General features: G+C 37.0%; 4 protein-coding genes across 8 annotated transcripts in view; 1 reads left to right on the top strand and 3 right to left on the bottom strand.

The window, feature by feature from the left end:
- The window catches only part of RCOR3_1 (REST corepressor 3), a 19,211-nt gene extending 4,793 nt beyond the window's left edge, over nt 1–14,418 (bottom strand). Inside the window, exons 1-5 of one of the 2 annotated variants that reach the window (XM_051210281.1) lie at nt 14,294–14,418; nt 8,893–9,067; nt 6,415–6,592; nt 3,702–3,890; nt 524–1,110 (exon numbers count right to left, since the gene is read on the bottom strand). In XM_051210281.1, the coding sequence (XP_051070255.1) occupies nt 524–1,110; nt 3,702–3,890; nt 6,415–6,592; nt 8,893–9,067; nt 14,294–14,363 (1,199 nt within the window). In that variant the 5' untranslated portion in view covers nt 14,364–14,418. Of the gene's footprint in view, nt 6,593–8,892; nt 9,068–14,293 lie in introns of both variants that reach the window. The other variant, XM_051210280.1, reaches the window with a different exon arrangement.
- Nucleotides 14,419–23,414: 8,996 nt separating this feature from the next.
- On the bottom strand, nt 23,415–38,243 carry TRNAU1AP (tRNA selenocysteine 1-associated protein 1). Its single transcript, XM_035732207.2, has 8 exons — nt 38,067–38,243; nt 36,846–36,988; nt 36,613–36,807; nt 34,265–34,317; nt 34,130–34,230; nt 33,868–34,080; nt 27,052–27,363; nt 23,415–24,684 (listed from the first exon to the last, which is right to left on the bottom strand). The coding sequence occupies exons 2-8, from the start codon at nt 36,879–36,881 to the stop codon at nt 24,548–24,550; spliced, it is 1,047 nt and encodes a 348-aa protein (XP_035588342.1). The 5' UTR covers nt 36,882–36,988; nt 38,067–38,243; the 3' UTR covers nt 23,415–24,547.
- Nucleotides 38,244–46,304: 8,061 nt separating this feature from the next.
- MS3_00001060 (uncharacterized protein) lies at nt 46,305–49,674 on the bottom strand. The gene is made up of 2 exons (XM_051208573.1): nt 49,513–49,674; nt 46,305–47,068 (listed from the first exon to the last, which is right to left on the bottom strand). The coding sequence occupies exon 2, from the start codon at nt 47,049–47,051 to the stop codon at nt 46,422–46,424; it is 630 nt and encodes a 209-aa protein (XP_051070253.1). The 5' UTR covers nt 47,052–47,068; nt 49,513–49,674; the 3' UTR covers nt 46,305–46,421.
- Nucleotides 49,675–70,091: 20,417 nt separating this feature from the next.
- Nucleotides 70,092–136,173, top strand: GTPBP5_1 (Mitochondrial ribosome-associated GTPase 2; the record flags this gene model as incomplete). Of its 4 annotated transcripts, XM_012944557.3 has the most annotated exons (11): nt 70,092–71,920; nt 74,544–74,691; nt 76,325–76,440; nt 77,080–77,614; nt 79,781–80,278; nt 88,424–88,627; nt 95,136–95,271; nt 98,944–99,046; nt 118,010–118,137; nt 127,740–128,107; nt 134,833–135,269. In XM_012944557.3, exons 1-11 carry the CDS (start codon nt 71,786–71,788, stop codon nt 135,267–135,269), a joined length of 2,808 nt encoding a protein of 935 aa, XP_012800011.3. In that variant the 5' UTR covers nt 70,092–71,785. The 4 variants fall into 4 exon arrangements, with proteins under 4 accessions (XP_012800011.3, XP_051070251.1, XP_051070252.1 ...); XM_051210277.1 differs by lacking the exons at nt 70,092–71,920; nt 74,544–74,691; nt 76,325–76,440; nt 77,080–77,614; nt 79,781–80,278 and adding an exon at nt 86,662–86,905 and having other exon boundaries at nt 86,953–88,627; nt 127,740–136,173; XM_051210278.1 differs by lacking the exons at nt 88,424–88,627; nt 95,136–95,271; nt 98,944–99,046; ... (1 more) ...; nt 127,740–128,107; nt 134,833–135,269 and having other exon boundaries at nt 77,080–82,201.
- Nucleotides 136,174–144,179: the final 8,006 nt, after the last annotated feature.

Genomic DNA, 144,179 nt, shown 5'->3' with positions numbered 1-144,179 from the left:
AGAAATTAAAACACAGATTATCATTATTAGATTACTGTTACATAATAGAATAAAATCAATATTCTTGGGCTAATTATAAAATGTCTAAAAGTAGCCATACTCTGTAGTTAATCCCAAATTATTAGAGTATATTGATAACTATACATCCATAATACTCACAGTAATAAAAGCGTTAGCAAATGGGTTACTATAAAAAAGACGCGTATTTATAAAGCTAATCAGTGATAAAAATAAGAGAATAACCTTTTTCAATGGTGTGAAATATGTTCAATTTACTCACTGTTCCTTTGCCTTATAAACCAATCGAAAACATATTTTCCTAAGCATATGATGAGTCTACACTCTTAAACAAATATTGTAATTTTTCGAATTTAATAACAAATTGTTATTGTTATTACACTAGTTATGTTATTTTGTATGTCTATTACAAACAGTTAGGATATAATCTATTAAAAGAGGGAAAAATGAACTGAAAACCTAAAAAACTTTTTATTACTTTGTTTAAACATTATTCAAATAATACCTTATTGTATGTGGTGTGGTAGCAAACAATATACCTCTTCTGGAACTACGTACACCAGGATTAATGCCAGTATGTATTTCAACTAACTTTTTGTTGTTCTCACGTAACTGACCACTATTACTAGAAGTTATAGCGGCTGATGTTACAGCTGCAATCTCTTCTTCAAAACGCGCATGTTTACGTACAGATAATCGATTTGTTGGATTAAAATCATCCGGTAATAAATTTAATGATGATTGGGATAAAATAAATCCTGAAGTGGTAGATCGAGTTTTACCGCCAGCACCATATTGTTTTCGGTGTCTACGACCAGGTCCGTTGGAATCTTTTCTTACTTTATTCTGTTCATAGTCTAATACTTGTTCACTCCCTTCAATATTGGCAGCTACTGCGGAAGAAGATGGTGTACGCACTTCTGCCTCGGAATCCGATTGCATACTTGATGTGCCACCACCACCACCGCCAGTTTCGGTGTCTTGATTTGATTCTTCCGATTCCGGTAACAATACACAATCATGCAAAGTATCAAAATAACGCTTGATTTCTGCATCGACTGGATCATTCATATCTAAATCGATAGTATATTTCTATGTAGAATGAATATATATAAAGAAATGTGAGATGAATCCATTCAACTGAATTTTTTATCGAAATTCAAAGAATTCCTCTACCTATTGAGATGAAATATTCAAAACAAAAGGTAACTAATTATCTGTAGATCAAATGTGCTAAATAACGACGGTCACCTTTTCTAATGTTATGCCCAGACATCATGTAAACAATCCTGACCATAGCTGTTGCTCCGAAACGGTGATCAGGCTTGAATACTGTGATGACTAATCGAGCTACGGTGACTGTAAGACCTGTTTCTTTGGGTCCCTGTTATGACAGAGGGTGTCCAAAGTATGATATTGATGCACGGTGTGCTACGCGCTAACCTCCCAATGACTACTTGAGCAAGAACACAAGAGTGAGCTAGAAAGTTTATTGGGCTACCGAATAAAATGTGTACATACTCATCCACGTACATACCACTCAATCCTTAGGAAATTAACCCATTTCTTAGCCAATGAGATGCGCTTGTCCTTTAAGTCACTTCTAATTGCCATCGATTGACCTCCTCGTTAAAGTACTTCTGATCAGTCCTAATATGCTAGGTAAATCGGTTAGAGACAGGTAAAAGTGAAGGGAACAAACTCATAACCTGAGGGCGAAGTCATGCTCCTAACTGTGTAGAAGAGTGTGACGACAGTAGTGTTTCTTTCAGATAATCAACATCTACAACAATACTGCCTCCTTACAAAAGAAGAACGGGGTCAACCTTAAAAATAGCAAACTGTGATTAATGTGAACCATCTAATTGTTGAGTGTTGTTACATATGATTTCAGAAATTCCTTAAAGCTTGATATTCAAGTATGTGTTTTGAAGGTGAGGAGGATCCACACGAAAAAGACAACTAACAAGTGTGCTTAGCAAAGCTAGATTGTAGCTAGCAGTGCAGTCGTGAAAGCATATTTTGTCCTATTTCGCACTTGTCAGATGAGTGTATCTGGATTTCGGCGATGATGATCATACGGAGACTCAAACTTAATACATCCTGCTTCAAACTCCGACATTTTATCCGATGAGCTACTATGTCCAGATAGACACTAATTATTCAACGGAAATGAACTTATTTGCAAGCGTTTGTAGTTTTACATTATTTAAGTTAACATATGCAACTGACCAATCTCTGTTAGCATACAAAATGCGAAACAACACTGTTCGCATCATTTTGATTTACTGTAGGACAGTGAAAATTACTCATATTTTAAATAAAACAAAAATGGTTGAACAACTTTATTTAATATGAATCGATAATATCATTGACTAAAAATAAAGTATATGACAAAACTATAATATATTGAAATCTAAGCAACTTTTCGGTTTCTATTCATCTGCACTTACTAAGCGCATATTTTTCTACTCAGCTTCAAGCAATACATTTTGTATGAATGGTACATGATACTAGCTGACATCAATACTAAAGTAACCCCCAAATGCCCTGGTACGGTCAAGGGTAAAGAGAGTCAGCTCTCCTTCTCCAAATGCTCTGAAGTGGCTACGAGCATACAACCACTGCCAGGGAAGTCCTACTCACTGCCTTCTCACGGCGGGATCGTTGTGTACAAAGTCGGGAGGATGAGAAGCGAATGTTTGGCGCTTTAACCAGGTTGGTAGGTACGGAGGATTCATGTAAGGGAGTTGGAAAACCCTGACTATAAACCAATGGTTCATATTGGGCTCCAGGATCCCGAGGGGACAAAAGGCGTACGAACCGATTGTTGGTCACCGGTTACCATGGAAGTGCATCTCCTAAAGTTGCTCCACTGCCTTGTGGATTGGACCTCTAGGTCTAAGGCTCAGACAGTGGCCTTCTAAGAACACCACCTACTTCAGTTTCAGCGCCCGGGCAGTATCATATTCTTCACACAAATCGAATGAAATGGTATCTCCTTGTACCAATATTTATGTGTTTAAATAAATAAATAAATACCCTATATTGATATAATTATTCAGTGATCTACAATTTATCATATACAGATATAGGACTATACATTTTGAAAATAAACTCGCTGAAAATGATTCCTTCTGTGCATAAATTTCTTACTATTTATTATTTATTTATTTATTTGAACACATAAATATTGGTACAAAGGGGCACCGAATACATATGCGGCACACAAGTCATTTGATTCGTGTGTGGGCTATGATACTGCCTGAGTACCCAAACCGACTTAATAGGTATATTTAAATTTACATCCTTTTAAGTAACAACAATGAAAATATGCAACACATGTAAGCAAAACAAACAAAAATAAACTGCATAAGCAAGTGCCTGTCTGGATTCAATAGCTAAGTGGATAACGCAGTGGGTGTTTAATGTGAAATGTACTGGATTCGGGTCTCAGTGTGAACATAAACACTGAGGTGCATGTAAATCCTAGTTTCGACTGCTAGCCACCATCCAACTCTGTTTATAATGCTTGTAACCTAATGACATTATTGGGGTAATTCTCACAGGATGCACATACACCAAAAAGTGCTGATCATATAAACGGGAAGAATCAAGCAATCAATACAAATAGACATCGAAAACTAGAATAATTAACAACAACAAAACAGCACACAACTAACTTTATGATTATTTGTTAGTGTCTTTACAGGGACAGTATCCGGTGGTGGTAAAATGCCTGGGATTAAATAACCACGTTTATACAAACTAGACCATTTAGGTCCGTATAAACCCATTTCATGCAATGTTTGTTGATTGCGTTTATTAAGATAATAGAATAGAATTAATTCATTGACAGTACGATTAGGAAACTTTTAAAGGGAGAGAGAGTGACAACAGTGTAGAAATAGTCAAGTGATTACTGTTAAGTTTGTATTATTAAATAATTAGCGGAATAACAGGAATGAATTAATGCATAAATCATGTAAATAGATGGATTGTGGTTGGTAGTAATATTCAATTCCTCATTAAAATGATATAAACATTATACCGATTGTACAAGCCAGTAGATATCTGCACTCATTAGCTAGGTGGATAATCTATACGGTGTTTAATACGAAAAGTATTGAGTTGGAACCCTGATGTAAACATCACCACAGGGATGCAGGCACATTTAAACGACGAGCCCAAAAAAAGACGGAACGCATCCTGGATTCTATTACTAGCCACAAACCACATATTTTACAGGAACTTGAGACAAAATGATTGCACCAAGGGGTAAAGTTCTAGATGCACATGTCCCAAAAGAGACTGGTCAATATTCTGACCTGAACATCAACAACGGGATAATTCAAACCCTTACTAAATATGATATAGACAGATTTATGATTTAAATAAATTTAAGAGCTATTTAGATCATGAGTGGGTGTAACTTACCAAGTACAAGCTTATGCATTCAGCATTGTGCCTCATTGTTTACGTCAATGATAGTGATACTACCTCCTCCTATCAGCCTAAACTGAAGTAAGTAGAGTGAAGTTCTAACCTGTGACCTACTGGTTGAAATTTAGGTGCACCAATCACTAAGTGGCTTTTTTAAACCTACCTGACTAACAATATATGTACTGTAGTTTCATGTACAACACTTTGTAGTACATTATAATCTTTAAAATACTCACTTATCTAATTATAACGATAAAGGGTTTTACAGTTAAAAAGCACTTAAGTGTCAGATCATGTGAAAAAAACTCTATTGGTTAACTGTTTTAAAAAACCAACTAAATACTGTTTTTTTACCATAAAAAACAAGTAAGACTTTATTTCACTGAAAGGATATCTTTTGACTGAACCACTCTTTCTTGTTCTCTATCTCAATGAGTATCTTCCGTCTATGTAAAAATTCCAAATTACGGGGAAATATGTAATATAAGGACAAGTCTATCAGAATTGAAAACGTGACATTTAGGTGTTTGCGCCAAATTCAAACATTGCTTATAGCGAGCAGTAGAAATAATTTTGTATGGTGCTCAAAACCTTTAAAATGATTGCAAAAAAACTACACGTTTCTATCGCAGAGTAAAAATGATAGTGTCAGATGTACCAAACACTCAATTCAGTCTCTGTCGATTGTATATAATAGGTAAACCAACATTATGCTTAAATCACAATCTTGAACCCTCAATTTTAAAGTAGACGTTAACTTGGTGGGACTATATTTTGTGCGCAAATTAATTAGATAGAGTGTCTGACATTGTTTTAGCAAAATTCATTTAATCAGATGAGTGTAAACAAATTCTGTATCATACACATCAGTTCTTGATGAGAATCTTAATCCTAAAGATTTGGGAGGACAGATAATCTATAACCACAAGGACGAATTTTTTATGTCGTTGCTTTACCGATTTACAGGTAGATTAACTTGTAGAAAACTTCATAAATTCATTCAGTACATAGAACCTGTTTATACTTTGTGATATTGTTATTTTCTACTCCATAAACCAATCATTTACGAAGGCCAGCTGAAAATTTATCGCGCTTGTTTCAAGTTCTTCCTTATACTACATAATTTTGTCTAATTATACTTGTTTACTTCAATAAATAAACCATGACTCCTACCAATTCAGATTCGATATAATCAATAAAGACGAATTATTATCAGAAGGGATTTTGTGGGGATTTTAGTAATTTCAATAGTTGAAATCATGAGTCAGTTGAAGTTAGACCACCATGGAAAACCGTTTCGTCCTAGTATGGCACTCCTTAGCAATGCGCATCCACGATCCCACCCTCCGCGAGATTCGAACCCAGGACCTATCAGTCTCGCACCAGGCGCTTAACCAACTAAACCACTGAGCCGGCATCCAACGGTGTTAATATCTAAAATCTCCACAAAACCCCTTCTCATAATAATCACCTGCTCAATAGAGACTGACTTCAAGAGGCATTTCTTGGAGTTCTAGTGAGAAACCGCGACCAGTGGAGTTCAACCAGGTTTGTTGAGATATCAACTCGCTGAAGACAATGGTGTATGGCGACGTAACTTCTTAGATTGGTTAGATTTAGACATTAACAGCGCTGGATGACGGCCGGCTCAGTGGTCTAGTTGGTTAAGCGCGTGGCGCGAGACTGATAGGTCCTGGGTTCGAGTCTCGCGGGGGGGGCAGAATCGTGGATGCGCACCGCTGAGGAGTCTCGTACTAGGACAAAACGGCCTTCCAGTGCTTCCAGGTTTTCCATGGTGGTCTAGCTTCAATTTACTCATGATTTCAACTATTGGAATTATTATCAATCCATTTGTGACATTTTATGATTTATTAAAATATTAACAAATATATTACTGATTAATGTAGATAAAAATCTCCTTTAATTATGTTTATAAATTAAATAGATACTTACAAGTTTTTTTATTTGATGAAATTGTTTATTATAATAATCAACAGATATAAAAAATATTCTTCGTTCAGGTATTGTCCATTCATATTTGATTGGACTAAAATTGCATAAATCTGATAATGCATGATCAAAATCAGTTTTATGCCATGTAAGTAAAGCAAGAGCTTGTTCTTCTGAATAACTTGATAAAACAAAGTAATATTTCTCACTTTAATGTAAATATATATGTAAACAAATAAAGATTATATGATAATTTTTGGCATAGAATTGGGTTGAATTTCATTCAGTTAATAATTTTACAATTAATCAACCACTGAATAGTGATCAATAGTTGCTATGTGCAAAGAGATTACGAGATCAACTAAATCGGCGAACGGAAAGAAGACTCAGCGACACAATGACCGAATAAATTAACGATTCTGATACATCCCAGCCCCGCTAACTAGAGGGAGAAGTCCAGGTTCAGAAGAGAGAAAGTGCATTCCACAAGCAGCCAGAAGCATAAACAACAACAACAAGCACAACTCAAGCTTATATACACAGCATAAAAATAATCTTGAGGAACGTCACCAAATGACATATTAAAAGAGACAACGAACCAATGACATTTAAGGTCCTGCCAAGTGCGAAATACAATATGAAGGTGAAAATAGGGGCTTTTGGCTCGAATACAAGAAACTCGAGTTTCCAAAATAAAATCACAAAAATAAGATATTTACCAAGTAAGTTCTGGAAATCTAACATCCTCTACAATAGTCTGTTTGTTTAGTCATTTGATCCTGATCGAATTATTTTGATTAAGTTTTTGATTGAGATCATGAACCGATTGATGTTAGACCACCACCTTTGGAAACCTGGAAGCACTGGACGGCCGTTTCGTCCTATTGTGGGACTCCTAAGCAGTGCGCATCCACGGTCCCGCTCGTGGGGTTCGAACCCAGGGCCTTCGGTCTTGCGTGCGAACGCTTAACCAGCTGGACCACTGAACCGGCATCCAATGGTGATAGTGTCTAACATCAACCAATCCACGAAATTGCACGACCAACTTCCGTTGTACTGAGGTAGATACCTGTCTCTACCCGACATAGATCAGCTCCACTGGTCACGGCTTCTCACTAGAACTCCGAGAATTCCCTCACGAAGTTAGTCATTAGTGAGCACATGTTGATTACTAGTATAGGGTCTGTGGAGATTATTAAGTTTTTGATTGAGAGCATGAACCGATTGATCATTAGTCTAAATGACTCAATGTAGTATGCAATATCTATATATGTGGTGGATTGCAATGCCAGCCTAATAACTCAGTGATAAAGTCTTACAATGAGCAGATCAGGATGTTGCGACTTCTAATCCAGCAAGGACCATTAGATTTCTTAAGATTACTATTATTATTATTATTAATATTATTATTATTAATGGCTTTATTCAATATTATATTTTGGTACAATATAGAATTCTCAGCATCGTAGATAAGCCTTGATGATGAATGGCAACTACTTCCAACCACCTAACAGTTTATAGATTTTTTGTTCAAGAAAAACTTAACAAGCTTTATTACATGTCATCTGAAAGCATTAACTAAAATGGCTTTCATTAAGCATCAATATGAACAGTCAGAAACGATTGGAGACAGAATATTAAAGATTTATTTCATTCAATATAGTGTAAATTTTTACGATTGTCAGTAGATGCATGAATATGAAATTTTGTTAAATACATCACTTGTTAACTTATGCATATCATTATGTAAATTGATGTGATTTTTGACGGATCACCTAATGTACACTTGTGATGAAAACTATTTTAAGGGAATAAATGAACTATTAAAAGATTTAGGAAGGCATTTTGTAATTTGATACTGATTATTAAAATTTAAAAATAGGCTAAACTGCTATCAGACACAAGCTAGTGGCTTATAAGGTTACGTTTGAGGTTAAGTACTAACTAAGCTTAGATATTTAACTTTTATTCACAAACTTTAAGTTCAGGTTATTTACTACATTGTCATATGGTTACACATGTCATCATTTCATCAGAGTAAACAAAAAAGCAGGTCTTCTTAAGAGTTTTAATCCACTTACGTAACCATTTGTGGGTTTTTTTTTGTCATAAATCCATACTTATTGTAGAAAGCATAGAGATACTGTCAAGAATGTTACAACTAAAGCATTTTTGGCTCGAAACAAAAATTTCCATTGATCAATCTTTATTTTAAGCATGGTTTTATTTAAAACAAATCAAATGGTAAAGTAATTAACCTAAATTAACTGAGGTATAAGATATTAATCAATCCACAACACAAGATGATCATGAAACGATTCTATAAATGGTTAAATCACATAGCATACGTATATGTACTAAAATCTCAGTGTATAGTGGACATTTAGAATTATCTACTAGACAGAGAAGTTAAAATTTGATCTAAGTCAACCACAAAACAATTTAATACATAAATGGATATATTAAGGCTGGTTAGTTTACCCATATTTTTCAGTAGCTGTATTCAAGAATTCCTCTAACTGATTATGGAAACTAACAGGTATTGGAAGCCATAAAGCAACTCCCCGATCTGGTTGATTCAAAACGCTTGGAGGTGGTTCACCATTGAAAAGCGGAAGGTCAGCTTGAAAATCTGTGCCAACTCGAATAATTGCATCTACAAAGTAGAAAAAAGCACCTTCAGTGATGTAAAAATAAATTTGTCAGAGATTTCAATTGGAAATTTCTTACGGTTGTGAAACCAAACTGATGTTAAGTTATTTTGATATGATCTAAGCCGACAGAAAATAAGAGAAATGCTAGTTTGCAAACAAATAAGAGGACTAAGTTATATCTTCGTTTGAAGTGGCAGTCCCCCAATGTAATAGTAGCTAAGCTCAGAAAAACTCGGATAAAGAATACATTTAATTTCCATTAGACAATAATATTCCAGATGAAATGATCACACAGAAAGATACCGAAGATATTTTAAAATGAACACGTAGAAAACACGTGAAGGAGAAACAAACAAGTGGGGAGTGATAAGATATTGAATACTCTGAGTAAGATAAGTTAAGTATTGACAAATTGTAGTTGTAATTAGTTTTTGTGTTTATTCAGATATTCATAAATTGGACTGTCAATGGTTAAGAATGAAAATTTTAACATCCAAAACGCAAAACTTATGGGACAGTGTATTTCGTGAATTTTTAAGAGCATCAAATGTTGGAAAAAGGGTTTTCTCAGTAAGGTTCCACGTATCTGAATTATTTATTTATTTGGACATAAGGATTGGGACAAGAGAACAGCAAATATATGTGCGTCACACAACAAAAATGAGATTGTGAAGAGATAGAGAATGTGAAATGCGTATGACAAAAAGAGAAACAACAATGAACAGAAATTAGTGTGTGGGAGTGAAATATAATAATAATAATAACAATAATAATAATAACAATAATAACAATAATAATAACAATAACAATAATAATAACAATAATAATAACAATAACAATAATAATAACAATAATAATAATAATGATAATAATAATGATAATAATAATAATAATAATAATAATAATAATGGGAGAAACAATTCAGTTAGGAAAAATACAACCAGAAAGAATCTTTTCAGTTAAAGTAACGACTTCTTTTATGAAGAAACCAAAAATAAAGTTATAGAAGGATTGTCAGTGGCTTGCATTCTAAGCCATTTCTGATAACATCTCAAGCCACTGTATTGCACCATCGTTAAAACCCCAACCAGGACGTTGTGGAGGATCCACAAAAATCAACCATATACAATTCTTCCGTACCACGACACCATGTTGTGCACTAACCACCTCAGCTTTTTTCAACCGATCCTAGCGCCGGCAAATAATGAGCGATGTGACATCCACTGGGACGACTTTCGTAGGACATGTCTAAGCCACCTAAGTCAGTGTTTCAAGACGGTGACGCCAGTCGAGGTATCGCCACTGTGCCCAAACACACGTTGCCGGACCTCGAAACCACTAACTTGGTGTTGTCCATGGTTGTTAAAAATCATTCTGAGACAAGGATGGCCAAACACATAGCCGTCTGACATTCTTAAATCGGAAAGGCCGTGTTCCACAAACACAGCAAAACTACTCTCAACGATGAGTTTTAGATCCAACCTTTTATGGACATACTCGCGAAATTTAACAGAACGACTAAAAAATATGAAAACTCATAGGCGAACAAATTTGTCGAATAACCCGGTGGCTAAAATACAGTGTAGTAGGAGACGAAAATATCAAGTCAGACAGTGGAATTATAGTAAAACTTCGCTCAAAAAGCATTGACTTAAGTTGTAAGGCACTGTGATAACATGAAAGATCATTAAAATGATTAAAGAAAACAAATCACAATTAATAAACAGTTCAGAATTTCTACAGTTTCAAAGAGATTTGTGCAGTGAAGACTGAATTTACGAAGTCTACACTTCTGTAGGTTGATCTATTCATACCCAGACTTCCACAGACATAACCCTACTTCTTTTAGCGTCAAAATAAATCAACACAGGAAATCAGAAATGATCTGAAGATACCTAGGTTTAGAAACTTGTAACCTAGTTATAAGCTAACTCTTGAAGTCATGCTTTACAGCGACAGTATAAGCTGACCCATTGCTACACAGCTTACTCGGAAATCGATATAAAATCACATCTATAATGCCAGTAAGAGGTTTAGGAGAGACTTAATTTTAAATGTCAAGCAGAATTTTTACTTTCGTACTTTTATCACGCTAAAAACATATTTACCAATCTTGAACATGAACTAATGTAAAGTCCGGTTTTTCTTAGGTTTTGTCTATAATTTGGACTCTTGGTTTATAGATCTTTGATAGAATTTCAAGCATATTTCAGAGTATTTCTAACAATTTCTAAGGTATGAGATTACGTTTTTAGTTTTCTGCCGTTCTGATATAATTTTTAACTTTGTGGTTCTATGTTTTTCAGTCTATGATTACTAATTTTACTGCTATGGAGAGCGACAGCTTTGTTGGATATTATCACAGGATATGTAATAATTCTAAGATATATTGTACGAGGAACTGTTACTGGCTTAATCTTTCTCTGTTTCGCAAAGTCGTTCTTGATTCAGGAGGCTAACGACTTGTTTTTGATAAAAGAAACTTCTATGAATAATAAGATTGGTACTATGTCTCACAATTACTAATAGAAATTCTACCAAGGGTCACTAGAGGGTTGTTAGTGAACCTTGGTGGAATGCTTATAGACCACTAGGCTAGCTAAGAACTTAGATGTGATTATAATGAAGTTGCTACTTATTAGCCATTCTTGGGGAGCTGATTCGGAAGTGAAACCGTTCCTTTTGGATCAGAACCCGAAAGAACCCAACTTAAATCGTCACGTAATTTAAAGAGCAGTGAACGAGATGTAATCCTATGTATAGAAATGAAAAGTGGAAAACTATCACAATCAACCTTCAAATTATTATCGAAAAGTCTATGGTAGAAAAGTGGTCAGATAAAGACTCATTCTGGTGGAGGGGAATACCAGGATAATGGTCAAGTAAGTAAAAAACCAAATCGTGATTCAAAGGAAACAGAAGATCCAAAAGTGAAGGACACTCATAAGCACTGATGACCTACAAAATCACATAACCAACGGAATTCACATTTACAAGATAAACTAAACAAAATCTGAGTCTATCGGCTAAGATGAAAAAGCCATAACTAACTGAAAAGGATCAGCTTCTATGAACCTTAAAACCTTACAATCGCTTCATTAGGCATTAGAGTTTGAGTAAATATTATTTTACTCTACGTCTGGCAATGTAAACAAGATTCATAATATTGGATTCAATTTCCAAGTTAGGAATCAAAATATAGAGATTATACAAGCAGAAAGGTCCGAGGTTATGAATTCATAATGATATCAAAAGCACAGCACATCTACCACAAAGATCTACACATGTAATAGCCGTCTTAAAAACTTTTAGACAGTTTGATGACGAAATGCCCAAGACTTTAAAGCCATATAGATGAAATCACAGTGAGTATCGCTGTATAATGAACTTGTTTTAGAGAGTATGATATCGGTGAGTGAACCAAAGTCGACTTTATGTTAACTACAAGAATTCTCAAATGATTATACGTTCGACATCCAAACCTTGCCAATCTTTTCCTTAATATGGTATATATATACCATATCCGACCCCTTAGAACCAAAGTGGCGGCCATTCTGGATTACCCAGAACCGACTACCGTCAAGCAATTACGCACGTTTAACGGCCTCGTAAGTTTCTATAGACGTTTCATACCGAAATGCGCATTACTTATGAAACCTCTGACCGACCAACTTCGTGGAAATGCGAAATCCATTAATTTGGATGACACCGCACGAAAAGCATTCTCCACAGTTAAGGAACTGATTGCTAAAGCAACAATGCTCGCACATCAGGACACCGAAGCACCCATTAGTATCGCTGTAGACGCATCAGACTCGCAATGCGTTCAGTTAAACCTGCTTCCACTCGACCTCAATCAACTGATGTTTTCGTTCAACCTGACTTACGATATAGTACACACGTTTTCGTTCGTCGAGACTCGCATCGACGACCATTCGAATCAGCATACGAAGGACCCTTCAAAGTTCTTCAACGTGAATCTAAGTACTATATAGTCGATAAGAACGGAACCAACAATAGCATCAGCACCGATCGCTTAAAAGCAGCGTATTTAGAAGGAAATCCTATTCACGTCGACTTTCCTTCGGTACAATCGCACAACACGACTCCTACACTCATAATTCCTCAACCGACAACCAACACTAGCGATGATACTTCGAATGTATCTGAAAATATACCTAAAACGACGCGTTCTGGAAGAAGAGTAAGATTTCCAGAACATTTAAACGACTACTGCACGTAAGGCACTACTCGACATTTTATATTATCTCGATCTTTCTTTTTACGATATAAAATTTTTATTTTAAAAAAAACAAAACATAAAGAACATTTTTTTAACGCTATTACGTGTGCTTGAGTATATTTTCCATTTTTCGCCGACATTGTGTTTTTACGCACATACGAGTGTATTTCGACATGCACTTACACTTTCTCTTTTCTTTTCCAGGACGACTGGAAAAGAACGATGCAGTTTACGAGGAGTCGAAATTTTCGTTGTAACTCTTTCTTTTTTTCTATGTCGTACCTCGGTCCCATATAGTAAGGAAAGACGACCAGACGCTGCTACACTTAGTAAGCTATCAGAAGAGTGTTTACCAACGACAAACTCGTTGGGTTTAAACTTCTGGCTGGCCACGTCTTAGGATCGTCACTGCCCCACTAGGGGGGAGTGATCTGTAGCGGTAAATAAATCCCCAAAATAAATAGCTCTGTAAGTTTTCGACATTGGATGCTGACCATATGTTTTAGTGGACTCATCTAGCTGAAGGCGCTCGGTCAGGCATCCGCACCAGATCACGTGTGGTAACGCTGTGCTCAGCATCAACCGCAATCGCTAGCCAGATTAGATCAGAGAATTCCGATATATTGGTCATCGCCAAATATACTCTTCCGATCTCCTCGACTCTGTCTTCTGATTTCTCTAGGTGGGAACGAAATAAATTAGGTGTTACTGGTAGAAGCGTTGTCAAACACTGAATACCTGTGACATCATCAAGATCATAATGACAGAGCGATAACTGCTATGATTCCAGACAATATAATAATGATCTTCGAGACAATAGCATTGGTTAAAACAATGATTGAGTTATAACTAGTTTTTATTTTAGCTTTCTCGTCGACCAGTCAACGATTAGGACAAAAAATGTCAAACAAACGTACGGCGCCACACATATGCTACGGTTCACAAATATACGTATATGGACAAGGATGTAAAACAATAAATTTACTTTCGAAAGCATCTTGGTCAGAGTTCGAAAATGAATGTGAAAGGCGGCCACGAGTCAACACATTACTCATCTGTAGTGCTTGTCTTGAAGGATGACCTTGAAGTTTGTTATACGCGCGCTATTTCAATATTTAAACTCATTCGCAAATCAGCTAACAAATTGACTGGCTCTGAACACTATATAAATTTTATCTCATCCTGATAAGCATACAGCAAATTGACGATGTAGCATCTTCTTGTGTCCATGAGTTCATCACTTGCCGTGGTAAAAAAAAAATCAGAAACCTGAATTATTTCATCTTGATTTCTAGGTTTCTGACAGGATTTCTCCAAGTAGAAAATAGATGAATTGTCTTAAATAAAAAAATCTCTTAGTCTACAGGAATTTAAAATTTTGGTAAGAAAGGCCGTATAAGACCGGATGAATTACACACTGGTTTCACTTATGTAACCTCCCTTAATATCACCTATTAGTGTAAATCAGAGGTATGGAACAGTCATCTCTTTCCTAAAAACAGGTCCTAGAAAAAATTCATAATATTACAGATAAATTACTATTTTAATGTGGCTGTGAAACCTCACAAAGGATTGTTAGGAAGACCGCAATGAAAATGTACAGATTTATTACTGAGGATTTCCGCTTGAAAAGATTTGTATTTTGTACATTTGTAGTGTCTTACATAGACTTCTTTAGATGCCTACATGAATTAAGCCCAACATTTCAATAAGCAAATCAATATATTCTAAAGACAGAATGTGTAGAATAATGGTCTACTATGATATTAGTGCTGCTCTAATAATAGACCTAATCCTAAATTTGTAGATTTGTCATGATATAACTACCTAATCTATAAGATCTTACGTGGAAGTCACACCATCGACTACGCCAACTCACTGTATCGTATCAATTACCAATACATGATGTAGAACAAGGTTAGGCTAGAGAAAGAACAATATATTTAATATGAATAGAAGATATAAGGTAACATTCAGATGGACCACGCCTGCATGGTCGAGCCATGCCATCCGATCAACTCAGTCTATTCAATTCATTGTACGCGCTTTCTCCATTGTTAGGTATTTCTCCGCGTTAAATGTTGAATATCTATTTTCTGAGTAGTCTTGTGTTCACAGCTTTGTGGATTGTGTGGCTATTGTCCAATGCCACAACACTACTCTCCCACCAGAATCAACGTGATGTTGGTTCGATACCAAATTGGATGGGATCGTCGCGCGCCGGAGGTTACCAAGGATAATAAGAATCCTCCGGGTATTGGTAAGCTGAAAGATAAACCAAAAAGAAAGCGGCAGCATCTGGTCGGGAAATACATATAATAATTTTAAAATATCTGCCTTCATGCTTAAAACGCTTGACATGAGAATTTGGGTGAAGATTATTTGAACTATAAAGAATGGCATAACAATAATAATAATAATAAAACGATGCGTGCAAACAGCCGTTGGTTAATAACTTAACGTATAGGTAGTAAGTATTTTGTGTTTAGAAATATTAAAGTAATGAATATTGTAGAAATGTTAATATTCGTATTAGTTTTGGTTTAAATTATGAAATCAAATAACGATTATGCCGGTAAGTTGTCCATATGAATTGAATTCCAAATGCATCTGCATTAGTAGGCTAACTGAAGGAACAAAAGTATACCGTGGAGAAGAATTCCAACTAGTGTTCCAGTTAGTTTGATACGGTTTATTTAGTTACGGGGAGATTTTCTCAACCTCATTTTTACTTGACCGTGATAGAATTTAATAATACTACTAATACACATGAATGTTCATCAAAATAAAATTTAAATACATGAGTGATAATTATATGGATTTTAGACAGATAGCTAAGAACAAATCGTTAAACATGAGTGTATTCGTAAGAGACATGCTCTGGACTCAATGTTCTGATCTGCGGCAGACTATTTATTTATATTTATACTTGCTGGCTGATTGGGCATACAAGTTAGTTGCAAGTATGCAGTTTATCATAAGGCGGAATACGATTCAATTGAGATATAGTGGTTATAAGTTATTAAAATCAGTTAGGCCTGTGTCATATTACGAAGTGATGTGGTGCTGCAAGATGTATTTAGCTAAATAAGTTTTTACAAGATGATTAATAGTGAGTGATGCTCATGTGATTATCAGAGAGAACATAAGTTGTAACCAGGGGGAGTACACTCCCAACTTATGTCTATGATAATGGCTTGAACCTTAGTCAGTGTTGAGGTAAATCCGACATTGATGTTTTCAGTTTGCAGGAGATTTGCTCGACTGCTTATACTGATTATTTGCATGCATGATTGTGTCGCTAAACCATCAATTAGACTGACAAGGTTTTGAGATATTTACTGAATGAGCATCTGATAGAGAAACATACTGTAATCATCTGTAGTGAATGAAGATAAAAGAAAAACAACACTAGTGATAATTATAAGTCAATTTGCTGACCGATTTTGTTAATAGTTTCATTAATTTTATCAATCATATTACGTGATCGTCAAGTCATGACAATGCTTTATGACGATATCCTGAAACTACTATGTTTAACTAGTTATAGTGTTGATTGAGGATTAGTCAGTGGAAAAATAGGTATTGTTGCTTTAGGTGATTCGAAATCATCAGAAATTTATAACGTTAAAGAATCCGAGACGCCTAATTTAATTATAAATTTCAATTCAGAAATATTCGTTTAGTGTTAATCTTAGTAGGCTACGGAGTTTTGATTTTAAACGTTTGTTTAGCCAACAGCTACCTGGGGATTTAGTTATTTGACTAGTGCCATTGATAGTACCTAAATTTTTAATCTTATTATCTAAACGTTGTTTGCATTTTAGGCTGCTAATATGATAAACTAATCCATAAACCCAAATACGATTGGCAACAACGACTATTTTGGGTTTATTGATAAATGTTAAAGGCGATCCAGATTTCTAAATTTAGAAGACATGGAGATATAGTGTAACGTATGTATGGGCCAGGTTAACATGCAGGTTGTTGACGTATATGACAATTTGAAAATAATGAACATGATCAGAAAGATCATTTTAAAGTTAAGACTGCTTATGAAACTTCAGGCAAGAATATGACGCGTTATAAACATTCCGTATGAAGTTAATGTATTTAGTCTGTGGACACTTACAAATATATGGCAAAAGCAACTAGAAAACATATACATGTTAAGTACAAAAAGTCATTAAGTAAAATAGTTGAACTCGCCTGGGTTATTTTTGAAAATTAGATTATTCAGTGGACGACATATATAACGCCATTCGTGAGGAGTAGTAATGATCCAAAAGTATCCAGAATAAAACATGCAGTATGGCAATTAATTCCAGGGTGCTTGATGCTGTTAACGTTTTTGCCACTCTCTCGGATCAGAACAACCGAATGAATCCAGATAATTGTGTGGTCGCCATTGAACGAGCCATCTAAAATGACCTTATGATTGCAGAAAACTTGTGGCTGAAACTCACCGTATGTTTTTAGAGAAGTGTCATCCTTGTTGTTTGGCAATGGAACTCGAAAATTTGAAATTAGGCAGGCAGTGGTTAGAAGAAAAGATATTACACGATAGTGCATAGTTTAAAACAGGATGAAGTGTTAAGTGAAGGAACACTGAGAATTAGATCCAGGTAACTATTTAGTCCTTGCTGCATTGTTATTCAATGTATATTTGCGTTATTTACAGGTCATATTTGCTAGAGCTTGATGTTTAAACAAGACTATGTCGCTGAAGCATGTAAATGCTATTAAAGCTTGTTAACCAACCATCAAAGCTAATTACTTGATATAGACGACCAGTTTTTAATATCGATTGAGCTAGTATGTCATGAGAACTAATCAATATAACATTACGATAATACATGTGAGCATTAATCAGGACTGTTAGAATATTGGGTTAACATCAATACAAAATAATCAAGAAATTTAGAATGGAAATAAGATTAACAATAATAGGATGCGTTTCTCTAGTCGGGCTTACCAATATAGAACTATGGTCTACTATGATATTAGTGCTGCTCTAATAATAGACCTAATCCTAAATTTGTAGATTTGTCATGATATAACTACCTAATCTATAAGATCTTACGTGGAAGTCACACCATCGACTACGCCAACTCACTGTATCGTATCAATTACCAATACATGATGTAGAACAAGGTTAGGCTAGAGAAAGAACAATATATTTAATATGAATAGAAGATATAAGGTAACATTCAGATGGACCACGCCTGCATGGTCGAGCCATGCCATCCGATCAACTCAGTCTATTCAATTCATTGTACGCGCTTTCTCCATTGTTAGGTATTTCTCCGCGTTAAATGTTGAATATCTATTTTCTGAGTAGTCTTGTGTTCACAGCTTTGTGGATTGTGTGGCTATTGTCCAATGCCACTACAAATGTTCAATTTCGAATATGTAAGACTCCGGTTGTATCCCATAACTTACCTTCCTTACCCTCGTTAATTTCTCGTGTCGATCATTGCGAATCTTTCCCGTTTCCAGATCAGTATGTGAGGGTATTCACGTATGTCAATCTCCATCTGTACGTTGATTGAGCGCCTGTCTATTTGCTTGTATACGACGAAATATTTCCCTCATAGAAATGTTGGTTAACGCTCTACCAACTGTATTTTGGATAGAAAGTCGAAAATTAGATTGCGTTCATCAGTTTAATTCTACAGCTTGTTACCATGACTATGAATGCCTGGAGTAAATTCTTCCTAAATGTTTCGTATTTGATCTTTACCAACACACCTGATAAATGGATTAAGACAGCGTTGAATATAAAAAAGCTAGAGAGTCTCATTTTGTTGTATTTGAAGAAGATTAAATCATGGGTAACATTTGTAAACTATTTATGTACTGTAGTCACATATATTCTTATTGTTTAACTATTATGTAAGTAGACTGAATATATTTATACTTATCATAACCCTTCATTTGAATAATTCGCTACTATTATACGATTTACCTTTCTTATTCCCAATTTATCAGTTACAGTATCCCACACTCAAAACCACTTTTTGCTTGAACTTTTGAATCTGAGCTGAACGGGCTGAGCCAGGCGTGAAGCTACTATACATAGGACCAATAAGGACTCAGAGTTGACTCAAGGCTGGTCGCGCTGGAAAACGCGTTAGTGGGCACATTCGTCTGTGTCTTGATTGGTGATTTTGCCTCGTGATATTTGACCGGCCATAGAACATTACAGATTATATTCGCCATCAAGCAGTATTCAATATGCTCACCAAAAAACCTGTACAAGTAGATATTTTGTACCATGGATGACCTGTAGAATTCAAAAGTTTAGACTGTTCCAAACTGAATAGAGAGCGCCTGCGTCCAATTTTCAGAGTAGTTCTTGTGTTAATCATTCAGGGGCAAGAAAGAATATAACCCTATATGCACCAAAAACTAGAGTGCCATCGAAAACAAAAGTCTGAGATTCATAGAACACTTTTCTAAGCAAAATATATAATTTGTAAATGGTCGATTACATAGAAGACGATTACCTATAAATACTCTCCCTAGAAACTGGTGTCCACCTTGGTGCATAAAGACGCTGCACTAGGTTTGACAATATATGTATTACCTATGAACGGTCTGCTGACTGCCGTCATTTCTCATTGGCCACTTATTATGAACGACGTCAAAATTTATGAGATAGCACAAGCTTGTCTCAACAGTGCGTTAACTCACTCTATTACGTGGCTGATGTTTATTACTGTCTTTCACTTATCAATTTGAGCAAATGCATGCGACGAACTACGAAACAGATAATAAACCATTGCTGTCGATATGTAGTTTGATGGAATTGGAATAACATCGAACTCCAGTACCACGATGACTCAGGTTGGAACGCTCATCTCTGAACGTTGAATGTTGATAAAGAATGGTAATAGTTAATAAAGGAGCAACTCGAAGACCTGACATTCAAAATAATTATACCTTCTTATTTGCATGTGACTGAACTTTCCTACGGTTTGATAGTGAGGTCGAAACTTTATAACTTTACATTTAAATAACTAAACTCATACTTCAATTACTTATTACGATTTCCCACATTCAGTAGACAAATGTAATGAGCATACATTATCTGAACTTGTAATATTTAACCTTCACTTACTGAAACTCGTTGAAGCTATGTTTTAATTCTTCCCAGTCGTAGAGCATTTGCTAAAGCTACCGCTGTTGAAAAAAAACACCTAGGTTGGCAGACACCTTATTCGAACTACATGTTTTACTACTTCTATTACTATTACTGTCCATAGGTAGGAAATACCATTTATTCGACTGCAAAAAATATAAATCATGACAATTGTAGTGATCCATAAAGAAATGTTTTCCTTAAGAGATCACCCTAAAACAACAATTTGTTCAGGATCAGACGTCTAAATTGTTCATAAGAAATATCTCGGGAACTGGAAGCTTTGCCAATTGAGCTATATATTTCCCTGCCAAAGTAAACAAACAGGACCTACTATTGCATTTTATTGTTGTTACCGAGAATACGGCATTTTTTGAATATAAAACGCTCCCCAACAGAGTGGACAAAAAGGCAGCCCTCAGATGGACAATTACCCAGAAACAAATGAAATATCGGCACTAAAAAAGATAACAAACCTACAGTGAGTTAAAACGTGTTCTTTTAAATTTCCAGACCTCAACATACAACCCAGTTATGCCAACACTACGAACTCATTTAAACTAATACACGCTCAACAAACATCAAGCATTTGAAATGCAGAACCCCTGCCTGGACAAAGGCACTCAAGGTCGGCGAAGCAGATTTGACCTGGTCTCAGCTTTGCATCCACCTCCTCTTATGTAGCTTTTTAGTCAGTTAAAAAGCCACACGCAACTCTGAGCATTCTACACGACGTGTAGACTTGGAATTTTCAAATGTAATGACTGGTGGATATATATTGCATAAACCCAACTACACAAAATATAGCTTTAAAACCACCAAATGCCTTAAAAACAAAGAGGACCTCCGTAAATCACCATATTTACCACTCCTAGTCTATAAATAAATAAAACGTTTTTCATAGATATGTCCGTTATAGCGCAGTGTTAGGTAAATAACACGAATATCATGAACTTTGAGGCGTGAAATTAAAACCTCACAAAAATTCTTCAAAATACTTCCTGCACCCACTATACCACGAAAATTGTCACATAGTATTCTTAGTGGATGTGATGTAAATTAACTAAAACCAACACCACACCTACTTACTCAGGCCCCATATTTCAGACATATCTAGGTGAATCTCTAGACGTCGGGTCGAATTAAAATGCGTCATAAAAACTGCTATTGATGGAAAATGTCTTTGGAAAATCTTACGACTTCAGCATTTTGAGAGAATCTAGTGTTACTAACAGCACACTATCTTTGCATTCTCGTGTGGACTAACGAGGTATCGAAACGAATGATCTCGAAGATTCAGACGATGTAATTAATTCTTCTTGGAGAATGAAAACAATACTTGTAATAATAAGTGGTGACTACTGTATTTTCGAGATTATGGTTGTCGATAGCTAATCAAAACATTGGTGCAAAACTTATTTTAGGACTTGACAATACAGTAGGCTAGTTGTCGAAAAAGTTTCTGAGTATGACTCCTCCCATCAGCTCCCAGTCCAGACGTTTAGAACGATGGGCGGAACATTTCAGAGAACAGTCCAGCTGGCCTCCAGCTACTCTACAACTACCCTCCATTCCCAGACAGTGTGAATGGAAAATTGACGTAGGTCCCCCAACTCTAGCAGAAGTTGAAAAGGCTATAGTTAATCTGAAATGAGGAAGGGCAGCTAGTCCAGACGGATTGACTCCAGAGGTATTTAAGGATGGTGGTTCAATTTTAGCGATTAGGTTGACTAATATCATAAATAAGATCTGGGAGTTAGACGTTATCCCATCTGACTGGTCACAATCACTTATCGTCCCAATATATAAAAGAGGGTTAAAATCATCCTGTGACAACCATAGATGGATTAGTTTGACTGATATAGTATCTAAAATACTAGCCTCGATAATTATCAGACGCTTAACTAAGACTCGTGAACTGCAAACACGAGAGAATCAAGCTGGCTTCAGACCTGGTCGTGGCTGCATCGACCACATATTCACCATTCGTCAGGTTCTAGAACATAGGCATACTTATCGGCGTCCGACAATGGTGATCTTTCTCGACTTAAAGGCAGCATTTGACTCGGTAGACCGCGAGATTCTGTGGCAGTGTCTGTCATTGAAAGGCGTACCTCAGAAGTACATAAACCTTGTGAAGGCTCTTTACTCGAACACTACTACTCGAGTCAGAGCTTATGGCGAACTGCCATCTACATTTACAACCTCAAGTGGTGTCCGTCAAGGCTGTCTACTTTCCCCATTTTTGTTTAACTTCATCATAGACCTATTGGGGGAAATAACATTCTCGTCGACTGAATTCTCGGGTATTGATCTCCTTCCAGGGGGTCCACTTACCGACTTAGAATACGCAGATGATATAGTCCTGTTTGGCGAAGACGCTGACAAAATGCAGAGTCTTTTAGTAGCACTGAGCAACAATGCCAGAATGTTTGGAATGCGCTTCTCTCCCTCTAAATGCAAGCTGCTGCTTCAGGACTGGTCTGCGTCAACACCTGAACTAAGGATAGGGAGGGAAGTAGTCGAATGCGTCGACAACTTCACTTATCTTGGAAGTCTGATCAGCCCTAATGGGTTGGTGTCTGACGAAATCTCAGCACGGATTTGAAAAGCTCGCTTGGCTTTTGCCAACTTACGTCACCTATGGCGAAGGTAAGATATCCGTCTATCAATAAAAGGACGGGTATACTGCGCGGCAGTCCATTCTGTTTCAATTTACGGCAGCGAAACATGGCCATTAAGAGTAGAAGACACTCGTAAGCTATTAGTATTTGACCACAGATGCCTCAGAAATATTCCTGGGGTCACCGGGTAAGTAATAGTGAGGTTAGACACCAGGGTATTAGGGAATGACGGTAAATCAGTTGATGGGGTTGTGGATCTTCATCGACTGAGATGGTTGGGCCACGTATTACATATGCCTGAACACCGATTACCATGACGTGCAATGCTAACCGGTGTTGGAGATGGTTGGAAGAAAGTTAGGGGCGGCCAAACCAAAATGTGGCATCAGTGCTTGAAGTCACTAACTTCTAGTCTGAGCCATGTTGGTAGATGCAGATTACCTGGTTGGGGTCCGCGTGACTGTCGTAACCAATGGTTGGAGACTCTTGGTGACATGACTCAGAATCGGTCACAATGGCGTCGGTGTATTCACTTACTGTCTTCCCTTAAACTAAGAGATTAAAATTGCTTCATATCTTTCTACGAACTAATTCTTTCTTCGTGTACTATATAGTTATTGCAATCTTTCTTTTATATATTACCACCTCTGAATTAATTACTTTTATGAATCCGGTGTCCATCTTGTTGTGTTAATGAGGTATGGCAACTTGGACCGATGCATATATGTGCCTGGTCCTACGTTGTAGCTGACTGACTGACCTCAGTCAAAGGTGTCCTTTAAACGCAAAACACACTGGGTAACTGTAGTTCAGAAAGCAATCTGACGAGCATAACACACTAGTGATATTAACGTAAAGATATTTCACCTTCCGAGATGGACCTCAATAAGTTTACATACTTTTACATCTCCTAGGTTTTATTTATTATTCTGAATTAGATCGTAAGCTTGTCATTGTAGTCACCTCCTTGCGGTACTCAGAGACAACAAGACAGAGTGCAACTCAACATAGTTAATATAAGATTAGTAATTCATAACACAGCAACTAAGATATTTTTGAACTACATAATTAGAAACAACATCACTTGCCTAACATCTATGATCCGAACGAATCAGTTTGTACTTGAACATGTAGAAGATTTATTACTGGGATTTAGATCTATTTATCTATATCGTAATTTTTTAAAAAAATCCCAACACATTCTTATTTAACTACGGCTACTTCTAACCATAAAACTGGGAAAATATATTATTGAATATCCTAGATTATCGTTTCACAAAAGAACACATCAAAGTGATAATCAAATACTCATATGAAACAAAAATAAAAACATACATATACATGAAATGTATTTACATCACAATCCCAATACTTTTTTTTAAAAAAAAAGGAAACTCAATATACTTTGTTCAAGCTTATAAAAATACAACGTACTTTACTAAAAACAGGAACAATAAAGGTGAATAAATAGTTATGGTCTTATTTTAATAAATAATCCCAATGATGGATCAGTGACATGCCATCGTGATGCTTCTAGAAAATTGAACACTTCATCTAAATCATCTACATGTCGTGGACGATCACAAGCTGATGATAAAACGTGTGGCTCTACATAATAAATTTTGAAGAAAAAAGTTAAAGGAAAATTAAACATTACAAACTAGTAATGGTTAATTTAAAGCATTCTTCTTTGCTAATGACAAAATAATCTAATTAAAAACTGACTTGCCATAGTAAATACGGTCGACTGGTTTAGTCAGTTAGTCAGTCAGCAACAACGTAGAACTTCGTACGTACATACATCAGTTCCAGTTGCCATACCAAACTAGTACAGAGATGCAGTTGTCGATTCAAATCCCATAGTGGTAGAGTTAGTAAAAGTATAAGCAGTAATCGGAAACACTAGGGTTTGAAGACGTTATTCAAGGAGTATAATCCAGTGAAATAAATTTGGAAAAAAAGGGACATGAAGAATTCAGAAGATTAGAATTTGGGAGAACACAAAGAGTGGATGCACCTGCACCATTGCAAACGATTTTGAGCCATGTCATGACTGGTTAATTAAATCATAGTAATTTAAAAAAATAGTATTGAATAACTATTACTTAAAGCGTTATTTCATATTCCGTGACAAAGGAGTATAATAAGGCCTATAACTATGTATATTAGATTTGTCAGTATACGATTATTTGAACTGTAGTCAAGTGACCACTACCCCATAATATTTAAAATAATAATCTAGTGTTTAAGAGGAACAAATGTCAAGAGAAAGAAAAACCGGATTGCACGAAGTTATTTGTATTCAAAGTAATGAGTGAAACGAGAAGTTAACAGTAACACTTTATATCAACACTATTAGATCAATTCATCTAAGAGGAAGTACGTAACTATGTTTTTCAACGGTAAACCTGTTAAGCTGCAAATTGATACGAGGTCTGACATAACACTAATTTCTAGAGAGACTTGGATAAAACTTAGTTGACTTCGATATCAACCTACATATTAGAACGCTAAGAGTGAGACAGGAACTAACATTACTCTTCTTGGAGAAATGCGGATATCTCTCACGTTCAGTGACAAGACTATGACCGGAAAATGTTATGTATCTGGAACCTGTCATACCAACCTATTAGGTATTGACTGGATAGACAAATTTGGTTTATGGGACCGGCCGTTGAACATTGTCTGCAATATGATTAAATCACCAGCCGAAACAATATTTGGCCGACCAATTAAAACATCTTTTGGTGCTTTGAACCCCAAAGACAGAATGAATGGACTACAAAAAATAAGAAAGGGAATCGCCCGAAGATTCGAGAATTTAAAGCAGGTGACTTAGTCTATGCACGTGGTTTCCGGCCTGGAAAGCCAAAATGGATATTTGGATGTATTTTAAAAAAATGTGGGACGGTATTGTATGAAGTGGTCAAAAATACACTAATTATTAAACACATCAATCAACTGCGAGACAGAAAAAATGTTTATGAGTCACCTAAAGCCAAAACTTTACCAATGGAAGCATTATGTGATACATTTAATATTCCACCACCACCACAAGTTGGGATGAGAAAAAATGAGCTGGAATCAGAAGCTAGCCGAAGATCATTAAGGGGACGAAAACAAACGGGATTTTTTCAAATAGACCCAAAAGTGAAGTCATACGATCAAACTTTGCGAGGGAGGTGATGTGCGGACGAGAATGATTATGATTGGTTGTCTGCTTAGTCAGACATGTAGATAGTCTGACAGGTGTCAGATGGGTTATATATTCCTCTATCCTTATTATTATTGTGACTCTCATTATTGATTGTTCATTGTTGTTGGATTATGTCGGGTTGTGGTCAGGCTAATCACGTGTTCTTGATTTGAGTTGTGTTGACGTCCTGTAGTATAGACACTGGTAGGGAATCTAATGTAGATACTCGTTTAAGGTAAATTAACGTCCCATACGTGTAAACGTGGAAACCCATCCGTTACAACATTAGTCGAAGTAAAATCGAGCGTTACAACAATAAGTCATCCGGTTTTTTAGGATCCTGAAGTGCCGCTATCCCGATGGTACAGAATAAGGATTTGTCATCAATACGAGTAGCCAGTGCTGGGATAATTCACTTAGAAAATACGGTAACTAGAAACAAATAAATTCTTGTTAGATAAAAACTTGATGTCTATTTATGTTTCAACGATTTACTGAGAAACAGTGATCCTTAGATTTATCGAGCTACAGAGGGAAACATAATGATAATAATACTGTGAATGAAGTAAGGAAAGGAATTCAAAATCACTGACTAGATAGTAAAATGTGATTACTCAGAGGGATTACAGACACTAGTTCCGACCACACAGAGCGAACCTCTACGGCATTAAAATTGAATATTAAAAGTAAAGTGAGCCCTGAACTACAGTGATTCTTTGCTAGATTATAGTTTCACACAAAAATAAATTGCTGATTTATGGGATGGTGATATAAAATACCTGGGGCATATTCATGTGAGCCGGTGCCTTGCTGAAGTGCTCTAGCATATAAATGTGAGGCAGCAGCATCGACGAATGCATGCTGTTGAACTGTAGCATCGCCTACAAGCGTACCACCACCGGCAATCGATGTTATTCCAGAATTAGCTAAGTCGCCATTTGTAGATGATTCACTGGAATAAAACTGGGCTGCATATTGAGAAGCATAGTACTGTTGATAGTATTGTTGATAAGCTTGATAATATTCTGCTTGAGCTGCAGAATTCCCCGTTACAGCAGCCGCAACTGCAGCAGTGAATGGATCGGGCATACCTAAAAAATGGTAGCGAGCAGTGAAGTCATGATTAAAATGCATAATCCTTAGAAAACATAGTACAAAATCGAGATTTCACTACACCGAATGAAAAAATAAACTTGAAAAAGAACAGCTACGTCTGATTTATCCATATTTTTGAGTGATTTAACGTTCTAAAAACTTAAATTGCTGACAAGTATTATATGTGGAAATCTTATTTTAAAAATTTGTTAGGCAAACATAAAATTATCAGAAAGGGTCTTGTAGAGATTTTACAGATTTCACTGGTAGAAACCATGAGTCAATTGAAGTTAGACCACCATGGAAAACCTGGAAGCACTGGAAAACCGTTTCGTCCTAGTATGGCACTCCTCAGCAGTGCGCATCCACGATCCCACCCTCCGCGAGATTCGAACCCAGGACCTATCAGTCTCGCACCAGGCGCTTAACCAACTAAACCACTGAGCCGGCATCCAACGGTGTTAATATCTAAAATCTCCACAAAACCCCTTCTCATAATAATCACCTGCTCAATAGAGACTGACTTCAAGAGGCATTTCTTGGAGTTCTAGTGAGAAACCGCGACCAGTGGAGTTCAACCAGGTTTGTTGAGATATCAACTCGCTGAAGACAATGGTGTATGGCGACGTAACTTCTTAGATTGGTTAGATTTAGACATTAACAGCGCTGGATGACGGCCGGCTCAGTGGTCTAGTTGGTTAAGCGCGTGGCGCGAGACTGATAGGTCCTGGGTTCGAGTCTCGCGAAGGGCGGGATCGTGGATGCGCATTGCTGAGGAGTGCCATACTAGGACGAAACGGTTTTCCATGGTGGTCTAACTTCAATTGACTCATGATTTCAACCAGTGAAACATAAAATCAGTCAGTAACAACAGAGAACTTCGTACGTACGTACATCAGATAGAATTGCCACACCACATTAGCACAGAGATACGGTGGTCAATTCAAATCCCGTAGTGCTAGATGTAGTAAAACTATAAGCTGTAATCAGAAAAATTAGGGCTTGAAGATGTTATTCAGGGAGTATAATCCAGTGAAATAAATTTGGAAAAAAAGGGACATGAAGAATTCAGAAGATTAGAATTTGGGAGAACACAAAGAGTGGATGCACCTGCGCCATTGCAAACGATTTTCAGCCATGTCATTCAGGGTCTCTAACCATCGGTTGCTATCATCTCGCGGTTCCCAACCAGGTAGTCTACACCTACCAATATGACTCAGTCTACTTGTCAGTGACTTCATGGATTTGTGCCATGTTTTGGTCTGGCCGCCCCTAGCTTTTTCCCAATCTACTCCTGTACAACAAAACATCCTACATCGGTCAGTCGGTGGTTGGGCATACGTAATATATGTTCCAGTCATCTCAACTGATGAAGTTTCACTACGTCATCAATTGATTTGCCATCCTTACCTAGTACCCGTTTCCTAACAACTGCATTACTTACTCGATGGTCCCAGGATATACGAGCAATATTTCGAAGACACCTATGATCAAATACTAGTAACCTACGAATATCCTCTACTCTTACCGGCCATGTTTCACTGCCATAAAGTAGGACAGAACGAACTGCTGCGCAGTTAACACGTCCTTTGGTTGACAGACGGATATCTCGCCTACGCCATAAATGACGCAAGTTGGTAAAAGCTAGTCGAGCCTTCTGTATCCGTGCTGAGATTTCGTCACACACCAGACCACAAGGGCTGATGAGAATTCCAAGATAAGTGAAGCGGTCGACACGCTCAACTACTTCACTCCCTATCATTAGTTCGGGTGTCAACGCAACCAAATCCTGAAGCAACATTTTGCATTTCGAGGGGGAGAATCGCATCCCGAACATGCTTGCATTGTTGCTTAGAGTGGTCAGAAGACTCTGAATTTTGTCAGCGTCTTCACCAAATAAAGCTATGTCATCAGCATATTCTAAGTCAACAAGTGAACCTCCTGGTAGAAGTTCAACCCCTGTAAATTTAGATGAGGAAAGTGTTATCTCTAAAAGTACGTCAATGACAAAGTTGAACAAGAATGGGGAGAGTGGAGAGCCCTGACGAACACCATTTGAGGTAATCAATTCTGATAACAGTTCGCCATAAGCTCTCACTCGGCCAGTTGTGTTCGGGTAGAGAGCCTGTATAAGGTTAATGTACTTCTTTGGTACTCCTTTCAGTGACAAACACTGCCATAGAACCTTACGATCAGCAGAGTCGAATGCCGCCTTAAGGTCGAGAAATACTACCATTGTGGGGCGTCTGAACGTATGTCTGTGTTCTAGAACCTGACGTAGTGTGAATATCTGATCTATACAACCACGTCCAGGTCGAAAACCGGCCTGGTTTTCTCTAATCTGCTCTTCACGAGCTTTGATTAGGCGTCGAAGTATTATTGAAGCTAATATTTTAGACACTATATTAGTCAAACTGATTCCTCTGTGATTGTCGCAAGAGGACTTTTGTCCTTTCTTATAGACTGGCACAATCAGTGATTGAGACCAGTCAGATGGGATTGCATCCAATTCCCAAATTCTACCTAAGACCTCAGTTAATCTTACTGCTAATACTGAACCATCATCCTTAAAAATCTCAGGAGTGAACCTGTCAGGGCCTGCTGCTCTCCCTCGCTTCAGATTTCCTATGGCTTTTTCAACTTCGTAAAGAGACAGAGGACCTACATTAACTTGCCATTCAGGTTGACTAGAGATCGTGGGAAACTGAAGTGTGGCTGAAGGCCAGTTGAACTGATCCCTAAAGTGTTCTCCCCATCGATCCAATCTCCTGGATTGAGAATGTATAATATGTCCATCTTTCTCTGTGAGTGTTTCGCTAACAGTCGGGTTCCTAATACCGGTTTCCCTAACGAGTCTGAACAATTGTCTGCTATTACCTATTGCCACTGCCTTTTCCATCTCTTTTGTGTTAGGATGTGCAGAAAAATATACCAATAATTATCATGTTAAGTCTAATGGTGGCCTTGGACTTTAAATGTACACTCCCTATTGGTCAATATTTGTTTCACTTGTTAAATATTGTACAAATGTTGTTTTCTATTTTATGATACGATGTGCTTTGTTTGGTTGGCATATAAACAGAGTATGTCTGAAATATAATGATTCATATCTTAGAGGCTAAGACTTGCGTTCTGGACTCAACTGGCTGGGCTAGACAGCGAAGCAGGGCCAATAGGGACTCTAGGTCATTAATCTGATCGATAATATAAGCTGCTATCATAATCTGCAATCCACACGTTACAACATCTTGCTTTCGCTACCCACCACTGTTCACGATCATTGCGTAGACTTCTTGTCAGCTTGCGCTTAAGCTGACTCCGCTCTTTATTATGTTCAGAGCCAGGTGGAATGAGTTTTCGAGCATCTATCAATGCAGTAGATGCTGCTGAGATCCAGTGTTGCTCCCTAACCTTGTGGTTTACCTTACTAGCAGATATCACTGCTGTTTCCACAGCTTTTCGGATATCATTCCATGCTGCATCGGGGTGGGCATCACATACATGGCTGCCTAACTGTTTTCCTAGTTGTTCCTGAAATATACTCTTAGCTTGACTATCATTAAGTAGGACCCTAAGAGGTTTACTTGCAGCGTCTTTCCTACGTCCAGTAAGACGCAGGCAAATACGCGCTCGTACTAGAGCATGATCTGAATCTAAGCATGTGCTCCAGAATGAGCGACAGTCTTCTATCGAGCCCCTCTATCGGTGGCTGATAGCGATGTGATCTATTTGGGTCCAACGTTGGGACGAATTCGAGGGTCGCCATGTTAAAAGATGTTTTTCCTTATGCTTAAAGTTAGTATTTGCAAGGAACAGGCGGTTATCTGAGCATAGCTGCAACAGACGGTCGCCATTATCTGTTCTTTGAGTCATGATGCTATAAGATCCACCCAGGTGTCTTTCCCTATCGCTTAGTTTACCTACTTGAGCATTAAAGTCACCGGCCACTATTACTACATCCGAGCGTCTAGCTTTTCGGAGAAGGTCGAAGAGCTTTCTGTAAAACTCATCTTTTACATCATCTGAGCTGCAGTCAGTGGGAGAATAGGCAGAGACGACGAAGAGGCAACGACGAGTGTCCCTATCTTTCCGGATCCTTACTGTTCCATTCAGTCGGACAGCGCACAAACGACTGTCTACTGGGATCCACTCTAAGAGAGCTAGTTCTGCCCTAGGACTCAATGCTATACCTACGCCGGCGAGGCCACGGGAAGCAGAATCAGGGCTTCCAGATACATGAAGTGTGAATCAAGTCGGTTCTTTATTTTGGCATGGTGAGGTCAAATGAATGACGCTACTCAGATCCTGTATGCACGTTTCGGAGACGCAGCACACATCGATGGCGCGAGATTCTAAAGTCCTAGCTAAGGAAGCCTGTTGTCCTGTTTGGCATAATGTTCGGACGTTAAAAGCTCCTACGTGTAGTTTAGAGCGAGGTTTCAGGAGACCAGGAATAGCGTTCCGCGTACTCGAATCGTTTTCCCTAACGGTGCGAGGTGGTAAAGAGACGTGAGGAGGGTTAGTCATGGAGATAAGAGAGGTATTGGGAGGTGTAGGAAGGATTTGAATGTGACCAACTTGGTCTCGTGCGCTGTTACGGGTATGAGGGCTGATATCACTTCCCGTCTGCCCACACCATGGAAGGGTATTTATTGAGGAACCTGAAAAGGAAATTGGATTAGTGTTGGTCTTAATGACCTGGGAGCGTGACCGCAGAGCCCAAGGGACAACTGCTTGAGGCCGGTCGCGCACGGCCTTTTTGTGGGAGGTTTTTGACGTATTAGCTCCGTTCTTCAAAGGGTTTTACCGCCGGAGACGAAAATCCGTGAGGTAAGGTGAGGTGTGACATTTTTAGGGTCGACCTCTTCTAATCCTACCCGTCCTTGTGGGAAGGCAGCATCGCTGCAGATGCTAGTTGTCTGATGGAAACACCTTAATGATGTCACACCCCTCTATAGTCAGCAGTACGACTCCGCCCTCAGACCTTGAGTTGCTGCTTTTAGTCTTACCGTTCTCCAATCGACCTGCCTGGCATGGTAGAACCTACGGGAACATATGTCCCAGCCAATATAGCTCGGTTGGGTCATCACGATAGGCAACCCCGACCACCGCGTCAAGGTAGCAGCTTCGGTCGGGGAAACATAAAACTGTCAGAAATGACCAATTATGTACGTGAGAGTATAAGTTTACTCAGTTTAGGAAACTCAATGCAATCTTTGGAACCAACTCGACAATATTAGTTACTTAAATGAGTTGTAAGGGAAGACCTAAGTTTAAAAAAACTAAGCAAAATAACAATTAGCTGATCATCATTTCTCAAGTCAACCAGAAAGTTATCAAATTGGCTTCTATTTGTTCATACTATGATTGTTCATAACCGATGAAAACACCCCAAAATTCCTTATCTTATGTAGGGTATATGTTGTATAAATTCTTACTTCTGGGGTCACATCTTAGATCTATGTATCTGTTTTTTTTATTTCTAAACATAATCTGAGGGGTTGAAGAGTAATACGAGAGATGAAAATTAGAACTCCTGATGTCTTGTTTTAATTATTAATTACTTATTTAAACACATCAACATTGGTACGGAGGGGGATCAATATAAATATACTCCACACAAATCATCGAACTTTCGTGTTGTGGGATAACGCTCAGGCGCCCAAACCGAAACAGGTGATTTTCTTAGGAGACCACGCCCCGAGTATTTGACTTAAAGATCTGATTCATAAGGCAGTGAAGCAACTTTAGGAGTTGTAGTCCCATGGTAATCGGTGACCAAGAATAGGTTAATACGCCATTTGTCCCCTCAGGATCCTGGAGCCCATGTGCATCACTGATTTGGAATCAAGATTTTCCAACTCTACTAAATGGACCCTCCGTACCCACTAACCCGGTTAAAGAGCCGGACATTTGCTTTTCGTCCACTGGATTCTGTAAACAACATCCCCATCACGAGAAGGTAGAGGGTAAAACTTCTATTGCAGTGACTAGATGAGAGTATTTAAACAGGGAGAGCGAACTTTCCTCAACCTCGGCTGCACCAGGACATTTGGAGGCACGTTGGTAAAAAAAATAGATGTGATACAAAATTTTGAGAAGTTTACGATGAACTATCTATATATTTCCTTCGACCTTAAATCAAAGAAAACGACTCTCGTTGTGTAATTGAAGGGAGTTATGATTTAGTTCAACTGACTTCAAGTTTTCAAGCAAAATCATTTGAAGAATTGTTTCTCACTAAAATTGAAACCTTTGCCAAGAAAACATAAACAAGGAATGAAGCACACATAGGTTAATTAGATTTGAGTATTCTGACTGAGTCGGATTTTGTTCAACGGTTTGATGAATGTTTAGAAGACTGGTGATGCATAAAGACGTAGATTAGTAAGGGGTAGAAACTAATCTGATTACATGTAAAGAGTTAATAAACTTTATCGGATTAAAAACACTCATAACTGCTAATGACAAACCGTGTTTATTAAGTTTTAATTACTTACCACTTGGAACCACTGAACTCGTCTCAGATGCTGTTGTAGTAACAACCAGACTTCCATCTGCATTATAACGCTTCGGAATAGCAAGACTCACTCGAATCGGTTTATAGCCTAAACCACAATAATTTTGCATTTCAATCAACGCTTTATCCATATCAGATTCAGTGAGGAAACGAACAAAACCGTATCCACGAGACTTGCCATTTGTCATCACAACTATTAATTACAATGATTAATAAGAACACACTTCTACAATGATAGTTACCTTTAGCTGAACGGCATGTTGGGTATTTTTTAAAAGCATTGAATAAAGCAAGATCATCAACATCTTCTGTTAGTTCACCAACAAATAACGAACATTCATTACTAAAAGGATTAATATTATCCAATAGATCCATACCTAGAAGTGCTATCTTTCCCGTAACTAGCGTGATTAAGTTTAAATCTTCTGGTCTATAAAAAAATCAAAGTAATCAAATAAATTTAAAATGTTCTTATCCACAAAAAGCGGGTTACAACATGAAGTTAGTTTTCATTACAGAGTGACATCAAACCCAGATCAACAGTGAGAACTAGGAAAGACTGGGCAGTTGTATCGTCCTAGTTCGGGACTTCTTATTGACTTATACCACATCAAACCCACAGCTTTCAGGTTTTATCAGGAGTACAACAATTTTAGACCAGCAATGTGTAGGGATACAGTGGTTCACATTTGCAATTGAAATAAACTTAAGATACTGCGCGATTATAACTATTAATTGCAACGTGATATCTGTCACACCCGATAAGACTGAACTCAGTAAGTAACAAGTATATTATCGTAGACCACGGCCCAAAAATTAACGGATTCAACGCAAGGTATAGGCTGACAGTTTAAACCGAGTGGAGTAGTCGGCGAGCACTGCTGAATAATCTCAGTGTGAAATGCTACCTGGTTTTTAATGGTTCTCTAACCGATACCAAACTGTAGTAAAAGCTAGCTTCAAATTCAATAATCCACCATCCTAGTGAAACACAACGATTCTTCTAATAAGATAACAATTATATTGTGATTTTTAAAGGCGATGTAAATAAATCACTTTAATACAAATTATACTGACTTTACTAAACTTTCTTAGTTGTATTTTTGACTGAACGACATCTTACATATTTTTTTACTTATTTATCGATCTCTATTTTATTATTTTCATTGTGCTTCCATTCCTTCCTCTATTTCTTCAAACTCTATCATTTCTCCATTGTGGTGCCCGACAGTACAAGAATTTATATGTAGTAAGGATAAAACATTAACTTTACAAACATCTTAGAAATTCTTCAAATAACTATTATCTGCCGTTAAGATTAGCCAGAAGGATTTGATGTGACAGGTTTATGAAAAGACACCATGAAATTAAGGACAAATGTACGATGAAAATGTCCACTGATATATTACAACTAATTAGTAGTAGTTCCAATAATATTGAAACTTAGTGGTTGTTAAGAACAACTTGAAGTCTAACTCAGCATAATATATGCATTCATCCTTATTACTTTGGTCTAATAAATTAACAATTTATTATATGAACTTGATACATCTCATGATATTTCGTTGATCTATTCTGATTTTTTTTCTACATAAAATGATAGTGATTTCTAAATAGCTTGAAATAGTGCAATGCTATGCCTGATACTACTTGAGTGAAACGGTCGGTTTATAGGTGAGGTGAATTAAAATGAGCCTTAAGTATAACATTAGCAAAACAATGTACCCGGAGATTAAAAAAACGTCAACCCATTGAAATCCCAGGTAGCGAAGATGAAAAATTAATAGTTCTGCTTTATTCAGATCACCAGGGACATTTGTATAATGAGCAGAAACTAATATGATGACAATAGTGCTGAAGCTGGAAAAGCAAATGAATTACTTTTGGTCGTTCATCCATGTCACATCCTATGACAACCCTATTAGATTAATATCATCCACTCATTAGATCACGCAAAAACCAACGAAATAAAACCGAATGAAAATCCACTGTTGAAATTCCAAAGATGAATGACGATCCGCAGCATATTTGCGTGGGAACTTGGTTGAAGACCTATCTTAGCATACCCTACGGTTGTTTAACTTCATAAATGTTAGTATAGAGTCACTATTTCTTATCCTTAAACGATATCAAAGTGGATAACGACCTCATAAAATCATATTGGAAAGAGATAATTCAAGGCGCTTAGTGAAAAATTCAGTCAAAAACGTACAATTTTGCATGCATATAGTATAAATGTTTGATCATCATGGGGGAATAATCAATTAACTAATTTAAGTATTCATTGGAATGATGAATTTCTCGTGTATATAGAGCAGAAAATAATTTATTGATAAATATGAGCACAATCTTTTCTTGAGACATATTTAATGAACTAATAGTTCTTGATGAAAATCAGTGCTATATGCTCAAGAATCTTTGTACTTACAGTACAGTAACATAAATGTGATAAGACCGAAAGGATTATGATGAAGACGTTATGAAACCCAAATAGTCAAACATGAATTGCGATAATGATCAGAATAAAATGTCATTTGACATTTAGACTTTATTTGTCATGACTCAATTTATAGTAAAAAGTCTGCCAACTGAATGCTAACAGTGGTCTACAAAATATTCCAATATGCAGCCTCATGAAATCTAAAACGATTTGTAAATACGTACAGAAACTTTTATTTAGTTTAAAATTAAGATCAAGCGGACGAATAATTCTAATAAAGCTTACAGGGGCTCCAGGAATGAGCTTGCCATTCAACTTAAGCATTGCATCTCTCGCAGATGTTGAGTTAGCAAACTCTATGAAACCATAACCAAGAGTTTGCCCAGTCGCCTTGTTTCGGATAACTTTTACACTCACTATATTTTCACCTGATGTTTCAAAGGCTCGTTTAATAAACATTTCATCCATGTAAGGTTCCAGCTAAAAAAGGAAAATGAATAAAACCAAACAAAACATACGTCACCCATCCATATTGTATGGGAGAAATTCTGCATATTTTAAGGCAAGTTAGTAGGTATCCTCCTTGAATGTGAACAGGTTTGGTCGAGATTGGATTAGGTTTGAAATTAGTGACAGAAGTTTATTCCAATGACTCCAGAACCTATGAACGGAAATGAGAAAGTATATAACTTAGAAAGCATGTGCCCAAAATGTGATAACTGCAAACAATGTAAAGTTTAAAACAACCAGGCAAAGTTCGTAACCAGATTAAAGAGAGAACCTAGCGTAACTAACCACATAGTGTTCACGTTTTGAGAACTGCTGGTAAAAAAGCGTTGTGTTGACCCAATAATTTCATGAAAAACTCAAACTATTGATGATAGTGTATATTACTTAAATAAACTTGAATGAAAATGCAACCATATGCTGTGATTCCAACTATAAAGTAAAATGAGGTAATCAGTGAGAAACCTGAAACTTTGTGAAGTATGGCACCACGCCCGAAAGCTAGGTAATGGAGGGTAATGAAACATAACGATGTTGTTAATGACATTAATTTGATCTTGTCTGAGTTAATTTTTACAACGAAATGCCTATGGACCTACTGTCATATTTTCGAATGCTATCCCTGTCAAAAGTATACACTGTTAAATAGATAGAGATATATAACAAAGTTAGTGCCGGCACCGACTAACCTAGTTATATGAAATACGGATAGAGGAAATAATCAGGAAACGGCTGGTGTACACTTAAAACTTATAATTTTAATCCAGAAATATTTAGTTAAAGGATTACAAATTATGAAACTCGAATATGCCGTATGAGAACAGACAAAACTCATGGTGGTGTAAAACATAAGTATGAAGGAACACACTCAACAATGTATGAATGTAGAAAATAACACAGCACATTAGTAAACGAATGACATTTATTTTGTATACAATGATAATTATTCGTGAATACAAATTAGGCCCCATGCCACATTACTGGTCTCGGTATAATCGACATGACGATTTGAGTATTGAGGATCGAGTATTAATAATTATAATACTGTTAATTAGTGCTATAGCTGTAATGATTAAAAAATCGTGCTGTCCCAAACATATCTTCATGCAATATTTCGATCCATGGATACATTAAACTTAAAACACTGAATACCAAGACCATATTATTCACCTTTGCGAACATGCCGTAGTCGATGAAACATAACTGAATAATATAATGCGCCTATGACTTACGATGAATGAAATGACCTATGACTGAAGAGAGGAATTAAATGGGGTGCACCTTGGGCGTTTTATACTAGTGACCTTAACTTCTACTAGATTTCCAATATCCAATATAATTGTGACGAGCTTGTATAAATTGATTGATTTCTTTGCTCTCGCTTTCTGTTTACTTACGCTTCCAAATACATGGTTATGTCCAATAGATAGTAGTCTAGCCACTCAACTGCGATGTTTTGAGTCTCTGTAGCAGTTATTTGTGGATTTGTATAACTTGTTGTAGAGTGAGTATGTTTGTCACATAATAAGAGAACAAATGTGATAATAAGAGACATAGACAGTATTTTCTGGTTGTGCAGTAGTGATAACTGAGGCAACTAATGATACATGCATTAGGCAGCTGGTCCAAGAGGGGATAAGTAATCCATGGGTCAGAACATGTTTACCAAGTCTCATCTTAAAGCTATTCACTAGGGGGCTGTGGTCATTTCGACTGTTAGGTAAGTTCATGTGGAGGGGACTCGTAATGGAGAAAGATGAGAGCGTGTCTGAGAGTTCGTTCGTTGATGTGTGACCTTTTGCGGGTTGTCTAGATGTACTGATAATACGCTCGCGTTAGGATGGTTTGGTGTACTTGATGCATTGTATAACATTATCGGATCACCCCTTGTTCTCCTGTGGCTCACTGAGAATAATCCCAGATACTGACGTCTATTCTCGTGAACTCTATTGCTTTCTTGGTTGTCCGTCTCTGTACTTGGTCCAAGAGCTTTATGTCACTTGAAGGGAGAGGGTTTAACGACATTGTATGTTTTAAACAATGTTGGGAACAATTCTGGGTTTATCGCGCCAGGATTTTACTCATAAAGTACCGAGTTGCGTCTGCCTTGACTGCATCCCCTGTGTGATCTGAATTAGTTTCTAGTTCCTCTGTGGCTACGAGCCCGAGATCACGCTCTGAGAAGACAATAGGGAAAGGACCTCTATGGAGAATGTCAGTGCTTTGTATCAAGTGAGGCAGAATGCTCATGACGTATTGTTTTGATAGGTTTTTAGTGACCTACTTTTGTCAAGAGAACGCGATTGATTTAATGGAAATAATTAATATTATAACCAGTTGCACCAGTGATTGTTTTACTGTACTTATTTGTTCAACTGTACTAAAGACATCCATTGTTCTTCCATTCTTTCTTCCGTTGATTGTGATCTTACACGAACTGACGTTTGCTCAGTGATTCCGCTCATACTCCTTTGGCACGATCTCGGTATTCTTTCGATACCACGAGATCACCAACAAATATACTTCGCTACAACCTCCAATTGCCTTCTGATATCTGGTACGTAACCTTCTTGTAGTGGTGATCATATTCAACCGCGAATCGACGCCACGCTACAGGTTGTTTTGACCCATAGTCTACGTACATTTTCCTACTGTTGTAAGGTCTTCTAAAGCTCAAGTGAATTCTTTTCGTCTTTGATGGACCTCCAGTTCTTTGTGCCGTCTGCATCGATCAGTAACCGCTAGCGTTGATAGTTTAAAAAAAAGCTCATTGGCTTCATGTAACACAATCCTGCCCGAAACAATTCAATCTACATCCTGCTAACACTTTCTCTTTGAGCTTATTCGTAGGACCTAGTGTTAGGGTTGTAGCGGTAAATAAATCCCCAAAATAAATAGCTCTAAATTTTCGACATTGGATGCTGACCATATGTTTTAGTGGACTCATCTAGCTGAAGGCGCTCGGTCAGGCATCCGCACCAGATCACGTGTGGTAACGCCGTGCTCAACATCAACCGCAATCGCTAGCCAGATTAGATCAGAGAATTCCGATATATTGGTCATCGCCAAATATACTCTTCCGATCTCCTCGACTCTGTCATCTTGATTTCTTTGGGCGGGAACGAAATAAATTAGGTGTTACTGGTAGAAGCGTTGTCAAACACTGAATACCTGTGACATCATCATTGGTGAGACCGACGTGATCTGGTACACCTTATTACAACTGTGAGTCTGTTCCTTTTTGGGATTTTTATATATCATTGCCTTATTGTTTTTATTTTTTTAAACATTGTGATTTTTTTCGTGTTTTTTCTTGGATATATATATATATTTTTCCCCCTCGTTCATTATCGTACTTCATACTTCATCATGACTGAACAGACACCTAAAGTACTCAAGCTTAAGACTTTGTCCCCACCTTCGTCTCAACTGATGCCTTTCTGGCCCGACAACATCGAAGCCTGGTTTTGCTACGCAGAAGCCGACTTCCACGAGCACGGCGTGATCGACACACGTGCACAATTCCTCGCAGTAGTCAAGGCACTACCGCGCGAATTCAACAGGTACGTAACACCTAGTGTGTTTACTAGTGATGTTTCCGATCCTTACGAAATCTTAAAACGCTCGATTCTTAAACGAGGAGACCTAACCGATCGACACAGGTTAGATCAACTCTTCAATAACATCGACCTGCAACGCGGTTCTGCGACGGACATGTTGCAACGGATGAGAGAGGTAATAGGCCCAAGAACTTTCGACGAAGGTCTATTCAAACAACTCTTCTTGTCAAAACTTCCCCAACAGGTGCAAGCAGTTCTGGTCTCGTTCCAGAACAACGCCTTAGACGAGTTAGCTGCATCTGCCGACCGCATTTTAGAAATTACGAAACCTTCTACTACCGAGGTATTTTCAGTCAAAGAAAAGCCTCACACGACTCAGAATGACATAACCGAGTTATGTCATACACTCACGCGTTATCTTAGTCTTCGTACCGACCGTAAGAGATCGCGCACACCACGTAGAAGCATTTCTCGTAAGCGATCTGTCTCTAGATCACGAGAGACAGATAACCCCGACTGGTGCTGGTATCATAACCAGTATGGAAAGTTTTCCAGAAATTGCAGAAAACCCTGCAATTTTCCCAACACGAAACCGACTGATTCGAAAAGCTATTCGGGAAACTTCCAAGCCGGCACGCGTTAACGGCAACCGTAGCCGGCGAACAAAGCCGTCTGTTATTCGTCACAGATGTGACAACGAGAGTTCGCTACCTCGTCGACACTGGCGCAGAAGTTAGCGTTCTCCCAGCAAATCCTAACGACCGACTTCACGAATCGACCCTAAACTCACAGGCGGCAAACGGAAAACCGATCGCTACGTATGGCAAAAGGTACGTTTACCTTAACGTGGGTTTACGCAAACCCATTCACTGGATTTTCGTTGTTGCAGATGTTTCTATGCCAATCATTGGTATGGACCTTCTACAACATCACAATCTGATCATCGATACGCGCAAACGGAGGCTAGTAGACGGAAACACTAATTTGTCCGTTTGCGTAACTTCTTTTACTGGTTGCAGAGTATCCCCAGTCACAGTTAAACATATGATAGACCCACTCTATCAACCACTACTCGATAAGTACCCTGGGATACAACAAACTCAACCGAAACTACCGTGTGTAACCAGCAATGTTACACATCACATCACGACTACAGGACCACCTGTATTCTCTAAAGCACGACGGCTAGCTCCCGAAAAGCTAAGGTTAGCGAAAAACGAATTCGATCACATGATGGACTTAGGAATCATACGACCGTCAAGTAGCCCATATGCATCTGCGTTGCACATGGTCCCCAAAAAGGACAGCAACGATTGGCGTCCAACTGGTGGCTATCGGCGATTGAACGCGAAAACCATTCCCGATCGTTACCCGTTGCCTCACATTCACGATTTGACAGCTACCTTGAAAGGTACAACTGTCTTTTCGAAAATCGACTTGGTTAAAGCGTATAACCAAATCCCTATGGCTACTGACGACATACCGAAAACAGCTATCATAACTCCTTTCGGACTCTATGAATTTTTGCGAATGCCTTTCGGTCTAAGGAATGCTGCTCAAACATTCCAAAGATTCATAGACGACGTTTTTCGAGGTCTCAACTTCGTACACGCGTATGTTGACGACTGTCTAATCGCAAGTCCGGACAGAGAAACACATCTCAAGCATCTGGACCTTGTTTTCGAACGACTACAAAAACATGGCATTACTGTAAACGTTCAGAAATGCCAATTTGGAACCGACTCATTAGACTTTCTGGGACACACTATCGATGCTCAAGGTATCCGACCCTTAGAACCAAAGTGGCGGCCATTCTGGATTACCCAGAACCGACTACCGTCAAGCAATTACGCACGTTTAACGGCCTCGTAAGTTTCTATAGACGTTTCATACCGAAATGCGCATTACTTATGAAACCTCTGACCGACCAACTTCGTGGAAATGCGAAATCCATTAATTTGGATGACACCGCACGAAAAGCATTCTCCACAGTTAAGGAACTGATTGCTAAAGCAACAATGCTCGCACATCAGGACACCGAAGCACCCATTAGCATCGCAGTAGACGCATCGGACTCGGCAATCGGAAGAGTCTTACAACAATGGGTTAACAACTCCTGGCAACCCTTGGCATTTTTCTCTAGAAGGTTGCTAGACACTGAATCAAGGTACAGCACATTCGGTAGGGAACTCCTAGCTATGTTTTGTGCTGTACGGCATTTCCAACACTACATCGAAGGTCGTGAATTCACTCTTTTCACGGACCATAAACCGCTCACTTTCTCGTTAAGCTCTCCTTCGGACAAGTACTCTCCCCGTGAGTCTCGACAACTGGACTACATTTCGCAGTTTACTTCAGATATTCAACACATCTTTGGAGCAAACAATGTAGTCGCAGACGCCTTATCTCGCATAACTTCCTTGAACAGTTTCCAAGGAATCGACCTTCTTAAACTCGCCGAGCTTCAAAAAGAAGACAGTGATCTTCAGCACGAGTTATCGTCCACAACACTTAAACTACGCACCAAACAGATGGGAACAGGTAAGGAAACCTTACTGTGTGATACATCTACAAGTAGGGATCGCCCAATCGTGCTGAAACATTATCGACGCAATGTCTTCAACACATTGCACAAACTTTCTCATCCAGGTGTTCGTGCAACCATCAAGCTTATAGCAGAACGATTTTGCTGGCCTGGAATGAATAAAGACGTGAGGGAGTGGGCACGCTCCTGTGTAAGCTGCCAAAAATCTAAGGTTATCAGACAATAAATGTCCCTTAGGCTCATTTAAAACTCCCGATGCTCGTTTCGACCATGTTCATCTGGATTTGGTAGGACCTTTACCAGATTCAAATGGATACTCTTATCTCTTAACCTGCGTAGACCGTTTCACTCGATGGCCAGAAGCAGTACCTATCAAGGACATCACTGCTGAAACAGTGGCCCGCACCTTCGTCGAACGATGGGTAGCAAACTTCGGCTGCCCTTCAACCATCACTACAGACCGCGGACGCCAGTTTGAATCTGATCTTTTCCGTCGTCTGACCACACTTTTAGGAATCACTCGATTCCGAACGGCCGTCTACCATCCACAAGCAAACGGGTTGGTAGAACGTTTTCACCGACAACTAAAAGCTTCACTATCAGCTGCAAACGTTTCACAGTGGACCGACGCTCTTCCACTTGTCTTATTAGGTATTCGCAATGCAGTGAAAGCCGACATTGGATACACTGCGGCTCAACTGGTTTATGGAACGACACTTCGACTTCCAGGAGAATTCGTGGATCCTTCATCCTTCTCAATGAACATGGATCTAACCTCCTACACGAACAGGCTTACAAACGCAATGCGTTCAGTTAAACCTGCTTTCACTCGACCTCAATCAACTGATGTTTTCGTTCAACCTGACTTACGATATAGTACACACGTTTTCGTTCGTCGAGACTCGCATCGACGACCATTCGAATCAGCATACGAAGGACCCTTCAAAGTTCTTCAACGTGAATCTAAGTACTATATAGTCGATAAGAACGGAACCAACGATAGCATCAGCATCGATCGCTTAAAAGCAGCGTATTTAGAAGGAAATCCTATTCACGTCGACTTTCCTTCGGTACAATCGAAAGATACGACTCCACTCATAATTCCTCAACCAACAACCAACACTAGCGATGATACTTCGAATGTATCTGAAAATATACCTAAAACGACGCGTTCTGGAAGAAGAGTAAGATTTCCAGAACATTTAACCGACTACTGCACGTAAGGCACTACTCGACATTTTATATTATCTCGATCTTTCTTTTTAACGATATAAAATTTTTTTTAAAAAAGACAATTTTATTATGCCTATATATTTATATTTTTATTTAAAAAAAACAAAACATAAAGAACATTTTTTTAACGCTATTACGTGTGCTTGAGTATATTTTCCATTTTTCGCCGACATTGTGTTTTTACGCACATACGAGTGTATTTCGACATGCACTTACACTTTCTCTTTTCTTTTCCAGGACGACTGGAAAAGAACGATGCAGTTTACGAGGAGTCGAAATTTTCGTTGTAACTCTTTCTTTTTTTCTATGTCGTACCTCGGTCCCATATAGTAAGGAAAGACGACCAGACGCTGCTACACTTAGTAAGCTATCAGAAGAGTGTTTACCAACGACAAACTCGTTGGGTTTAAACTTCTGGCTGGCCACGTCTTAGGATCGTCACTGCCCCACTAGGGGGAGTGATCTGTAGCGGTAAATAAATCCCCAAAATAAATAGCTCTGTAAGTTTTCGACATTGGATGCTGACCATATGTTTTAGTGGACTCATCTAGCTGAAGGCGCTCGGTCAGGCATCCGCACCAGATCACGTGTGGTAACGCTGTGCTCAGCATCAACCGCAATCGCTAGCCAGATTAGATCAGAGAATTCCGATATATTGGTCATCGCCAAATATACTCTTCCGATCTCCTCGACTCTGTCTTTTGATTTCTTTGGGCGGGAACGAAATAGATTAGGTGTTACTGGTAGAAGCGTTGTCAAACACTGAATACCTGTGACATCATCAGGGTTAGCCCCCAACTGCGTGACTGATCTATACTTATGATTTTTCTAACCTCTAGGTAATGAAAATGTGGTATATTTTTTGCCTTAACAAGCCGGCTTAAATGTTTTAATTGTTTGGATTCCAAAGGTGCTTTTGGTCGGATAACATGAGTCACTCAAACTTCTGAGTCAACTGACACCACGTAAACTACACTTCATTTCTTTTGCACTATTCGGCCAACTATCCATGTAGGATGTTTGCCATGGTAGTTTAAGGCAGGTACTCATAGTGATATTGGTTCTAACGACACGACCCTCGAAGTCGAACATAAGATAACGGAGAAAATTTACACTCAAGATTCAACACGGATAGAATGTAAAAAGTGATGGACGCGGGAGCAATTTGTCGAAATGATATGACCTGTCCATGCGGGCGTGGTTACTCCACGTAACCTCTTAAATTCTGTCTGGATATGATTGATTCAGTTCTATCGAAAAAATTCCGAGAACATTGCAGTTGCAAACTAAGTCCCATTGTTGATGACTAGTATTTCTGAGTGGTTGACACAGTTCTCTGACTGTTCAGCGTGCAGTTGGATCTCTGACCACTTGCCATATGTGTCAACTACCAAAAGATAAGTTTATCCAAGGGGTAAACCAGAAAAGTTCAAGTGTATACGCTACCATGGTGACTGTGGTACTGGCGAAGAGTGCGGTTCTGCACTCCACAGTACTTTTGTCGCTATTGCGCACTTGGTACACGAAAAAAGATGTCTGTCCAGTGGGATGTCTAAATGCTGTCAGTACATATAGCTCCGTGCAACTTTTCAAGTATCGCTAGTTGCAGCTTTTTGGGGATTATACAGCGTTCGGTAGTCAGAAATCAGTTGTAAATGATGAACGGAAATAGCCTGTGCCGGTGAAACCACTGAAGTCCTATGCACATGGTCTTTGAAGAACATTGTTATAGGTGGAATATCTTAACCTAATATAAGATTGGGTCTCGAGCAGTTCATTCTCTGAATTCATCTGATGACACTGAAGTGTTTCGAATGGTGTTACAACGTGAAAATAAATGCTGCTAATTAAGGGGGTAGCGAATTATTGATCGGACCAAAGACGCACAAACACGTAGAACGACCTAGGGTTCTGATTGGTCCCGCTTCCCTGTCCAACCCAGCCAGTTAAGTCCAGAACACAAGTTTCAGCCTCGGATATATGAATCATTATATTTCAAACATACTTTGTTTATATACCAGTCAAGCAGACCACAACGTACCATAAAATAGAAAATAACATTGTACAATAATGGCCAGTAGGAAAATGACACGTTAAATAAATATTGACCAATAAGATGATACCATTTCATGTCCAAGGATAGCATTAGGCTTAACAGGATAATTTTTGGGATATTTTCCTGAATATCCCAACACCTCCCTTTTTTGGAGATCCGGAGTTGATGTCCAGATTTTAAATTTTTCTCGCGTCTATCCTCCCCCTCGAAATAATGTTGGGTCCTCGTATACCCAAGGAACAGTTAGTGTGACTCTATTTGAAGCATATTTCCCGCATTGAATAGAGAGTCCACTAGAACTGATTAGATGGTGAGGATCAGCGACAGTAGATATGAGGTCATTAGGGTTTGATTTTTGTGAAACATTTCCATCAGATCTCTTCAAAATTCCATTAGTTGATAATAGGTCACTAAAACAAACAGCATCTATCAAAATTGTATTAGATTTCTGACCATTATTTGATGTATGGGACACATTTTCTGGCAAAACAACAGGATCTTTTCGTGAGCTGGATATGCTACTGCCTGTACATGCTGTTTCGGGGATGATGGAGTTTGACTCCATTACCGGGCATGTTTCTGGAATAGAAAGTACTGGACCACTGGGCGCATCATGGATGACTGTTTCGTTTGAAGTACAGTTCATCGAGGATTCATGGAGGCTGCTGTCATTTTCCAGCTCACTGTGTAATTGAGATATCCATCCATCCACTTCCGATGCGTCTTCATAACATGAGTGATTTAGCAGCTGCATGCGGAATTTGACTAATAACTCCAAATGTCGTTCAAAGAGCAGCTGTAATCGATCGGAAGGGAGAGTCATTTTTTTCGAATCAGCACCTGTGATAAAAATTACTGTATGACTAATGACCAATGTCGTTGAAGGACAGTGACGACAAGCTGGATGCTGATTGGTTGATAATTAGACTGGATTTCGTCCAATTACAGGATGACTTTGGATTGTATCTTTTCTTCACCCCGTCGCCAATTGTTATAACGTGAAAATAAATGCTGCTAATTAAGGGGGTAGCGAATTATTGATTGGACCAAAGACGCACAAACACGTAGAACGACCTAGGGTTCTGATTGGTCCCGCTTCCCTGTCCAACCCAGCCAGTTAAGTCCAGAACACAAGTTTCAGCCTCGGATATATGAATCATTATATTTCAAACATACTTTGTTTATATACCAGTCAAGCAGACCACAACGTACCATAAAATAGAAAATAACATTGTACAATAATGGCCAGTAGGAAAATGACACGTTAAATAAATATTGACCAATAAGATGATACCATTTCATGTCCAAGGATAGCATTAGGCTTAACAGGATAATTTTTGGGATATTTTCCTGAATATCCCAACACCTCCCTTTTGGAGATCCGGAGTTGATGTCCAGATTTTAAATTTTTCTCGCGTCTATCCTCCCCTCGAAATAATGTTGGGTCCTCGTATACCCAAGGAACAGTTAGTGTGACTCTATTTGAAGCATATTTCCCGCATTGAATAGAGAGTCCACTAGAACTGATTAGATGGTGAGGATCAGCGACAGTAGATATGAGGTCATTAGGGTTTGATTTTTGTGAAACATTTCCATCAGATCTCTTCAAAATTCCATTAGTTGATAATAGGTCACTAAAACAAACAGCATCTATCAAAATTGTATTAGATTTCTGACCATTATTTGATGTATGGGACACATTTTCTGGCAAAACAACAGGATCTTTTCGTGAGCTGGATATGCTACTGCCTGTACATGCTGTTTCGGGGATGATGGAGTTTGACTCCATTACCGGGCATGTTTCTGGAATAGAAAGTACTGGACCACTGGGCGCATCATGGATGACTGTTTCGTTTGAAGTACAGTTCATCGAGGATTCATGGAGGCTGCTGTCATTTTCCAGCTCACTGTGTAATTGAGATATCCATCCATCCACTTCCGACGCGTCTTCATAACATGAGTGATTTAGCAGCTGCATGCGGAATTTGACTAATAACTCCAAATGTCGTTCAAAGAGCAGCTGTAATCGATCGGAAGGGAGAGTCATTTTTCGAATCAGCACCTGTGATGAAAATTACTGTATGACTAATGACCAATGTCGTTGAAGGACAGTGACGACAAGCTGGATGCTGATTGGTTGATAATTAGACTGGATTTCGTCCAATTACAGGATGACTTTGGATTGTATCTTTTCTTCACCCCGTCGCCAATTGTTATAACGTGAAAATAAATGCTGCTAATTAAGGGGTAGCGAATTATTGATCGGACCAAAGACGCACAAACACGTAGAACGACCTAGGGTTCTGATTGGTCCCGCTTCCCTGTCCAACCCAGCCAGTTAAGTCCAGAACACAAGTTTCAGCCTCGGATATATGAATCATTATATTTCAAACATACTTTGTTTATATACCAGTCAAGCAGACCACAACGTACCATAAAATAGAAAATAACATTGTACAATAATGGCCAGTAGGAAAATGACACGTTAAATAAATATTGACCAATAAGATGATACCATTTCATGTCCAAGGATAGCATTAGGCTTAACAGGATAATTTTGGGATATTTTCCTGAATATCCCAACACCTCCCTTTTGGAGATCCGGAGTTGATGTCCAGATTTTAAATTTTTCTCGCGTCTATCCTCCCCCTCGAAATAATGTTGGGTCCTCGTATACCCAAGGAACAGTTAGTGTGACTCTATTTGAAGCATATTTCCCGCATTGAATAGAGAGTCCACTAGAACTGATTAGATGGTGAGGATCAGCGACAGTAGATATGAGGTCATTAGGGTTTGATTTTTGTGAAACATTTCCATCAGATCTCTTCAAAATTCCATTAGTTGATAATAGGTCACTAAAACAAACAGCATCTATCAAAATTGTATTAGATTTCTGACCATTATTTGATGTATGGGACACATTTTCTGGCAAAACAACAGGATCTTTTCGTGAGCTGGATATGCTACTGCCTGTACATGCTGTTTCGGGGATGATGGAGTTTGACTCCATTACCGGGCATGTTTCTGGAATAGAAAGTACTGGACCACTGGGCGCATCATGGATGACTGTTTCGTTTGAAGTACAGTTCATCGAGGATTCATGGAGGCTGCTGTCATTTTCCAGCTCACTGTGTAATTGAGATATCCATCCATCCACTTCCGACGCGTCTTCATAACATGAGTGATTTAGCAGCTGCGTGCGGAATTTGACTAATAACTCCAAATGTCGTTCAAAGAGCAGCTGTAATCGATCGGAAGGGAGAGTCATTTTTTCGAATCAGCACCTGTGATGAAAATTACTGTATGACTAATGACCAATGTCGTTGAAGGACAGTGACGACAAGCTGGATGCTGATTGGTTGATAATTAGACTGGATTTCGTCCAATTACAGGATGACTTTGGATTGTATCTTTTCTTCACCCCGTCGCCAATTGTTATAACGTGAAAATAAATGCTGCTAATTAAGGGGTAGCGAATTATTGATCGGACCAAAGACGCACAAACACGTAGAACGACCTAGGGTTCTGATTGGTCCCGCTTCCCTGTCCAACCCAGCCAGTTAAGTCCAGAACACAAGTTTCAGCCTCGGATATATGAATCATTATATTTCAAACATACTTTGTTTATATACCAGTCAAGCAGACCACAACGTACCATAAAATAGAAAATAACATTGTACAATAATGGCCAGTAGGAAAATGACACGTTAAATAAATATTGACCAATAAGATGATACCATTTCATGTCCAAGGATAGCATTAGGCTTAACAGGATAATTTTTGGGATATTTTCCTGAATATCCCAACACCTCCCTTTTTGGAGATCCGGAGTTGATGTCCAGATTTTAAATTTTCTCGCGTCTATCCTCCCCCTCGAAATAATGTTGGGTCCTCGTATACCCAAGGAACAGTTAGTGTGACTCTATTTGAAGCATATTTCCCGCATTGAATAGAGAGTCCACTAGAACTGATTAGATGGTGAGGATCAGCGACAGTAGATATGAGGTCATTAGGGTTTGATTTTTGTGAAACATTTCCATCAGATCTCTTCAAAATTCCATTAGTTGATAATAGGTCACTAAAACAAACAGCATCTATCAAAATTGTATTAGATTTCTGACCATTATTTGATGTATGGGACACATTTTCTGGCAAAACAACAGGATCTTTTCGTGAGCTGGATATGCTACTGCCTGTACATGCTGTTTCGGGGATGATGGAGTTTGACTCCATTACCGGGCATGTTTCTGGAATAGAAAGTACTGGACCACTGGGCGCATCATGGATGACTGTTTCGTTTGAAGTACAGTTCATCGAGGATTCATGGAGGCTGCTGTCATTTTCCAGCTCACTGTGTAATTGAGATATCCATCCATCCACTTCCGACGCGTCTTCATAACATGAGTGATTTAGCAGCTGCATGCGGAATTTGACTAATAACTCCAAATGTCGTTCAAAGAGCAGCTGTAATCGATCGGAAGGAGAGTCATTTTTTCGAATCAGCACCTGTGATGAAAATTACTGTATGACTAATGACCAATGTCGTTGAAGGACAGTGACGACAAGCTGGATGCTGATTGGTTGATAATTAGACTGGATTTCGTCCAATTACAGGATGACTTTGGATTGTATCTTTTCTTCACCCCGTCGCCAATTGTTATAACGTGAAAATAAATGCTGCTAATTAAGGGGTAGCGAATTATTGATCGGACCAAAGACGCACAAACACGTAGAACGACCTAGGGTTCTGATTGGTCCCGCTTCCCTGTCCAACCCAGCCAGTTAAGTCCAGAACACAAGTTTCAGCCTCGGATATATGAATCATTATATTTCAAACATACTTTGTTTATATACCAGTCAAGCAGACCACAACGTACCATAAAATAGAAAATAACATTGTACAATAATGGCCAGTAGGAAAATGACACGTTAAATAAATATTGACCAATAAGATGATACCATTTCATGTCCAAGGATAGCATTAGGCTTAACAGGATAATTTTTGGGATATTTTCCTGAATATCCCAACACCTCCCTTTTTGGAGATCCGGAGTTGATGTCCAGATTTTAAATTTTTCTCGCGTCTATCCTCCCCTCGAAATAATGTTGGGTCCTCGTATACCCAAGGAACAGTTAGTGTGACTCTATTTGAAGCATATTTCCCGCATTGAATAGAGAGTCCACTACAACTGATTAGATGGTGAGGATCAGTGACAGTAGATATGAGGTCATTAGGGTTTGATTTTTGTGAAACATTTCCATCAGATCTCTTCAAAATTACATTAGTTGATAATAGGTCACTAAAACAAACAGCATCTATCAAAATTGTATTAGATTTCTGACCATTATTTGATGTATGGGACACATTTTCTGGCAAAACAACAGGATCTTTTCGTGAGCTGGATATGCTACTGCCTGTACATGCTGTTTCGGGGATGATGGAGTTTGACTCCATTACCGGGCATGTTTCTGGAATAGAAAGTACTGGACCACTGGGCGCATCATGGATGACTGTTTCGTTTGAAGTACAGTTCATCGAGGATTCATGGAGGCTGCTGTCATTTTCCAGCTCACTGTGTAATTGAGATATCCATCCATCCACTTCCGACGCGTCTTCATAACATGAGTGATTTAGCAGCTGCGTGCGGAATTTCACTAATAACTCCAAATGTCGTTCAAAGAGCAGCTGTAATCGATCGGAAGGGAGAGTCATTTTTTCGAATCAGCACCTGTGATGAAAATTACTGTATGACTAATGACCAATGTCGTTGAAGGACAGTGACGACAAGCTGGATGCTGATTGGTTGATAATTAGACTGGATTTCGTCCAATTACAGGATGACTTTGGATTGTATCTTTTCTTCACCCCGTCGCCAATTGTTATAACGTGAAAATAAATGCTGCTGATTAAGGGGTAGCGAATTATTGATCACCAAAGACGCACAAACACGTAGAACGACCTAGGGTTCTGATTGGTCCCGCTTCCCTGTCCAACCCAGCCAGTTAAGTCCAGAACACAAGTTTCAGCCTCGGATATATGAATCATTATATTTCAAACATACTTTGTTTATATACCAGTCAAGCAGACCACAACGTACCATAAAATAGAAAATAACATTGTACAATAATGGCCAGTAGGAAAATGACACGTTAAATAAATATTGACCAATAAGATGATACCATTTCATGTCCAAGGATAGCATTAGGCTTAACAGGATAATTTTTGGGATATTTTCCTGAATATCCCAACACCTCCCTTTTTGGAGATCCGGAGTTGATGTCCAGATTTTAAATTTTTCTCGCGTCTATCCTCCCCCTCGAAATAATGTTGGGTCCTCGTATACCCAAGGAACAGTTAGTGTGACTCTATTTGAAGCATATTTCCCGCATTGAATAGAGAGTCCACTAGAACTGATTAGATGGTGAGGATCAGCGACAGTAGATATGAGGTCATTAGGGTTTGATTTTTGTGAAACATTTCCATCAGATCTCTTCAAAATTACATTAGTTGATAATAGGTCACTAAAACAAACAGCATCTATCAAAATTGTATTAGATTTCTGACCATTATTTGATGTATGGGACACATTTTCTGGCAAAACAACAGGATCTTTTCGTGAGCTGGATATGCTACTGCCTGTACATGCTGTTTGGGGGATGATGGAGTTTGACTCCATTACCGGGCATGTTTCTGGAATAGAAAGTACTGGACCACTGGGCGCATCATGGATGACTGTTTCGTTTGAAGTACAGTTCATCGAGGATTCATGGAGGCTGCTGTCATTTTCCAGCTCACTGTGTAATTGAGATATCCATCCATCCACTTCCGACGCGTCTTCATAACATGAGTGATTTAGCAGCTGCGTGCGGAATTTGACTAATAACTCCAAATGTCGTTCAAAGAGCAGCTGTAATCGATCGGAAGGGAGAGTCATTTTTCGAATCAGCACCTGTGATAAAATTACTGTATGACTAATGACCAATGTCGTTGAAGGACAGTGACGACAAGCTGGATGCTGATTGGTTGATAATTAGACTGGATTTCGTCCAATTACAGGATGACTTTGGATTGTATCTTTTCTTCACCCCGTCGCCAATTGTTATAACGTGAAAATAAATGCTGCTGATTAAGGGGGTAGCGAATTATTGATTGGACCAAAGACGCACAAACACGTAGAACGACCTAGGGTTCTGATTGGTCCCGCTTCCCTGTCCAACCCAGCCAGTTAAGTCCAGAACACAAGTTTCAGCCTCGGATATATGAATCATTATATTTCAAACATACTTTGTTTATATACCAGTCAAGCAGACCACAACGTACCATAAAATAGAAAATAACATTGTACAATAATGGCCAGTAGGAAAATGACACGTTAAATAAATATTGACCAATAAGATGATACCATTTCATGTCCAAGGATAGCATTAGGCTTAACAGGATAATTTTGGGATATTTTCCTGAATATCCCAACACCTCCCTTTTTGGAGATCCGGAGTTGATGTCCAGATTTTAAATTTTTCTCGCGTCTATCCTCCCCCTCGAAATAATGTTGGGTCCTCGTATACCCAAGGAACAGTTAGTGTGACTCTATTTGAAGCATATTTCCCGCATTGAATAGAGAGTCCACTAGAACTGATTAGATGGTGAGGATCAGCGACAGTAGATATGAGGTCATTAGGGTTTGATTTTTGTGAAACATTTCCATCAGATCTCTTCAAAATTACATTAGTTGATAATAGGTCACTAAAACAAACAGCATCTATCAAAATTGTATTAGATTTCTGACCATTATTTGATGTATGGGACACATTTTCTGGCAAAACAACAGGATCTTTTCGTGAGCTGGATATGCTACTGCCTGTACATGCTGTTTCGGGGATGATGGAGTTTGACTCCATTACCGGGCATGTTTCTGGAATAGAAAGTACTGGACCACTGGGCGCATCATGGATGACTGTTTCGTTTGAAGTACAGTTCATCGAGGATTCATGGAGGCTGCTGTCATTTTCCAGCTCACTGTGTAATTGAGATATCCATCCATCCACTTCCGACGCGTCTTCATAACATGAGTGATTTAGCAGCTGCGTGCGGAATTTCACTAATAACTCCAAATGTCGTTCAAAGAGCAGCTGTAATCGATCGGAAGGGAGAGTCATTTTTTCGAATCAGCACCTGTGATGAAAATTACTGTATGACTAATGACCAATGTCGTTGAAGGACAGTGACGACAAGCTGGATGCTGATTGGTTGATAATTAGACTGGATTTCGTCCAATTACAGGATGACTTTGGATTGTATCTTTTCTTCACCCCGTCGCCAATTGTTATAACGTGAAAATAAATGCTGCTGATTAAGGGGGTAGCGAATTATTGATCGGACCAAAGACGCACAAACACGTAGAACGACCTAGGGTTCTGATTGGTCCCGCTTCCCTGTCCAACCCAGCCAGTTAAGTCCAGAACACAAGTTTCAGCCTCGGATATATGAATCATTATATTTCAAACATACTTTGTTTATATACCAGTCAAGCAGACCACAACGTACCATAAAATAGAAAATAACATTGTACAATAATGGCCAGTAGGAAAATGACACGTTAAATAAATATTGACCAATAAGATGATACCATTTCATGTCCAAGGATAGCATTAGGCTTAACAGGATAATTTTTGGGACATTTTCCTGAATATCCCAACACCTCCCTTTTTTGGAGATCCGGAGTTGATGTCCAGATTTTAAATTTTTCTCGCGTCTATCCTCCCCCTCGAAATAATGTTGGGTCCTCGTATACCCAAGGAACAGTTAGTGTGACTCTATTTGAAGCATATTTCCCGCATTGAATAGAGAGTCCACTAGAACTGATTAGATGGTGAGGATCAGCGACAGTAGATATGAGGTCATTAGGGTTTGATTTTTGTGAAACATTTCCATCAGATCTCTTCAAAATTCCATTAGTTGATAATAGGTCACTAAAACAAACAGCATCTATCAAAATTGTATTAGATTTCTGACCATTATTTGATGTATGGGACACATTTTCTGGCAAAACAACAGGATCTTTTCGTGAGCTGGATATGCTACTGCCTGTACATGCTGTTTCGGGGATGATGGAGTTTGACTCCATTACCGGGCATGTTTCTGGAATAGAAAGTACTGGACCACTGGGCGCATCATGGATGACTGTTTCGTTTGAAGTACAGTTCATCGAGGATTCATGGAGGCTGCTGTCATTTTCCAGCTCACTGTGTAATTGAGATATCCATCCATCCACTTCCGACGCGTCTTCATAACATGAGTGATTTAGCAGCTGCGTGCGGAATTTCACTAATAACTCCAAATGTCGTTCAAAGAGCAGCTGTAATCGATCGGAAGGGAGAGTCATTTTTTCGAATCAGCACCTGTGATGAAAATTACTGTATGACTAATGACCAATGTCGTTGAAGGACAGTGACGACAAGCTGGATGCTGATTGGTTGATAATTAGACTGGATTTCGTCCAATTACAGGATGACTTTGGATTGTATCTTTTCTTCACCCCGTCGCCAATTGTTATAACGTGAAAATAAATGCTGCTAATTAAGGGGTAGCGAATTATTGATCGGACCAAAGACGCACAAACACGTAGAACGACCTAGGGTTCTGATTGGTCCCGCTTCCCTGTCCAACCCAGCCAGTTAAGTCCAGAACACAAGTTTCAGCCTCGGATATATGAATCATTATATTTCAAACATACTTTGTTTATATACCAGTCAAGCAGACCACAACGTACCATAAAATAGAAAATAACATTGTACAATAATGGCCAGTAGGAAAATGACACGTTAAATAAATATTGACCAATAAGATGATACCATTTCATGTCCAAGGATAGCATTAGGCTTAACAGGATAATTTTTGGGATATTTTCCTGAATATCCCAACACCTCCCTTTTTTGGAGATCCGGAGTTGATGTCCAGATTTTAAATTTTTCTCGCGTCTATCCTCCCCCTCGAAATAATGTTGGGTCCTCGTATACCCAAGGAACAGTTAGTGTGACTCTATTTGAAGCATATTTCCCGCATTGAATAGAGAGTCCACTAGAACTGATTAGATGGTGAGGATCAGCGACAGTAGATATGAGGTCATTAGGGTTTGATTTTTGTGAAACATTTCCATCAGATCTCTTCAAAATTCCATTAGTTGATAATAGGTCACTAAAACAAACAGCATCTATCAAAATTGTATTAGATTTCTGACCATTATTTGATGTATGGGACACATTTTCTGGCAAAACAACAGGATCTTTTCGTGAGCTGGATATGCTACTGCCTGTACATGCTGTTTCGGGGATGATGGAGTTTGACTCCATTACCGGGCATGTTTCTGGAATAGAAAGTACTGGACCACTGGGCGCATCATGGATGACTGTTTCGTTTGAAGTACAGTTCATCGAGGATTCATGGAGGCTGCTGTCATTTTCCAGCTCACTGTGTAATTGAGATATCCATCCATCCACTTCCGACGCGTCTTCATAACATGAGTGATTTAGCAGCTGCATGCGGAATTTGACTAATAACTCCAAATGTCGTTCAAAGAGCAGCTGTAATCGATCGGAAGGGAGAGTCATTTTTTCGAATCAGCACCTGTGATAAAAATTACTGTATGACTAATGACCAATGTCGTTGAAGGACAGTGACGACAAGCTGGATGCTGATTGGTTGATAATTAGACTGGATTTCGTCCAATTACAGGATGACTTTGGATTGTATCTTTTCTTCACCCCGTCGCCAATTGTTATAACGTGAAAATAAATGCTGCTAATTAAGGGGGTAGCGAATTATTGATCGGACCAAAGACGCACAAACACGTAGAACGACCTAGGGTTCTGATTGGTCCCGCTTCCCTGTCCAACCCAGCCAGTTAAGTCCAGAACACAAGTTTCAGCCTCGGATATATGAATCATTATATTTCAAACATACTTTGTTTATATACCAGTCAAGCAGACCACAACGTACCATAAAATAGAAAATAACATTGTACAATAATGGCCAGTAGGAAAATGACACGTTAAATAAATATTGACCAATAAGATGATACCATTTCATGTCCAAGGATAGCATTAGGCTTAACAGGATAATTTTTGGGATATTTTCCTGAATGTCCCTACAAATGGCATCTCTCACTACACTCCTAATTTCTGGATCCACAGGTATTCAATTTTGAGTTAATAATCAGACAAATGTAAATATTAGTCAGTTGGTTAATGGCAAATTATAGTCGTGTAAGTTAATGGACAATAATATCAAAGTGGTTTTCGATTAGACATGTATAGTTTCACGATAGATTGACCACTGGGTGGTGATCAGTGTCATGTGTGTCAAGTCCTTCTTAGTGCAAATCGAATGCTATCGACCAAGTTGCAATGTGGCCACTAGTCTACGTGACTTGACATTGCCCGGATAGCCCAGTGGTAACGTCTCTGACTGTGAAGCTGGGTGACATGGGATCGAATCCGTCTGGGAGCACCAGTTCCCTCAATATTATGGGTACACCTTGCTGAAGAGTGTCAAGCAGCACAAAACCCGTGTCCAGGGTTTCCTGTTGATTACCTCCAACCACCACCTTATTTCAGGGTGCGATCCTATCCTCCGGTCCAGGGTGTTGAATTTCAACCAACCCAGAGAGGGCATCAGGTCGACCGGTGGTACTGATACTTGATATTGAAGTTATAACTCAGAAGCACTGTCTCCCAAAGCTATATTATGTTAGCTTTCCTTGGGTTTGTAGTCTGTCAGTAGAGTAGACATGTGGCCGCAGAGGATTTTATGGAATCTTTTAACAGCGAAAATGTTTTCCAGGGTAACCTTTACAATATGGCCTTAGTTACGTACATACATCAACTGTCAAGCAACTATCAAGCAACTGTCAACCAACATCAAGGTCAGGATTTTCAATACAAATGTCAAGACAGTTCTACTGTATGGGGCAGAAACCTGGAGAACTACGAAAGCCAGCATCCAGAAAATACAGGTGTTTATTAACAGTTGTCTACGCAAAATACTTCGGATCTGTTGGCCGGACAAAATTAGCAACAACCTACTGTGGAAGAGAACAAACCAGATCCCAGCGGAGGAAGAAATTAAGAAGAAGCGCTGGAAGTGGATAGGACACACATTGAGGAAAGCACTCAACTGCGTCACAAGACAAGCCCTCACATAGAATCCTCAAGGCCAAAGGAAAAGAGGAAGACCAAAGAACACATTACGCCGAGAAATGGAAATAGACATGAAAAAAATGAACAAGAATTAGATGGAACTAGAAAAGAAGGCCCAGGACAGAGTGGGTTGGAGAATGCTGGTCGGCGGCCTATGCTCCATTGGGAGTAACAGGGTAGGTAAGTAAGTAAGTAAGTACGTAGATACATCGGTAATCTAATTCTTGTCAGTCACATTTTAGTTATGGGGGTTAAATAAGCCGAATTCAGTAGGATCAAACAATGTCCAACTGTTTCAAAAGACCAATTTATTGACGACTTCCAATAAAGCTGTTTATCAAATTCTTTACCTGGGACAAGAAACAGTGAGTGCTTGCTTGAGCGTCTGTTGTGGTACTAGGCTGACTCTAAGGTTTTTAACACAGAGCCATCATCTAAATCACTAGGGTATTTTGGACTGATATCATTGACTTGTTTCTTTCGCATGAAATTAACTTGCAATATGAACAGTACTGTACTGGATTAAAGTTAGGGGGTTTCGATATTTGGGAATCACAAGGAGTCTTCTTAGATTCTCCTTTTTTCTTATGTCCAATAACGGTCCTGAAGAATTTCTCTCTGCATCGTTCCCTCAAGTAAATGTTAAGCTATTGAGGGCATAAGATGTATAAAACCGAAAATGAGGTCCGAAATATCTGTCGTCATTAGAAGAATGGGCAGGAGAAAACAGCCTCAAATACCAACATAAAAATGACGAACACTTTGATTTTTGATGTCTGAGAGTGACTGCATACGCATGCTCTCGGCGGGCAAGAACTTGGCAGAATGTGAACCTGATTTTGTCTAAGCATAAACTGTAGACAGTAATATTGACTTATGGCAAATTATTCCCATCTATTGTATTCAGCAAGTGTTTCACTAATTTTTGCCCTGATTTACGATGTGATTATCATCCCGTTTGTTTCTGATTTGATCTTCATATTTTATCGCTGTTTCGCCTGGTTCCTACTATTGTGATTTGAGTTGAAATTCAACTTATACGCGAGCATTTGACAGAATCAGCAAAGGATACACTATCCTTTACCTTCTTTTTGGAAGGTTAACTGCGTCAACCCTCAGATTAGTTTTAACAACATTAACAGAACCTACTAAACATCTTTGAGCTCTTATTACTATTCAAACGGTTCAAATGGTTGTGGACGGAATAAAAGAAGGTTTCGTTCAACGGGCTTCCGTGTATAGTAACAGTGGGTCACCAGTGCATCAAGACAGGAACCTAGGTATATTAATGATAATAGAGAAACAAGAAATTGGTAAACCATAGTAAGATATTATCCTTAGTCCTTAGGAATAGATCAAGTTTCCTCTTAAAGGACTCCTGAAAAGTCGCTTGTACTAGTCCATTCGGCAGCGAATTCCAGCATTTGACAACTCTTAAAGAGTAGAAGTTGTGTCTACAGTCCGTTCTGCTATGTTGTGTCTCCAGTTTCTGGGCGTTACCACTAAAGTTTGTGTTGGAACTAAACTTAATTGGGCGTTTAAGGGGATGTCCAGATGTGTTGAGGGTACTGTAAGGCACTAGAAGTTCACCTCTAAGACGTCTGTTCCCTAATGGGTAAAGATTTAGTGAGTGGAGGCGCTATTCATAGTGCTTGAACTTGAGTCCTCGAAACGATTTCGTGGTTCGCCGTTGGATACGCTCCAGAGTATCCGTATCCTTTTGGAGTGAGGGAGGAAATACTATGTATCCGTACTCTAAATGGGGAATAATGTAACTGTTGAAGATTATGTGGAAAGTTCTTCCGTCAAACTGGCCAAAAAATGCGCTTCAATGTTATCAGTGCAAGGGTTGCTTGAAAGTCATTTTTGTCAAAGTTAGCGTATGACTTCAAATCGTAAGGTACCAGGACTCCTAAATCTCGGCATACTACTAGAGAGGAATTTCTTAAGTTGTAACTGTAGTCTGCAACATGTCGCAGATGAACAACTTCACACTTTGAAGTGTTAAAGATAAGTCCGTTATCGTCTGCCTAACTTTGAAGTCGAGTCAGATCCTTCTGAAGTGCCAAATCATCCTCTCAATGTTTCACAATTACCAGCGAAAAGTAATAGTTCAGACGATACCTGTTGTGGAAGATCGCTTATATAAATCAAGAAAAGTAGAGGTCCTAGTACTGAGCCCTGGTGGACTCCACTAGAACATTCTATAGCCTGAGAGAAAGCAAAGTTAACCCTGACCTTAAAGTGTCAATTTTTTATATATGAAGTGAGCCAGACGTGAGCTGATGCCCAGTCGTTTGAGTTTATTGATAATACATATATGGTTGGACCTATCGAAAGCTTTTGAAAAGTCAAGGTAAATGACGCCAACCTTCCTCTTGCGATCGAGGATGGTTGTCTATCTATCCACCTCAGTCAGAAGGTTGGTTATACAAGAATGACCCTTCCTGAAACCATGCTTTTGGGGTGAGAAGAAGCGTAAGGATAATAAATAGTAGTGTATAACTTCGCATATCAGGGACTCCATAATCTTTGAAGGCATAGGGAGAAGAGCCAACATTCGCTGCTTGAAGGTTTGCTGCGTCGACCTCTTTTGAAAATTGGTGTGATGCGAGTCTTCTTCCGAATTTCCGGTAATGTGAGAACATCACGCCGGGCGGTGTTTCCAGGATTGAAGCTGCTTTCTTCAATATAGCAGATTAAACCATATCCGGGCCAGAAGTTTCTTTTTCTTAGGTGCTGCAGTTTCTGGGACACCAAGTCAGCGCTCAGGTTCACTTCGAAATGTCCTGTGGAGTTACAGATGAAGCTTTCATCAATGTAGTTAATGTGGTTCAGTTGAAATGCCTGAGAGTACCGTTCAGTCAAAAGTTTACCGGCGTCACCGTCGTTATTGGCCGGGCCATTAGGACCTAGAAGTTTAGTAACCCTAGTTTTGGCTTGTCGAAGAGAGGCTGCATAACGGAATAAGCTTTTCGAATTGTAGACAATTTTATCGATAAGCTTTATCTGGTACTGAAGTCTGCCTTCGTGCATATGTTCCTTATATGTTTTTATTGCCTGTATGCACCGTTGTTATCAGCTCGTTTTTATTCCGCCCAACGGTGCCTTTTTGCAGCTTAGCAAACGAAGAGGGCGGTTCTTGATGACTGTAGGTTGCTTGTAAATTTTGGGGATCATTTGAAGAACAGACTGCTTTGTAGCACATAAGAGAGTGTGTGGTAAGAAATCCCAATGAGCATCCACATCATTTGTACATTGTCCTGTAAAGCTAATACATTCAACCGTTTGAAATTCCAGCGCCTGTTCTTGTTGTTGGGATGTCTGCTCAGTTTTGCTGATAAAACTAAACGCTATGATAGCGTCATCGCTTCTCCCCGGGAGAGTCAGGATTGAGAGTATCAAATAGGAATTATTCGTTCGTAAATACCCAGTCCAAGCGTTACGGCGTCTGACTGTTTCTCCAATGAGTGGCCAACTTCACATTTTTGACTAATCCCAGCTCCTCAATGAGGTTGAAGAACCGAACTTCAGTAGAGTTTTACCCCCAATATACGTATGCTCCGCGAGATTGACTTCAGGAATATTGAGGTCCCCTAGAATCAGAATATGAGTGTATAAATCACTAACGTCCATGATCTATATCAAATGATTGGAGGCCTAATGGATTTAGGCGGTAATGGTGTGACGAACCAGCTGACGTCGAAGTCATACCTCGTAGTCCACACCTTACATGGACTACCGCATCGACGTATCAAGGTAATACAGATGCTTTGAAGACTGTACAACACAAAGGATGTTATTACAGAAATATATTTATCAGAGTAGACACAAGCGAAATTAAGAACTCCGCCGCATGGCCCAGTCCGTGGCGTACGATTAATTGATGTACTTTGGCCGTCATTGACCTTTACAGGGATAGGTGATTGGCTCGATATTCAGTGACCTAACTGCCGGAAGGTTTGGCTAGGGCTCAGTGACATGTCGCTAGCCCTACAATACCCCCTACCAGATTCAACGGCCGCTTAAATCGGTACCAAACATGTTCGGAATGGTCGCGCGCCCGAGACTGCCAAACGATTAATGCGAATCCTTCGGGTATTGTTGAGCTGTAAGACAAATGGAAAGGAGGTGGCAGAAACTGATCGGGAAAACAGCGAGTAATAATATGTTAGTAGGACGTTGGTTAAATATAAAGCGATTAACCATAGAAATAATAGAAAAACAACGTTTTGAAGTTTTGTCAAGTCACGCTGAAATTGGTACCTCTGACAAGTGATTGCGTTCCTCAGGTGAGAAACGTTACGTTTATCGCAAGAGTAATGATGATATAGTGATAGTACGATAAGTGTATTATCAGTTGATGGCGATGTTTGTGCTGCGATTGTTTTACAGTTGAAATTCAAACAATGTCGTTGACAGCTTCTATTCGTTAGTGTCGAATTCTAGTTGTATCTATATTTAACAGACTAACAGTAAGTACAAACGTATAACCGTAAAGAGAAGTCTTGATTTCGTTGTGCGAAGCTATTGATCAACTTGTAGTTAGAGTTTGAAAAGGCGATGACTGCTGTTACAGTCAGTAAAGGTTGAAGTCTACAGATCGAGAGCGATTGTGGCACGATGAAGTCTCTAAAAGATGATAAGCGGTGAGTGCTGCGTGCTTGTTCGATAAGTGAACCGAAAATATCGAAAGAACATAAGAAACCAAGAGTGTCACTCTGGACTCATGTCAATGATACCAATGAAAAACGCTGTCAGTGTTGGGACAGAGGCAACAGTGTCGTTTTCAGTTTGCAGGAGATTCGCTCGACCACATAAACTTTCGACTCGCGCGAATGATAATGTCGTCAGACCACCAAATGGACTGAACAGGTTGTAAACCGTCCAGTGGTTGAACAGCCAATCGATGTACCGAAATAATCTGTTAGATAACAGCCACGAGGAAACAGTACTTCATGAAATAAAGTACGGCGTCACAGTTAAATAACTACAATAGTTCGGATGTGTTACAACGTCAAATGGAAACAAATCGTTCTTACGAATTCTGACAGTTTCACTGAACGTTCGTTTAGGTCTTGTTAGCGTAACAGTTGGATGTGTGAATAAAAACATAAGCGAAGACCATGGTGTGGTTTGTGGAGAATTTCAGAGGACGTTTAGATATTTTCCAAACCCGTATTTTATATAAATAAACCGAAAATGGAATCAAAATGACTGTCGTGCAATGAGGAAATCGAGCCATGATTTACCGTGTGAAGTAATAGCAAATACAAAGAGTATAGTAAGCATTAATTAAAGTGGTAACCACCAATATAACTAAAATGTAGAAGGTTCAGGTAATGTGGCCATTTCGTAAAAAGCTGATGCAAAGAGCTCAGTACCTAGCGTTAAGTGACATATTACGTATGTAGGACAAGGACTAAGATTGCTCGTGTATATGTAATATGTCTTACCATAGTATATTGACTTACGAGTCATAAATGTACATGATTTCGACAATGACAGAATATATGACTACTTTACGTGAAAGCAACTACGAAGTGTTATTACGGATCATAAATGTAGTACAAAATGACCTACTGAAATTATGGAACTCGCCTGTGTCAATCTCGTTTACAAGCAATGATAATTTGAAGTAGACAGTAGTTCGAAACTGATTTGTATACTAGGTACTGTTTATTGAATTCTTGGAGTTGAAGATGCCACAAGTATTCGGAGTTTGACAACGCTTTGACCAGTAACACCTAATATGAAGCGTACCCACCAAGTGAAATCAAAAGAAAGAAGCGAGGAGGTTCGAAAATATATTTGATAGGCTATCAATATATCGAAGATAGTCTGATCTAATCTGGCTAGCGATTGCAATACATGTTGAGCACGGCGTTCCCACTCGTGATCCGGTGAGGATGCATGACCGAGCGCCTTCAGCTAGGTGAATCCATTAAAACTAATGTGATCAGCATCCAATATCGAAAACTTACAAAGCAATTTATTTTGGGGATTTATTTACCGCTACAGATGAAAATAGCGTAGTAGACGAAATTTGTGTAAGTCCAAAATGAATTGAAGCCAAATACGTAGCACTGCCTGGTGAACAGTCTAGACGAGACTGATGATGTCACAGGTATTCAGTGTTTGACAACGCTTCTACCAGTAACACCTAATTTATTTCGTTCCCGCCCAAAGAAATCAAAATGACAGAGTCGAGGAGATCGGAAGAGTATATTTGGCGATGACCAATATATCGGAATTCTCTGATCTAATCTGGCTAGCGATTGCGGTTGATGTTGAGCACGGCGTTACCACACGTGATCTGGTGCGGATGCCTGACCGAGCGCCTTCAGCTAGATGAGTCCACTAAAACATATGGTCAGCATCCAATGTCGAAAACTTACAGAGCTATTTATTTTGGGGATTTATTTACCGCTACAGATCACTCCCCCCTAGTGGGGCAGTGACGATCCTAAGACGTGGCCAGCCAGAAGTTTAAACCCAACGAGTTTGTCGTTGGTAAACACTCTTCTGATAGCTTACTAAGTGTAGCAGCGTCTGGTCGTCTTTCCTTACTATATGGGACCGAGGTACGACATAGAAAAAAAGAAAGAGTTACAACGAAAATTTCGACTCCTCGTAAACTGCATCGTTCTTTTCCAGTCGTCCTGGAAAAGAAAAGAGAAAGTGTAAGTGCATGTCGAAATACACTCGTATGTGCGTAAAAACACAATGTCGGCGAAAAAATGGAAAATATACTCAAGCACACGTAATAGCGTTAAAAAAATGTTCTTTATGTTTTGTTTTTTTTTAAATAAAAATATAAATATATAGGCATAATAAAATTGTCTTTTTTTAAAAAAAATTTTATATCGTTAAAAAGAAAGATCGAGATAATATAAAATGTCGAGTAGTGCCTTACGTGCAGTAGTCGGTTAAATGTTCTGGAAATCTTACTCTTCTTCCAGCACGCGTCGTTTTAGGTATATTTTCAGATACATTCGAAGTATCATCGCTAGTGTTGGTTGTTGGTTGAGGAATTATGAGTGGAGTCGTATCTTTCGATTGTACCGAAGGAAAGTCGACGTGAATAGGATTTCCTTCTAAATACGCTGCTTTTAAGCGATCGATGCTGATGCTATCGTTGGTTCCGTTCTTATCGACTATATAGTACTTAGATTCACGTTGAAGAACTTTGAAGGGTCCTTCGTATGCTGATTCGAATGGTCGTCGATGCGAGTCTCGACGAACGAAAACGTGTGTACTATATCGTAAGTCAGGTTGAACGAAAACATCAGTTGATTGAGGTCGAGTGAAAGCAGGTTTAACTGAACGCATTGCGTTTGTAAGCCTGTTCGTGTAGGAGGTTAGATCCATGTTCATTGAGAAGGATGAAGGATCCACGAATTCTCCTGGAAGTCGAAGTGTCGTTCCATAAACGAGTTGAGCCGCAGCGTATCCAATGTCGGCTTTCACTGCATTGCGAATACCTAATAAGACAAGTGGAAGAGCGTCGGTCCACTGTGAAACGTTTGCAGCTGATAGTGAAGCTTTTAGTTGTCGGTGAAAACGTTCTACCAACCCGTTTGCTTGTGGATGGTAGACGGTCGTTCGGAATCGAGTGATTCCTAAAAGTGTGGTCAGACGACGGAAAAGATCAGATTCAAACTGGCGTCCGCGGTCTGTAGTGATGGTTGAAGGGCAGCCGAAGTTTGCTACCCATCGTTCGACGAAGGTGCGGGCCACTGTTTCAGCAGTGATGTCCTTGATAGGTACTGCTTCTGGCCATCGAGTGAAACGGTCTACGCAGGTTAAGAGATAAGAGTATCCATTTGAATCTGGTAAAGGTCCTACCAAATCCAGATGAACATGGTCGAAACGAGCATCGGGAGTTTTAAATGAGCCTAAGGGACATTTATTGTCTGATAACCTTAGATTTTTGGCAGCTTACACAGGAGCGTGCCCACTCCCTCACGTCTTTATTCATTCCAGGCCAGCAAAATCGTTCTGCTATAAGCTTGATGGTTGCACGAACACCTGGATGAGAAAGTTTGTGCAATGTGTTGAAGACATTGCGTCGATAATGTTTCAGCACGATTGGGCGATCCCTACTTGTAGATGTATCACACAGTAAGGTTTCCTTACCTGTTCCCATCTGTTTGGTGCGTAGTTTAAGTGTTGTGGACGATAACTCATGCTGAAGATCACTGTCTTCTTTTTGAAGCTCGGCGAGTTTAAGAAGGTCGATTCCTTGGAAACTGTTCAAGGAAGTTATGCGAGATAAGGCGTCTGCGACTACATTGTTTGCTCCAAAGATGTGTTGAATATCTGAAGTAAACTGCGAAATGTAGTCCAGTTGTCGAGACTCACGGGGAGAGTACTTGTCCGAAGGAGAGCTTAACGAGAAAGTGAGCGGTTTATGGTCCGTGAAAAGAGTGAATTCACGACCTTCGATGTAGTGTTGGAAATGCCGTACAGCACAAAACATAGCTAGGAGTTCCCTACCGAATGTGCTGTACCTTGATTCAGTGTCTAGAAACCTTCTAGAGAAAATGCCAAGGGTTGCCAGGAGTTGTTAACCCATTGTTGTAAGACTCTTCCGATTGCCGAGTCCGATGCGTCTACTGCGATGCTAATGGGTGCTTCGGTGTCCTGATGTGCGAGCATTGTTGCTTTAGCAATCAGTTCCTTAACTGTGGAGAATGCTTTTCGTGCGGTGTCATCCAAATTAATGGATTTCGCATTTCCACGAAGTTGGTCGGTCAGAGGTTTCATAAGTAATGCGCATTTCGGTATGAAACGTCTATAGAAACTTACGAGGCCGTTAAACGTGCGTAATTGCTTGACGGTAGTCGGTTCTGGGTAATCCAGAATGGCCGCCACTTTGGTTCTAAGGGGTCGGATACCTTGAGCATCGATAGTGTGTCCCAGAAAGTCTAATGAGTCGGTTCCAAATTGGCATTTCTGAACGTTTACAGTAATGCCATGTTTTTGTAGTCGTTCGAAAACAAGGTCCAGATGCTTGAGATGTGTTTCTCTGTCCGGACTTGCGATTAGACAGTCGTCAACATACGCGTGTACGAAGTTGAGACCTCGAAAAACGTCGTCTATGAATCTTTGGAATGTTTGAGCAGCATTCCTTAGACCGAAAGGCATTCGCAAAAATTCATAGAGTCCGAAAGGAGTTATGATAGCTGTTTTCGGTATGTCGTCAGTAGCCATAGGGATTTGGTTATACGCTTTAACCAAGTCGATTTTCGAAAAGACAGTTGTACCTTTCAAGGTAGCTGTCAAATCGTGAATGTGAGGCAACGGGTAACGATCGGGAATGGTTTTCGCGTTCAATCGCCGATAGCCACCAGTTGGACGCCAATCGTTGCTGTCCTTTTTGGGGACCATGTGCAACGCAGATGCATATGGGCTACTTGACGGTCGTATGATCCCTAAGTCCATCATGCGATCGAATTCGTTTTTCGCTAACCTTAGCTTTTCGGGAGCTAGCCGTCGTGCTTTAGAGAATACAGGTGGTCCTGTAGTCGTGATGTGATGTGTAACATTGCTGGTTACACACGGTAGTTTCGGTTGAGTTTGTTGTATCCCAGGGTACTTATCGAGTAGTGGTTGATAGAGTGGGTCTATCATATGTTTAACTGTGACTGGGGATACTCTGCAACCAGTAAAAGAAGTTACGCAAACGGACAAATTAGTGTTTCCGTCTACTAGCCTCCGTTTGCGCGTATCGATGATCAGATTGTGATGTTGTAGAAGGTCCATACCAATGATTGGCATAGAAACATCTGCAACAACGAAAATCCAGTGAATGGGTTTGCGTAAACCCACGTTAAGGTAAACGTACCTTTTGCCATACGTAGCGATCGGTTTTCCGTTTGCCGCCTGTGAGTTTAGGGTCGATTCGTGAAGTCGGTCGTTAGGATTTGCTGGGAGAACGCTAACTTCTGCGCCAGTGTCGACGAGGTAGCGAACTCTCGTTGTCACATCTGTGACGAATAACAGACGGCTTTGTTCGCCGGCTACGGTTGCCGTTAACGCGTGCCGGCTTGGAAGTTTCCCGAATAGCTTTTCGAATCAGTCGGTTTCGTGTTGGGAAAATTGCAGGGTTTTCTGCAATTTCTGGAAAACTTTCCATACTGGTTATGATACCAGCACCAGTCGGGGTTATCTGTCTCTCGTGATCTAGAGACAGATCGCTTACAAGAAATGCTTCTACGTGGTGTGCGCGATCTCTTACGGTCGGTACGAAGACTAAGATAACGCGTGAGTGTATGACATAACTCGGTTATGTCATTCTGAGTCGTGTGAGGCTTTTCTTTGACTGAAAATACCTCGGTAGTAGAAGGTTTCGTAATTTCTAAAATGCGGTCGGCAGATGCAGCTAACTCGTCTAAGGCGTTGTTCTGGAACGAGACCAGAACTGCTTGCACCTGTTGGGGAAGTTTTGACAAGAAGAGTTGTTTGAATAGACCTTCGTCGAAAGTTCTTGGGCCTATTACCTCTCTCATCCGTTGCAACATGTCCGTCGCAGAACCGCGTTGCAGGTCGATGTTATTGAAGAGTTGATCTAACCTGTGTCGATCGGTTAGGTCTCCTCGTTTAAGAATCGAGCGTTTTAAGATTTCGTAAGGATCGGAAACATCACTAGTAAACACACTAGGTGTTACGTACCTGTTGAATTCGCGCGGTAGTGCCTTGACTACTGCGAGGAATTGTGCACGTGTGTCGATCACGCCGTGCTCGTGGAAGTCGGCTTCTGCGTAGCAAAACCAGGCTTCGATGTTGTCGGGCCAGAAAGGCATCAGTTGAGACGAAGGTGGGGACAAAGTCTTAAGCTTGAGTACTTTAGGTGTCTGTTCAGTCATGATGAAGTATGAAGTACGATAATGAACGAGGGGGAAAAAATATATATATATATCCAAGAAAAAACACGAAAAAAATCACAATGTTTAAAAAAATAAAAACAATAAGGCAATGATATATAAAAATCCCAAAAAGGAACAGACTCACAGTTGTAATAAGGTGTACCAGATCACGTCGGTCTCATCAATGATGATGTCACAGGTATTCAGTGTTTGACAACGCTTCTACCAGTAACACCTAATTTATTTCGTTCCCGCCCAAAGAAATCAAGATGACAGAGTCGAGGAGATCGGAAGAGTATATTTGGCGATGACCAATATATCGGAATTCTCTGATCTAATCTGGCTAGCGATTGCGGTTGATGTTGAGCACGGCGTTCCCACACGTGATCTGGTGCGGATGCCTGACCGAGCGCCTTCAGCTAGATGAGTCCACTAAAACATATGGTCAGCATCCAATGTCGAAAACTTAGTGCTATTTATTTTGGGGATTTATTTACCGCTACAAGACCTAAGATTGCAGGACATTCACAGTTCAAACTCACTGTAAATTTCTAGCATACGTATTCTCTGTTTGTCCATGGAACCTAGCTCTACAAGTAAATTCGAGATGAGTAGAGCGGGATAATCCTTCCAGCATACGATTGATGTACTCGATGTCAGCAGTGGGCATCCCATCTCATGACAAGGATACGGAATCACTGATAGCGACTGGAGCGACTTACAGCAAACAGAGGACTCGTTGTAGAAAGCTGAATTGTAGATCACTAGCTTGAGAATCTATGTTGAATGATTGCGGTTTAATCGCTTTGGACGGGAATAGTGTAACCTATCAGCTTAGCCGAAGTCACTTCAAGTGGTTTGCGCTTAACAAGGATTGTTCTGTATATCAATCAGTAGAATTGCATGCCCGAGATACTGGCTACAAAAATACTCTCAATGGGCAAAAGCATATATTAGCATTAACAAGTTGCAGAAGTACAAGTCAGAACAACTATACCATGATCAATAATCATCCTTAGCATCATGATAGCAACGAAAATTAAGCGATTAATTTATATTATCATCCCTTACAGATGTTCGGCATCAGATTTGGAACATGCAACCGCGTGTTTTTGAATAATGCGCTTCTGTTTTCTGAGGTTCTTCAGTCCCAGTAGATGTGGTAGTTTCAGTAGCGTTAGCTTTACTGGAAAGCCTCATTTACTTATGACGTGGAGAAAACTAAATTCTGAAAGCGATCGTTCCGTGGTGGGAACCGACAATCAATACTTAGTTTACGAAAGCCCACACCGTAGACTTGTCTTAGGCGCTAAGACATTTTCAGTGCTTTCCAGTTCTATCGTTCTCTTTTCACAACCTATTTTGTTTTTTCAAATCCCTGACCCGAAGGTATTTTGTTTCGCTCTTGTTAGTGGCCTGTTGTTCTCCCTTTCTACTCCGCTCTTGCTGCATCTTTTGACTTCTAGTCATGTTACAGAATTATATTATGACAAGGAAAGCAAAAAGTTTACTGCTTGTCTAAAAGGAATACTTCTCAATACCAAGAAATTGGAATTCACTGCTGAAGATGTCAAATACATCGAGCCGACCATCACAATGGCAAGCATTATGGCCAAAGGTGTACCGTTATTTGTTTCAGAAGATCACTTCAAAGATATTGAAGTGTATAAACAATTAGTGAGATTTAATGAGCCAGTGGATGTAAAAAAATTCTGAATAAATGCTTGGCATCAATAATTCACGTTTTGGTCTTTTATTAGATTTATTATTTCTCTCTGGTTGATTTCCGTTCCTATATATTTAGGGATCGAAATGTCGTCCAGATGAAACTAACATTATCATTGGTTAGGACTTCTGTACTCAGTCTCCTTCAGATACTTCATGAATTAAGTTGTGTTCAGAGTCTAAAGACACAAGAATACCTAGTTTCTGCAAAATGACCTTTGGTGTCTATCCTGATGTATCACTCACCAGGGAAGTAAATCAAATAAGAAGCATTTGTTAAACGAATAAATATAGGTACTTGCTGCATAAAAACTTGCAGATGATTTAAAATCTTGAGATTAGTTCAGATTAGTTTTCCGATTAGTCTCACCATTGGTCCTGGATGTATTGTTGCTAATGTTTTTTGCATTCCCAGCTCGACAACTACATTATGTCCATATTTCGGCTGACAGGTTTCTAACAGTTTCATAACATAAGTGTTCGGTGTTCAAACGAACTATAAGTTGCATTATCACTGCATATAGGTTGCGATGATAGCTTTCTACTTTCTTTTTTCTGTTCTGCATTTATACATAATTTAGACATTTAGCTCATGGTTCTCATTGCACGTACATATGTTAATACCGGAGATATATCTTCCCATAAAGTATGCATACATATACGTCGAAGGATCACATATTTGTTACCATGTTAACCGAATCTGTCTTTATTTGAAGTTTTTAAACCTTTATTTTCCCTTAGCGCCCATGTTGGACTATTCTTTATTATGGGACTGTGTACAACCATGACTACAGGATTATTGTTTCGTCGCCGCCAATTAGTTTCACAGATTTTCACTCGGTTCAATTATAGTAATTCATTTGGCTCTACAAGTTCGAAGAAAAGAGCTCCTGGACATACGGTAAGAAGTTTCCTCTTATTAGACAAATCATTGTGATAAGTTATCAGATAAAGTCATTCAGTGGGGTAACTACCTGTCTCAACTTGTAAGATCTAGATTTTTTCAATTTATTTATGCTCAAACGTTTGAAAGTCAGGTTAGCTCCAGGAAACGAAGCTAATTTTTGCTCGAAGATATTTCTTAGCCTGTAGCCCCTGTGACAAGGATGTTTCTCTTTCTTTTTCCTATGAAGTTAATCCATAAATGAATTGTGATCCTGTGACTTTCAATTTCGTGTTTTCATATACGGAAATAAGATCAGTTGGCATAAATGTTTTCAGAAATTTTCAGCATTAGTGGACCACAATATGGGTTTTTTGAAATTTTTAACCAAGCCCAAACTTTTCAAACGTAATCGACAGTGAGTTTTACGGCTCTGAGAGTTTAAGAGTATGTTTACAGTCAGTCACGATGTAGCAGCTGGTGCGTGCGTAGATCGGTTAAGTTTGTCACTCCCTATTTTCACAGAGGGATGAAATTGTCAGGTCAAATCTCATAATAGTAGGAGCAGTAACGGTATCATTGGTGGCTGAAAAGACTAAGCATCGAAAATACGATTCAACAGTATATAAATTAATTAAATAAACACAGAAAGGTTATGAAGGATTCAGAAGCTCAGGATTTGGAGAAAGACGGAGAATGGAGTCACTTGCGCCATTACAGACGATTTTACGATAAAAAGTGTTCATGTTTTTCCTTCACATACATCAAAATCTGCTATGTTGACTTACTAATGAGAATTCCCTCCCCTATACTCACTAACGAACTTGCTTTCTGTGGTCCCACATCCAAAGAAATTTAGTTTAAAATTAGTGGGGTTAGAAGCACGTAATGTTTTAAGAGATACCATCTAAATTATGATGAGTCTCAATGTGACGTTTTAGTGCTAATCAGTAGTAACTGACAGTTTTAGACCTTTAGATTTGAAAATTCAAATGGTTTATGGGATTGAAGGAAAACATCGGCTAACAAATAACTTCAGCACGTAAACCTGGGAAATCTATAAGCAGTCCAACTGATTTGTAGCTACTTCATTATTGCTTTGAAGCCTACCATAACCTGATAGAGACGTAGACAGTTACCTACCCTCCAGTTTTGATGAAATTGACAACATTGTGACAAACCTGAAACAAGACGAAGTAGCGAAACTTAGTCGTTTATTTCCAGGTGTTTTCAACGGTAGCATTCAGAAGTAACTGGTCAGAATAAATTTTTAGTTATACCAAACGAATTATAAATGATTTCTTCAAACCGGCCAATCGTTTATCATTCTGGTGTCTTAATAATTAGAATCCTCTTGCGATTATCACTGAAGTCCGTTTGTGAAACACTGTCTCCAAAACCCACTTGATACCCAACGTAAATTGAGTAGCAAAAATCACGGAAAACTTGCAGGAATGCATGCAAAAAATTTAAATTGTCATAATGTTTTGCAACTTTGAAAAATTTACTGCTAACCTATGCTTACGATTTTAATTTACTTAGAAAGTAATACTTGACACCATCGACTTAAGATTTTATTAATGCCTCTGACTTGAAATTTCCTTCTACGAACATGTAATGTTAATAGGTTGTCCTAATTCGGGATGAATACGTGTTTTGGTACTAGTTAGAGATTCTTGGATAAACATGTAGTATGACTAGAGCAATAGGAAATCTCTTTATGCATATAATCGGGACTCACTGGTTGCATGGTAGATAATTAGGACCATTTTTCGCAGGTTTGCGCAAATCAAAGTTTAGTATAAGTTTGCACTAATTGTCACCACAGTCATCACCGATTCCCTTCTTAACATCTTCACTCTCCCAACCAACCTTTGACTTAGATAGATAATATTCTAGTCAGTTTTAGACGCATACATGATTACTAGTCTATGCATAGTACTTGTCTGAATTCTGATCATTCTCTCTGTAATATGTGAAACTTACATAGTTGACAGATTTATCATTCTAAAGAAATTACCGTGATTGGAATTGGTTTCATTTGACATGACACCAAATTGGACTAAATTTGATGTTAGATGTTCAAGCCACAAAACGTTTAGTTGTCATGGAAGTGATGGTTAACGCCTTTAGTAGCTTCAAAAAATGTCCAATATGGTGCTTATCGTTTCCCTTACGTCCCTTACTTAAAAATATCACAAAGCTTGCATGGAAACCTAGAAGGGTGAAGGTTTTGGTGGGGTGCCCAGATGAGAGTTGCGTCTGTATATGGCGGCTGTCAGGATATATACCATTTCATCTCAATAATCTTGATTATATTGGTAGCTATCGATTGCCTGGTTGTGGTCAGTGGTATTATCAGGCTTAATCGTTGGAGACGTTGAGTGTCTCTAAATGACTCAAAAATGATGTTGACTACGCAAATATATTCACTCTTTATCTCCTAAATCTCGATTTTCAGAATTATTATGCGGATTTCTCACTATCACTGCTACTTTTATTACTTTGTCTTAGTAATTTCATCTACATGCGATTATGTTACGTGACACTTAAGCCGATGCACATATTTCCCAGGCTCTAGGTTGCTTATTACTGACTGGTTGTATTTATAATGTATTTTTTACTACTGTACAATTTATAGCTCCAACCTTTTGTATGCAGTAAACGAGTTGTTGTGAAAGCAGGTAATGGCGGCAATGGTTGTATTGCGTTCCGACGTGCCTTTTGTAATCCACACAGTGGTCCTAGTGGTGGAGACGGTGGAAACGGTGCTCATGTAATTTTCAAAGGTGAGGAATCAATATATTGCCTTTCTTGTTTAAACCTGTTACCCTTTTCGGGGCTTAGGGCGTCGACCAAGAATCGCCAACCAACTCTATTGTGGCTCTCTTTTCTAGTTATTAAGTACTATTTATTCTTCTTGATGCCTGCCTCTTCTCCTTTTGCTTTGAGGATTCCAAGTTGGAGCTTGATTTGTGATGCAATTTGATGATGTTCACAATAAATATCCTATCCACCTCCTGCGTCTTTCCATAATTTTCTCCTCAGCTGGAAGCTGGTTTATTCTCTGTCACAACAGATTATTGCTTATGGTTCCAATGGATCCGGAGTATTTTGCGCGAACATCTGTTGATGCTTCCAGTAGTTCTTCAAGTCTCATCACTGTACAATAGAGTTGTAGTGGCTGGTCGTATGTCGAGCCCACATAGCTAGAATAAGTTTTACAAACCGACAATCTACCGAAGAGAAAAGCAGATGACCGATTGAGGCGTTGGGATTCACTATATTGTTGTATCTATAAATTTGGTAGACTGTTTGTTAACAAATTAAACGTTGAATCATCAAATGTATATGACTGTACCTCTACATTATGACTGGAATATGATCATTAAGAAGTTAGAAGATAAGACGAATATTGGCAAAATAATGACTGGGTTACTCCCAGGCTTGGACGTGGGGGATTAAGTAAAAGAATAATCAATTGAATGAGGTTATCAGCCTCTGTAGATAATATTTGTGAACCTGAATTAACTGATATTAAGTCGTCAGATAAAATAACCTAAGTTTATCATTTCATGTTATGTGAATGGCACGGTTTTACTAGGCGGAATTACATCACCATACTGAGTGTAGGGTTTAGTAATTTCTTTCTTAAAGTGAGATTCGTCACAGTTTCCACCCACGTACTTCTCACCCATTTAGATGAAGACAATTATGTTTATCTTACGATTTTATCGTTTTTCGATGGCATAACATTGGAGAAATAATCAATTTCAAATAGGTTTCCTTAAATAACCGAAACCCTTCAAATCTTAAGTTAATTGACATCGTCTTCTACTAGGTTGGCGGAAGTTCTGAATTACAGTTTATGTTATTAATGTCATAGGATAGGAAACCCTAATAATGGTGTTAATAAGTGATTAGTGTCACATGTTATGCATAGACTTATTATGATCTAATCATTAAATACATAAAAATATGCCCAATTTTCCGTTTATTTTGACATCTTTCGTTTGTTACTATGTGCTCATCATACGAATGCCATAAATAAGAACTTGATAATTCTTGTGACCATTATTTTGTTTGAATGTTAGCAATAACAATAATCCTCATTGTACTGAAATATTGTACACTGAAAATTTCGTATTATTATTATTATTATTATTATTATTATTATTATTAATGTCCAATTAATTGACATTTGATTGTGGAAATTTTTTTCCCAATTTATCATCCATTCCTCATTGGAATGAATAGTGAGATGAAGCTCTCTGTATGTGTTTATATATGTATTCATTTAACATTCAATAAACTAATATATGAATTTATACAGATTCTTTAAAACAAATGATTCAGTATTATTTATAATTATCTCCAGAATATTCGTGCAAGTCGATTCTTATTTTAATCTTATTTTTTTAGCTGATAAAAATATATCTGATTTATCAAATATACCCACAGTTGTACAAGGTGATAATGGTGTGAACGGTTCAATTGATGATTGTCATGGGGCAAATGCTGATCATTTATATCTACAGGTAATTATGTACGCGTATCAATCCACTTTTTAATGATATTATTCTGTTATTATTAATGTAAAAATAATTATTCCTTCCAATCAATTCAAACAGTGTATAATAAGAATGTGAAGTTTACTAGGAGGAGTATATGATGTGAATTTTAGCAAAATATATTAGTAATAATAGTGTGATCACATATTAACTTATTGAGATATTTACAGATGTAGTCCCACAAATATATATTTATAATGAGGTTAAAGGGTTCGATTTTCATCTGCTAGTTTAAAGATCACTACACCTACTTCAGTGTAACAGACCAGGGTATTATCACCACTCTGTATGTAGAATGTAACTCTAAGTCAAGTACAAGGATCCGCACCTGATAAGTGAGCTAAATTAATGAAATTAAAAAAAGTGATGAATTTCATCTTTTTAAAAGTTATCAACTGTACTATTTTAAAAATGTGTAAAACTGAACAACTGCATTATCCTCCTTATGTTCCACAATATCTTTCTCCCCTAGAAAAATATACAGATAAACAATTTGCTTGTTTAGGTAAATCTTCGCTAAAGCTAATTATTTTGTGAAATTTATTGTCTTTTTTAACTGTTTCATATAGTTTAAATGGGTTTTTTATATCGTTGTTCATTCATCAGGTTCCGATAGGTACACAAATTTTTTCTGTTCATAAAAATTCTGTTGAAAGTCCAAATCAAATATCAAATGATGATAATAATAATAATAATAATAATAATAATCAATCTATTAACCTAGTTAAAACGTTAAACGCAGATGGTGATATATTTCTAGCTGCACGTGGTGGTGCTGGTGGTAAAGGCAATACATTTATGACACATGCAACATTAGCGACAGATTCATTAAAGTTACCTAGTCGTAAAAATGCTCCATTACGTATTGCTGAATATGGTGGTAAAGGTCAGTTGTGTGAATTCATTCTACGAATGTCAAAACTAGCAGATTTAGGCTTTGTAGGGTGTCCTAATGCAGGAAAATCTACATTATTAAGAAGTTTAACAAGAGCTAGACCTAAAGTTGCACCATATCCATTTACTACCCTACAACCACATATTGGAATGTTACATTTTCCAGAAAATTATAATCTCACTTTAACTGATTCAGTAGATGATAATGATAATCTCGATATATCAAATCGAACTCATTCTATAGCTAGTAAGTTGTACATATTTATTTTTTTATGCTATTTATAACGTTTTCTGTTTCCGATTTTTGTTTTCAATAGTGTTTGTAGTGTGACTAAAATTAATAAGAACAAACCAGTTATAATTGAAATGGCTTTCATTTTCTCTTTAGGTGGACTCTAAGATAAGTGTGTTTCAACCCATTCGTATTGGCTGTTTGAGTCTCCCCTATTGTAGTGAACAGAACACGGGTGGGGGACAATCGAATGTATTTAACACAACAATTACAGACTATCTCAATAAAATCTGAATACCATATAGTAAATTGTCAATTTGCAAAATATTCATGCATCAAACCAAACTGGACTGTTTCTGTTGCAAACACCAATCCATTGTCTCCCATTCCATTGTTCATGCGTTTTCTTACAAATTCCATTGTGTTCTCGCTCTTCCTTTCTTGATCTTCCCCATTTTCTGCTGCCAGACATCACGTTCTTTTAACTCACGTTATATACTACTCATATCAATATAAGTAGCACACACCACACTCGTCCCCCCTTTAAAGCAGTTGTTCTTGCGGTGGTTCATGCTCGCCGTGCAACATTCTCCGTCTCTGCAGTCTGTGTCACGCTCTCTGTCAAAATGTTGAGTCTGCGGCGCGCTGACTTCCATAGCTCCGTCGACCTGCCGGGGCAACAACAACCGACATCCACCCGGCACCTGGGACGCTTGACACCCGTACTCCACCGGCCTGCTGAGCCATCTACATCCGGTGTCCGCCCAGCAGCCGCGCGTCCTACCGCTCCTCTTCGTCGACAGCACCCGCTACAGCCAACGCCGCCCCGCCAGAACACTCCACCAGCGCCACTCCTCCTCACCAGACTGCCCCAACTGGCACCTCAGCTCCAGGCCCGCAACAGCGTCCGCAGAACACACCCTCCTCCTCTCCTGGTTGGCAGCGACACCAAATGTTTGCAACAGAAACAGTCCAGTTTGGTTTGATGCATGAATATTTTGCAAATTGACAATTTACTATATGGTATTCAGATTTTATTGAGATAGTCTGTAATTGTTGTGTTAAATACATTCGATTGTCCCCCACCCGTGTTCTGTTCACTACACTATGGTATTAGGGTCCCGGAGTGAACAATTACTCTGGGATGCAAGTAAATCTACCTGATAAGTCCTAAATAGGGCGAAACACCCGTTCTATATCCCACTGCTAGCCACCACCCATCTCTGCTTATGGTGCTTGTGACTTAAAACACTATCAATGCAATCCTCACTTGATGCACATATGACAATAAGAGATCGATCAATTACAGTCCTAAACGTCAATGGGAAGATTCAAACAATCAATACAAAAATGAATTAAACTTCACCCCATTGCACAAACTAGCGGCTATCTGGACTCAGTAGCTAAGTAGATAACGTGATGGCGTTTGAGGCGGATGGTACAGGGTTCGAGACAATAAAGAGTGTGATTCGAAAAGGAGAAACTAATTCACAGGGTGAAACATGTTAAATTATTTTGAAACACATGATTTAAATAAAAAGCGGATACGTCTGCGTTATGACTAATTCTGAACCACATCCAACTTCGCGAACCTTGATCATGTTAGTAACACGAACCTTAACGAAGTTGTTCATACCTACTGAAACAGCTCTAACCAGAAGTCTGTGACTTGGTGGGCTCATGCTACTTTTTTTAGGGTGCAACATAGCTTTTTTCCAACTTGATTTCATGCCAGGCAACATTAGCTGAACTGTTGAATTACTATCGTTAATACTGATCTGCTGTTTCATTTTGGTTTACAAATACTACCAAACAATATGCACCAACGATCATACGCAAAATCAAATTCAGGACGTTTAGGTCTCACAGCGAGTACAATACCACTTGATTGTGCAAGTCAGCGTTCAACGCCCAATTATTTCAATTTCAATCTAGCCTTAGATTACTCCAAAGACCACAGCTAGCTAATTGGACTTCAGGAAATCCGTCTTAGAATTATCCCTTAGTAAAGCATACTATGTTGTCCGTTTAGCTAGTTCAAGAGAGATTTTCCCTGTGCATTATAAATTAGATTTTCATTTCTTAACGATATGCCAGTTCCAACTGATATTCTACTCTATTTATTTGATTCTTACGAATAATTAGATTACTAATATGTTGATTTCTAATTCTAATTTTCAGTTGCTGATCTTCCAGGTCTTATTCATGGTGCTGCTGAATATAATAAAGGTTTAGGAATCGAATTTTTAAGTCTCGTCGCTGATTGTTCCATACTAGTTTATGTCATTGATTATGGAACATTATGGTGTGATCATAGTGTAAATCAGTTGGATGAAATAGAAAATGAACTAATTGATCAATTATCTATGCTTTATTATGAAGTGACCACTTATGATAGAAATCTTTGCAATCAGGATAAGTGTTTTATATTAGGCAGTAAATTAGATTTAATTTTTCCAAATAAAATAGATTCAAGTGAATCGAATGTTGATAATACAGATGGAAATGCCATACTTTTTAGAAAATTACACCATATATTGCATAAAGCTGCTTGTTCGGTTTCTATGATTAAGGATACACCGGAAAGTATAGACCAAGTAATGCTCGTTTCAGCCAAAAGGGGTGATAATATTCTTCACTTGGCGTGTAAACTTTGGAATTGTGTACAGAATATGAAAGGTAAAAAGAACTAATTTACTTCTCTGTATAGTTGTATATTCTTACAAACATATTTTTTGTATGAAACGATGCTTATTCGATCTTTCCTACGCAAATACTAGTGTATAAAAATGACTGTGAATCCTAATTAAATGAGATTTATACTCATGTTTTGTATCTTATTAACTATTGATAATTGAAAATGCCCTGGAGTGCTCTCACTATGTAAATTCTGAGGATCGTGGGTTCATTCAAGTTATACTAATGTCTGACCGAACTATCCTGAAGTATTTAGTAGGTCTACAATTATTATGTTGTTCGTCGAACCTATATCGAGATAAGCGACCATTAGTACACAATATTCTCGATTTAACCTAACTCATAGCAGCTGATTCCTCGCTATTTGACTGCAATAAATGATGCCCCATTAACTGGGTATTGTAAGCAAGCCAATTCTCTTAGTGGTACTGTAAATTTACTCGAGAATATTCAGAAGCCAGTACATCATTTGTATGGATTGTTTATTGTTAAGCATTTGTAAAATCCTGTAAGCACAGGGAAAAATGGGTGTGTGTGAGTGTTAGAAAATCCATATTTATTTATGAGTGCTAGTCGATTGTGGGTAAATTATTGTCTGTGTTTGCAACCAATGAGAGGACAGATGAAGATTGACGTACATAATTGTGTTCAGTTAGGCCCACACATAATTTTACATAGCGGGTCGAGCGTCCAAATTGCGGCAAGTAAACAAATAATGAAGGACTACTCATTAGGCTTATTTTATTCACATATAATTCTCATCCTCTAAAAATGTTTCTCGGACTTTCAGAACCACCTTATTACACATCATTGATGTGTCCAATACCTTCTAGCCCCCTCATGATGGCGCATCGGTTGGTGTGCTTTTGATGTATAACTTACGAGCAGTTGACGTGAGACCTACCACCACTATTAGTAGAGGTATTGTTCAATTAAATGGGTGTTACAGTATGGGCACAAATGCCAATTAGAAACAATAACTTACTCATATACCACCTTATGCTTATCTCCGTAAGCGAACGGAGGTTAAAAGTTGGGTGTTACGTATTGTTCTAGTTCTAGTTTGTGTACGGTTGTAAGCAAGCATATGGTTTGCCCATACTTCCAACCAATATTAGATGGGTGTTCATAACCAAGCTAGAATTATAATGTGTAATCGCAAGTGCTGCACATGTGAGTACAGCCCGATTTTTCGAAGCCACACAGGCTTGCTCCCGACTCGCAGAGGGCATCAAGTAACTAGTTTAATTATTTGCTCCAGATAGGGTTTGACTTGGCGCTCAGTTAGCTCTGGAGTCTCACTGAGTACGCTAGCGAAATAACAGCAGTATCAGTACGTTCCTCCCTAAATGAAGTGCAATACATACACCCTTACATTTCATAAACTAGATGACAGGGTTTTGACTTCGTGTATACATGTGTCAGTAACTGTGATTACAAGTGGTGGGGCTGCGGACCCGCGGCATATGAACCTAGCAACTCATGCGGTTCTGGAGGAGCGGAGCTGTAAGAAAGCACACTTACTCCTTTTTCCCTTCGTGATGGAATATAGGCCGCCCACCAGCATCCTCTATCCAATTGCCACTCATCCTTTTGGTATCTACTGACAGCGCAGTGTGCTCTATTGTCTTTTCTGCATTTCCCTTCAGGATTACAAGTTAGCGTTTGCCTCGTGATGCAGTTAAGTCACTTCTGCAAAGTCTGTCCTATCCACTTCCAACATCTTTTCCTGATTTCCTCTTCAGGTGGAAGATGGTTTGTTTTCTCCCACAGTAGGCTGCTGCCGATAGTATCCAGTCAACGAACATTGAGTATCTTGCGTAGACAAATCGTACTGAAACTATAAGGAGTAAAAGGAAATTCTTTACATGAACTAGAGCGTATAGTTAAACCTATTCAATAATGTAACAATATAATCTCGTTTTGCGAGTGGATGTACGCTTTTATATTTCGTTAAGAAACCAAAGTAACAACTTGAATGAGTAGGTTGAAAGTCTAGTTAATGCTTCTAAGAATTGCATACACGGTGGGAGGGCCTGCTTACCACGATGAACCTGCTTGTTCTTAGCTCCTAAAACTGCATGCTATAACTTTCGTTTTGTCTTTAGCGAGCTCAAAAAGAAGAACAAGATACGTTATGTCTAACATCACGTCTTGGGGTCCTATATATTATAATTGAACAGCCTATTAATCGACAACAAAGTGTTGGTATGAAGCACAACTGCTCGTGTTTATCTCTTTACAGTCGCAACAGCTAAAGTTAGCTGGTTAAGAGTTTACTGACTCCTAGATGGCTTCATGAATAGAGCTGCCTCACTATAATACGGATATGAACATCAAGCCAGTCAAATGGTTATTCTTTAAAACTCTGATTACGCTTCCGAATGGGTTTTGCAGGAATTTTGAGAAATTTCAATAGTTGAAATCATGAGTCAATTGAAGCTAGACCACCATGGAAAACCTGGAAGCACTGGACGGCCGTTTCGTCCTAGTATGGGACTGCTCAGCAGTGCACATCCACGATCCCGCCTCCCGAGACATTCGAACCCAGGACCTACTGGTTTCGCGCGTGAGCACTTAAGCATTAGACCACTGGGCCGGCATCCAACAGTGTTAATATCTAACTTCAACCAATCTACGAAGTTGCGCCACCGTACACCATTGTCTTCAGTGAGTTGATATCTCACAACAGACCTGGCTGAACTCCACTGGTCACGACTTCTCACTAGAACTCCAGAAGTGTGCGTTGCGGGATCGTGGGCGCGCACTGCTGAGCAGTCCCATACTAGGACGAAACGGCCGTCCAGTGCTTTCAGGTTTTCCATGGTGGTCTAGCTTCAATTGACTCATGATTTCAACCAGTATTTTTAGTTTTTCTCATTTTGTTTTGATTATTCCTGGTCAGAGGGTGGTCCCTGTATCTGCAGTTACGAAACACGTCATAAAAAGGGCAGTGACTTAGTACTTTTTGTGTTTACCTTTAATTTTCGTACTTATTACATCGGGAAGCATTCTTGGTCCACTTTAACTTGAGATATTTCGGTTAGGGTTCGAAATTTTGTGATGCCTTCTTTCTCGTTGACTCTGACACTTGTGCTCATATTGTGTTTTAAACATTCTTAATCTGATTACAGTGGTTCGCAGTACTTACAGATGAGGGCACCCAAATTTTTATACCCCATGAAGGAAGGGTGCAATGTGATGAGTCTAAAAAGTGGTTTCATAAGATGTGTACCCATTTAAGTCCCACCGAATACAAAAGATGCTCTGAGCCTAACTCACATTGACTCTGCATGTTTTGCTGTACGCATAAGACACTATTGATTCAAGAGGCTATGAGCCACTTATCTTTGGCCTGCAACGAGGAAGATGGTGGTTGCGTTGGCAACACGAGTACTGACAGTGCAGAATGTGTCAGTGTAGTACGTGCTGCTACGGGACGAGATAAACAGCCGACCATGATTGACAGAAAAGGGAAATCTCCGTTGAAACTGAAGAGGAGTGAAGTTCCACCTGATATTGACATGAGTAGAAATTAAAGACCCGGATAAATCCGACACCGTTCCAGATAATCCAGGTGTGGTTGTCCTGAGTCATGGAAAATGGATGGCAATACGGATAAAAAGAAGTGAAAAATTTTATAAACGACACACACTTGGTTGGCATGTCATTAGTGAACTATCATTCTGAGTCACACAATACACTACCAAAGACTGTTAATAAGACAGGACTCCATCCAGGAGTGGCTGAGAAGAGTTTAATATCGTCGAATGTCATTGTGAGTAATTTGCAAGAATCAAATTATTATGATCCCTAAACCGGGGGATTTATCCGTAGTATCTTACCAGATGAAACTAAAGGAGTTTAATTCGAAAAATTTATACGAGTAGGTAAGAGGACCGATGAAAAAGTTAAACTCCGACCATGTGGACTCCTTAAGATAATCCTAGTGTCGGAGAATCAACGTTATCTTCTGCTTGATAGCACTCGTCACGACAGTACTGACATTCGAGTAAGAACTGATATACCTCTAGAAGATAGAATAAAAAGGAAGTCGGCGCTAGCTGATCTAGGAACCCGTCGACAAAATATTCAAGAAAATCTCCGGTAGTGGGTTTTCGGATAGTCAGGCCTTGCAAGCGAATGCTACGAAGCTCTGTGTGGATAGGTCGTTCTTCCTAGGAGATTCATATGCAAGTGTTCTTAGCCTAGGAAATAAATTCTATGAACTGGGAGCATTAGTGGACAAATTAGGGCCACTTATTGTGGCTGTGACAGAGACTTGTTTAGTTCACTACTTCGTCATTACTCCAGAATTATCAGGTTAACACTACCTAGGAAGGGATATAATGTATATGTGTAAAAGGAGATTTCGTCCTTTTATACATAGCCAGTAATGTAAATATCCGCTCCTCCGCTTGCGTATCCCATGATAGTGGAACTTGTGAAGTCATTGGCTATGAACACAGGGTAGTCTGAGGTATACTAGAGTAAGATAATGGAAAAAAGTTGAGGTGTCTCAGTCTGTCTTCATAAGATAGGCAAGATGGACATTTTACCATTTTAATCCCTCGTCGTTGAACTCGTTCTAGCATATCTGCCTCATACTTGAAACAAGGACTCGGTACTTGAATCACATATTCCAAATGCGATCTAACGAAAGTCAAGTGTAATAATTTAAATATTTCTTCATCCAAATACTGAAAAGACCTACGAATACCCATACCCTTTTGCAGCAGCAGCAGCCTATCAGTTACTTGTGGTTTTGAGATCGCTGCTTATTATGACTCCTAAATTCTTATAGCCCATTACTTCATGTAACAAAAGTCAGTGGATTGTGCAGTGATACGAATCGTAACAGTTATTCAAGTGCAGCACCACACTTTTTAGAATCTACCTTATCAAAGGCTTCACTCTGATCTATGAAAAATACATCTACAGAAATATTCCGGTCTTTTGCCTCAGCCCGATATTCTCTCGCAATGAGAAGATTTATCAGGCATGATATACCTTTCCAAAAATGACGGAGAAAATTCGTAGCCCAGGTAGATTATTTTGGTGGATTTTTTTTCCCTGAGCTGGATGGTTTGGTCTTGCTGGATAGTCTAGCTTGGCCTTATGAATTATCGGTGATATATAGCCTAGATTATCGAATGTCATATTAATAAGGCTAGTAGTGGTTTGTACATTGTACAATGAGAAAAATCGGTTATTATGTCATTTTTCTCATTTGGTTATGTTAAACAGCAGTTTGTTTTTTCTTTTCGTACTAATCATGAAGGGTTTCAACTTTCGGTTTAAGAGTTGTGGTGTAAAGGCGTATACCACATAGAAATCACGCGTGTAACACTTGTAGCACATACTGAGAGGGTTGTGTATAGTGCATTTTTATTTTAGAATCCCAAGCAAGCTTCTTCCAGAACTATATGTTACATAACTCCATCGATGAGTGAGTGACTTAACGAAAATTTGTTGATTTAATCAACTTCATTACTGGTCACTCTGAGTTTGGTTTCTTAATTCCACACTGAAAATCTTCATCCATTCCCTTGTTTGTGCCCTTGAATTTTTGTTCGTTTGTTTGTTCTCAAAGTCTTAACACTTCCTACACGAGCCCCAGAATTTAAGTGCTTTAGAGTCATGCGAAATTCTTCTCACTTTGATTATGTAGTTAACAAGTTACCAAGTATTTTGTTAGAATCGTCTTCAGCGACCAATAAGGAAGGATTTCCGTGAAGCATTCTCGAATCCTCCAGATCCAGGATAGACGGTCTACGATCGGAGATGAGTAATTCACAGTATGGTATTGGACACAAATGAGCGCATTATATTTGGAATTCGTAAGCAGTGAGGAATGAATGTGCATTGAAGTTAGATACTGTAGAGCTTCTGTTGTTGCTTAATCTTGACAGTCTTATTGAGCAGACAGTAAATTCGTTCACCAGAAAGACTGTCCGAGTTAGGCTTTTTCCGTCTAGACTCTTTGTTCATTTCCATCACTATAAAAACAATTTAATACAGTAGGCAAGACAGAGACCAACGGAGATCCAGATACCACAAACGCAAGTTATATAGGAGATCTCTTTTATATGAGGTGGCAAATATCACCCCTCAAAGACGAACCCAATAGTGACTTGTGCAATTTATTTTCATTCATATTCTTCATTGTTGTAAGTACTGACTTCTCATAACGTATACATATATAAAAGTCAAGTAAGATACCTTACATGATAAGTAAATTCGGTAAAGTAATTCGTTTTGAAACGGACGTGTTTCCTACCTAATCTAGTCGTGTTCACAACAGTGTTTTAAAGAATAGAATAAAATATATCAGTTTATTAAGGGCAGGGCGCTATGTTTAAGGTTGTTTTAGAGGGACGGTCTTCATCGTTTTGGTGATTTCGTGATATACTTTAGACATTATGTGATGTAAAATAAATTGTTCGTAGAGCTATCATTATTATAGTATAACATTTTGGAAAGTAGAAAGTGTTAAAAATTTTAGTACGTAAACAAGTTACTGCTCTTCGTGTTAGTATTTCAAACATTTTGCCATTCACTTGCTGAAGATCCTCATAGTCAATATTCAGGTTTATTTTTGTATGTTCAGTAAGGAATGATTTCAATGTTCCGTAATTCAGATGATATACTTGTAGACTTCATACGCATTGAAGATCGAACTACTATTACTCTTAAGAAACTAGTCACGAGATTCTTCCGGACGGCATCCAGACGAAGTTTAGAATTATTTGTATGAAGTCTACATCTATTTCCGTGTGTTTCATTTAACAAAGTGCCTTTTGGATCTTTAGTTCGAAATGTATCACTGCATTGCTTCGTTACAATCGTGGCACCATATTATACTCTAGTGACCATAGATCTTAGTACGGTTCGGTTTAGTAGGTAATAATTCATTTAGGGGTTTGCAATGCCGTTAACCTTTTAAAAGTGCGTAGTTAGTGTGTTTATGCCGTTGCTTTTTAGATTACAATAAAGTAACTTTATACGCTTTGGTACATAATTGCTATTTGTTCTCTAATTGTTAGAGTTACTACCGACTAAGTTTTTTTTGGATACAGTTCTTGTCTCAGTAAACTTGGTCTACCACTGAACTCCAGACAAATAGCTCTGTTACAATATCACGTATTAATGTATTTTCTTTCTCACCCACTGTGACATTTCCTATCCCCCTCGTCTTTCCACTCACAAACGTGAAACAGTTGATAGCAGTAATTTAAATTGTCTCGTAAGATGATAGGCACATTTTCTGTTGTTTATCACTGTCAACGCTAGCTTATATAACTTTCATCCAGTGAAGAATGATCCATTTTATTGAGCGGTTCAGACGTAAAAAATGCCAGGCAAATGAATAACATCAAATAAACAAAAATCACCTCAAAATCGTTTAACTCTATTAATTAGTGTTCTTTATCCTCATTTCATCGAGAAGAGTTCTTGTTTTTGAATCTAGGCTGTGGCTATTCAAATGGACTAGCGTTAGTTACTCATTGCATTACTCAGTTTGTTCGGCTGAGCCCTATATCTCTAGACCGGTACTGGACTCCTGAAGTGGAAACGGCTAAGAGGAATTCAGAACAACAACTTGAGCATCCTTAAATCTTCCACCTAACTAATCATACTCTTCATCCTAGGTTTTCAACACAACTTTAAGATACGATTTTCGTGTCTCAATAGGCATAAAATTCTATATATGCATATAGGGTGACTTGCTTGACATGCACGGATAGTAAGTTTAGCAAATAATAGAGGAATAAATAAAACCATGTGTTTTCTATCAGTAGGGCCCGATTTTTGACAAAAAAGTTGAGAAAGTTTAGCCCATCTTATGTCTCACATTAATTAGTAAGGACACAGGAGACTTGTCTAATTTGGCTTTTAAAGTTTTTGTTTACATGGGATTAAGTATGAGTCGTAAACAGTAGATAGATTGCCAATAATGAAATTTTTACACCAGAATCTGATTTAATGCAGAAAAATTCACTACACGTGCCTGTACATAAGTTATATTTTTAAATGCCTCATCATGTATTAATTCACATATATTTCGTTCTGTTCACTTTCGTTTTAAAAACAAGTCGCCGTTGTTTTGTATTCTCTTTTACACAGATCCCATTCATAATTTAAATGAAATGTTCCGCAAAAGCTTTCTTGCTTGGCATTTTAGTTTAATTCTGTTAATTGATAATTCAAATGGTTCAGATGTTGAATTCGAATTCCCCCCCAGTCCTTACTCATCAGACTTCAAGAAATGTGGACTCGACAAAAAGGGATACGTTTGTGATCCTGATAAAATTCTTGACTATTCTGCTAGTGAGTTACCTCAGTTTCGTTGTCTTTTTTTAACATGAAAATCTAGTGTTCATCGTGTTTAGACGTTAAACGTTAATAGTGACTTTGTTTATAGAATAACTTCCCCCATTTTTCTCTCTTTTAATTTCCTGATATCGAGTTACAGCATTTCAGGAAAATACCTGTCAAGTATGTTCTAACCTAATAAAATGATTTTTTAAAAACTCGTCACATGTCAAGAACATAGCCAGAAGATGGTAAATCAGACGATGAGGTTGTAAATCTTCATCAATTGAGATGTTTGGGCCACGTGTTACGTATTCCTGAACACCGATTATCACGACACTCAATGCTGACTAGTGTTGGGGATGGTTGGAAGAAAGTTAAGGGTGGCCAAACCAAAACGTGGTACCGGTTCACAAAGTCACTAACTTCTGGTCTCTGTCATGTTGGTAGATGCAGACTACTTGGTTGGGATCCACGTGACTATCGTAACAATGGTTGGAGACTCTGGGTGACATGGCTCAGATTCGGTTACAACAGCGTCAGTGCATACACTCTTTGTCTTCCCTTAAGTCGTGAGATTAAAATTACTTTATACTTTTCTAATTCTTTCACCCTATACTATATCCTTATACACAATCTTTCTCTTATATATTACTACCATTAAAGTAACTACTTTATGAATTTGGTGTTCATCTTGTTGTGCTTATGAGGTATGGTAACTTGGATCGGTGCATATATGTGCCTGGTTCTACATTGTAGCTGACTGACTGACATAGCCATATCTCTCGATTCTCTTTAAAAGTATTCTTCAACTTTCTGACACTTTCAGTGTGTACATACGGATTTAAAACCATATGTCCATATAAAACATATCAAGCTTGTGGTACCTCTTTACTTTCATTACGACTGATTCTTTGAAAATGAGCTAATCGGTATGTTTGCACTTTTCTCTCACTCGAAATGTGAACCAAGTCGTTAGAAATCTATAATAACGACAATAATATTAAGAACGTTTTTGCAGGGGTACGAATATAATTTTAATCTAGCCACTTCATTTTCTTCTAATCATTATGTCTCTGGTTGAGTAGTTTTTTCTAGTTTCTCTGAATCAGTTCCTAGAACTTTAGGTTAGTGAAAATATCCTTGATAAATTTCGTTGTTTTAGTTTCCTCTTGTTATAAAAGACTCATAGTCTAATCTTTGTTAATCTATTCGAAAATATTAACGCAACCAGTTAGTACGTCTTAGTTCAACTAAGTGAGCGCACACAATTACTCTTTAAACATATTCCCCCAATACTGTTTACCTAATCCTCAAACTAAACAGACAACATGGAGACAAAGCCTGGACTACGACTTCGACGGATACATTTTATGAGGAAATGTCATTTTTTATACAGGAATTTTTTCAGTAAATAATATTGAGTAGGTGACGACTACCTGGCTGTGATCTGCGTGATTATTATAGACGACGGTTGTACACTGAGTAACATGAATCAAAACCGCTCACAATGTCACAGGTGCATCCACTTTTTATCTCCCCTTAAATCCAAAGCTTTTTTAATTCCCGTATAAAATGTTTGTACCATTAATCCGTATTATCTTATCGAATCGTAAATTTCGATGCCTAGTCTTTTCTGATGTCACTAATAATGTTACTATCTATATCACTAGGATTTGCCCTAACAATTCCATCTCACTTTGTTAATGAGTTGTGACAACATAAGTTTGTGTAAATATGTTCCAGGTTCTACGTCGCGTATGACTCTGAAACGCAGTTGAATATTTGTAATTTAAAAACAAACTTCACACTGAACAAATGTCACAAACTGAGTGAATACAATAGAAATTATCAGGTTGCAAGAGAATAACATACTGAACTAATTAATGACTGAAATTTTCAAAGTATAATCGAACGTTAAATTAAATGATTATCATATTAAATTAACCAATAATCTTACTCTTGATGTCGGGATCATGTCAACATGTCCATTTATGTAAATTGGCAAGTGAACCAGTTTCAGGCCAAACAAAGAGCAAAGAATTTTGCTAATCTAATTTAAAATTATTTAGGCGTTATATATGAATTTCATTGATATATTATATTTTTGTATTCAATGTGTTAATGGTTCTGAAATACTGGAAAAAAGTAAGAATGTTTGATATGCGTTTAACAACTGCTAAATGTAGAATGATAATTGATATGCATAAATATATAGTTGAAAAATACTTATGTGAAGTCGCTGAATTTGTTAACTGTTTCATTTACTTGTGGAGTTACACCAATCTAGGTATCCTATTCCTTAACAAATATCTATGTGGCACAACCTACATCTTATTTGAGTTAGGACATATTTATTTTTTGGGTGGTAAGCTACATTGATACATCTGCTCACTTATAAGTCCTTGTTAAAATTTCTAATGTTCTTATACCGACGTTTAAGATTGTTTTCAGCTTTATAATATATATTTTAGATGAGATACATAAACGTGTTTATTTCTCATAATAAATTTATTGGTGTAACACATAAAGGATAGTGTATTGTCATCAAGTTATATACATTATGTACGTACTTACTCGTAGTTAACATACAAATTATATTAGGTTAAAAGAAAACGCCTCATTTTATCTAGATTTCAGGGGTGCCAACATTATATCATCATAAATAAGGAGGCTACTCAATAAATGTGAACTCATTTCTTTTCACACCATGAATAGTAATTGATTGATAAGTTCACAACTGAAAATTTTCATAATTTAAAACGTCCTGTGTGAATTTACATAGTTTTCATAAATTTTATTTGAAGAAAATTATTATTGGATAAAGATATGTAATCTTAAGTTATGTATGACATGCAAAAAGTAGTGCCGATGAACTGACAGACAACCAAATTAGTAGTAATCTATTATATATAACAACTAGTATTCCATCGGATTGATATAAATCATTGCCTAGTTGTAAGTTTGTACACTTGATGTTTAGCCACACTTATTGTTTTAAGGCCAGGTATTATTACATAACAGCTCGGATTGATGTAATGTTTGAATTTATTAACTGAATAATGTCAAGATTGTCGCACTACAACTTTAGAGTAATCAAAAATATACAGAAATTGATGGTATATATTTAGGGACTATCGGCAAAAAATCATGGTTTTAGATTTCATATATTCTAAGCAAAAGTTTCTAAGACTAATCAACATTTTCAGTATTATGAGTTTACTACAAATTGTTATATCCGGACGACAATAAATGAATGGTAACGATTAGGAATTACTTATGGACTAATATTATACGAATATTCCTATTGTATGGCTATTAAGTGACTGTGTCATATGTATATTCATATTCCTTTCATTATAAGCTTTTATTTGACCTATTCGTTACTGTATATGATTTACTATTCTTGAGATATTTCCAATTTACTAGTAACAGTTTCTCACAATCACAGTCACTTTTGGCTAGATCTTTTGCAAATGTTATTTTCTACTTTATGGTGTGTGGTGGTCTGATTTGTTTGTATATAAACCCAGTATGTTTGAAATATATGATTCGTATAGCGGAGGTTGATATTGGCGTTCTGGACTTAACAGGCATGGTTAGGCGGAAGAACGACCAATCAGAACTTTAGGCTGCCCATATTGGTGTATACGTCATTAGTTTGTTCATATAAGTCAGGGTATCTAAATTGGCAATCGTATGTCTTCGCTATATTCGTATAAGCTAAGGACATAACACAAATGTTACCCCTTCATTAAAGCATCAAAAGATAAAATGTTTGAAAGTTCTAATTATTGTATAAACATTATTTTTTTCGCTCTACATTTAAAGAAAGCAATGTAATTTTGAGTTTACAGCTAGAATTTTAATTTTCAAATTACACCATGTAGTAATTTATTTTTGATCCGATTAAACTTAAACCAACAAGTCATTCCGTTAACCTTAGACTCAACAAATTAATCTCCTAATCACTATATCAAAGCAGTAGCAATAATAATAATGATAATGCCAATATCAATAGTGTTGTTTAGTACTTGTGCTCCATGTTCTTCTTCTTCTCCTCTTACTCATATTTTAAACTTGTTACAAATGATAATTCATAACCTATTCTCTAAGTTAAAATTAATAAAAAGCTATGGCATAATCCTTGTTTTATATTTTTAAGGAATTCATTAGTTAGTATGTAATAGGTTTTCATCTTATCCTCATGTGTTAATCATCACATGATTAAGTCATCTGTTAGATGGTAGTGGCATTTATTATACGTATATATGTATATGCAAAATATTTACATAAACAAAATTAAAGACAACGCAACATTTTTCTTTGAAGGACATCATTGATTATAATTCATTCTTTTAGAGTATTCCATATTATTGGCAAGTAATGTTAATTAAATACCGATATCCAATCTATTATTATTATTATTATTATTATTATTATTATTATTATCAACACTACCACTACCACTACTATTAAAATTTCGTAAAAAATGTATGCAAGTGTTTGGTTCTAATTTGGGAAGGAAGTTCATTGAATGATATGGGGATACAGACTAATAAATAATCATTATGTAATTTTTGTTATATTCTATTTAGATTATTTTTCTATTCGTCCATTATGTTAATAAGTGATAATGACGTGTAACTTTATAACTGTACATAGATATGTGTATTTGGCTTAAAGTCATAGTTGTTCATGTATATGTTAAGGGTTAAGTTACTACCCTATTATTGCAACTGAGAAAAACTATTGATGTCATGAATGGATCGATTTTAGGCCACCACTGAAAACCTGGAAGCACTGGACAGCCGTTTCTTCCTAGTATCATGTGCTCACTAGTGACTAGCTGCAAGATAGATTTTCTGGAGTTCTAGCGAGAAGCCATGACCAGTGGAATTCAACCGTGTCTGTTGTGGGGCAGTTACTCACTGAGAACAGTGGTAGACGGTCGCACAGTATCGTGGATTGGTTGAAGTTAGACATTAACACCGTTGGATGCCTGGTCAGTGGTCTAGAGTCTAAGCGTTCGCGTGAGAGATTAAAGGTCTTGGTTTTGACTCTCGATTGCGGGGTCGTGGATGTACACTGCTGATGAGTCCTATACTAGAACGAAACGACCGTCTAGTGCCTTCAGGTTTTCAATGGTGGTCTTACATTGATCGATTCATGATATTAATCAAAACTCAACAATCTCCACAACCCTATGCTGATGATGAAAAAAATGATGTTTGTCGTAGACCTACAACCCTACTGTTAGATATTGAGTACTTCTACCTGTCCAGTACAATGTTTTAAAATCATTTAAAATCAAAGGTCACAAGTTAAATTCTAATCACTGTTCAAATGACATAGACGTGTGATGGTGGAGAAGATTTGTAGCTCAGGTGGATGATTTTGGTGGAGTTTTGTTCTCCAGCTCAGAGAACAAAACTCCACCAAAACATAGACGTGTTCTAATACTTTAAGGTTATTTGAATATTGGTATAGTTAACCCAATAGATTATAGATAAAGTCATTCTGCTTAATTTACATTTCAAGCTCCATAAAATCTCAATGATTGCAAACTTATACACAGGTTTAAGCGTTGCTTATTTTTGTAACTAAAAACTAGGATAAAAAAATCGTTAAGATTTTCTCAGGTCATTTCGATTTTCTTCTTTTTCATGCTATACTTCACTTTAAACACTTGAAATTACCATTTATAATTACTATACTTATCTACTCTAATGCTTGGATTCACTAGTTTAAACTGTCATATATATATATATATATATATATATATATATATATATATATATATATATCATTGATTGCCTTCACAAAAGTAATTTAGTTAGAAATCAACAATTTAGAACCTGAGATACATGTACATCGATTTAACTAACCATACTGCATTAGTACAGCATGATGAATACTTAAGTAGTATTGTCAGTGTTTCAATAAAAAACAACCTATCAAACCAGATTTATAAATTTTAATCGTTTATTACTTATGATTTCCAAAGTTATCAACATTTCAAGATTCTCCCCCCCCCTCTTATTGTAATGATTTAATAGTTAGAGCTTTTAATTTTCAACTACTAGGGATTACAGATCTAAATGCCCTATTTTTTTCTTAATTTCATTTTAACAGTGGGCTGAAATCACTAGCGCTTATACTAAAAATGTATTATTCTTCTAAACTAAACATATTTTAGTTATATGCTTATTTGTTTCCGATCTATTCATTTTTGTTTTTATGAATCTTTTCTTGAGCATTACGGTTTATTTAAGAGGTTTTTTAGTTCCATTTTGTTGTGTTACAACTATGAGTGATTAATATGATTAAAGGTTAAACTCAACTATTGTCATTTGCTCCTACTATTTGCAAACCAAATAGCCACGAAGTGGTTCAGTATATTGCTACGTGTTTAGTGTACATTTCGAATATTCATATCTCAGTATTTTCAGATATTTTAGAATCAAATCGTTGGACCAAATTTTTTTTAATATTTAATTTTTAAAAAAAAATATTTTTGTAGGACAATCAATAAATGAATTGTTATTACATTATCCTCGAGAAACACCATGTTTATGTCGTCATCCGTGTTTTAGAAATGAAGTTAATCAAAACGCTAGACTTGTTGTAACAGCCCTAGTTTCGAAACCATTTTCAAAGTAAGTTACTTAGTGTTTTTGATGTGATAGATATGTATTTTTCTCTTTGTGTTTCGTAAATCTTTCTTTTTTACACACTTTCTGGTTTGCCGTTGCAGTTATCGATGCAGCAGTAATGTCATCATATTCCTCTTATCCTTGTTTGGACATTTCTTGCCATCTTCTTGCATAATACGATTCTGAAAATCAAATAAGATTAACTCCATTAATCGTGTATTTTTATTTTCTTTGGTTTTCGTGATTTTAAGGATTCATGTCGTGGGTTGGTGTTTAGAGTAATCGGATTTAGAGTAGTAGGCCTAATGTCCGAATCCCACTCTATCCGATAACATCACTAGCCTTCATATCACAAAAGTTTGGTCCTAAGCTGAACAGATAAGTCTGTACTTCATCAATAAGTTTTGTATAGAACTTCAAAGTTCTTTGTTTATTCCGCCAGCAAATAAGTATTGCAAGGTGATGTTAACTAATCAATCACATTTTAACTTTTTAAATGTTTTTAATAATTAGCATTTAATCATGTTAGGTATGGCGATACGTCTTTCTTGTTGTTAATGGATTCAACCTGGTCAATATTATCACTATTTTGGATAAACAGTGGTAATTAAAACTGAACGACACATCGTCATACAATTTTCCCCATTCTTTATATAGAAATGTGAACGTAGGTGAAACAACTCTCTAGTATTCACTAGTTTTACTCTAACCAGTACTAATCAGAGAGGAGGACCATCTTTGAAGTAAGTAAATATCTACTCAGTACAACCGGATAAGTTGTTTGATTGAATGTAATCAGCACTTAGGGTTAGACAAACTTATTGGTCACTATTCGGTAGTCAATCAAGTTTAATTATCTCGGTCCTATAGGATCTCAGTTGCAGCCGAAATAGCTCAATGGCAGCGTCTCAGTTTTTGGAACTGGGTGATAAGAGTTTTAAAATCACACAGACTTCATGAGTTCTCTCAAGATAACAGAAAAACCTTGCTGATGAGTGTCAACTAACAAGAGACTTAGGTCCGACGCTTTTTGGATAGCTACCTAATTGTTGTGGATGCGGAGGAATAGACCAATAATTATCATGTTAAGTCCAATGGTGTCCTTGGACTTTAGATGAACATTTCCTATTGGTCGATATCTGTTCACTTGTTGGATATTGTACAAAATGTTGTTTTCTATTTTATGGTACGATGTGGTATGCTTGATTGGTATATAAACAAAGTATGTTTGAAATATAATGATTCATAACTCAGAGGCTGTGACTCGTGTTCTGGACTCAACTGGCTAGGACAGACAGCGGAGCAGGGCCAATCAGGGTACTAGGTCATCCTTACGTGTCACTGTCACAGAAGCGGTCGATATAAACTCTACCTAGCATAACCTGCAGTCACCCGTCACAACAATTGGCGACGGGGTAGAGAAAATTTTGAACCCTGTAATTGGACAAGATTCAGCCTATTTATTTTGACCAATCAGTATCCAGATTTGTCATCGACGTCCTTGGGAATCATTGGTTGTTAATTGATTACAGTATTTCTCATTACCCTGCTGACTCAGAAAATGACTATCCCTCCCGATCAGTTGCAGCTACTACTTGATCGCCAGCAGCAGCGTTTCAGAGAAAGCCAGTTGAATGTTTTGGACTATTTACGCACGCGACAGCTAGATCTCCCATGTTTCGGAGATGTGAAAGAAACTGATGAATTCATTTCTCACTTACATACTGAACTCGAGAATGACTGCAGGACATATGAATATGAAAACAAAAGCCTCTATGGATCCCTTATGATCAGTAATGCGAACGAGGCAGTCGCTCATAATCCGTCCAGCGATGCGGGAATGTCCAGTTCAGAATCATGCCCTGTTGTGGGTTCAAATCCCACTGTTCCTGAAACGTGTACAGACAGTGATGTACCCAGCTCACAGGAAGAAGACCTCTTATTAAATGCTCATAAATTAATTACAGTACCCTCTCACAAGGAAACAGGAAACAAATCGTGCAGTATACTGAGTCTAGCTGCTCCAAACGGTCCTCATCAGTCAACAACAGGAGATCCTGATGAATCTTATTATCTAGATCCTCTTGTACCAGAAAATGTGTTAGATGCACCAAGTGATGGTCAGAAGTTTAATGCAATTTTGATAGATGTTATTTATCCCAGTGATCAACTATCCACAAATGAGATTTTCAAGGAATTCTATGATAATGTTCCAGAAAAATCGAACGTTGATGACCTCATATCAAGCGACGTTGGTCCACACTACTTAATCACTTTCAGTGACTTCTCTGTTCCATGTGACAATTATGTGTTAAATAAAGTCAAATTAATTTTAATTTGGGGATATGAGGACCCAACATTATTTCGTGGGGGAGGATGAACCCAGAAAATTTCAAAACCCGGATATCAACTCCGGATCTTCAAAAAAAAGGGGAGGTGTTGTGGATGCGGAGGAATAGACCAATAATTATCATGTTAAGTCCAATGGTGTCCTTGGACTTTAAATGGACATTTCCTATTGGTCGATATCTGTTCACATGTTGGATATTGTACAAAATGTTGTTTTCTATTTTATGGTACGATGTGGTATGCTTGATTGGTATATAAACAAAGTATGTTTGAAATATAGTGATTCATAACTCAGAGGCTGTGACTCGTGTTCTGGACTCAACTGACTGGGCTAGACAGGGAAGCGAGACCAATCGAGACTGTAGGCCGTCCGTTCGTGTTTACGTGTCACTGTAATCGATCGATAAGTACGCTGCTCTCTAATTTTCCAGTCAAGGACACAACAATTAGCACAGGGTAAAAATCGACAGCAACCTAAAGCCATAACACTAATATCTTAAAATCGTTCACTCAATAGTGTCACCTATACTAATGGACCCACTGTAACTTGGTCGATAGGATTCGGTCAGTATTAGAGGGCTGGACATATGTAGTATTGGTCTCTACTCAGTAATTAATCAGTTGTACCATGACTAAATGATACTCTCGTGCTGTGATTATTGCTTAATTTCAAGATGGATCTACAGATGCCCTAGTCAGAATCTGTGATAATTAGATTGGGAATGGATATTCTAAGCGCTTCAAAATGCAACTCACCAACTGAATATGATTATCGTGTCATTCATAATGGTGTTAAGTTTTAATCCCATATGAAATCACAAATTCATTTCGTTAAAAAACCAAAACCTGGGACAAAACACTTAATTCTTGATTTTCATTGATTGTTTAATTGTTGTTGGTTTTAAGGAAAAATTCGGACGAGACTATAATTTATAGGTGAACCAATCAGATTTAAGATAGCAGATCTTGAATTTGGACACGAAATCCATTCACTCATTTGGCTAAATGCCATTTATTTTGGCATTATAGCTGATGTAAGTTCATGATGAAAACACAATCTAGTTCATAAGCCTAACGTCCAACTGTAAATCGTAATCCTAATTCCTCACACTAATTCGTAACCCTAATAAAGTAGGTGGACATTCTAAGACCATTTTAACGTTGCCCAATGGTCGTCCATAAATTATAATCTCATCAAGAATTGTCTTCAAACTGAAAATACACTTAGCTTATGAAAAGTGTTCTTCAGTTATTGAAACTTTTCATTGCGCTTTTTTATTCTTGATCTTGAATTCAATTAAACTTAAATCGTTCTCATTGTTAAAGTAAAAATGCTTCAATCGTACAATATGCAAACAATATTCGAAATAAATGGAAAATTGGAGCATGCAATGGTAATGATGTTTTAATTTTAATCACAGGAAAAGCTGTAAGTTGATTATTATTATTATTATTATTATCATTATTGTTATTATTATTATTGTTATTATTATTATTATTATCATTTTTATTATTATTATTATCAGTATGGGGTCGTAGAGTTTGCTAAGTTTTTTTATTAAGATCATGCATCGATCAATGTTAGACCTCCATTAAAGACCTGGAAGCACTAGACGGACTTTTCGTCGCAGTATGGGAATCCTCGGCAGTGCGCATCCACCATCTTGCACTAACGGGACTCGAACCCAGGACATTCGATCGCGCGCGCGAACACTTAATCTCTAATCCACTGAGCTGGCATCCAATAGTGTTAATGTCTAACTTCAACCAATACTTGAAAATGCGTGATCATCTTCCATTGTTTGAGGTAGATACCTGTCTTTACTTGACGAGGATCGTGGAAGCGCACCGCTGAGGAGTCCCATATTTAAACGAAACAGCTGTCCAGTGCCTTCGGGTTTTCAATGGTGGTCTAACATCGATCGATTCATGATCTCGATTATTACTATGATCATCATTTAATTAAATTTCATTTTGTTTACCATTCATTATTTGTGAATATAAATTTCTATGATTTAAATTATAATCACCATACATGGTAAAATAAATTCATTGACCATATTCAAACACACGTATACTTGACGTTGTGATAGGTATTTTTTATTTGTGATAATGACTAGTAGTGATGTAGTGTTTAATTCTACGTCAAGTTCACATCGATTGTTTTAGCTTCCGAACAAACCGACTTATTTATTCATGTTAAATCACATTTTGACTTTGTTAATTATTCACTTATTAACCTTGAGTGTTTTTATATGAGCGTATGTGTTAATTACTCACATCCTATTCATTTCGTGTCTGTAACTTATTTTTGTCTGATTATAAATATGGAGTCTCGCTTTATCAAAACGAGTTGGCTCACTTGCCTTCTCCACTTCATTCTCCCGCTTTTTATTCTGAATGTCTGTTTGGATAAACAGATCCTTGAAATAAATTCTTCTAACTCAATCCGTATTTGGCTTCTTATTACCGTTGTCACACAAACGGGGTTAGCCTAGGTTAATATACGGAGTTAAATGGAAGATTTATGTTCATAACTTACTAATACATCGATTCAAGTCGGAGTCAGATCAGCTGGCCACAAATGTGATGATTGTGTTCATCCGATACAGTTGAAGTCAGATACCGAGTATCAAAATGATACTGTTCTATCTGTCAAAACTGTTCAATAATGGATGGAATAGATGTAATTTGAACTTACGAATTTAACAGTTAGAAACTAAAGGTTCCAATTGTTAAACCAGTTATTCTTTTCGTAAATATCAATACTAAGGTTAAACTTGATATCTTCAAATAAATTGATCACTAGGTAGAAAGTTAATAATAAATGTTTATTTTCCTTTTTTTGTTATATCCCAGTGACTGGAAAAATTGTATTTCTGACGTTTCTTGACTTAATGTAAACCACCTCTTCAGAATAAATCAATAACCGAAATAAAATTAACACAAATTTAAATAGTACAAAGAAAACAATGTAGAATATTTCTCGTACAATCGAAATCACAGTACGCTTGAGTATGTAAATATCACAAGTATGGTTGCCATAATCAGTTATTGGTTTACTCTAAAGAAATGGCTTACAATTAAGTCACAAAAATGTCAGATACAATATAATCTTTTTACTTATTGGGATATAACAAACAAAAAAGAAGAAAATTAACATTTATTCACTTACATTTACTTACCCAATTTATAACAATACCAAGTGAATTCAAATTCACCCCATTGCACAAGCAAGTGGCTATCAGGACTCAGTAGCTGAGTGGATAACGCAATGGCGTTTGAAGAGAATGATACTGGGTTCGAGTCCCAGAGTGAATATCAACTTTATGAGATGCAGGTACATCCAGCTGACTAGTCCCACATAGGACGAAACGCGCGTCCTGGATTCCACTGCTAGCCACTATCCATTATTGCTTAGAAATATCCTCTAGTTGAAAATCTTTGAATTCATTACTAAATTATTTTTCGGTATTTCACATTTTAAAAAAATACATCGTGCAACTTTATTTGTTTTTGTGTTTTTTTTTCACATTTTTCTTTTGTTAACATGTAAATTTTTTTTGATTAACAATCTATTTTATTTTCATGTCATTATTTTAAGACAATGTAGACATTTCAATTCTCTTATTCTATTCTATAGTCTATTCTAGTTGATGTATTGTTGTTTTTTGTTTTCATTGATTCCTGTGTTTATAACAAACCATTTAGTTTGCTTAAGAGTGATTTTATAATACTGTTTACTAAATTATATTGAAATAGTAGTATTTTCATTAAGCAGATGAACATATTCTGTAATGTTTTGTGATTATAAGTATAGGGTTGTTAAAGATTGTTCAGTTTCATTGAAATCATGCATCGATAAATGTTAGACTATCATTGAAAATCTAGAAGCACTAGACGATTGTTTTATCCTATTACGGGACTGCTCCCACACGCGGGAATCGAACCTTAGGACATTCGGTGTCTTACATAGACGCTTAACCTCTAGATCACTGAGCAGGCATTCACTGATGTTAGTGTCTAACTTCAAGTGAATCATGATATTGCACGATCATCTTCTATTGTCTTTGTTGGGTAACTGCTTTACACCCGACTATCCGTCCAGTACTTCCTAGTTTTCAACGGTGGTCTAACATTGATCGACTCATGATTTCAATGTAATGTGTTAATTGGTGATACTGGTCAAAACTTCTAAAAGCAAACGAAAAAAAATCAGCATTACTGTCAACAGACTGTAATTATTCTACAACATGGAAATGCATAGGAAGTCGTCGAATACAACATAAAAACAAAGTTATATCATTGACTTATTATTTTAAATTGAGTTTCTGTACTGTGTTTCTGACTACAAACTGTTAGAAAATCCTACGCTAACTGGATAGACCGGAAGACTAGTACATAACACTTCAACTATAATCTTCGTGATGGATGAGAAAGAAGAAAAATGTATTGGTGGGAGCTCCAAATGGCCTGTTATTTGAATTCTTGTTAATCAATTACTTCTCTATTACATTAGTATAGTTTATGCATAAACTGAGTACTTTACACTGAACACTTATTATACTAAGAAATGCATTTGAAACAAATCAAGCAACAATTTACAACTAAATTACACTGAAACTTAATAAATAGAAATCACTTCGAATAATAAGTACGTTTATGTTGATTGTAAACGAACACCACCTTCAACTGATATGCATGTTTGAAGATTGATTTTCTCCTTTCGAGAATACATATTAACAACGTGAATACCTGAAGGTTTCTAAATAATTGCTTACTTGCTTCCACCTGTTACCCTTCGTGGAAGTGTATACGCTGCCCACCAACATTTTCCGTCCAAACCTATCCTCAACAATCCTTCCCAATTGTTCCCAGTTGCTATTTATCCTTTCCATGTCTGTTCCCAATTCTCGACGCAGTATGTTCTTTGGCCTTCCTCTTTTTCATTTCCCTTCAAGATTCCAAGTTAAGACTTGCCTCAGGATGCAGTTTGACGATTTCTCCAATGTACGACCCATCCACCTCCAGTGTCTTTTCCTAATCTCCTCTTCAACTGGAAGCTGGTTCGTTTTCTCCCACAGTAGGTCGTTGCTGATATCACCGGTCAATGGACATTCACTATCTCGCATAGAAAATTGTTTAGAAATAATTGTGCGTTTTTGATTATGGTTGTGATGGTCTGCAAGTTTCAACTCCATACAGGAGAACTGTCTTGATGTTCGTATTGAAGATTCTCACTTTGATATTGGTTGACAGTTATTTTGAGTTCCATATGTTCTTCAACTGTAGAAATGCTGCTCTTACTTTGGTGATCCGTGCCTTTACATCTGCACCGGATCCTTCTTTTCTATCGATGATGCTGACCGGGTACGTAAAACTGTCCACCTCTTTCAGAAATTCCCCACCAAGTGTGATTTGGTTAGTGCTCGTTGTGTTGTATTTGGGGATTTTGGTTTTTCCTTTGTGTATGTTGAAATCTACTGATGCAGAGGATGCTGTTACATTGTCTGTCTTCACCTGAACGTTTTGGTGTGTATGAGATAGGAGAGCTAGGTGATCTGAGAAGTCAAAATTGTCTAGTTGCATGCAAGCTATCCATTGTATTCTGTGGAATGTATGATGACGAATTTCATTCAAAAGTTTCTAAATAAATTTAAATAATTAAACAAATTGGTTTAATAACGTAGAATTGATGAATTGTTTGTGTTCTGCTTCAAATCATTACTATTTGTAAATAGTCCGCAACCAGGAAATTATTAAAAGTTACATCACATTCAAATGTACATAAATAGAAAATATACATCGACAAATGGATGAATAAATTGGAAGAAACAATAAAATGTTCACCATTTAAAATAAGACAGATAAGGAATTTTTCCTGCTTTATATTGTGATTGATTTTGTGATCATTTCACTTTCAGTCAGTAGTCGCTGTTTTCTCAATTAATTAAAAAAAGAACACAACTTCATCATGCTTCGCTGAAGCAGTGATCATTTGGCAAAAAACGATAAAACAAGTTCAAACTAAACTTATGTGTTCAAAAGTGAACAGCTCTCAATTTATCATTGGTATGATAAATTTAACGAAAGTATCTTATGACTGACTGCTTTAAATGAACCATTTAGTAGTGATAGATTGATTTTCTGAATTTTTGTAAAGTTCAAGGCTCAGAAAAAGATAACCATGGATCTCATTGTGAACTAGGTAGAGATTGTCTAGATCTTGTTCTTATATGGTGAACGAGAACTCAGGTGGGGACAACCAATTTATTGTTCAGTATAAAATTATAGAATTTTTCCATAAAATGCGAAAAATATTAGCAGCCTCTTCTGTTTATAAGTTCTTCCTTGGATTCCTATTGAGCCGACTCTTCCGACTATGTATGATTTTGAAGGAGACTTCTGTTGAAGCCGAGTGACTAAAATTGGCTAGCTGCTCCATGACGGAGCTTTTGACTGACTTCTGTAATCCTTTGGAAAACCAAAGTGAATAGTGTTTCAGAGAAGTGTTTCAAACGAGCTTGTATCTCCAATTATTTTAACAATTTTCCATCAACTATTATTACAATTTTTACAGTAAAGCTTTTACCTGCAATTCATGCCTTCTCTTTAGTGTTCTGGTTGACATGTTGAGGTAGTAAAGGATATCGGAACCAACTGAGAAGACGGTTTAAGCGTGTCGGCAGCAAGATTTATGAATTTCACTTTTCTTATTCATATTTTGCGGATCCGTTCATTTTGTTCCAAACTACCGTTGATATTTCTTTTTAGACTTTTCAGTTCGCTATTTTCCTTTTATCAGAATGGGGTTTTGTGGATATTATAGTGATTTTTGAGTAGTTGAATTCATGAGTCGATTAAAGTTAGATAGCCATAAAAAACATGGAAGCACTGGATGGCCCTTTAAACGTTCGCCCAAGAGACCGAAGATCCTGGGTTCGAGTCCCGCCTGCGGGACCGTCGATGTGCATTGCTGAGGAGTCCCATACTACGATGAAACGGCCGTCCAGTGCTTCCGGGTTTTCATTGGTGGTCTAGCCTGTATAGACTCCTGAATTTAACGTTTAAATATCTAAACAATACTATAAATGATCAATATCATACAATTTTTATGTTTCAGTGATGAGATTTCCACGTTGATCATCCGGTTTAGGTTGATACAATTTGTTAAATTTAATGAAATAGTTAACGTATTCAATTATTCCATACTTTGACTGTCTATTTTCAATTATCTTTTTTTAAACTGATTTTTTATTAGTTATTTGAATGTTCCCATAAATATTTAGGACTAAAATTGATCAGTCTATTATTGGCATATGTGCTATCCTATCATGTAGTGTCTATATGGACTCAGTAGCTAAATGGATGATACGATGTCAATTGAAACTAACGGTTATGGGTTCGATTCCCGGAGTGAACATCAATTCTTGGATACAGGTACATCTAGCTGACGAGTCCCGAACGAGACGAGACACTGCAAGCCACCATCCATCTCTGACTATCACATTTTTTTGTTAATATTAATGTAACTATAAATTTGTTTTATTTTTTTCCGAGAACAGCTTGACCTTAAAAATTATTATTATTTCGTACTGTACGAATTTTTATCACATATAAACTCTATTTATTCCTTGTCATTAGTGAAATATTCTGATCAGAATATGCATGATCTATCATGACTGATCAATATTTATAATAGAATCAAATGATTAAATTATCTATTTTGGTTAGCGATGTAATTCGATACATGTGATAGATCTAACTATTTTCTTATTGTTGATTCATCATGATGGATTTATTTATATTGGGGTTATATCATTATACATGTTCTTTTTTGTGTGGAAATTGTGTTACATTTTTTGGAGTGATATACTATTTAATAGATTATGCGTATTCGAAACTTCTAGACGTTAGTAGTGTGGTGATTGAGAACTCAAGTGGGGTGAACCATTTTGTTTTTTCTTGCAAAATTAGACTGTGGTTTAGTGAAATATGAAAATGATACATTAAAAATATCATGTGCACATCTTCTTTGTGTTGTCTTCTCACATACTCCATTATTTCTCTAATTCTGTTGCTGTTTTGATTCCTCTCCGATATCTTTTCTGTTCTATTCAATTCAGTCTTCTGCTGCCAGGCATTCCACTTCCTACTGGTGCTACATACTACATATATCTGTGAGCACAAGTAGCGTACACCACAGCAGTAGTAAAATCTTTTTTTCTTTCTCTTTTGTTATGCTTATGTAAAGTATGGCAATCGATATGATAAACATTAGCGCCATGTGGTTGATTGTTTTGACCATCTAAGTAACTAGTAATCTATTAGCTATAGGCTTCATTCTGTTGTGATCTAATTAATTAAAATACCAACCATTTTAGCTGTCATGTACATTACGCCAACCAAATGACAAATTTTCAGCGTAAAACGTTCTATACGGATAACCTCTATATACTGTGGTAACTCTGTGGAGTTGATATGATTTCCATCTTCATGACTATTTGTTCTGTGAAACATGAGCCATGAAAGTACCAAATGTATCTAGATTGTTATCATTTTGATCACACTTGTCCTCGAAACATGTTGTACATAAAACGGACCCATCAAATGTGCAATGGCGAATATGAGTGTAAGATTTGATTTATAAACGATAATTCAGTTGATGTTACTTGTTGCACATCCTTAGCCACCACTGTCTTAAACGCACAGTGTTGGTTTGCACAAAACTAGATTTCAAAATTGTTAGAACTGATCAAACTACAACATGGTATTATTCAAAACAGTAACTCGGCAACTCAATTGACTCATGTTGATAAGTCTTGGTTGTAAACCACAAAATAATTGCATTTTATAGTTAGAGATGTAAATCGAAATCATTTAAATTCCTACTAGTTAATTGAATCTTTTCATGTTATGCAAATGATTACTAAATATATTCGAACTTAGTTAGGGGTTAAAATAACAGTTGTTCTAATGTAATCTTTCTTATCCTACAAATTATCTGTCTAATTTTTCCTTCAAATGTTCACTGTTAATTGTTATATAGAAGTCGACTTTCTTTTCATTTTATCTCTGTGTTAATTAATACAACATAACTTGTTTTATCATTGTTGAAATCACGAGTCTATCTGAGCTAGACCACCATTGAAATCCTGGAAGCACTGTATGGCCGTTTCGTCTTATTATGCGACTCCTCAGCACTGCTCATTCACGATCCCGCATGTGGGATTCGAACATTGGAACATGATCTTATAATCATCATTAGTAACACTTCCTACATAAAATAGAAATTAGAAAAAAGTATTTTCATAAGAGCATGATGTTTAGTGATCGCATTTTTCTCTCTGGATACTGTCTGAAGGAGAAATTTCTAGATCGAATAGAACGATTAACTGTTTGCTTAGTATATATATATATATATATATATATATATATATATATATATATATATATATATATATGAATTTGGTGTTCATCTTGTGCTAATTGAGGTATAGCAACTTGGATAAATGCATATATGTGCCTGGTTCTGCGTTGTAGCTGACTGACTGACCTGTGTCTATGGATATTATTCAACTATAATGTAGTACTGGTAATGTGTTAAACTGGTATTATGAATTCAATCAAACCTTGTGTTCTTATAATATTTTCATGTTGTGACTTGCATATATCTCGACTTTGGTGAATTTTTTAATTGTTCCCATTTAAATACAGTATTTATCGTTTGAATTACTAAACTTGTTGCCACTCTCTTTTAAAAGATAGATCTCTAACAATTTAGCTTGCATAGTGAGTGCAAGAAAAATCATAACATGCTTATCCGCTCATAATTCAGATAAACAGGTTTGGCAGACGGATTCAGATTTAAGAAATGTCTCTAATTTTTACTTTACTATATCCTGGTTCTACTATTTTTGGAGTAGTTAGTCTGTTTCTTATTCATTCCTATTATCACTCGCATTAATTTAAGTGATATGCATTGGTTGAGTTATAGTGACTCACGTGCAATCGAGTTTAGTTCAATCAAGGTCTTTTGTTGACCTATTTAATGGACAAAGTCATCCATGATATAACAACTTGTTGTACTATCTTTATTATTATGCTTGTATGAAATACATATGCTTGAACATTGTTTAGCGCCTACGCATGTATTCATTCTGCTAGCTTCATTATTAACTGCTTAATCTATTCGCTGACTCATCCATTTTCCTATACATATATATATGTGTACATTTGCACCCATTCACTACAACTACTACTACTACCACTACTACAACTACTTGCTACTACTACAATCGTAGTTCGCTTGCTCATTCATTTTGCCTCTCTGCTGTCTGGTCCGAGTTATCTACTAAATAAACTGTAGTAGCTGCTTCTTTTTGCCTTCTGATTTCAAACATCGTTGAAGATTATACGATAACGGTTCGAGGGTGATTAATTAACGAAGCACAGCCACTACAGAGTAAAGAAGAACTAAGCACATAACTGTATGTTAACATGATATATATTATTATTACGTTCATCCATTGTCTAGTATGTCTTGAACTCAATACTTCACTTGACTTGGGATCCAATATGATGTTAAAAAAAACCTCGTCATTAGTTTTGTATCATTTTCAAGATTTAGAAGTTTATACAGTGATAATCCTATTCATGACTTTGTACACTGAACATCAAACGTTTTGAGAAAAAAATCTATCCCATAATTTAAATCAAACTAAATAACAAGTAATAAATACATTGAATACTCTAAACTCCTTCAAAATGATACGGTTAAACAAATCAGATTGGATTTGAAATGTTGGGAAGTTGATCTAGCTTGTTCCAAGTATACTGTCCAGTAGTTGGTAATTGGTCGTAAATTTTCCGGAAATCGTTTAATAAGATGGTAGTTGGAGGTAGTCAACAGGAAACCCTGGACCCGGGTTTCGTGCTATTTGGTACTCGTCCGCAAGGTGTACCTGTAATATTTAAAATATTAGACTATATAGGATTTTATTATTATTATTAATGACTTTATTCAACATTACATTCTTGGTACAACATAGAATTTTCAGCACAAAGTATTTCAACATGTTTCCGTTTCCTATTTCTTGATCGAACCTGACGATAAATATTTTGTGATCGCCAGTTAGATGTTAATAGTTCAGGATCGAAATTTGAATAATGTACATTCTTTTCAATGTATATTGTCAGCATCCAAGATGTATCTGATTGTACTTTTTTTTGTAAGTTATACAGCGAAAGATCGTAAACATCTCATAAACTTACGTGAATAGGTTATGCAATTAATAAACATAATAATATGTTAAAATAAACAAAAAATAAATATCTTGTTGAAATATCTTGATGTTAGGAACAGGTAGTCCAAATATTCAAGTAGGTCGCCAAATAAATACATTAGAATCATCCAGAGTATCTTATCCATTGGTTTAGTATCTTTTATTTGTTGTAAATAGACTAATCAGAGTATCCTGATTTGAACCTGATCAAAGCATACAATAATCAGGACTGTATCCGATCATACAGAGGATAATTAAGACAAAATTAAATGTAATAAATTTCTAACATATGGAAGCTTAATTAGTTTTTATAATATTGATAGATTTATGACAATTTCAATGAAATATACTGCCTTGGTAACATGATTATCACACTGGTTAAATGTTCTTTATCTTTATTCGGTTTAATTTTGTTTGTTCATTCGAGCGTAATCACTTAGATAACGTTGATATTAAAAAAAAAAGTTATTACTACATTGTATTAACTTTGTATTGGATTGACTTCTTTCGTAATATTTTCTTGTCAGTATTCATAGACAAAGAAATAAAAAGATAACCTGAGTTTTTTTATTATTATGATCAAACGAATTTTTATCATAGTCTGACAACAAACATTACAGATTACATCTTATGATTAAAAGTAAACAAAATACTGTTATTATTCACTTGGTACTGTTTTACTTGTATCTCCATATTGTTATTTAGGACTGCAGTTGATCAGTCTCTTATTGGCATATGTGCATTCTGTTCGGATTGCCTCGATATAGCCTTAAGTCATAAGCATTATATGCAAAGATAGATAGTGGCCAGCAGTGGAATCCAGGACGCGCGTTTCGTTTTATTTGGGACTCGTCAGCCGGATGTAACTGCATCTCGCAGTTGATTCTCACTCCGGGACTCTAACCCAGTACCGTTCGCTTCAAACGCTATCGCGTTATCCAATTAGCTACTGAGTCCTGATAGCCATCTGCTTGTGCAATGGGGTGAAGTTTAAATTAATTTGGTGTTGTTTTACTCGTTATTATTATGTATACATTAATGGTACATTAGTGGATCATACATAATCTGAAATAGTTCTTTGGAAAAATTTACAATATATATCCATGAAATTCAATAAGATTATAATTAATTGTAACATCCACCATTAAGATCATTTTCAAGGTATTTCATTTTGTTAACTATGAATTCTTTTGATGATCTCATTTTGGTGAAGCGTTGGTCTTAGCTGTTGAAATGTTCAGTAATCATGGCATAAGGTGGCGACATTAGTCTGTGAAGTTATTGACTGTTTGTCTGAGTGCTGGCCATGAATCTAGACTAACCTACGTGATTGGTGTTGGAGAGATAATCACAATTCGTGTTTAGAGACGTTGGCTGGTGTAGTTCAGAATCATTCACAATGGCCCAATTGTATTCATTATTCATCTTCTTTTTTATTATGTCTTTTCGAATCATATCCTCAATATTAAGTTTTTCTCTTATTATCAATGGTGTTACATTCTCTCAATTTCTTTACTCTATTCATCATGCAAATTTCATCTTGTCGTGTCGACATTGTGTGAGTAATTAGATCAAAACATATGTCTCAGGTTCTAAGTTGATTACAACTGACTAACTAGACTTTCAACCAAACCTGTTTCACTCACATTGGTTTAAGCAGTTGGGCAGCGTTACTATTTTGGACACTTAGAATGTGCAGCTCTCAACACCGATCGCACAAATTTGTACTTGTAATAAAAATAAGTTTTTTTGTTACTGATTTCACTTTGGAAATCTACAGTTCTTTGCACAAACCAAACTGTAGAGAATTAATGTCGTTCTTTTCACTTGAATATCTGATCAGCTTTCTTGAAATTTGTGTCCACTCTAACAATCATTGTTCTCTCTTCAATACATAAATTAAAAAGTAGGCTTTAAAAGGATAAAACTTGGCTAACCAAAGGTATGGAGTTTTCGGTTGTTAGTTCGGTTTATGTACTTTTTCAGTGTGGAGTTGTGGAGATTTTTGAATTCCATTAGAATCATAAATCGATCAATCTTCGGCCACCATTCAAAACCGGAAGCACTAGACAACTGTTTCACCCTAATATGGGACTCCTCAGCGATCCTACTCAACAGGGAGTCGAACCCAAGACCTTTGATCTCGCATAAATGTTTAACTTCTTGACCACTTTTTGGAGTTGCAAGTGTTTAGACTTTATGTGTGGCATACTTTCAGACTGAATTACTCAGTCTACGTAAACCTACGGGATACTTGAATGTATACCTAATTACTAATTATATATATTAGTTATACTTTGAATTGTGAGGAAATTTATTTGGGGCATGTCATTCAAATTTACTACCGTTTTATTGTTTCGTTCCTATTGGGACTTTGGAAAATACAGGAAGGTAATCAATCATTTATAACCAGTTATGTATTGTGACCATTTAATAATTACCAGTTTTTAAGATTCACTAACTTCAACATTTAAAGCTGTAAACTATGGTTTTGTGCATCATTGAGATCAGCAACACTTACTGGCACATGTAACCAATTAATTTTCGGTAGGGTGAAACGTTCGTCCATGTTCCCACTGCTTATCCTTAATAAAAGTTTGAAGACTTTGATTTCAAAATCACTAAAAAAACTAAGTTGTAAATACTCAACCTTCTGATTCCAAACAGTAATTAAGAGTTCTGAATGGTAATATATATATAATGGTGGTCTAACATTGATCGATTGATGATCTCAATCAAAAACTTAACAATCTCCACCTAAATATTCTCATCATTAATATCATCACAATCTTATTTAGTAGTTCAATTGTCAGCATAGTGCTGTGGAGATTGTTGAGTTTTAGTTAATATCATGAATCGATCAATGTTAGACCACCATTGAAAACACGGGAGCACTTGATAGTCGTTTCGTCGTAGTATGGAACTTCCTAGCAGTACGTATCCACGATCCCGCACGAGAGACTCGAACTCAGGATCTTCAGTCTCGCGCGCGACCTCCTAAACTTTAGATCACTGAGTTGTTATCCAACGGTGTTAATGTCTAACTTCAACCAATCCACGATATTGCGCGACCATCCACCACTATCTTCAGTGAATAACTGCCCCACAACAGACACGGCTGAAATCCACTGATCATGGCTTTTCACTAAAACTTCAGAAAATCTATCGTGAAGCTAGTCACTATTGAGTACATGATGATTATGGGTATGGGGTAGTGGAGATTGTTGAATTTAGATTGATGTCATGAATGTATCAGTGTTAGACCACTATTTAAAACGTGAAAGCACTGTACAGCCGTTTCGCCGTAGTGTGAGACTCCTCGACAATGCTCATCCACGAAACGACTGTCCAATACTTCCAGGTTTTTAATGGTAGTCTAACATTGATCCATTCATAATATTTTTAAGTTCTATTGCTTTGAGAAATTTTTATTTAACCTAAGATTTTGTCATACCATAGTTTATTTGATTAGTTTACTGTTTTGCTTGAACATACTACATTAATAGTACATTTCATTAATGGGTAATATTTGTTATGAAAAAATAAGACCAGTCTAATCAGGTCAAAATAGTATGCAAACATTGTACTTCATTTCTAACTTACCCATCTGTATTTCAATTGTTTTCAATGTTGTTAAACTGGAATTTTCTCATATTCTTTGTGTTATTATGAACAATCTTTAAAATTTCACATGATAAATTGTTTAGAAATTATACCAAATAACTTTGAAATCAATCACTATCATTGGTGTTTTGTTCATACTAATAACAATATTATCAAAACGGAAAATACCCAAGTTACATTTATTCCTTCAAATCTATCAGTGTACATATATATGAATTAAATGTCACTTACATCTTGATTTAACAAATTTTAAGCTATCTCTTTTGTCAATGAAATCTTGTCTAGATTGAAAGATGTTCATTATACTTTAAGTCATTCTCGTTTTCATTTGAATGTTAAGAGTTCCATTGACAGTAACATTTGAAAATAACATTTATGTTGATAGATCTTAGAAAGATAGAGTTTATTAGTTGGTTTGGTGTTACATTCTAATTTTGAGGTCTAGTATTGTTATTACTCGATTGCCTAGATTGAAGTGGGTCAAACAGGGTTCTAACTTGAGACTTAATGGCTGAAAGTCGAAAAGCCTAAATACTGACCCAATACCTTACTATCTTGATTAGGAACTGGAACAAATGTGGATATATTCTAGTTAGTGTACATCACATTTACACGATAGGTGGAAATTAACAAGTGGAAAAGAAAAAACTATCGAAATTATAAAATCGCTTGTGGTGGGACGTTTGACATAAGATTATAATTTTTAAAGATGAGCGAATTATTTGTCATATTTAGGGAATTTCAACTGGAAAGTCTCCGCACGCTGTTCAGTTTTATAACAAATAACTTAGTAGATTAATGTCGTTTCTTATTCTGACCATCTCTAGACTAAAAACTGAACAAATTATGTTTTTCTTATATAACACTAGTAGGTCATTTATCAAATAAACATTTATGTACTCGACCCTGAAGTACACCAGTTGTGACATTATTTAATTGTGGGGAACCAATGTAGGGGGAACAACCTTCGCATCTGTGATCTATTAGTTGAAATCTCATTGATTTGACCATTAACCTACCGCTCTATATCGTATGTGTCTGCAGTGTTGTGAGTTGTATTCTGTAACTTAAGCGTTATCAGTTGACTTAAAAAATGGTATGATAATAATAATTTCGTATAACCACTTACTCACTAAAAGTTAGACATTTCGGACCATATTCTTTGTTCTTTTCTGGTTACACTACTGATGACTAAATTCACGAGATAATATAAAATTAAAATTATATGAACTCATTCTCTAGGTACACGGATATGAGCCACACTGCAAGTGTGAGGGCTAGTGGTAGCACCAAGTCCCTCAAATCGAAGTAGGTAGGGCGGGTTCAATACTTGGCTTTATTGGCTGAAAGTCAAGTGCCTTAGCCATTAAGCCACGTTTTCACTATTAAATAATAAGTAGTGTAGTAAGTCAATCATTTTAAATAATAGGGGTATTAGTTAGAAGCGATAAACCTAAATAATGGTGTCAGTAGTCTATGCTTCTTCTTTGCTTGACACTTTGTAAGAAGATAAAAAAAGTCTACTTAAATAAACATCATCTGTTGATATAAACTTTTGATTAGGTGATTCATTATTGAGATTACAGTTATGTAGATCCATTTACTACTTATTTTGCATTAAATTTGGAAAAAAACAATGAGTCATTAGAAACTGTTGGACTTGGTGCAAATATCCCACATTCCGAATAGCCACACACCATCACAGTGACAACAAATTAATTGGTCAAAACAACCAGTTCAGCAGAAGCCTCTGCATCAATAGGCCTAAACAGACACAACGGAAAAACCCAATTTTCAAATACAACACAACGAGCACTAACCAAATCACACTTGGTGGGGAATTTCTGAAAGAGGTGGACAGTTTTACGTACCCGGTCAGCATCATCGATAGAAAAGAAGGATCCGGTGCAGATGTAAAGGCACGGATCACCAAAGTAAGAGCAGCATTTCTACAGTTGAAGAACATATGGAACTCAAAATAACTGTCAACCAATATCAAAGTGAGAATCTTCAATACGAACATCAAGACAGTTCTCCTGTATGGAGTTGAAACTTGCAGACCATCACAACCATCATCAAAAACGCACAATTATTTCTAAACAATTTTCTATGCGAGATAGTGAATGTCCATTGACCGGTGATATCAGCAACGACCTACTGTGGGAGAAAACGAACCAGCTTCCAGTTGAAGAGGAGATTAGGAAAAGACACTGGAGGTGGATGGGTCGTACATTGGAGAAATCGTCAAACTGCATCCTGAGGCAAGTCTTAACTTGGAATCTTGAAGGGAAATGGAAAAGAGGAAGGCCAAAGAACATACTGCGTCGAGAATTGGGAACAGACATGGAAAGGATAAATAACAACTGGGAAGAATTGTTCAGGACAGATTTGGACGGAAAATGTTGGTGGGCAGCGTATACACTTCCACGAAGGGTAACAGGTGTAAGTAAATATATTACTATGTGTGATAGTTAAAATTCTGACATTCAAAACATATTTCGAATAGAATGTATAGGACGATAAAATACGAATTATGAAATAATCTGAAATTTTATTATAAAGACGAAGACACAGAATGAATACATCTGTACCTCCGCGACAGGTTTCCAGATATGTGTTACATAAGGTCTCTGTATAACCTATAGCTATGTAGAAATTCATTGATAGCATTAAACGATTATCACATTATCATATATTGTCTGAATTTTAAATTGTGGACGATCAAATTCCAACCTAATGCTTTCAAGATATTGTGCTCATTGTGAAATCTACATATCCGGAACTCGACATCTGGATTAGTCTTTAGTGTTCATTTTTGAAGATTTAGTTCTAGATTAGAATGAACCATCAGTTCACTGCTCCATATTTTTTATTGGTTATTCAACCGATAACAGTTTTTTTTTACAAAAAAATTCCTTAATATGATGAAAAATAACAAAGTGTATTTATTTCATTTCACTGACATGTTTCACGCGCTCTATTTTATTCTCTTTGATCAATCCTGTTTTGAATATAAACAATTTGACAATATGCATAAATCACTGTTGATTATTATTATTATTGTTATTATTGGTATATATATATTAAACAGCTGTAGAGGTTAGATGTGGTGTAGCCCCATTCATTCGTTATCTCCATCTAATTTTACTGTATTCATTTTCTTTTTCAAACTATATTCTGATTATTTATTTTACCATTATAGTAATAATGATTACAGTTTCCATTTCTTTGCCTTTCATATCGTTAGTTAGCTCCCTTTCTCTCTTTCTGATCATGCTGAGATTGTTAGTGTCAGAATGTAGATCGTACTTGATTAAATCGTTGATAGTTTTTTTGTATGCTGTGTGTTTGCCCACTGGTCAAGTTTTTCGAATTTTAACCAAAACCTCATAAGTTCATTACCTTTCCTTCTTATTTCAGTTCAGGCAACTGATTAGTAGTTCTTGTAGTAATATTACCACAACCTCTCACAATTTAAGCGTTACCCGAAGACAAGTACACGATTCTATACAACCTTTTGAATGGTATTTTTAAGAAAAATAATATAGCACACTAGTATGATGCGTATTGTTCTGGTTAGGTGATTTTTTTATCCTTATATAAATCTTGGTTATAACTATTTGAACTTGCTACATCTTTGATCTGTTTACCCAGTAATATACAGAAGAGAACTTGTCTCGATCTAGGTAAAGGCCTTGACAAGATAGGCTAAGTGGCTCAACCTTGAGATTAGAAATGCGTGAATCGGAATTGAGACTGATGGTCTTGGGAAGAGAGATGAAACTGCTCTATTACCTTATTGGTCGATAGACGAAAGAGAAGACGAGTCAACGGGAATATTATTCGATTTATTCTTCATTCAGATATAAGTGAAAAAATATATAACACAACCGCAACTCACAAACAATTAGAAGGATTTCATTGAAACCATAAACTGATCAGTATTAGACCACTATTGAATACCAGGAAGCACTGGACGCGCGACATCATGAATTGGTTCAAGTGAGACATTAACACCATTGGGTGCCGGCTCAGTCATTCAGAGGTTAGGTGTTCGTGTTCGAGACCGAAGGTCTTGGTTTCGATTCCCGATTGTGGGGTCGCAGGTGTACACTGCTGGGAAATCCCATAACAGGATAAAACGGCCGTACAGTGCTTTCATATTTTCATTGGTGGTCTAACATTGATCGGTTTGTGATTTCGATGAAATCATACAATCTCCACAACCCCAAACTGAAAATTGGAAAGATACAATTATGTCGAAACTAGGCATTACAGTAGACAATTAGATCACAAAAGGTTACATTTAAATTACAATAATTTTAGAAGAGAACAAGATATGTCAGTCAATTATGCATTAAACAAAAGTTTATGGTTTACAGAATAGCTTAAAGGTAAAAATAAATGTTAATAGTTCGCAAACTTTGAATTAAGTGAATCAATGTCCTCAAAAATAGATTCCGTTGTTTGTTATAGCCTCTTTATTTCTCTATTCACATCAAAACTGTAATGAGTTATAGAACTTTTCTTATTAATTAAACTTATATATATCATTATAACTTATGATTTGTTACTAGTTCATTTAGAATAAACTTGTTCAATCTGTAAACAATTGCGATATATATCATGTTTAAGATATCTTCATTAACATTATAATTTAAAGGCATTACCCTTTATTTACAAAATACACTGTTTATTATTTGCATTAAAGTCATTAATTTTGATAATAAACATGTTATCCTGAATTATACTGCTGAGTTCTTTTTGTGAACATCTTGTAAAGTTTCATAAAACAGTGTATACTTCCTTATACAATTCTGGCTACTAACCAAAAGCTATCACTCATACTATGTTTTTGTATGATCTTCTTGGATTATAGACTAACATTCAGTTAACATGAAAAGTGATAATCTGTAACTATTTTCTTTCTTAGCCTAAGTTCTATCACTGTATATCTAGGAAATGTCAATAGAGCAATTAGAATACGTAATTGAAATTTAGGAAATAATAAAACTATGATCAACCAGATTTGATAATGAGTGTGCTTATTCTATCATCTATTTATTTTCAATAAGTAATTTGATGATTGTTGTGATCCATGATTCTAAGGAATAACGTACTAATAGAGTTGAATGGATTTGTTACTTTCAATATAAAAAAAATTAATATCTAGGTATATCCCACAAGAATTGGATGGAACTAGAAAAGAAGGCCCAGGACAGAGTGGGTTGGAGAATGCTGGTCGGCGGCCTATGCTCTATTAGGAGTAACAGGCGTAAGAAAAAGAAGAATACCCCGCTTAAGAAGGAAAAAAATAAATTACAATCCTCGAATACAACAAAATGCATATTCTATTCAAATTGATTCAATTAACAATTTATCTATCAGAATATATATCACATGTCAGTAATTTTTATATAATCAAATGATGATTTTATTCTATTTTCTTATAAAGATTTTGTTTTGTTTTCTATTTCATTTAGCTTCATATTTCATATGGTTCATTAGTAGCACGAGCTTTAAACTCAGAATGTACACGTCGTTTAATTGGTCGTTTTGATGCTAATAAAGAAATCATTACAAATATTCGTCAAACAGCATTTATTCTACGGTATTATATTTCATTTATATGTTTATATGTAATTTTATTCAATTAATTGTATTTCATTCATCTGACTCTTTTGATAATTTTTGAAGTACAATAAAAAGATATAGTTTGATATAGAATAAATGAAATACGGTTGGTATTGGAAACTAGGATGCGCTAAGTAGATAATTTGTTGGTGTTTGAAATGAACGGTACTGCTTTCGAATTCCAGAAAAAATATCAACCCTGGAATGCAAATAAATTCAATTGACAAGTCTCAAATTAGGTGAAACATACGTTCTAGTTTCCAAATGTTAGTCACATTTCGTCTATTTTATATCAACTTGTATCTTAATGGAGATATATCAGGCCAATCCGCACAAGATGCTTATATGCCAACCAAAGCTGATTGAATTTTAGTATAAAAAATTATCAACAACGGGATAATCCAAGTCATTCCAAATTGAATTAAAAAAGAAATAATATCCATTTAAGAAAATGAATTGTTACTCCCATAACAAGCCTTCTCATCAATCGTAGTCTACTTTGACAATATTACTACACGTAAGATATGAGTGTTTTGAAGTCGTAAATAATATTACTTATGTTGGAAACTAGTGATTACTTAATTAGATGGTACAGTCCATAGAAAATTAAATGAATGATAAGTGAATCGGTAAAGAAGAAAAAGCTCTTTCATGGTAGTTAGTTTTTATTATAGCTGATGACTGTTTACTACGCTCCCGTTTTGTTTGTATGCAAAAGTATCTGAAGCTGAAGTGGAGCGGTAGAAACTTCTTTCTTTTTCGCTAACAATCGGAGATGTAGAATTCTCTGGATAATATATTTTATATCATATTTAATGAATTTTTTCCCCAAGTATTCGTTTTTCAGAATCCTCTTTTCAGTAATTGTTTTATCTTTCAATAAACCTTATTTCGTTAAATAGTTTTAAATTTATAGAGATGCAAATGTTTTGATTCAGATCCTCGAAATGATAGAAATCGATTATCAGCCCATAATGATTGTGATATTTTTACAAAGGTCAAAATAGTGCATGTATTAATGAATTTGACAATGTTATGTGTTATAATAAATGGTGAACGTTTGCATCTGTTACGATATATATACTTCAAAATAGTGTTATTTGCAAATTAGATAGGTCATTTAATGAAGTTCAGAATGATTTGGAGTAAAGTATTCAATCACAATCAGTATAGCAGTAATATGGCAAAAATGAAAATGAATGAAAATCGTGTTAATAAAATACATGGTAGGAGAATTTCATCTTGTCAATTGAGATAATAATAATATTGTTGTGTGGATGTACTATGTAATAAGAGGGATGTTATCAAGGTAATTACGATAAACGAATCGGGAATGATGGATGTGAAGATTAAAATAGATATAATAAAAAAAAAGAGACGGGCAGCTAGATTACGGCATCTCTACATAGCCGAAGGCATCTGGATCATCCTCCAGAAAACCAAACTTATTTATCCAGAAAAGGTATATTCAGCCTCTACGAATGGATTACCGGATACCTAAACTGAATTTTATAAACATCTTACCCCCTCTTTTTTTGATTACATCTATTTTGATCTTTACATCCATCATTCCTAATTTACATGAATTTTTTTTAATTATCGTAATTACCTTGATAACATCCCTCTTATTACATAGTACATCCACACAACAATATTATTATTATCTCAATTGACAAGATGAAATTCTCCTACCATGTATTTTATTAACACGATTTTCATTCATTTTCATTTTTGCCATATTACTGCTATACTGATTGTGATTGAATACTTTACTCCAAATCATTCTGAACTTCATTAAATGACCTATCTAATTTACAAATAACACTATTTTGAAGTATATATATCGTAACAGATGCAAACGTTCACCATTTATTTTAACATATAACATTGTCAAATTCATTAATACATGCATTATTTTGGCCTTTGTAAAAATATCACAATCATTATGGACTTATAACTATAGAGCCTGAAGATGAAGTTATTGAAAATAATTGTTCGCTCAAATATTGTTCATATTTTAATATTCTATGGGGATTTTTAAACTGCAGAAATCGGTTAATTTGAAATCACTAATGATAACATAGTTTAAAGTCGATCACAAAGGGTAGTTATATAATGTAATAATTAACAATATTGTTTGTATTTATCACAACAGAAACCCCAGATATAATCAAACTTATTGTAGTCACCACGACTGTGTATGAGTGCATTTAAACCGTGATAAATACAGTAAATTAATGTGGGAATGTTATTGCATTACAATATAAAAATAAAGCGTGTCACATTCTATGCAAAACACTATCTTATATAAACAACCCACCTCATATTCACTTTAAACCCAATATATCTTGAATATCATTTAAATTACGAGCACATCTAAGTTGAACTATCATTGAAAACTTGGAAGCACTGGACAGCCGTTTCCTCTTAGCATGAGACTCCTCGGCAGTGCGCATCTATAACATCGCGCCTGGGAATCGAACTCATGACCTTTGGTTTTGAGCACGATCGCTTAACCTCTGGACAACTGGGTCAGCATGAAATGTTGTCAATCTTTAGTTCCAATCAATCAACGATATTACACAGCTATCTGTCATTGTCTTCTGTGGGTACTCTCTTCACACCCGACTCTGTAGAACTATACGGTCCATATTAGGACGTAACGGCCGTCCGGTGCTTCCAGATTTTCAATGATTATGGAACTTAGATTGTTTCGTGGTTTCAATGAAATTTAACAATCTCAACAACTTTATACTAACAATACATTGAATATTTTATCGTTTCTTATATTTTTACATTGTTAATTGTTATCTTACTGTCTTTCTATAATTCATTATATTATTTATATGCTATTAGTAAAAAGGTGACGGTTTGAGTTAGTACATGTTTATTCGGACTAGTGCGTTGGTGTGTCTTTCTGTTTATCTAGTTATCCTTCATTCGTTTCTAGTACCCTCATTCCTGTTACCTGTCGCAGTGTCCATTCCATTTACATCTTCATTTCCCAGTCTACTAGTAACTTATGAGTTGTAACATCCAAATCAAAATGTAAGATCAGACCATGGAGTTAACTATTGGACTAAGTTGTATAAATAGGTAGAGATTCCTTGGCCGAGGTTTACGCGATTAGAGATTACGGGTAACATGGCTTAGGATCATTCACAATGATGTATGTACATTCATTCTTTATCTTTCCCTAACTTCTAAATTTCATAGTAGTCTTCGATTTTTTTATCCAACAAATTCATATTTTTTCTTCGAATCCTATCATCTATGCCTAATTTTTTCTACTATCACGGATACCATTTCTTCTTGTCGTACTCTGATATCTCACTATGTTGATACGATATGGTAACTTGGATCAATGCACATTATATGCCAAACTTTACATTAAATACCTGTATATTAGTATTATACCTTTTCATTTACCCGTAATATCGCTGAATTTGTGAAGGCTTCACACGTATTTATGATGTGTATGAATAGAAAAACAATTAGATTCCTCTATCAAAACCTTACTTTCCATGCTCATGCATTGTAAAATATTTACTAGATGGAATTTTCGAATAACATACATAGTAGTACCTAATATCTATTTATTTATTTAGTTTCTATTTTCGCTTTAAAATAAATTATCAAGCACAGAATATTCAGGATGAATTGATCTAAATATCGGCTGTCGATATATATAGTATTTATTGTAGCATGGAATTTTTCTTGGTTGCGTCGAGAATGTTTAAAAAATGTGTTGACTTTTTTTAACCAGAACGATCAAGATAATGTCAATCTTGTAGTGTTCGGTACATTGTTTGTAGCTTGCTACTTGGTTTTTCGATTTCTAATTATTTGTGTAATAGTGAAGTTTGGTTTTTGGCTACAGATAACTGAAACAAGCTGCTTTATACGTGATATTGATAATGATAGATCACAGAGTTTACGCGATCTGTGATCTGTAAAAATTGAACCCATTTATCAAATACAGGTTTATGTACTCGAATTTCAGCTACGCTTATGATTGTTAATTGACTACTCCAACTTAGGTGAATAAAGTGATCATGAATACTATTAAAAGTGTTACATAAATACCATCCAACAACCGCCTAAGACCTCATCCTACAGTGTGGGCTACTGTAGTAGTAAGTTGGAAGAAAACTAGGGACAGCCAAGTCAGAATGTAGCATCAGTTTATAAAGTTGTTTATTGTTGAACTTTATCATATATGAAGGCTCTGACTGCCTGGTTAAAGCTTATGCAATTATCTTAATCAATGGTTGGGAACGTTGATTGGCATGGCTCAAAATCGGTTACAATAGTGCAGATCCATTTACTGTCTGTCTCCCCTTAACTTTTGAACTTTGGAGTTGTTCTTAATTTTTATTCTGTGAATCCACTCTTTTCAAATTATATTGTTTATGACTAACCGCTTCTACTACTACTTATATTGTCACTGCTTTTACCACTGTGGTCCCGATAATTTCATCTCGCAGTGCTAAACGTTGTGAAAATTTGATCTGATGCACTTGTATGGTAGGTTCTGAGTTGCCTATATTCTACTGCTCAAATCGAAATAGATACAATCGGGTTCAAACTTGTAATGTATTGATTAAAATTCCGATGCTCTAATAAAGGTCAACGATCTTAAGTATAAAGGTATAATGTACTCAATACGATAACAAGAATATAATGCTGTTATTTAAAGAAAAAATATACATGGTACACAGACAGATCACAAACTCTTAATCTTCCTAGACTATAATGATTTCTATATAGTTTGATTAGTCGAATTGTTTTGTTGCGAAATGTAAATTAGAAACTAAGGCATATATTTAAGTCAACTTCCGCCTTCTGTCTGCTTGATAAGGCCCCTTCATTCAGTCTACAATACTATAGTTTCCAGTATGTCAGAACTAACTCAGGGTTAGTAGTTCATGCACGAGATCGAAGGTCCGAGTCTCTATCGAAAGGGGTCGTGGATGCGCACTGCTAAGGAGTCCCATATCAGTTCGGAACGGCTGTCCAGTGATTCCAGATTTTTAATGGTGCTCTAATATTGATCGGTTTATGATTTCCTGACCTTAGCTGCTACCTTGACGCGGTGGTCGGGCTTGCCTATCGTGATGACCCAACCGAGCTATATTGGCTGGGACATATGTTCCCGTAGGTTCTACCATGCCAGGCAGGTCGATTGGAGAACGGTAAGACTAAAAGCAGCAACTCAAGGTCTGAGGGCGGAGTCGTACTGCTGACTATAGAGGGGTGTGACAGCATTAAGGTGTTTCCATCAGACAACCAGCATCTACAGCGATGCTGCCTTCCCACAAGGACGGGTGGGGTTAGAAGAGGTCGACCCTAAAAATGTCACACCTCACCTTACCTCACGGATTTTCGTCTCCGGCGGTAAAACCCTTTGAAGAACGGAGCTAATACGTCAAAAACCTCCCACAAAAAGGCCGTGCGCGACCGGCCTCAAGCAGTTGTCCCTTGGGCTCTGCGGTCACGCTCCCAGGTCATTAAGACCAACACTAATCCAATTTCCTTTTCAGGTTCCTCAATAAATACCCTTCCATGGTGTGGGCAGACGGGAAGTGACACCAGCCTTCATACCCGTAACAGCACACGAGACCAAGTTGGTCACATTCAAATCCTTCCTACACCTCCCAATACCTCTCTTATCTCCATGACTAACCCTCCTCACGTCCTTTTTTCACCTCGCACCGCTAAGGCAAACGATTCGAGTACGTGGAACGCTATTCCTGGTCTCTCAGAACCACGCTCTAAACTACACGTAGGAGCTTTTAACGTCCGAACATTATGACAAACAGGACAACAGGCTTCCTTAGCTTCCTTAGGACTTTAGAATCTCGCGCCATCGATGTGTGCTGCGTCTCCGAAACGCGCATTCAGGATCTGAGTAGCGTCATTCGTTTGACCTCACCGTGCCAAACTAAAGAACCGACTTGATTCACACTTCGTGTATCTGGAAGCCCTGATTCTGCTTCCCGTGGCCTCGCCGGCGTAGGTATAGCATTGAGTCCTAGGGCAGAACTAGCTCTCTTAGAGTGGATCCCAGTAGACAGTCGTTTGTGCGCTGTCTGACTGAACGGAACGGTAAGGATCCGGAAAGATAGGGACACTCGTCGTTGCCTCTTCGTCGTCTCTGCCTATTCTCCCACTGACTGCAGATCAGATGATGTAAAAGATGAGTTTTACAGAAAGCTTTCGGACCTTCTCCGAAAAGCTAAGCGCTCGGATGTAGTAATAGTGGCCGGTGACTTTAATGCTCAAGTAGGTAAACTAAGCGATGGGGAAAGACACCTTGGTGGATCTTATGGTGTCGTGGCTCAAAGAACAGATAATGGCGACCGTCTGTTGCAGCTATGCTCAGATAACCGCCTGTTCCTTGCAAATACTAACTTTAAGCATAAGGAAAAACATCTTTTAACATGGAGACCCCTAATTCGTCCCAACGTTGGACCCAAATAGATCACATCGCTATCAGCCACCGATGGAGGGGCTCGATAGAAGACTGTCGCTCATTCTGGAGCACATGCCTAGATTCAGATCATGCTGTAGTGCGAGCGCGTATTTGCTTGCGTCTTACTGGACGTAGGAAAGACGCTGCAAGGAAACCTCTTAGGGGCCTACTTAATGATAGTCAAGCTAAGAGTATATTTCAGGAACAACTAGGAAAACAGTTAGGCAGCCATGTATGTGATGCCCACCCCGAGGCATTGTGGAATGATATCCGAAAAGCTGTGGAAACAGCAGTGATATCTGCTAGTAAGGTAAACCAGAAGGTTAGGGAGCAACACTGGATCTCAGCAGCATCTATCTCACTGATAGATGCTCGGAAACTCATTCCACCTGGCTCTGAACATAATGAAGAGCGGAGTCAGCTTAAGCGCAAGCTGACAAGAAGCCTACGCAATGATCGCGAACAGTGGTGGGTGGCGAAAGCAAGAGAGATGGAAAAGGCAGCGGCAATAGGTAATAGCAGACAATTGTTCAGACTCGTTAAGGAAACCGGAATTACGAACCCGACCGTTAGCGAAACAATCTCAGAGAATGATGGACATATTATTCATTCTCAATCCAGGAGATTGGATCGATGGGCAGAACACTTTAGGGATCAGTTCAACTGGCCTTCAGCCACACTTCGGTTTCCCACGATCTCTAGTCAACCTGAATGGCAAGTTAATGTAGGTCCTCCGTCCCTTTACGAAGTTGAAAAAGCCATAGGAAATCTGAAACGAGGGAGAGCAGCAGGCCCTGACAGGCTTACTCCTGAGATTTTTAAGGATGGTGGTCCAGTATTAGCAATGAGATTAACCGAGGTCTTAGGTAGAATTTGGGAACTGGACGTAATCCCATCTGACTGGTCTCAATCACTGATTGTGCCAGTCTATAAGAAAGGACAAAAGTCCTCTTGTGACAATCACAGAGGAATCAGTTTGACTAATATAGTGTCTAAAATATTAGCTTCAATAATACTTCGACGCCTAACTAAAGCTCGTGAAGAGCAGACTAAAGAAAATCAGGCTGGTTTTCGACCTGGACGTGGTTGTATAGATCAGATATTCACACTACGTCAGGTTCTAGAACACAGACACACGTTCAGACGCCACATAATTTTAGTATTTCTCGACCTTGAGGCAACATTGGACTCTGTTGATCGTGAGGTTCTATGGCAGTGTTTGTCACTGAAAGGAGTACCAAAGAAGTACATTAACCTTATAAAGGCTCTCTACTCGAACACAACTGGTCGAGTGAGAGCTTATGGCGAACTGTCATCAGAATTGATTACCTCAAGTGCTGTTCGTCAGGGCTGTCCACTCTCCCCATTCTTGTTCAACTTTGTGGTCGACGTACTTTTAGAGATAACACTCTCCTCATCTAAATTTCCAGGGGTTGAACTTCTACCAGGAGATTCACTTGTTGACTTGGAATATGCTGGTGATATAGTTTTATTTGGTGAAGACGCTGGCAAAATGCAGAGTCTTCTGACCACTCTAAGCAACAGTGCAAGCATGTTCGGGATGCGATTCTCCCCCTCGAAATGCAAAATGTTGCTTCAGGATTGGGTTACATCGACACCCGAACTAGTGATAGGTAGTGAAGTAGTTGAGTGTGTCGACCGCTTCACTTATCTGGGAAGTCTCATCAGCCCTTGTGGTCTGGTGTGTGACGAAATCTCAGCACGGATACAGAAGGCTCGACTAGCTTTTGCCAACTTGAGTCATTTATGGCGTAGGCGAGATATCCGTCTACCAAACAAAGGACGTGTTTACTACGCAACAGTTCGTTCTGTCCTACTTTATGGCAGTGAAACATGGCCGGTAAGAGTAGAGGATATTCGTAGGTTACTAGTATTCGATCATATATGTCTTCGAAACATTGCTCGTATATTCTGGGACCACTAGATAAGTAACGCAGTTGTTAGGAAACGGGTACTAGGTATGGATGGCAAATCGATTGATGACGTAGTGAAACTTCATCAGTTGAGATGACTGGAACATATATTACGTATGCCCAACCACCGACTGCCCCGATGTGCGATGTTTCATTGTGTAGGAGTAGGTTGGAAGAAAATTAGGGGCGACCAGACCAAAACATGGCACAAATCCATGAAATCGCTGACAAGTGGACTGAGCCATGCTGGTAGGTGTAGACTACCTGGTTGGGGACCGCGAGATGATAGCAACCGATGGTTAGAGACCCTGAATGACATGGCTCAAAATCGTTTGCAATGGTGCAGGTGCATCCACTCTTTGTGTTCTCCCAAATTCTAATCTTCTGAATTCTTCATGTCCCTTATTTTCTTTCCAAATTTATTTCACTGTATTATACTCTTTAAATAACATCTTCAAACCCTAGTGTTTCCGATTACTGCTTATAATTTTACTACCTCTACCACTATGGGATTTGAATCGACCACTGCATCTCTGTGCTAATGTGATATGGCAGCTTGAACTGATGTACGTACGTACGAAGTTTTGCGTTGTTACTGACTGACTGGTTTATGATTTCAATGAAATACCTTCAAATATATTTTTATGATTTGGTTCTTTATATTATATTTATCCATGATTTTTCGGATTAGTTAATAAATATAATCGGTTTTGATGGGTTTTTTTCTGTTAATTGCCAGCTGATCTGAGTCGTAAGCTTTCAAAAATTCTCTGGTCTTTTTATTTCTTCTATCCAAAATCTCAACATTTGTTGTTGTCATTTAAAAGGCTAACGAAAACTTCACAAAATAAGCTATTACATTCAGACAATGAAACTAGTAAAAAGAACGGATTTTTTTATTATTTCTGATTATTCGGGAATGTTCTTTCAAACAATGACTGGATGGAATGTTTTTAACTCTTTCAGAGCTTCTTAGTGTCTCCTTGAGTTCACCAGGAGCCATCCTCACATTCAACGTTCAGACAATGAAACTAGTAAAAAGAACGGAGTTTTTTTATTATTTCCAAGTATCCTGTTAATATCGTGATCATGATTACACAATGTTTACTACATATATTATTATTAATCGATTTCTTTCCGTTTCTTTTCTTTTGGTTTTCGATATTTTAGTGAATATTTTCTTGATCCATGTTTATGTCGACCGTGTAAAACTGCTTATTCATGGTTTAAAATACCAGCTATGCTTTTAGCATGTTTTTGTCTATTAACATGGTTAAGTTTAGTTGGTCGTAGAGCATATTTACGTCGTAATAATTTGAATACACGTCCATATTGTTCATTATCTGATCTTACTTATACAACAACAAATAGACATCATTATCATCATACACGTTCATCACGTTCTGGACGTATTCGAACTGGTGGATTTTCTTCACCATTTAATATATGGGAAACAAGACCATATCGTTCAAATAGTATACATGGTATAGAAAGTACGAACAATATGTCAAATTCAAATTGGTGTAATCTTTCTTCATGTATGTTATATTCACTTGATTATTTTCATTGTCTTATGTAATACTTTGTTTTTTGTTAGAATTGTAATTATTTTTTTTATTGCATCAATCTTACTTTATTGACAAAAAACTAGGTTAGATTTACTCTTTTATAGTTTAAATCATGAATTGATTTTCAAGAAATAACCATTGAAAAGTAGGAAATACTGGAGATTTGCTCCATCCTTGTTAGCCTTTAGATCAGTTAATCTTCACACAATGGTTCACATTTCTAAATTCAATCGATTCGACATATTTCACTACCATTTTCTGACCCCATTAGTCATTGATGGTTAACTAATTAGTGTTGAACACGGTTGAACTCTATTACCCTCACTAGAATTCATAAATGAAAAACCACTAGACAAATGTTTCGTTTTATGTTATGATTCCATAACTAATGCTGACCTTCTTGTGCTCCCGGCATATAACTTTCTTACACATTACCATCAACTTACAAGCTTTTCACTGGATAAATAATAAGCCTAAATGTTGTATTACTTATATTTTTAACTCCGAATGACTTATACTAAAACTTAACCATTAAAGAACCACTTTAAACGTTCGAGGAGACTTTACACCTTCATCTCGCCTGAAATCAGACCCAGAACATAAGTTTACATAAGTAAATTAGTAAACTGTACATGTTAAATGTGAGGATGGCCCCTGGTGAACTCAAGGAAGCACTAAGAAGCTCTAAAAGAGTCAAAAACATTCCATCCAGTCATCATTTGAAAGAACATTCCCGAATCTCGGCGTATAGCTTCCCAATTGGACAAATACTAAAACCACCTCATGCAGATTGAATGATTGTAATGGTGATTTCGTTTTTATTATAAACTATAAATACCCGAGTGTTTTGTATCATATTTAACTGGTTGGAATATGATTTCTTCCCCTCTCTCTCCTATTTTCTAACTTGCAACTTAAAGGATTCAAGCGTTCGAGTACTCAAGTTGTACACGGTATAGTAAAAATTCAAGTTCTTGATTTAACAGTAAAATTGAGAATATCTTAAATTTTTCAACCAGGTCAATAGCTGAACAAATAAAATGTAATATTCCATAAATTAAATTCACTATGTAATATTTGAATCAACCAACAACTTAAGTTCAATTGCATTCATGCTGTGTCAATCACTGCTTAATTATGAAGTATACTGATTGTATATGATATAGGTCACAAAACTAGAACTAACAAGTTTTCTAACTGAATAATCAGAATCATACCATATGACTGAACAAAATATATTTGGCATAATCATTAATTATTATTATTATTATTACTTCATATATTTGTAAGTACAAAGATTATTATCATTATCATGAGTATAATGAATCGATAAAATGAAAAATATCCTATGGATCATTGAACATTGACTTCGACCGACAACACAATAATAGTTTGATAAAAGAAAGTAGTTTAATGCATTGCATTCTTTAATTCCTCAAAAAAAAAGTTTTCAGTGAGTAAGACCATAATTTATGGACGACCTTTAAGTGATGATAAAGTATTAACCATCGTTTTCAGATGCTTCTAGAATGTTTAAGATTACCTACAGTTCGTAATTACATAAATTAACATGAGAATGAGTTTTGTGGAGATGTTAGTAGTTTTAATAGTTGAGATCATGAATCAATTGAAGCTAGTTTCAAGTGAGAAGCAGTGATCAGTGGAGTTCTACCGGGTCAGTTGTGAGATAGTAACTCGCTGATGACAATGGTGGATGTATCGCTCAATTTCGTGGACTAATTGAAGTTAGACATTAACACCGTTGGATGCCGGCTTAGTGGTCTAGTGGTTAAGTGCTCGCACGCGAGTTCAGTAGGTGCTGGGTTGGAATCCCGCGAGGCGAGGCCGTGGATGTGCACTGCTGAGGAGTCCCTTAATAGGACGAAACGGTCCAGCTTTAATTGACTCATGATCTCAACTATTGAAATCACATAAATTAACCTACAAAGTAAAGTGCTTTCATATTTCTTGTATTCTGTTTTTTTTTCTTTTTGGGATTCAAAGTTAAATATTTCTGTGGAATAGGAAAAGTTTAGGAATTCAATGTCAGTCGTGTTCAATGTAGAATATTTATCAGTAGCGAAAAAAGATGTAATAGAACAACCTTCATACTCGTTATATCAATCTATGATATTAGTGTGTGACTGGTAAATTATAGTTTGACTTATGTAGAACGATTTAGTGTTCTTGATTCAACTAGTCAATCAGTTAAATAGCTTACAAATGTGACACTTATATGCTTCGGTTCAAGTTACCACATCACATCTTCCTGGCCAGATGAAATTATTAAGACAAGTATTAGAGTAACATAACTACTATCAATATTAATAGTGGCGTAAAAGATTAAACATAAACAATATGACTCGGGAAAAAAAGTGAAATTGCACAACAAAAAGTATTAGATAATTTTAAAACTCGAGATCTAAAAGAAGGCAGATTGATTAGATCTGGGTCATTGCAACCCATTCTAAACTGTCACTCAATATCTCAACCCATTAATTATGACAATCTCGTAGACACTAACCCAATAATTTGCTCAGCCTAAAAGTTAATGACTTCATGAACTTGGTGTCATATCTTGGTTTAGTCGTCCCTATCTATTTTCCAACTTACTCCCAAACCAGGTAACATTGTACGTCGAGACAAGCAGTTTTTTGGCATACATCTCTCAACTCTTTAACTTTGGATTATTCTATTCTAATAGAGTTACGAATCATTTTTACCATACTTCTCATTCACTATATTTAAAATTTAACATATACTATGATTGATATATCGAAATACATTACATTAATCCTATTTCCCAAATGCTTACTTACAAGAATGTATCATTATCAAATTTTAGAATCAACGTTTCTCAACTCGGTAACAAGAAAAAACAAAAACAAGATACCTAAACACTATTTAAACTAATCTATTTTATTTTTGCAGTTTAACTAATCAAATACGTTCACAACAACAAAAATATGCTTTAAGTATGTCTTCTAATCTAGCAAATACCAATGTACATAGTTTCAAATTATTCTCCATTTAAAAATAGTTTTAACATCTACAAATTGTTAAAAAGATTTTACATTCAATAACTAGAATGATTAAATTAATATGAGGCAATAAAAATGTGTTGTTTTCAATTTAATTTAATTCAATTCTAAATACACCCTTCCTATTTCAATCAATACAAGAACGATGTCTTCTCTGATAATTTCCCTTTCTATTCTACAAGCATTGGACTCAGTTTATTCATCAATCAATTGACATTAAATTAGACTAAGTTTATTGGTTTGTACGAAAAAAAATAATAAACAAATACAAGATTAAAATATTGAAATTATGTGGTATGAAAAAGCACGATATAGGCTCAGATAAGGGATAAGATAATTGCTAACAACAACCAATCATATTTCATATTTACATGATAAATTACAAGAGACGTGTAGAGAGAACTATTCATACTTCATTTTTTTGTTCGATATTCGTACTGAAAACATTTGATATAATATTTAGTAAAACAATGATATTTTCACTATTAAGCCATTTTTTTTCGTTTACTGTTATCACAAATTATCAGCATTGAGTTGTGAATGGGATCATGAACTGATCAATGTTAGACCACCACTGAAAACCTAAAAGTAATGGACGGCCGTTTCGTCCCGGTATGGGACTCACCAATAGTGAGCATCCACGATCCCATATGTGTGGTTCGAACCTAAGACCTTAGGTCTTGTGCACGAACGCTTAACCTAGTGGATTGGTTGAAGTTAAACATTAGCACTGTTAGACGCCGGCTCAGTGGTCTAGAGGTTTGGCGTTCTCACTCGAGATCAAAGGTTCTGCGTTCGAATCCTGTGTGTGGAATCATAGGTGTGCACTGCTAAGGAGTCCCAAATCAGGATGAAATGGCCGTGCAGTGCTCCCAGGTTTTAAATGGAGATTTAACATTGATCGGTTTACAGTCTCAGTTATCTCAAATTATTCTGTTGAACTATAAATCTCAATATTGAACAGTAACAAAATGCCTGAAATAGTATGCAAAAGTGGTATCAATCCATAATAGAAGTAATTCAATATTAAGTATACAATTTAATATCATAGTTTGTAATTTTTCAAAAAAATGCCTTAAAATGATTATTCATATTCAAAAGTCGGTATTCAAACAAAGACTAACGTATAAGTCATTTGTTTGATAAAGTATTATTTTGTAACAATTTATATCATATCACATTGATTTAGCTTTGTATTTCTTTCAAGTGAATTGGTACCGTTATTCAGTAAACACTTTTGATTTCTGTTGTAACGGGTGTGACTGCAGGTATTAGATAAGCAGCGTATTTTTTCGATCGATTACAGTGGACAGTGACACGAAAACATGTACGGACGACCTAGTGCCCTGATTGGCCCTGCTTCGCTGTCTGTCCCAGCCAGTTGAGTCAAGAACGCAAGTCACAGCCTCTGAGTTATGAATCATTATATTTCAAACATACTTTGTTTATATACCAATCAAGCATACCACATCGTACCATAAAAATAGAAAAACAACATTTTGTACAATATTCAACAAGTGAACAGATATCGACCAATAGGAAATGTCCACTTAAAGTCCAAGGACACCATTGGACTTAACATCATAATTATTGGTCTATTTTTCCGACTACCTAACAATTTCATTTAAGTTAGTCACTATCACCATGACTCAGTACTATCACTTATAATTCTTCATGCCGAAGTAACAATATCAGATTGTTTGTAATAGTAACATTGTTTCATTTGTGATCTAGTGAGTGTTAAGAAACAGCTCTTTGAATTGATTACTTTCTGATAAGTGAATAGTTTCAGATGTGAGGAGAGTATACGACATCATTGTCTTACTCAGTGTCACTCATTTGCCGTACGTGAATTTGCGATTACAACTTTGGATCATTCTAGTTTCCTACGAAGACTAATAATAATAATATTAACCGACGTATGTGAAATATAGTTAGAACTCATTGGTTGAGACCCGAGTGCTTCAGTCACTAAGCCCCCAATGCACCATCTGTTTTGCGCCATAGTTCGTTAATTAACGCTCACTTTTCGTACTGAACAGACTATTATACAGCTATTGATTCCATGTTACAGCCCTGTTTTGTTATATAACACATGTATCACCCGATTTCATCATTGATAAATTCATCTACTATTAACACCCAAAACTTTACTTCACAAAATAATGAAAGAACGTCTAGGGATCCGTTCTATTGATGTAACTCTCCGTTTTTTTAACCGCACTTTGAATATGTGTCCGTTTCAGGCTGGTGTTACCGTTCGGTTATGTTGTAACGAGTGGACTGCAGGTTTTGATAAGCAGCGTTTATATCGACCGATTACAGTGACACGTAAGGACGACCTAGAATCCCGGTTGGCCCCGCTTCCCTGTCTAGCCCAGCCAGTTGAGTCCAGAACACAAGTCACAGCCTCTGAGTTATGAATCATTGTATTTCAGACATACTCTATTTATATACTAACCAAACATACCACATCGTACCATAAAAATAGAAAACAACATTTTTACAATATTTAACGAATGAAATAAATAATGGCCAATAGGAAATGTTCATTTAACGTCCAAGGACATCATTAGACTTAACATGATAATGATTGGCACATTATTCCTCAGCATCCCTAACAGGTTATTTAAAACCAGGTAGATTGGAAGGATTTGAAAATTGGAAATCAAATACTTCAATTACTAAGTGACCGACCATCTTACCTCATCTCCGCAACTGTATCATTACTACTGGTTTATACACTTAACATTATTTCTTACTGTTTCCGACCAAACTATAAGAATTGTTTAAATGTCAATCATTCAGACGTAAGAATAAAGTTATGTACGGTTGCTGAAATGCACATTTTTTTCAACAATTCGAAATAGTAGATATGTCTTCAGATCGTTTGTTTTAAATATGTTACATTTATCACAAACATGTATTTATTACATCAAAAAGGATTTGTGGACGGTTGAACTTTCAGAAATACCGTAGTGGAAATTACTGCATAATTATTAGGTGCTTAGTTTATTACATTTTCATCATATTCTATTTCTAATCTTTCATTCGACCAATAAACCGTTGTTGTGTGTCTTATTGTTCCAGATTTACCAATGATTAATTATTTCCTTATTATTCCGATTTAATATCACTTACGACTGAGTTGTGTACAAATTGTAATTTTCTATTTGTCTTACCATGCGCTCAGGTATTTATGAAGCATATCATTGTATGAGATATAAGCCTTAGTTGAACAAAGTACAAAAGATAACTAATCTGCTTCCTATTTTCGTCTTCTGACTGGACCATTGGATTAGCAGCTGAAAGACCGATAGGCTTTAAGGCCTTCATTGTTGTTCATTAGCCTCTGCGTCATTTGATAAGTCGGTCACAGCTCCTACAGGCGATATAGGCAAATTAATGAATTATTGGACTAGACAATACAATTTGCTCCATAATACACTGGTTGATCACAATTCGATGTTAGAACCTGTGTTCATTTTTGTTCTCATAACAGTATTGTTATATAGCAGCATGGGCTGTTCGTTACGCTGAATTATTTGGGCGTCTTTTTTATTTCTAATTAATTAAATACATTGGGGCTAGTATTGTCTAATGTTCCTACCTTTAACTTTCTCCTTTATCAACATTATTGTTTATTTTCTATAGATTTTGGACGACCTAATGTCCTCTGTTCTGATGGATTTCGTACTACACCTCCACCACCCGCTTATTCCAGTTTAAAGCATATCATTCAACCACCACCAGCTTATTCAGAAATTCAATCTACTAATGATCTACTAGCTAAACAATGTGTTAATACATCAACGTCAATAACCACTACTTTAAATATAGGAAATCCAACAGAAATCGAACAATCACAACTTGAATCAATGCATATAACATCATCACCTAATATTACTACTACTACTACTACTACTACCACCAACACAAATTCCCCGCCTTCTTATTCTGAAGTTGTTTTATCACGTTCCAATAATTCGAATAACTATCAGATCAGTGATAGCAATTCATCTTCAAATACTAATGAAACAGACACAACATACACATCGAATCTTGATACATCGAGTACAATCACCAATTAATGAATAATACAAATTCCCCCCTCTCTCTCGTTTTTTCTCTCCTTTGTTATTAGAAAAACAAGCAGCAATTGTTATTCGATTAAAAACAAAAACTATATATGAATTATCAGATTTTTTCCGTCTCTCTCTCTCTATTCAATAGTCTCAAAATATTTACTATCTCTTTCTTTTTCATATGCCAAACAAATCACTGCATAGTTTTCTTATTTGAATTCAATGTTTCAATGTGTGTTTTTTCTATGGAAACTTTTTTCTCTCTCTTCCTAGCAACTTTATTTTTCTTTTGTTTTGTTTTTTGATTAAACATATTTGATGAATGAATATTAATCTGTGATGCTTTATTATTACTTTTCTCTGTTCAGTTTTCTTTTCTTTATTTTTTTTGCAGATGTTGTATATTTTATACAAGCGTGGATACGTCAAATTGTAATACTATTATGATTTTCTCTGTTTTCAACATAACTAAGATCTATTAATGCTATTTATTTTCGTTAACTCCGCTTTCACATTCTTTATTCATCTTCTATTGAACGTGTACAAAAAATAAAACTAATTTCAATATTATATATACATATATATTCCAAATGCTGATCGGTTTTTCTCTTCTTCATTTGTGTGGTTATTATATCAACAATGGGGTAATTTAAAACATAACACATTCCATTGACATTCTTATCCATTGCAAAAGTGATTGACTATTTGGACTCAATAACTAAGTGGATAATGCGTTGGCGTTTGAAGTGAATGATACTGAGTTCGATTCCTTAGGTGAATTTCAACTTTAAGATGTAAGTAAATCTAGTTAAACAGTCCCAAATCGGACGAAACACGCGTCCTAAATTTCACTGTTAGCCATATTCTATGTATTCTGTATTAAATTGTTGTTATCGATCTAAGTAACTAGACCTTTCACTAATTTGGGCTTAATATGTGCATTAGTTCTAAAAATATTCTGATTACGACTGGTTTAGGTTGAAGTTTCGGATTCGGAGGCGCGAGTGACTAACCATTTTAGTGGAGTTATTGAGATATGACCTTTCAGTTGTGAAGATTCGGACGTAATTTTAAATTTAGAAAATTTCGTCCAAATATCACTAATTAGTTTAGACAAACAAATATTTATTGTAAATATGAATTTAAGAGTAAAACTTGAATTGAGGTTAAAATCCTTATTATTAGTTTAGTCACAAAGCTTAGGGTTGTTTGAAATTGCTCAATCTAGAGTTATTTTTTTTTATCACGGAATGTCTTTATTGAAAGAACCATTGGGTCGTTTGGTGTAGGCTGTTTTGAAGTTCCAAGTAAAGACGTAGTAGTGTTAGGCTGGGTCAGTCAGACATGCCAGCTCAAAACAAAATAATAGGTAACAGATTTTGATAGGTGGACGCCATTGGACGAGATTAGATTCATCTATGTAAGAACCATACCTTTTCATCAATGAATGTACATACTTCTCTTCGGTTAGCCAATAAAGCTTCCTATTTATTCTTCATTTTCCCACTCAAATCGCTCTCGCGTATACATAGTATGGATGACATAATCGGGCGACTGCCTAACACAACGAAGTTCTCCCATGATTTTTTGTTTCTACTGGTTCTTCAGCTGATAATAAAATTTAACTTCATGGCAATAATTATATCTGCAAAATAAATATATTAAGTGAATTTCCATATTAGTATAAAACAATCGCATCCTCTTTTTGATGGGGTTTTATTCTCTGAGCTGGATGATTTGGTCGTGGATTTTCCATCGTTCTTCCGAACAACATCATCAGCACAAACTTCAGGTAGAAGTGAAGTGTTCGAATTTCTCCACATATGATTCACAACTTGTCCTGTAGACCTCGATGTTGGAAGATGCAACCAAAACAAAGAAGTAAACAATGACAAGTTTAAGTTCAACAAGAACCATTTCAAAATCGTATCCTCATCAGAATACCATTTATATCAATATACTTACCTTCATATATTTTTTCTCATAAATAAATTGTACATTAAAATAACCTTGTCTGAATATTCACTTCAAATGGAACAAAACATATATTAAACAATCTTAAAATACAATTGATTTCATATTTTACTTATGTTCGCTATAAAAGATTTCCAGTAAATATTTATCTCTAGGGTACTAATATTCATTCTTACTTTATTTTAAAAAACATTTTTGTTGACCTGCTTTTCTTTTTTTAAAACAAAAAGATTGTCTTATGATGCATATTGTTTATACAGATTTGTAATCTTGAATGGTTCAATAATGACTAACATAAATAAAGTTATTAGTTGTGGAATTAGATTAACTAAAAATAAACTAGTAACTTTCTAATGACTAATTGAAATGAATGATCTGAATTTCTTGTCATTGACACAAAGCAAAATCTAAAAGTGTTGATGTTTAATCTTTTGCAAATTGTTAAGTGTACAATATTATAGAATTATGAATTTGAATAAGACAGTTATCCGATATTATTTGGAATTTTAACAATTTAATAATAGATTTCAGGGCGAGACTCTAATTTATGGACTAGCTAATCAGAGGCGTCTGAAGGATTTCAAGGTTATGGCGCCAACTTCAGTGCTTCATGCTAACGTACGATGGATTCACAAGGAATTTCGTACAAAACGTGATCATTGAGCGGCTATAACAAATAAAACGGCGAGACTATAATTTGTAGACGAATCAATCAGGTATAAGATAATAGATCTCGGATTTGAACACGAAAGCCTTTCATCCTTTTGGTTAAATAAACTCCTGGCATTATGGCTGATGTCAGTGCGGGATGAAAACCGCATATATAATTCCTAACTAAGGCAAATTATGACAACTATCGCGAACTAGATAATAAAAGCACCACTAACACTGGGTGCAGCCAGGTACTACAATATATATGGATGTTTGGAGTGCGTACAGACTCCTACATAGGCCTGGTTATGTGCATCGTGTCGTTATCCACAAGTCGCGTTTTGTGTACTCAACAGCCGAAGTACACATAAACAATATTGGAACTATGTGTTCGAGGCTGAAAGAGTATTTGTGACTATCGTGACTCTAGAGGCCGACTATTCTGTAAACGCATGGGTGATTTCCTCTACTGCATGCATTACGATTTTAGAACCTCTGAACCTCTTTCTAACTTTGGCAAGTTTTTGAACCACGTATAAGAAGTGTATCCAATTTATTTCCTTGGTTTTGTATAATATGTTTTTACTCTATACTTACCGTTCGCTAATTGGCTAATATTTCTCACGGTCGCTTAAGATTCGTTCAAAGGTCGTCCATAAATTAGATTCTCGCAGATTTCAGTTTGTTTTGAGTAATACTTACAAATATATATATTACTTTTGTTTCATGTATTGTGGTGTGTACTACTGATGTCAACAGATATAAGTAGTATGTATCATCAGTCGAAAGTGAAATGTCTGGAGGTAGGTTAAAAATATGAAAGAAAAGAGGATGACTGGTGTAGAAACGAAAGAGCATCGAAGTCTGAGATGATTGGTTAACATTTGCAAAAGAAACAATCAAGTTTGAGACAACCGATTGACACTTTACAAATGAAGTATTTATTGTATGGTACTCAGATTTTACCAAGGTGTACTGTAATTTTCTATTGCAATATATTCGATTGTCCCTACTTGTGTTCTCGTTCACTACAGTATAATATATTGGTTTGTATATAAATCCTGATTACCTATTCACTGATCATCATCATTTAAATCGAATGATTTTTCTAGTTGATTATTACTTGGTTACTTATTTAATTTAAGTCGATGAATTAAAAGCAATCCACAACGTTGTTAACAGAAATTTCTATCACAATCAAATTACTGTTCATGAATAAATTAACTGACACTTTATATTATAATAGAACAATAGATATAAATGTAATCTTTTTAACTATAATGAACTTTACCTTGATTGTATTGTTATTATTTTCAGCATATTCATTGCTGAAGCCCTGATTTTTAATAATACATTATTAACAGATTGTCCCCTGTAGAGACTAAATTTGATAGTATCTTACTAATGGTGTAGTGAACGAGAACACAAATGGGGAAAATCGAATGTATTGGGATAGAAAATTACAGATCATCTTAGGAAAATCTGAGAACCATACACTAAATATTTCATTTGCAAAATGTTAATCAGTCGTCTCAGACTTTACTATTCCTTGATTTCGACAGCAATCGTCCTCTGTTCTCGTTCTCTTTTCTTTGATCTTCATAACCTTCTGCCTCCAGTTATTTCACGTTCGATTGATTACATATACTACTTATATCTGTCGACATCGGTAGCGCACACCACAGCATAACTGAATAACCAATTAAAATGATAATTATCTCTCTGTTAATCCATTTATTCCAAGTGAAACATTCTTTTTGAATAAATCCATCTGAACTTTCAACTAAAACAAGTGGTCATCCTCTGGTACATTCACAAAACCAAAAAATGAGTGATGTACTTATTGCAACCACCAAAATTTAAGTATTTTATCTGAAAGCAGAAAATGATCTAAAAAAACCAAAATCAGTCTGACGTAGCCTGACCACTTCGTTTTTCTGTATACAGTACGAAGTTTCATTGAGTCATTCACAGCCCATTGTCATATCTCAACTATTGTAAAGTACTATTATGCTTACACATCTGTGGTACCATCAAATAGCAACAAATATCAAATAATTCAAAATACTCCAACAATCAAACCTTTACCTGTTACAAAATAACGAGCTATACAGCAAACGTTTTCATTAAATACAAAATTTACGTACATTAAAATCAACAGGAATATTCTCAACGAAATGGAATAAAAACTCTGTCTGCATGAATCAGGCCAAGCAACAAAAGTTCACAGTAGACATGTGGAGATAGTTAGGACAAGCTTATTTTATAATTAGCTTTTTATACTATTTGCATTTCTCCCATTAATTTCCATAATTTGTACATTTACTATGAGTAACTGCAAAATAGTTGTTTAAAAACTCATGACCTTGATTTTTCCTTCTCCGTTTTGAACTTTTCATAGAACGACACTAATAACTGCTCATAAATACACTGATACACACATATATTTCTGGTTCTCGATTTTCTGTTGTCATGATAACTGAACTCTAATGTATTTTCATCTACGTTTAAAGGCCACCGCCATATTCTCATTATATACTTCATCTGGATATACAGCTCAAGTTATAGCAATCTTTAGTAGAATTATTGATTACTTGTAATCGTGTAATCGAATGTAACTCGAACACTCCAAGTCGTAACAATTTAAGCAACGTCCAGTAAACATGTCCCTATCAATGACTATAATTCTTGTATGTTATTCAAAGATAGTTCTGAACAGCTCTTTAATATGCTTTCACCAGAGCTTTCGAAAACGAGGTTGATCTTTTCGATAATTGTTACTGATTACGCTAATATGGGAAAATGAGACTAAGCACTACATGTTGAACATGAACTGTATATAATTAGCTGATCATCGATTTCTGCATCTCACAATGAGCTGGTGACCTATTTGTGGCAGATGAAACTAACTACTGCTCGAGGTTTATTCGTAAGATAAAAATATCGAATGAGTGAAGTACACTTTCATGATTAGTATCCATCTATCCTCACTTAAGATCTGAGAAAGGGTTATGTAAATGGGCCACATGTATAGATGCTATTGGTTTGTGTGAAAACACTAAGCATTCATGTAATGACGTTCACTTATTCACCCTACCTAGTCGTGTTTGTGTTAGCTTAGTTCAGTATCGTCTGCTGTTTAACAGTTAGTCTACAGAATAAAAAGAACATTTAACAAAATACTAATGTTTTGTATTTAAATGTTTGTGGCTTTTCACTGTAATGGATTCCGTCTTACACGTTCGCCTTCTTGATATCAAGAACGGTATAGGAATAACTAAAATCGTTTCGCTAAATCCATTTTCTTGTTGAATAAATACATTTGGTTTACATCAGAACTTATTTTGATGTCAATCGCTTACGTTACAGTTAAGCAAATTATAGTGTCAAATCCTATAACTCATGATTACCTACACCAGTCGTTTGAAGTGCAAACTCGACATCCTATTTAACAACCTCTCGTCAGTCCAACCGTGTAAACTATAGGGAAGACTATTACGTTTAAGCTGGTGATATTCTGTACGGATGACACTAAAAATCAATATTAAACACAACTTGTTTTCGTCTCTTTAAACATTTTCTGTGTCACTTATCTCTACGTTATCCCTAATAGGTGTAAAATTCATCTACTGACTGAGATTTCAAACATGTGTTGTGGCGAAGACCCATCTATTCCTAACTATTCGTATCCAGGTTGTTGAAAGCCATTCGAAGTTAAGGCAAAGGTTACCACATGTTTGGTTGTCAAGCTTTCTTTAGAAGAAGTTAGTAGATGCCATCACCTTCCATTCTCCAGTTATTCCCTAATTTTTAGGATTCTCAGTACCATAAAATAGACAAGATTTGCCTAGACTCTTTCTTGATCTACACGGAACTAATGCATATTCAGCTAAACATTGATGCTAAGCTTTACTGATTATTCGATAGAATGAGTTGAATCAGCAGTGTTGTGGTATATTGCGATCAAATCCTCTTTATCATTCTGTATTGTTGAGTTGAGCTAAATAGTGCCGATTCTTTGTTACGAGAACATTTTCGGAAAAGTGATATAAGACCCTTTCTCAATCAAGTCTTATGTTGGTGAAGATCGTTTTTGATTGTTCAGGAGTCGATGAAAAGGGAGGTCTGGGGAGAAACTAATTTAAGGTATATGCTTTGTCATCTTACGGAGTCCTAATGAAAATATAATTCTGTTACTAACATTCTCAGCATAACCATATATCTTAGCAGCACTTTAGGAGAATTCGACGTGATTTCTAGGTTGTTTGTACAGTGACGAAGTGACTTTCAACTCTTCTAAATGTGAAGTAGTCCATCTGATACACGATAAAAGTTAAATATTTCTTCATTAGAAAAATCGCTTATTAGAAATGGTGAAAATGTTTTCGGTTACATACGGCCTAAGCCTATTTGCCTGCGGTGACAGTGGTCACACTAGCTCTTAATCACATGATCACTACAGCAGAATGAACACGGGAGATTTTCACTGGATTTTAAATGGTGCGTTAATAGAGATGGAGGCCAAAAAGGGTCAGCGCTAGAACATTATCAAGACTGAGTGTTTAGGCAGTCCTGTCACGGCGAGTTAACAGTATTATGTTCGGTTTATTAGTCTAGTATCATAGATAGATTCATCAGTATAGACGTAGTGATGAAACCAACATTGATATTTTATTTCTCAGATTCACTACAGTTTTCTGAATTGATTTTTACTTTACTCAACTCGCCGTTGCGCTATTTCATTGATTCACGTTGGTATTCTCTAATGATTCAAAGGATCCTGTGAGCTGATCCTTGGAGCTGAGCATGCAACAAATACGCGAGCTCACATCAAATAACGAACACTTGAAAATGGATGGAAAACGGTGAACGTGAGAACACTTGTTCATGATGCCATGACGTGACGAGTGAGCATGGTTACCAAACGTAACCTCTTGGTCTTTGTACGAAATATTTGATTGTATGCCCAGCCCAAATGTGCTCTTCGAAGGTTATCACAAACATTGCTGACCAACATAATGGAACGAGTCAGTATGGATAACGGTGTGAATCCAACCTAGGTTCTTAATGACTAGACGGTCATAAAATGGCACGTCCATAGCTTTAGATGTGGTCGATTATTCTAGCTGCATGGATAAGTGAACTTATATCATCCTAAAACTTCATATTACAAATAGAGTGTTTCCCACAAATTTTTTCGAGGGGAAACCTAATGCCTTTTTAAGAATTTGTAGCAGAACCTTCTTGGCTCGTACCTCCGAATCTCCACAAGTCGTCCACCATTTACTAAGTGACCGTTTTCAATACACTCAAAATTTTACAGCTTTTAAAGACAGAGGAAAATAGCCATTTTCCCTGTGTTCCTTGAATAGAGAGACAAAAGGATTCTAGCTGCAGAGCTTCTAACATTCAAATATATCGGAAGGTTTGTTGGGTGTTCACAAGCTATTGGATGGGATAGTTTCAGGAAATGAATGTCCTGCAGTAGAGGCTGTCTACCATGGACTAGGATTAGAATAATGCATATTCATGCACTATTTCTGGACTTTCCCAGGTCATTAGATACGTTGCAGCACTCTGTACTTCTGGCTAACTTCTAGCAAGTGGAATTTACAGGATCATTTATCACTTAGCCAAGACTACCTACAGAACCAAGAATTTCACACCAAATTTAGTCGAGCGTGGCTAAACTAAAGCGAGTTGTTGCCTCTAGCTTTAAAGAGAAACTTACTGAGACTTCCATTACTGACAACACTCATAGTTGATGCAAAGCTTCCCAAAAAACGGATATAAAGTTCTTGAAAAAAGTACTAACGCGTGATAAAACGTGGGTCATAGAACTGAGGGACAAAACACATAACGGACGGCCTTGCTTACGTGGATTTCTGTGCTCAATTTATGGGAGACTTTGAAACGACCTAACAGTGGTGCAGAACATTCTGAATTTACCTATTTGTCCCAACAGGGACGTCCTTTAGTGGCATTGGGCTCTAACCACACAATCATCAAAGCTGAACACGAAATAACTGGGAAAATAAATATTCAGCATTTAAGGCGGAAAAGCCCAACGATAGGGAAGCCGTGGACAATGAATTGAAGGAATTCGAATTGATCGTCATGCCTCAACCTCGCACGCATGATCACCCCGTACAACTCGCAGTTACATCAAGGACTTTGCTCTATCTCCAACCTGAATGTGTTCTCCATCATACATTGGTATTTGTTACGATACGATGAGTCAGGGTAGACAAAGGTGTGACTTCCACGTAAGATACTATAAACTAGGCAGAT

This window comes from Schistosoma haematobium, chromosome ZW (genome assembly GCF_000699445.3).
Source record: "Schistosoma haematobium chromosome ZW, whole genome shotgun sequence".
In the NCBI taxonomy this organism is placed as follows: domain Eukaryota; kingdom Metazoa; phylum Platyhelminthes; class Trematoda; order Strigeidida; family Schistosomatidae; genus Schistosoma; species Schistosoma haematobium.
The sequence above is the reverse complement of the archived record's forward strand: the minus strand, read 5'-3'. Positions and strand labels throughout refer to the sequence as shown.

What these genes read in the sequence shown, in the direction of transcription:
- MS3_00001060 (XM_051208573.1), bottom strand. Translation starts at nt 47,051, where the DNA reads ATGACTCTCCCTTCCGATCGATTACAGCTGCTCTTTGAACGACATTTG.
- TRNAU1AP (XM_035732207.2), bottom strand. Translation starts at nt 36,881, where the DNA reads ATGCAGAATTTCTCCCATACAATATGGATGGGTGAC. An exon ending in AACATGCCGTTCAGCTAAAG is followed by an intron (nt 34,081 to 34,129) that starts GTAACTATCATT and finishes TGTAATTAATAG; the next exon opens with TTGTGATGACAAATGGCAAG. An exon ending in GAGTTCAGTGGTTCCAAGTG is followed by an intron (nt 27,364 to 33,867) that starts GTAAGTAATTAA and finishes ACCATTTTTTAG; the next exon opens with GTATGCCCGATCCATTCACT.